Consider the following 136,601-nt stretch of genomic DNA (forward strand, 5'->3'; position numbering starts at 1 on the left):
ACTTGATTGTAGATTGCATCTGAATTCTTGTAGAGATGCAATCAGTTTGCTGTGTTAGTGCAGTAAGTGTTTTAAAATGTCCTATGGTGGCTGCATGCACCATGCATAAACAAAAATGTGTACATCTAGAAATGAAGAACGTAGGACAGACTTACAGGAGGGAGCATTCTATCATGGGAAGCAATGACTCTGAAAAAGGTTTTGAAGTCATAGTGGAAAATCAGCTGAACATAAGCTTCCAGTGCAAAGTTGTGGCCAAAAGAATTAATACAAACCTACTAATAGGTGTGTTTTTGTTCTTATTGGTATTTTGGATGCTATTCTATTCCAAGAGTATTATCTTCATAGTTATCTAGTATTGTGACACCAAAGGAAATTTTGCTCAGAATGAAGAAGTAGAGTCTGCATAATTGTAAGGTGGATGAAATAATAAACAACTATATCCATGTATGAATGACACTCATGTAAGGAGAAGAATGGGCTCCATCATCTCAATGGAATGAAATCTGGCTAGAGAACAGTGGTCTCCTGCTAATGAACAAGTGGACAACTGAATATTAACTATTTTTAGCTGTACATAAGAATTAGTCCTCTAATATAGCTGACAATTTTCAGTTAGTAAAATCACTATATGTAAAGGTACTGTAAGCTAGTAACCAGCTTATTTATAAGTAGAGGAGGGTGAAATTTTATTGGTGAATAGTTTATTCAGCAAAAAAATGCAGTCCCATTTCAACCTAAAAAAAAATCAATGTTCTTTGAGTTCTGGTCCCTATGTATGCAAGGTCTTGGAAAAAATTTTGAAGGAGAAAGTAGTTAAGGACATTGAGGTAGATGGGACAAAATACAACATGGTTTTACAAAAGGTAGATTGTGCCAAACCAACCTGATCTCCTCCTTTGAGAAGATAACTGATTTTCTAGACAGGAAATGCAGTGGACCTAATTTACCTTGATTTCAGTAAGGCGTTTGATACAGTTCCACATGGGGAATTATTAGCTAAATGGGAAAAGATGGGGATCAATATGAAAATTGAAAGGTAGATGAGGAACTGGTTAAAGGGATACTACAACGGGTCATACTTTGAAAGCTAACTGTCAGGCTGGAGGGAGGTTACTAATGGAGTTCCTCAGGGATCTGTTTTGGGACCAGTCTTATTTAATCTTTTTATTACTGACCTTGTCACAAAAAGTGAGAATGTGCTAATAAAGTTTGCAGATGACACAAAGCTGGGAGGTATTGTCAATACAGAGAAGGACCGGGATATCATACAGGAAGATCTGGATGACCTTGTAAACTGGAGTAATAGTAATAAGATGAAATTTAATAGTGAAAAGTACAAGGTCATGCATTTAGGGATTAATAACAAGAACTATTGTTATAAGCTGGGGACACATCAGTTGGAAGTAACAGAGGAGAAGGACCTCGGAGTATTGGTTGATCACAGGATGACTGTGAGCGGCCACTGTGATATTGCCATGAAAAAAGCTAATGCAGTCTTGGGATGCATCAGGTGAGGTATTTTCATAAAAAGATAAGGAGGTGTTAGTACGGTTATACATCTGGAATACTGTGTGCAGTTCTGGTCTCCCATGTTTAAGAAGGATGAATTCAAACTGGAACAGGTACAGAGAAGGGCTACTAGGATGATCCGAGGAATGGAAACCCTGCCTTATGAAAGGAGACTCAAAGAGCTTGGCTTGTTTAGCCTAACCAAAAGAAGGCTGAAGGGAGATACGATTGCTCTCTCTAAATATATCAGAGGGATAAATACCAAGGAAGGAGAGCAATTATTTAAATTCAGTACCAATGTGGACACAAGAACAAATGGATATAAACTGGACATCAGGAAGTTTAGACTTGAAATTAGATGAAGGTTTCTAACCATAGAGGAGTGAAGTTCTGGAACAGCCTTCCAAGGGGAGCAGTGGGGGCAAAAGACATATCTGACTTCAAAACTAAACTTGATACGTTTATGGAGGGGATGGTATAGTGGGATAGCCTAATTTTGGCAATTAATGGGTGTTTGACTATTAGCTGTAAATATGCCCAATGGCCTGTGATGGGATGTTAGATGGGGTGGGATCTGAGTTACTACAGAGAATTCTTTCCTGGGTGTCTGGCTGGTGAGTCTTGCCCACATGCTCATGGGTTAGCTGATTGCCATATCTGGGGTCAGGAAGGAATTTTCCTCCAGGGCAGATTTGGCAGAGGCCCTGGGGTTTTTTTTTTTGCCTTCCTCTGTAGCATGGGGCACGGGTCACTTGCTGGAAGATTCTCTGCACCTTGAAGTCTTTAAACCATGATTTGAGGACTTCAGTGGCTCAGATACAGGTTTGATACAGGAGTTGGGTGGGTGAGATTCTATGGCCTGCATTGTGCAGGAGGTCAGACTAGATGATCATAATGGTCCCTTCTGACCTTAAAGTCTATGAATAAGTACAAGGCAGACTAGATATAAAATGTGCAAAGCAAGATTTAAAATACTGATTTATTCTTCAATTACTTTAGGAGTGCACGATGGATTGTTCAGTTACTAGGAATAGTATCTGCTTGTTCTCTGAGAGCATGAGGCACTGGAGTCTTCTAGGTTGGTGCAGATACAACTTTATGGATTGGGAATTAGGAGTGGTATTTTCATGGCAGAGCTGAAGCGCATTACCTCTTCAGGATATACACACATTGTTTGCTTAAGGTGAAGGGCAATTGCTGTCAAATATTTATTTTGTTTTCAAATTTGTTTTACAATGAAACTCGAGATAGAAATACAGAACATTGGGTACACTGCAGGCCAGCAGGAAACAGGAGCTGTGCAGATCTTAGAGTCTCTTGATAAGGTGGAATTCATCTCCTCAGAGAAAATACAGTTAATATGGTGTGAATTTAACAAGTCTTCTGGTTCTTCAGGTTTTTTTGTTGCTACAGTTTGCATTCTTCCACTGTTTGTTCTTTATTACTGGCTTTTAATAGTACCCCAGCTTAGTGCTTTACTGAAAAACTAAAAACTTCACTATCCTTGTGAAGTAGGTATCATCGTGCATCGGTGGGTCATGACTTCGGATGCCAGGTTCAGGATGAACTGCTGTGAAATAGGGCAGACTTACCCTAAACTGGTGGTAATTCTATTAGATAGATCAAGCCAGAAACAAAAACAAACTTCTGTGTCACCACACTGGTTAACAAGAATTCCAAACTTCAGTCTCCTTTAGGCAGCCCAGCCCTTGTTCCATCACCCAGACACTCAACTTCACAAGCTATTATTGAAAACATATTTCATCAAACAAAGGGTCCTTCTAATCCCAAGAGATCAGCCACATAGCCAGGTCATTATATAACTCAGATTTTACCCAATAATCACACTTTTGCCAATCCTTTAGTAGCTAATAGCTTTATTTGTAAGAGAAAAGAGGAGAAAGTTAAAATAGTCAAAGAAATCATATACATACAATCATTGCAAAGTTCTTGGATCAGGTTTGTAGCAGTGATGGAATAAACTGCTGGCTTGTAATGTCTGGTAACTTCCAAAAGATTGGAAGGTCCTCAGCCCGTTGGTTGGAATGCTCCTTTTAGTGTAAAGTCCATAGTCCAGAGATCAGAACTGGAAAGAGGCAAAATGGAGATGCTACCAGGGTTTTTTATACCTGTGGCCTGACTGCTCTGTCTTAGGTTGTGGGAAATTATAGTTGCAAGAGAGAGTCCAAGGTCACATGAACAAGTCACATGAACAAGTCACATGCCCTTGCATGCTTTGACTCAGGAGTAGCCATTACCCGTATTCTGGCAAAAGGATCTACAACAGGGGTTCTGAAACTGGGGGGGTCGTGAGCTTATTACATGGGGGCTTGTGAGCTGTCAGTCTCCACCCCAAATCCTGCTTTGCCTCCAGAATTTATAATGGTGTTAAATATACAAAAATGTGTTTTTAATTTATAAGGAGGGTCTCGCTGAGAGGCTTGCTATGTGAAAGGGGTCACCAGTGCAAAAGTTTGAGAACCACTAGTCTACAGGAAGGCTCACTGGGCAGAGAGAGGAGCTTCTATGACCCATTGTGAGAGTGAAGTATTCTTTGATGGGCCATCAAATTGAATAGTTCATTCACAATGTGCTGGCCAGACTGCATGTAAATTACCTTGTGGGTGTTACCCTGGGAGCAGGGCTGGTGCAACCATTTAGGCAACCTAAGCGGTCGCCTAGGGCACTGGGATTTGGGGGGCGCCATTTTCTTCTGCAGCGACAGCGGCGGCTGGATCTTCTGCCGCCCCAGTCACTGCCAGCATTTAGGCAGAGGGAGCTGGGGCAGGGGAGGGCCGCCTGCAGCAAGTAAGGGGGCGGCGGCACGCAGGGGAACTCCCCGCCCCAGCTCACCCCTACCCTGCCTCCTCCCCAAGCACGCCGTGGCTGCTTTACTTCTCCCACTTCCCAGGCTTGCGGTGCCTAAGCTGATTGGTGCCGCAAGCCTGGGAGGTTGGGAGAAGTGAAGCAGCCACGGTGTGCTCGAGGAGGAGGCGGGGCAGGGGTGAGCTGCTTCACTTCTCCCAATCAGCTTAGGCGCTGCAAGCCTGGGAGGTGGGAGAAGTGAAGCAGCCACGGCGTGCTCGGGGTGCTTGTGCGTGGAGCAGCGGTGAGCTGGGGCGGGGGATGTGACTCAGGGCGGAGGGGGGGAGCTGCTGCGGGGGGTGCCTCGGGGCCGGCCCTGCCTGGGAGCGAGCAAACATTTGAAATACTGGGACATAGTCAATATTCATAACTTTATATACAAAGGTAATGCATGCATACTAACAGGATAATCGTACTTGATTGTAACTTTTCCAGTGATATCTTACATGACATACTTTGTATAAGATTTGTTGGAATTGTCTAACAGCATCACAGTAGGAACATATTATCCTCTTTTTAGAGGCAGAAACTGAAAATTTGATTTGCCCAAAGCCAGAGGTGCTATCAGAGCTAGTATTAGTGCAGACGAGTTCATGGCTCCAAGTTGCATACTCAGGCCACTTGGCTATGCCCCTTTAAGACCTTGTCTACATTACACAGTTTTATCGACAAAAGTCAGGTTTCATCAACAAAACAGTGGAGGTGTGCTCCAACAATGCTCCTCCCGCCGATTTAACTCTCATGCTATGCCGACATCGTAAAACCACCTCAACAAGCAGCATAGAGCCTTTTGCAACAAAGTTAATGACAGTGTCTGTGTAGAGTGTGCACTTGTTTATGTCACCCTAAGCTGTCTCCAAGAGGTGTCCCACAACACCCGTCATGAGTGCTCTGGCAAACAGTTTTTACTCTGCTGCCCTGCAGCCAGGTACACAGGCATGTGGCCCTGCCTCTTTAAAGCCCCAGGAATTTTTGAAATTCCACTTCCTGTTTGGTCAGCATGGACAGCTCACATCCGATCTTCCCAGCTGACCATTCTGGCTTTCCTCAGCAAACGCCCTCCTGCCTCAAGTACACCAGAATTGCTGGGTCTCTGGGGAGAGGAGGCGGTGCACTTGCAGCTCCGATCCAGCTGTAGGAACTTTGAGACCTACGAGCAAGTCGCTCATGGCACGGATAAAAATGGGTACAAAAGGGACACGCAGCAGTACCATGCTAAGATCAAGGTGCTGAGGCAGGTGTACCAGAAGGCAAGAGAAGAAACCATCGCTTTGGTGCAGCGCTGAAAACATCCCACTTTTCCAAGGAGTTGCACGCCATCCTCCACCGCCAAGAGTCTCATGGATACTTCGGGGGGACTGGAGGCAGCGGCCAGTGGAGTCATCCCTGAGGACGAAGTGGTGAATGAGGAGGTCGAGTTGAAGGAGGATGTGTCAGAGGTCTACCCTCACTTGAAACTGGGGGGTTTCAAGGTGAGGACCCGCATGCCACCATGTCATGGGATCTCACCCCCACTTTGAGCTTGTGGGTTCAAAGATGGGGACCCGCATGTATTCTGCCACCACCCTAACCCTTAGGGTGGGGTTCCTTCTCGCTGCCACCACTCAATCAAGAAATGTGGATTGAGACACAGTCCTTCCCCAAAATCCTAGGGGATTCCAAGAGCCCCAAATCCATGGAGTTCTTACACCCAGGAGAAACAAACCATTCCCCCTGCTTCCTCCCCCCCTCCCTTTTCCTAGGAGAGATACCGGGATCCAACTACAGAGGGATACCTCCCCCTCCCTTTTCCCTGAGAATCCACCCAAGGAAAGACCAACAAGTCCTTAATAGAAAAGAATTTATTAAGAGAACAAAAAGAAAGTACAGAATCTCTATGAGCCCAAGCTGGACACTCATAGGGTATAACCTTATCAATCTCTGGAGAGAATCCCCTCTCCCCCTTTTCTCAGTAAAAGCAATATCAGCAAACAGGAATAAAGCATTTCCTTTAGCAAACACCCAATTGCAAATATAGAAATCAAATCATAAGACTAATTCGCCTTTCTAATTAATACTCACTATTAATTAGTAGAAACTACTCCAGGAGAACTTGGAGACATGACTGTCCTCTGTTAGATCCAAAAACAGTTCTCACACAGACAAAGGCTTCCCTCCACAGAGATTTGAAAAAATCTTATCTCTGATTGGTCTTCTGGTCAGGTGGTCACCAGGTACTACATGTTAACCCTTTACAGGTAAAACAGACCTTAACCCTTAACTATCTGTTTATGACAGATGTGTGACAGGCAACAGGCTCATCTGGTGGCATGATGTGGTGTGGTGAGCCAGGACCTCTTTTTGACTCCAGAGGGGTCTAGCCAGTCCCATCACTCCCACTCTGGCATGCCTCAAACAGGAGAGAGGAGCTCCAGTAAGAACTCATTTTGCTTTGATGCTGCGGTGATGCTATCTGATTAAAATATGACCATACAGATCAGTGTTGCAACCACTGTTATATAATTGCAACAAATCTTGTACACAATGTGGCATGTAAGATGTCTATGGGAAGGTTATGATTTGCTGAATATGATTATGCTATTTGTATCCATATATCATGTTTGTATTTGAAGTTATGAGTATTGGCTCTATACCTGTATATTTCAAATGTTTGCTTCTGGGGTAAGGCCCACAAGGTATCTAGCCTGCACATGCGGCTCTTCATTCCTCTCATGTTCCCTGCCTGTCAGTCCCCCTTGCACACCATCCCTAGGGACATTTTCTATAATGACAACTGGACTTACACACAGTGTGAGATCCTCACTTCAGAGAGTGCTGCTCACTGTCATGTCCCTTGTAAGAAATGTTGCTGTCAAGGTTTCTGGTGTAGGGCTTCATGAGCCTCGGGAGTAAGGGATCGGCTGTGGATCACTATGGGCATTTCAACATCCCCTGTTGGAATCTTCTGGTCTGGAAAGAAAGTCCCTGCACGCAGCTTTCTATACAGGCCAGTGTTCCTGAAGATGCAGGCACCATTCATCTTCCCTGACTACTCGGCGTTGGTGTCAGTGAAACGACCCCGGTGTTCCACCAGCACCTGCAACACCATAGAGAAGCAGTCCATTCTCTTGATGTACTCTGCTGCACGATGATCTGGGGCCAAAATTGGGATATGCATGCCATCTATAGCCATGCCGCAGTTAGGAAATCCTATTGCTGCAAAGCCATCCCGTACTTCCTGCACATTGCCCAGAGTCACAGTCCTTCGAAGTAGGAGGCGATTAATGGCCCTGCACGCTTGCATTACTCCAAACGAATTTGTGACTGACCAGTAGCAGTCTGGAGTTGCCAGCTGCCACACAGCAACCTCCACATTCTTTTCCACCATTAGGGTAGCTCTCATTTTGGTGTCCTTGTGCCAGAGGGTGGAGGTGAGCTCCGCACAGAGTTCAAGGAAGGTGACTTTGCCCATATGAAAGTTCTGCAGCTGCTGCTCATCAGTCTGATCCCATCACTCAGTACTTGTTTCCCGAGCCCAACAGCGATGTTCCACCGTGTGCAGCTGCTCCGTGAATGCCAACATCAATCTTGAATTTTCTTTCCATGGCACTCAGCAGGTCAGGTAGCATGCATTTCTGCTTAGATTCACAACTCATGAAATACTGAAGGATCAGCCGTGTTGTGTTGATAATGCTTATTACTAGACTGGTGAGCAGTGCAGGCAGGGCTGGCTCTGGCTTTTTTGCTGCCGCAAGCAAAAAAAACCAACCCAGTGGGGTGGCAGGAGCCAGGGTGCAAACTTTCGGCTAGCGGGACTCCCTGTGCTGCAGATGTGCCCCAGGCAGTGGAGTGCGTGCCCTGGCTAGCAGCGGGCAGGGGGAGGGAGCAAGGGGGAGAGAGGGAAGGGGGCGGCCAGGGCTTCCTTCAGCCAGGGCGTTCTCCACTCGGCCCCTCCCACCGCGCTGCCTGCCAGGAGGGCTCCGCACTGCTCTGGTCGGCGGGGAGGGAAGGACGTGGGCTGCAGGGCTTGCTGCAGACCTGGCACCGGCTGGGGCAGACGGAGCGCGCAGCCAGCTCCCAGCAGGGCGCTCCCCTCCCTCCATGCCGCCACCCCGTACAGGTCAGCCAGAGTGGCGAACAAAAAAAGAAAAAGGGGGGGAAAAAAAGGGCGTCCCTAGGATTGGACGGAATGCCACCCCTTAGAATCTGCTGCCCCAAGCACGAGCTTGCTTGGCTGGTGCCTGGAGCCGGTTCTGAGTGCAGGATCCATGCTTTCAGTCAGAAATGGCAGGTGCAAAGTTTATGAGGGCAGCTGAAAAACTGTGAAACGCAGTCAGAAGCCCTTGGAATTATGGGATGGAGAAAAATGCATCATGGGGCGGTGATCCCGCCCCCTTTTGATGTGCTAAAATCCATTCCCAGACCTCCTACCGGGAGAAGGTGGAGATTTCCACAGAGAGATAGCTACCCACAGTGCACTGCTGTGTCGGCGGTAGAGCACCAACTGTGGCCTTGCTCCGCTGATACAAGGAGGGTCATGTAATTACAGCGGTTTATGATTGTTGATGTAACTTAAGTCGACTTAATTCTGTAGTGTACACATGGCCAAAGAAGCTTTAACCTTATTTCCTTTGTTTCTTTACTATTTTTTTCCAGTCCCACCCCACAAATGCAAGGGGGAATTTTCTGGGGGCCTGTTTCAGAGCTGTGAGAATCCCTATATTTCCTAATTTAATATATGCCCTCAAACTTGAAACTTTTTGTGCAGCTTCCCACAGTAAGAACTGAATTAGTCTAAAGGAGCCAGCACTGAGTGGTGTGTGAGATAAGCATTTTGTTTGCTTTCTGTAATGCTCACAGACCTTGGTGTCAAAGCCCAGCACCAAAAACTGAACCAGTCTCTTGCATGCTGGTGTACCATTAGGCCAGACCTGCAAAATTCTTATAAAAATGTAGTAGCTTGACTACATCCCATAGCCCAAAGAAAGGGCTTCTTGCAGTTCATGAGTCAGGGTTAGACACAAAGGGATTTACATACCTAAATGCCATTTTAGGCACCTGAATTAAAAACCCCTCTTCAGCTGCCACCTGACCCTGGAGGTGACTACACTTCTGCTGGCAAAGTGCCCCATGTGCTTACATTTCTGCTGGTGGGCATGTGCAAAGCCACCTAAGTCTTGATGCTGCCAAGTTGCTTAGCACCTAAGCCGTATAGGAATTCTCAAATTAGACATTGCCCTGCCTTTCTCACCTGCAGGGCACCATCTCGTAGGCATTTTCAGAGGTGGCCAACTGGTCTGGGGCCTGCACAAAACACAGCAGGTGGTAGTGCTGCCTCTTACCCTATAGCCCAGCTGTTAAAGCCCTTACCTGGGAACTCAGAGACCTGGGTTCAAGTCCCTGCTCCAAATCAGGCAGAGCAGGGATTTGATTCTGGCTCTCTGATATCCCAGGTGAGTGCTTTACCCAGTAGGGTACTGGGGGTTGGGGGAAGGTAGGTGGGAAGAGGATGCCACATCTTCATTTTTGGTGAGAAAGGACTAACTTGGCTTAGGCACCTAACTCCAGGAGAGGAGCTTCATGGCTGGGAATCCCAAGAGGAGATAGGGAGCTCTGTATTGAATTCAATAACTAGTTCAACTAACGCCTAACTTGTGTTTGGGTAAAGCAGATCTTTCAGAAAGTCATCCAGTCTTGATTTGAAGGCATAAAGAGAGAGAGTATCCACCACTTGTCTTGCTAGTTTGAGAGCGATTAACCATTCTAACACCATTTTTGAAAAAAAATTAAAATTATGCCTAATTTCTAATTTGAGATTACCTGGCTTCAGTTTCTAGCCATTGGTGGTTCTTATGCCTTTCTTTGCCTAATTAAAGATCCTTTTAGTACTTGACATTTTCTCCTTATGAAGATTCAGATATAGTATAATGAAGTCACTTCTCAACCTTCTTTCTGATGAAGTAAACAGACTGAATTCTTTAAATCAAAAGAACACTGTCCCTGGGAGCAGTGTGGGTGTATAGCAAACATTCTAAATAGGTTTGATGCAATTTATTACCTGGTTTGTGGAGAGTTCTGATACTTTAATTGCAAAATATCTTATCTAATCATCAGTAGGATCGTGAATGAAGAAACCCTATCATAGATGTACTCACTAGAAGTGGATGTGTGTATATATTTTAGAAATTTTAATGAACTTTTGTTATCTAACTCTTGTTCTTTCCCACCATATACAAGCATTAATGTGGAGTGGCCCTTGTTCCAAACAACAAACTTGTTTGTGGAACCCAGATATGTTATAGGCTGAACTAAAACTTGCTGTTTGGAAGCCCCAGAGCACTAGCTTCCCCTTTTACTCACTCAGCCTGAGTGCGGCTCAAAGGCATTGTCACTATTCCCAAAGTGGTGAAGCCCTGGAAATTATTTGGTCACTATGAATAGTTGATATGGTCTATCACTGAGTAACACTAGGCTCAAACTCCATATCTCCTCTCTAATAAAGTAGCTGCATAGCTTGCTGCTGCAGCAAAGAAGATTGACAGTATCTCCTAGGGCTGAAACACTCATCAAAATTTGATGCAAAGAGGTGCTTAAGAACACTTACACCACTCTCCCAAGTCTCATGGTAGCAAATGTGACTGCATCACTGATCCAAGCTATTTATTAAGGGATAGTGCCTGTATCTTACCTCACACACCCACACCCATCTCCAATCTGGTCCATTGTAAAACACTACTTTGTGGTGGAAGCACAAGTTGCTCAACAGTGATGCAGTCTGCAGTTTACTCTGAGTGTCCTGACATGCCCATATTGGACCAGTCTCATAAGTACTGGTAATAGTTCAATGGTCACGGTGAAACTAGGCAAAGCAACACACTTATGATCCATCATAGTGAATTTATTTTATCTTAGTGCTGTGAAGATGTTTGCTACATTTGGAGTCTTTTGGCTCCTTACAATTCTAAGCCAGGTGTATGCTGCTCCAAATAACTCGATTTGTATAGACTAGTAAGGGTAGCCCATCTTCTTTGTGTGCTAGGACCGTGCTCCTTCAAGTCATGTCACTTAAATCAAAGCTCAAGACAAATCTTTGCTTTTCTTTCTTATACTTTTACAAAGGTGATTTATATGACGAGTTTAATGTAAACTGGTGATCAATTGATACATCTTTTAAATTCTACATGGCCACTTTGGTTGGTAGTGGCCCAAAGAAAAATAGCCCTGCTATTTTTACTTACAAATGCAGATTGTGTTTGTGTGAGTAATCAAGGGTTTAAGAGCTGGAGATGGCAGTATTCTGTCCTAGGAGAGTCTCTCTGTGCTGTTTCCATAATAAACAGCTCAGGGTAGAAATGCAGAGCACTTCACTGATGCTTAACAACTCTTTGCAAAAGGATGAAAATTCTTTCCTCTTCCACTCTGCTGATCCAGATCGCTTTGCTGTAATCAAGCCTGAAGTGTTTCAAGTAGAAGAATACACAATGTGTTTTCAAGATTTGATAACAAATGGCAGAAACTGCTTTGTTTGCTTCTCTTTTAGACAGAAAAGATTGTTACTATAATACTGAACAGCAGGGTAAAACGGTATGGTAATCACAACAACAACAACAACAAAGACCTTGCCAACTACAAAGGAACACTCCAAGTACAAGTATAAGAATTGTTCTTATAAGAAGTTGGTTTTTTTAAATGTTGCTGGAGGTAGAGAAAGGCAGAACCACTATCGATCTAAACCAATATTTTAATAAATGGGTGCCCAAAGTTATGCTGCTGAATCCATGTGCAAAGGACACAACCCTATGCTCTAAACCTCTGACTGCCAGAAGCTGGATGACAAGGTGGGTCACTGAATAAATTGCCCCGTTTTGTTCATTTCTGCTCGAGCATCTGGCACTGGCCACTGTTGGAAGATAGGATACTGGGCTAGATGGACCATTGGTCTGACCCAGTATGGTCATTCTTATATTCTTACCTAATTAAAAGTGGTCTTGTTTTTCAGAAGTGCTGAGCACCCACAAATCCCGGTGAAGTCAGTGGAAAATGCAGGTGCTCAGCACATCTGAGAATCTATATCTTTAATTTTTTTTTAGGTGCCTATGGCTTCAAATGCCAAACTTTGGCTACTCAAATTCAAAAATGTTCATTTGAAGTTTTATGGTAACAGTAGCTATGTACGGCATTTTAAAACTGATCCTTCTTCTTTGAGGTGTGTCCTTGTGGGTGCTCCATTTTAGATGAATCTGCATCCCTGCACCTGCAACAACCATCTCGAAGAACCTCAGTTACTGCACAGGGTGAGCAACCTTCTCATTCTGCATTCTGGAGATTGAAGAGATTTCTTGATAACAGTTGCTGACTAGAGTAAGAGATTGTACTAGTGTTCTTCACACTGGATATCCAGTACCCATTGCACATCTGTATTTTAGAGGGTGAATGTCAGATTTTTTAAAAATAAAAATCCTTTCTAAACCCCCAACAACTTACAAATAATGTTAAATGTAAGAGAAATTATTTAAAAATTTACATTTCACCATTTGTTTTTGATCACTTTCATGTCAAGCTTCTCACACAGTAGCACAATGCTGCAATATTTGGGATGCAAACATAACAAGGAAACTTAATTTTCATTAAAAAAAACAACCTTTTTCTGGAGTCTTTAAAAGTCACGGAGGCACTCATATTTGACTTTTTAAAGGGTTATTTTTATAAATTCTAAATATGAGCCCTACCTGGACCTGATGGTGTTCCTATCATTGGTTGAGAAAGAGATAGGATAGGGCCAGCACAGAAGTTAGCATTTTAGGGGGGTTGCCCCTGTTCTGTTCAAATAATTTACACAGTTTTCAGGCCACGCTATCTTAGAGCTGGTCTACACTTAAAAGTATAGTGTCTGTTTGGCTTCTAGATCCTTAGGGCTGTAATGTCTGGGTTTCAAACACAGACAAAAAATTTTTTAAACAACTTTAATTTGTAGGAATATTTCGATTTGTCTGAGGTTTTATAAAAGTGTTGATCTAAACTTTAAACTTCACAAGGCTATTTGTAGGTACATATTAATATTCCTGTTTTTCTTAAAGGAAAAATGAAGCAAAGGAAAATTCATTGATTTTCATGCCCAATAAGTCTTTGGGCTTGGCTACACTTACAAATTTGCAGCGCTGCAGCAGGGTGTGAAAACACACCCTCTCCAGCGCTGCAAATTGCGGCGCTGCAAAGCGCCAGTGTGGTCAAAGCCCCAGCGCTGGGAGCGCGGCTCCCAGCGCTGTCCGTTATTCCCCACAGGGAGGTGGAGTATGGACAGCGCTGGGAGAGCTCTCTCCCAGCGCTGGCACTTTGACTACACTTAGCGCTTCAAAGCGCTGCCGCGGCAGCGCTTTGAAGCGCTAAGTGTAGCCACAGCCTTTAATAGTTAAGTAAGTTGTTTGCTTCCAAGAGAGAAGTAGCTGCCACTGGAGTTAGCAATCTCTGTAGAGTGCAGCAAACTCAAAGTGTAACACTGCTGCTTTTAGTAATCAATCACCCCCTTTCCTTGTCGTTGTATTGAACCCCTTTGATTTAAAATTAAAAGCAAACAAACACAACCTTCCCCAACCACTCCAAACAAAGCCTGTTTTTTTTAATTATATTGTGGAATGCTATAAATTAGGCTTTTAAATATTTTTCAGGCGAAGCACCTACGACTTGATGCTGACCAGTAAGGCAGTATAGACGAACACCTTTTAAATCAACAAATATTTTATCAAATGAAGAGACTTGAAATCAGTTCAGTGGGGAGCCCCAACACAACAACCAAACACATTGCCGGAATCCATCAGGTTAACACCTTGCCATCATGTTTAAAAAAAACAAAAAAAGAGTTTTCATAGCCTCTTTATCTATGCACGGTTCATTCACCCACAGAACTTTTTAAAAATTCTATCTGTTTAGAGCTATTTAAACAATTCATTTTTTTTTTATAAAGAGTGAAGCGCAATGGGAAAACAGAGATAAGGGGCTATAAGTCTGATCCAAAGGCCATGGTAATCTTTCTATTGATTTCAGTGGGCTTTGAATCAGGCTCTATATTGGATATTGAGGTTCAAGTGGTGAGCACAGTAGAGGGTGTGAATTAGTGGATATTTAAAATTTTTAGATCTCTTACCATTTATCTTCTTCAAGCTGCATCTTTTGGCTATCAGGTGGGTCAAGTTGCCTGGATGTGTACAGGTATTGGCTCTAGTTAGGTATTTTAACATCAGCTTTGAATCTTACTAAAATAGAAAGAAAATAATTGCCTGACAAGAACAGGCCAAAGGTTCGTCTTGTCTGTTATCCTGCCTCAGCCAGTGGTCTATAGCGGATGACTTCGACATGGATGGAAAAAAACCCATAATGTACTTGTGTGTGATTTTTTTCCCCATGCTGGTGGAGGATGTTCTGCCAACTAAATTTAGGAATCAGCTAATGCCCTGAAGCATGAGCATTGATAGCCTTTGTAATTTTTATCCTTGCTACTGGAACTGCAGATACTATTCTTATTAATTCTAGACAGTCCATCTCCAAATGATAAAACCATGGGTGCATATCTCAGAAACACTCAGCATGCTGGTGCCAAAATCATGGTGATAAATCTTCTTTATGACAATGAAATCCCGTGGGAGTAACTTTAAATTTAGTTTTAAATGCTTGTCATTTTTACTCCATTGTTTGAAACAGCTCGTAATGTAGAAAGTCAGTTAAACATTTCCCTTGCTAGCTTCTCTGTGGGGCGCATTTTACTTTAGAGAAAAAGGAAGGATGATTTATGTTGCTTTTCAGGGCTTTGACATAGTCACACAGCATGGAAGCAAAAAAGCTAAGTGCCTCCTGGCAGACCTCAGGGCTTACGCATGTGATATAGGTCCTGTGAGGTCAGGAGGGAGCCTTATTGCTGCATGTATATGATCCTGCAGAAATTAAAACAAAAACACATTGTCTCACTTTCATGCCTCTGTTATATTCAGTGCACATCAGAAACAATTCAACACAGTGTGAGTGCCAATGGCATGTTTTCAAACTGAAGACACATTTCTATGACCTTGTTTCAGCAGACAAAATATCCATACCCAAAATACCCATAGCAGCTGGGAAAATCGGGGGAGCTTAATTAATTTAGTGTAGCAACACAGGCAGTTGTCTGCAAGTAGCATGAGCATAAGGAATGCATTGTGACTGTGTATCTGCATAAAACACCCACACTGCTCTGATACAAGACATCAGAACACAGCATCTTTGTTTCTTTGATATTGCTTTTATATTTTAAATGAGTGCTCATTCATGCTATGATATAGGAGGGAATGAGAAAGAAAAATTAAGCTTACATCGGGGTGAATCTGAATCCCTTCCTGCTGGGCATGACATAAAACCCAGTTTGGTCTTTCCCTGTACCTGATTTAGGAGAAAGGGTGTTATCTAGATATAGGCTAACCTCAGGATGGATTTTGAGATATAAATCTTAAATTTTCTAGGATATTGGATTTGTGGATTTAGTTTTGGTCTTTCTTGCCTCAAACTGGTTTAAAAAAGTAATTTCTTTGAAAATTTTCAGACAAAATTATTTGTTTGAAATATTTGAGGAAAAAGTTGGATTATGGATGAAATATTTGAAGTGAAAACATTTTCCTTTTGAATTCTTTGATGGAAAAATAAAACTCTTTATCATAATCAAACATTTTGTGAAATATTTTATTTTTGCCAGAACTATGCTTTTCCATAAAATAAAATGGTTGAATAATTCTAACCAACTCTAATCTCTGCATTTAAGAAGAAGAAATAACTAAAATGAAGTATGTGATTATGCAATCTCAGCTAAAGAGAAAATGAGTAGAGTTTGTTATTGATTCCTTGGGTTCCCCTGTATGATTTCTTCCCCCACATAAAATCCAATATTTTAGCAAAGGGTAAAGATGGGCCACAGATTAGGATCCCTCCTCCCCACGGATTCTGCGAACCAGTATCGCTGCTTATCTGAATAGACTCAACCTACTGTGACAGTGTCAGGTTGTCTTTTACTCTTTACACAACATATGTAATGTGAAGGAACCACACAGGCATAGTGAGGTCTCGATACCTGGGTACGCTAACTGTGTATGATATGCAAGGCCTAGCTACCTATATATAATGCTGGATTCTGGAACATAGACAGTGAGGCTACTATAGGGTTCTCAAACTATTTAAAAGGGTACTACTTAGTTTATATATGTGTCACTTAACTAAGGAAGAATCTTAAAATAAAAGACGTGCTCTTTGTGAGAAGATGATGTGCACGTATTATTAAAAAGGAATTTAAGGGAGACCATCCATCCCTCGATGGGTGGGAAAGGAAGTGGATTTTTGTGTGTGGTGGTTAGGTATGTTATGCTTAAAATTAACTCCTCTACTTTGAGTACGTGTTGCGTAAAGGGCAGCTGTAGAGGAGCAGTTAAGGGGAGAGCTACAATGGAGGAATTTCATGATGCTCTGAGAACCTATGAAATACTTGCAATGTACCAGGTAGTGCTCTGCTTTTTGGGGAATATAAAATGTAGGGGAGTACAGCACACTTGACTCGCAACTCCACATGAGCTCCAAGTGCAATGCTGTGGCAAAAAGGGTGAATTTGGTCCTTGGGTGTATACAGTGGAGTAATGAGGTGATTTTATCTCTGTATATAGCACTGAAGGACCAGACTGACCAAGTACCTGGTATGTCAGGGACACTTCCATTTAATACCAAAACATTCCCAGGGCCTGATTTAATAATGTTATCCCCGGCATAAAAATACCAGGGTACTTGGTCAGTCTGCCTGCTGCGTGGCAACAGAGGACTGCTTAAGTCTGGCCTGATTGCTGCTGAGGATCATGCCTGCCTGGGGCTGGAGGAGGGCCACACTATGGGGGAGCTGATGCTGTGAGATGGTCAGTGGCCAGTGGTCAGTGATGCTGGTGACTAGGCTTCTCCTTGCTGCGGTTCAGCTCCTCCAGGTGGCAGGGAAACAAGGAGGGCACCAAGGCGAGCAGGAGGCAGTGTGGGTGCTACGTGCAACGTGACACAGGGACCTGAGAACCCCACCTTGCCCTGCATGCACTCTTCTGCTGGTAAAGTGAGTTTGGGGGAAGCCTCTTGTTGCTTGTGGGCTGCTGTGTGGGGCACATTCGGGAGGTAGGAGCCTCCAGTTGAGCAGAGGCTGGAGTTGAAAGTTCCAGAGCTGCCTAGGCTTGCCTCTCTTTGGGGACTGGTTTGATGAATCTCTCCTGTTGGGACACAGGGTCTCCCTTATGTTGCAATGAACCTCATGCATGCTGCTTCTTTACATGGTGTCAGAGCTCTGGAACTAGGGCCAAGTCTACCCGACAGTGCTACACTGGCACAGAGCGCTCTCATGTCGGCATAATTACTCCACCTTGGTGAGAAGCTATGTTGGCAGAAGAGCGTCTCCCACCGACATAGCGCTAGTGTGGACAGTGCAAAACTTGTGTCGCTCTGGGGGGTGGCAGTGGGGGGAGCTTTTTCACACCCCTGAACAACTTAAATTATATCGAATTAGGCTGTAGTGTAGCCCTGCCCTAAGAATCGCTGTGAATTGTTCTTTCCACACAGCAATGAGGGGAGGGAGATAAACTGACCATATGAAGCATGTTGAATTCAACACCCCTTGTCTCCCTAGAAGCCGTTTCTCACTAAATAATCTGATTGAAAAGTTTATGATCAACTGTCTCTCACCGTGTGCCTATTATAAAGGGCCAGCATTCACTGAAGCTAATGTGCTTGCCCCGGGCATGAATTTAGCCCCCAAAGTTTTCTGTCTTTCTTTCTTTTCCCTCTCCAGAGTATATTCTTATATTTGTCAGTGGACTAAAGACTGCAGGACTGGTTAATTTGGGATTGTGTATCCTTTACACCTTCCTTCAAAACAGAGATTTTGTTTTGTTTGACTGAAGAGGCTGGGCCAAGTGTCTAAAAGGAGGCACCTCTAGGTATCGTAATGGAATTGTCCAGCCTGTTAAAAATCTGACGGTTGTGTGTGTTTCATACAGACAGAAAAGAACACCTCCAGCTATTAATTATACACTGATTTTTAAAACAATACATAAAAATAGCATTAAGGGTCTAACGTACTAGCATAAGCCAGTCATTTTTTTTTGCTCAAGATGGTTACTCCCTGCTTTGCTTTTCTCTCCTGTGGCTGTGCTGACATGCTGTAGTGATCTGAGTAGAACTATTAGCCCCTGTTGCCCCAAGCTCCCTTCTATCCTCCTGCCCCCTGGCTGCACTACCCCAGGTTCCTTTCTACCCCAAACAGCCCTTAGAGGCTCCCACAGCTCTCCCCTCACATCCTTGCCCTGGTTGCCCCAGGCTCCACCATCCACCCCTCCACCTTTCCAGGATTTATCTGATTCTCTTCTCCTTCCTCCAGACACCAACCGCCCATCTTCTAGACTCTCTTCCAGAGCAACTTTCTCCCAGCAGCTGCTGCCTATTCCAGTACACTCAGCCTCTATTTACTCCCCCAACACCTCTGATTTTCTCAGTGCACCCCTTTCTTCTGAGGTATGCCCCTGTATCCCTGGCATGGCTCCCAATGACCAGGGTCTTGAAGAGCAGGGCTCAGGGACATTTTCTCACTAGTGAGAAATGTCTCACATGGAGCTACAGAAAACTTGAGGGATTGTCTGTTCTGGGGGCTTCTGGTTGGAATACCTTGTAGAATGGTGAAGGGGCTTTTCACAAGGCAGTGTAGCTTATTCTCTGTTGGCACAAAATAATGTTTTTTTAAAAGTTTTAAAATAATCTAGAATACAGCAGAGAGAATAAAGTTACCATCCCTGTCTTCCAGACATGGATGGCCAATGCCCTGCTCTATGTAATCAATCTGATTGAAAAAATAATAGAAATCAACTATAAGAAGATATATTATGAGTTTGTTTGGAATACTAGTCTTGTTTTCTCCTTTTAAAAATCTCTTAGAAAAAATAACAAACTATTTTTAAAAAAAAGATAACTAAATACTGAAAGGAGAAAAATTACCATGAATCTCCATGTATGTGTTCTGAGTTTCATTTTGTTTTTAAATGGAGACAGGCCGAAGTTATATATCCAAACTTTCCTGACCAACTTTTTTATTTGAAATTTTGGTTCAGGCTTGTCTGTCATTTGAAACTTAAGCTTTGTCAAGGCTGTGGAAATGTATAAAGATATTCCCACCACTACTAACATCCGTTGTCTGGGGTTAGTACTGACGGGAGCTCTATTGAAGACAAGGCATCTGTGGCCAGATATATTTTACCATAGTGTCAAACCTCCTTTTCATCTGGTTTAACTATCAGAGTGGTAAAAATGCTAAAGTCTGCCAGTGTCTCCTCTACATTAGGGCCCCTACATCAGGGCTAGCACCTGTTGGGATTATTTATATAAATTTCCCCTGAGTAGACATGTGCAACGATCTGGATATAGACATCCCAGGGAGGGAACAGGATTTCTGAAGCCCAAAGAATAAGTAATTGAATCAATTGATTGCATACAATATTACCATACTATAAAAGTGTATTGAGTAAGGTCTTTTATTAAAGCCGGTGACACATTGGTGATTGGTATCATTGTGAAATGTTTGTATTAACACTATAGGAGGAATTATGGATACTTATTTATATTATGCTTTAAAATCTGTGCCCAAACAAAAGGAGAAACAGTTTTTTCACAGATGGAGGGAAGGTAGCTGTCTACCTCTCTCCAGTGTAAATTAAGCATTATGGAGTCAAAACAACAGAAGCCCCATTTACATATGAATCAGCAGGGGCATGGAAAGCCAAAAGGAAGGGAAGAACTGCAGGAGATCATCCTGACTCTAGGGGATAAAACAATGAATTTTAGGAAATATAAGCAGAAGCAAAAAGCCATTTTGACATCCATTTCCTGTAGGAACAAAGAACTTTGATTCTGTGAGGGTTGGATTCTGACTAGAACAGCCAGTCATGCTGGAGAATGCTAACAACTTGGTGTAAGTAAGAAACTATGTTTAGGCAAAGCTATAACTTTCTAGAATGACGTTTTAGACACTAGAAAGCATGTTAGTTTTGCTTTGTTTGTAACTCTTTCATATCTCTTTCACTCTTGCTTGAAAGCTCTTAAATCTGTTTTTCCTTAATAAACTTACTCTTTCTTTATTACAAAACCAACTCAGTGCTGTGTATTAAACTGAAGGGTGAAGTCCTCAACTAAAGCAACAAGCTGGTGTATTCTGTCTCTTTGGAGGCAGTGAACTTAACTTCAGTGTGAATATCCAGTGAGAGGGACTGGACACTGGAGGGGAGATGGTTTTGGGGAGGTACAGGACTGGAAAGGCTGTTGGTGTCACTCTGAAATGAGTAACCCGGCTGGTGGAAGCCATGGTGAGGCCATTCTGCTGTGAGCATGTTGCTGATACTAGGGCTTTGAGCCAAAGGTGCAGGTGCATAGCACCGAAGCAGCCACGGTTACAGGGCAAGTGGTGACAGAACTAGTCTAGGTGAACTCCCATAGCATCATAACATGGCCTTACGTAGCCATATAACTCTCTCATCAAATTGAAATTCCACCATGAAAAAAACGTATATGTAAAACTAACAATATAAAAATCCAACACATCTTTGCACAGGGAGAGAGGGGGAGGGTAAAAGAGGTGAACAAATGTATCTAGTAGAATTCTTAGCCATGATCATCTTCCATTCAAGCATATGGACAAAAAATTCTTACCATGGGAAACAGCCGCCACATCCTAGTGAAGAAAGTGGTGCTGAGTGGAATTCTGTGACTAAAGAGGGATTCGGATTAATCCCCAATAGAAGAAACTGTCTCGTACTATCAATTCAGTATCCCAAAGGAGGCAGGATAGCAAAACCCTGAATTTATTGATAGGCAAACTGAGGGAAAAAATGAGAATGAATGATAAAGGGGAAAGAGAGAGAAGGGAGAGCAGGAGTGGGAGGGAGGGCAGGATGACAATATATTTCTCTTGGCATCAAATGGTGCCTGATTACGTTAATTTTTCCAAAAAAAAAAAAAAATAAGGGTGTGTGTATGTGTATGTGTGTGTGTGTGACTGGGGGAAGATTGAAAAATAGAGAATGAGCCCAAGCTTTAAAATTCAGACCCATATTTCCTTAGTGTTTAGGGGGGATTGGTTCCATCTTCTGTTCAAAATGAAACTAATTTGGTTAGTCTATGACTTCCCAAACAACCAGCAAGCTAGGTATGATTGACAGTGCCTATTCAGGAGAAGCCAAGGTGGGCACAATGAGACATGCAGCACATTAGGATTGCGACGAGTCATGGGAAAACACTGTGCAAACACCTCACCCCCGCCCCCACTGCCTTCCTTTGTTCAGTAGCACTAGCTTCTCTCACATTCATAAGCGCTACAATTCACCAAGTAAACACAGAGGTTTACAAAAGAGAAAAAATTAACCTTGACATTTTCAATGGATTGTTTAGATAAGGAACTCATAACAACAGTAAATTTGCTGTAAAGTAGGCAGTTGTTTTTGGACAAACACCTGAGACCATATTAAGAGACAGCTTACAGATTTGTTTACATAAAGAAACAGGCAAAATAAACCTTGTGCAGAGAGACCAACTGACTGTACCCAACTGGGTAATAGAAGCATATATGTGCATATTTTACAATATACCCCAAAGCACCTGAATTTAGCAATTTGATTAGATAAACATCCTAACACCCCATTTTCTTTTGTAGACAAGTGCCACTCATGGACAGTTCCTAATGAAATATCAGGACATCAGCTCATCTTTTTGGAAGGTCAAAGTGCACATTTTCTAAATGTATCTATTATATTGTTAGCAAAGTTGTCCAGTGCTGATTTTATCGGATATACTACCGTTTATTTTTCAAATGCAGTATCCTCACTAGTCTGTAACTGCACTGATTTACAGCATGAATACACAATTAACATTTTCAAGAATTTTGCCATGAGACTGAGAAATACATAGTATTTGTTTAACTGTATTTCAAGAGTTAGGTTTCTTCTTCTGATTAACTAGATTAAAAGGAGACATGGTAGCTGGATATATATGTTGTCTTAGCAAAAAACAATGATCACTTTGTCAGCCACAAGTTTATATCTTCATGTTATTTTTATGCAGTTATTGATAGAGTGAGAATCTGAGACACAGATCTTTCTTAGAGATTCCTAGCTATTGATCTTTTGTAGTGATCATTCTATAGCAATTGTTTCTGAGAGATTGTAGTTTTTACAACTGGCCTAATCTCAGATATTCCAGTTTGTGGAAAAATTCCCACAAGCTGGATATTCTGTCAAATTTTCGTTTTGGAAACACCAACACATGGTCTTTCCAAAATAAAATTTGTTCTCCTTGACTCCAGCAGCTCCTGACTGTAATTAACATGATTCTTGTCAGTTTTGTACTGCCCACCTTCTGACTGACACTGACAGGGCTTCCAGGGTCCACAGCTCTGGGGAGACTGCACCGTGTGGTCTGTCCTGGGGCCGGAGACCCAAGAGATTCCAGGTTCTGTGGCTTCCGGGCAGGCCTGTCATACAGACTGTACCAGGGCCAGGCATGCCACAGCTTCCAGACTCCTAAGCCAGCTGGTTCCCCAGGCTGCCAGACATTTTAGATAGCTGTCTGAGAGACTATGGGAGTCAGGCAGCCTGCAGAGCCAGCTGGCCTGGAAGTCTGGAAGCCCTGAGCTCCCTGGTCATAGGGCAGTCTGCATGGCAGGGCTGCCCTAGAGCTGCAGACCCTGGAGTCCTTGGGGTCCCAGCAGCCAATCAGGCAGATTTTCAATGGAAACCTGCTGCAGTTCTTTGGAAGTTTGTCAAACAAGATCCCTTTCTGTGAAACACTTTGGATTTGAGGAATCAGCATTTCCTGATCAGCTCTAGCGGCTTTCCCCTTTATCCTGGACTCTCAGTTTAGCTGGGGAAGAGTGTGGAAACTCCTTAATTAGGAAATGCAAGGACTAGTTTTTTCACTTGTTAGGTTTTGGGGGGAAAGGAGCCTGTGTCCCTCTTTCCATCAGTTCTTTTTAATTTTTTTAAGTCATTATTTATATAAAAAAGTATATTAGGTACTTCACAGGGCTTGGCTACACTTACAAATTTGCAGCGCTGCAGCAGGGTGTGAAAACACACCCTCTCCAGTGCTGCAAATTGCGGCGCTGCAAAGTGCCAGTGTGGTCAAAGCTCCCAGGGCAACAAGGATTAGGGATGCCTTGAGGGAGGAATTTGAGGCTGAAAGCCAACAGTAATGTTTTTTGCCTTGACCAGGAGTGACGTGCACTGGTTACAGTGCTTTTAAGTGCCTGTGTTTTCCTTGCTCTTTGTTACCTGTGTTTTCCTTGGGGTTTGTTATCTTTCACTTTATGCGATAATAAAAACTGTTTCATAATCAAAGAAATCATTTATTTTAAAAAAAGGAAGTAAATGGGCAGGGGGGTTGGTTGTTGAATTGTACATTCATAGTTTTGCATATGTACTGCCAGGAGTGCTGTGCACCTCAGGATTGTACTGTTGCATGGTGATGGGGGTTGAGTGCAGAGGGTAAGGGTCGTAGTTCTCTGGGCTCATAGGTGACCGTACAGGTGTCGGGGGCAGCTGGTGATGGTGTAGGTAAGAACCTGGATGCTGGGGAACGGGACTTGGAGCTGACATTGGTGCATAGGGGAAAGAGGTTTGGGAGGGTGGGGGTTTGGCATGGTAGTGCGCTGCCTGCATTGCTACCAGTGAATGCATACAGTCTGTTTGGTGCGCCATGAGGTTTATAAGCTGCCTCGTGGTTTTCTTCAGCATCAACGCCTTTCTCCTGCTTTCTGTTTCCCTCCAGTGCTGCATCTTTTCTCTCCATTCCTGCGCAGTTTTATTCTCTGTTGCACACTGGTTCATAACTGCCTTCACCAAATCTTCCTTGCTTTTGTTAGGCTTCCTTCTGAGGTTTTGAAGCTTTCTTTCAGTCACTGATAAGACCGGCCCAGGACTAGTCAAGGTCACTATAAAAATACAGCAAACGATACATTTTAAGAGAGCCTGCATTGTGTATAATCTGAAGTTAGTTTCAAGTCTCACACTGTAGCATTCCTCAGACATTTCAAACACAGCTAGAGAATTCACAGCCTCCCAGAAATGGTAATGGTAATTAACCCTGGGGTTCCTGCCGCGGTTTGCCTGGGCAGGCTGCTTTTTGCTTCATGGGTACACTGCCTGTTTTTTGGGCTTTGTTAAAGGCAGGCAGCAAGCAGCAGTTTGGGAAACCAGCACTGCCATGTCCCTCAGGAATTAACCCTGGGGTTCCTGCCGCGCTTTGCCTGGGCAGGGTGCTTTTTGCTTCATGGGTACACTGCCTGTTTTTGGGCTTTGTTAAAGGCAGGCAGCATGCAGCAGTTGGGGAAACCAGCACTGAAACACTCCCTCCATTTCCCACAGGAGTTAATACTTGAAGATATCTCCCTGCTGCGGGTTACCAAAGAAGCAAGGGAGGGTCTCCTACAACAATACGGATTCCGTCCTGGCCCCTATGCAGCTTGCCTGTGTGCATCCATGGTTCCCCCACCCCTCCTGGAACAGTGGCGCGGACGCGTTAGCCTGACTGGGACAGGGACCACACTGGCTCTCCCTTTAAACTTGGTCACGCGAATTGCCTATGCTCTTACAGAAACTTTTGAAGAGATTACAGAGGCAGATTACCGCGACGTGATAGACCACATCAATGGGATATTCCATGTCTAGGCATGCAGGCATGCAGCCATACCACGCCCCCTCCTCTCCCAAAACCTTTGCATTGCAATAAAAGCTGCTTACCTGGGACCTGCTCCTGTGATTCTTCTGCACCAAGTCCCAGGGGCTGCGACTGGCTAGCTTCCTCCTGGCTTGAGAAGAGCTCCTGACTGCATGCCTCCTGGGACTCCGGGGTGTCTTCCCCCACCACAGTAGCCTCACTGTCTGCCTCCCCCTCCCCTACCGGCTCTGAACTGTCCATCGTGGTCCTTGGATTTACAGAGGGGTCACCCCCATAAATCACATCCAGCTCCTTGTAAAACCGGCAGGTCGTGGGGGCAGCGCCGGATCTGCAGTTCCCCTCGCGTGCTTTGCAATAGGCACTCCGCAGCTCCTTTACTTTAACCCTGCACTGCAGCGCGTCACGCTCATGGCCCCTTTCCAGCATGGCTCTTGATACCTGGGCAAAGGTATCATAATTCTTATGGCTAGAGCGCAGCTGTGCCTGCACAGATTCCTCCCCCCAAACACTGATGAGGTCCATCAGCTCGCCATTGCTCCATGCTGGGGCTCGTTTGCCACGTGGAGGCATGGTCACCTGTAAAGATTCACCGATTGCACTCCACACCTGGCTGAGCAAACAGGAAGGGGATTTTTAAAATTCCCGGGGCATTTAAAGGGCGGGTCACCTGAGGCCAGGGCAGTAGAGTCTGACCTGATGAGCAGAGTGGCTGAACAGGCATTCTGGGATACATCCTTATACCCTGGAGGCCAATCACAGTGCTGGTGTGTGGCCACACTTGATGACCAGTGCTGCAGCACCAGCGCTGGAATCCTTATTCCCCATGCTGAGTGAGGTGTACGGCCAGCGCTGCAGCAAGGGAGTTGCAGCACTGGAAGTGCCCTGCAGGTGTGGCCACTTACTAATTGCAGCGCTGTTGGAGGCTTTCCAGCGCTGCAAATCGCCAGTGTAGCCATACCCACAGGGAGGTGGAGTACGGACAGCGCTGGGAGAGCTTTCTCCCAGCGCTGGCGCTTTGACTACACTTAGCGCTTCAAAGCGCTGCCACGGCAGCGCTTTGAAGTGTAAGTGTAGCCAAAGCCACAGACAAGTAAGGAGTTGCGGTTCATACCTCAAGAAGGTAATTGGTCCCTATGCCCATGTACTCTTTGGTCTCCAGGCTGAGGCAACCAGCAAGTATACTAGATAGACGACTTGTATAAAAATATTAACATTTACTAATTAAAGAAATCAGTACAATTTTGATGATCTCGATCTATCTCCCAATGTTCAGATGTCTGCAGCACAAAACCCACCACAGCTGGCAGTACAGTGTTGCCAGTTGTGTTTTTTTTAAATGATGTCACAACATGTCCACCGAGGACTGCACCGAGGACTGCACTGGCAGGCGACCAGCTTGGCTTAACAGTGAAATCCTTGCTCGTCTTAAACACAAAAGAACAGCTTACAAGAAGTGGAAGATTGGACAAATAACCAGGGAGGAGTATAAAAGTATTGTTCAGGCATGCAGGTGTGAAATCAGGAAGACCAAATCACACTTGGAGTTGCAGCTAGCCGGAGATGTTAGGAGTAACAAGAAGGGTTTCTTTAGGTATGTTAGCAACAGGAAGAAAGTCAAGGAAAGTGTGGGCCCCTTGCTGAATGAGGGAGGGAACCTAGTGACAGAGGATGTGGAGAAAGCTAGTGTACTCAATGCTTTTTTTGCCTCTGTCTTCACAGACAAGGTCAGCTCCCAGACAGCTGCACTCTGCAGCATGGGATGGGGAGGAGGTGACCAGCTCTCTGTGGAGAAAGAAGTAGTTCGGGGCTATTTAGGAAAGCTGGATGAGCACAAGTCCATGGGGCCGGATGCGCTGCATCCGAGGGTGCTAAAGGAGTTGGCCGATGAGATTGCAGAGCCATTGGCCATTATCTTTGAAAAATCATGGCGATCAGGGGAGGTCCAGGATGACTGGAAAAAAGCTAATGTAGTGCCCATCTTTAAAAAAGGGAAGAAGGAAGATCCAGGGAACTACAGGCCAGTCAGTCTCACCTCAGTCCCTGGAAAAATCATGGAACAGGTCCTCAAGGAATCAATCCTGAACCACTTAAAGGAGGGGAAAGTGATCAGGAACAGTCAGCATGGATTCACCAAGGGCAAGTCATGCCTGACTAACCTAATTGCCTTCTATGACGAGATAACCGGCTCTGTGGATGAGGGGAAAGCAGTGGATGTACTATTTCTGGACTTTAGCAAAGCTTTTGATACAGTCTCCCACAGTATTCTTGCCAGCAAGTTAAAGAAGTATGGGCTGGATGAATGGACGGTAAGGAGGATAGAAAACTGGCTAGATGGTCGGGCTCAACGGGTAGTGATCAATGGTTCCATGTCTAGTTGGCAGCCGGTATCAAGTGGAGTGGGTCGGTGCTGGGGCCGGTTTTGTTCAATATCTTCATTAACGATCTGGAGGATGGTGTGGACTGCACCCTTAGCAAGTTTGCAGATGACACTAAACTGGGAGGAGTGGTTGATACGCTGGAGGGTATGGCTAGGATACAGAGGGACCTAGACAATTTGGAGGATTGGGCCAAAAGAAATATGATGAGGTTCAACAAGGACAAGTGCAGACTCCTGCACTTAGGACGGAAGAATCCCATGCACTGCTACAGACTAGGGACCGAATGGCTGGGCAGCAGTTCTGCAGAAAAGGACCTAGGGATTACGGTGGACGAAAAGCTGAATATGAGTCAACAGTGTGCCCTTGTTGCCAAGAAGGCTAATGGCATTTTGGGTTGTATAAGTAGGGGCATTTCCAGCAGATCAAGGGATGTGATCATTCCCCTCTACTCAGCACTGGTGAGGCCTCATTTGGAGTACTGTGTCCAGTTTTGGGCCCCACACTACAAGAAGGATGTGGATAAATTGGAGAGAGTCCAGCGGAGGGCAACAAAAATGATTAGGGGGCTGGAACGCATGACTTATGAGGAGAGGCTGAGGGAACTGGGATTGGTTTGTCTGCAGAAGAGAAGACTGAGGGGGGATTTGATAGCTGCTTTCAACTACCTGAAAGGGGGTTCCAAAGAGGATGGATCTAGACTGTTCTCAGTGGTAGAAGATGACAGAACAAGGAGTAATGGTCTCAAGTTGCAGAGGGGGAGTTTAGGCTGGATATTAGGAAAAACTTTTTCACTAGTAGGGTGGTGAAGAACTGGAATGGGTTACCTAGGGAGGTAGTGGAATCTCCTTCCTTAGAGGTTTTTAAGGTCAGGCTTGACAAAGCCCTGGCTGGGATGATTTAGTTGGGTTTGGTCCTGCTTTGAGCAGGGGGTTGGACTAGATGACCTCCTGAGGTCCCTTCCAACCCTGAGATTCTATGATTCTATGATTCTATGATAATCAAATTCATTTCACATGCCACTGAGCAGCCAACCGACAGCAATTAGCTTTGGTCACTACTAACCCAAGTTGAGTAAGCACCCACCACACTTTGGACCTTGTAACATTAAAAAAAAATTACTTTTCAATAGTGACAAAGGCAATAAGATCTATATTTCATTATCAATTCCTTGAGCCATCCAGTCTCCCTTTGTCTATTGTATTTAAATTTTGTATTGCATGTACTGTAGGATTTCAAACCCTCCCCCCCCGAGATTAGTGAGTAAATAAGTCTCACATGTACTAAAATCTGTATTGGATGGTCTCATAGGAATACAGTACTCGGTTGACTGAAACACCTAATCGTCACTAGAGGGCAGCTGAGCAACATTTGAAGTGTAAGTACTAAACAGGACATTTTATAAAGTGGCTGAAATCATTGTAAGTGAAGCCAACAAACCAGATAACCTGTTTTTCAGGCTTTGTAACTGGTGAGCACATGAGTAAATAATCAGAATGTGGGGGACCAAATCGTCTCACAAAAACACCCAAACTTTTGGCCCAATTTTTAAAGGTGATAAGCACCTGCAGATTCTATGGACTTCAATGGAGGCTGAGTTTGCTCGGTACCACTAAAAATCAAGCCGCTGCTAGAACTGGTCACATATTTTGCTTTATTTCTACCATAATCTCTATTTGTATTATTAGTTTGGGGAAACTGATCTCAGTAACATTCTTTTGGTCTTCATGGACAAGCAGCCATTTACACTACCAACCCAGTGGCTCTTAAACTGTGCATCAGGACCCCATTTTAATGGGGTCACCAGGACTAGCGTTAGACTCTGGGGCCCAGGGCTGAAGCTGAAGCCTGGGGCAGCGGGGCTCCAGCTCTGGCTCCGCCCGGGATCATGTAGTAATTTTTGTTGTCAGAAGGAGGTCGCGGTGCAATGAAGTTTGAGAACCGCTGAGGCGGGTTAATCCTATTTCGTACACTATAATCATATAGAAATAGGATGAAATTTGTTAGATCAACCCCTTGGGCTAGCATTTTTGACGGCTGCTTCTTTTCTTGTGGGGAAGAAATAGAAGATTATTCGGGTGTGGGAGCTTACTGGTCCCCCTCTAACTTTGGATAGAGAGTCACTTCTGTTGGGACCCCTCTTTTTAAGGTTACCTTGAGGACTGACTTCACTTCTGGGCTGGAGACTCACCCTGTTATTAGGGAGACACTGTAAAAGCTTACTTGTTGGTTTGTATAGAGGAAGTTACTTGAGTTTGTTAAAAATATTAATTAGTAGAACAGCAATTTCTGAGTTTTGAGCCAAATGTCTATGGTAGCTGATTAAGGGGGCTTGGTTTAGGTCAAAGGGATCCGTGTAAGTGGAGATAGGGTTGAAGTGAAACCTTGGATCCCAAATCTTCCTAACTTTGTATATAGGTGTGGTGAAGGATAGTGGATGAGGCTGGGGTGGTAATTTGGATCCAAGTGTTAATGCTCTGATGTATCTCTACTTATCTTATCCAGGCAAATCACCTGGGAATTCAACCATTTGGGGGTAATTATTTGTAGCCATTTAAGGAGTTATTAGAGAACCTAATTATTAACCCACTTGTTTATATTGTAAATAGTAAAGGCACTTTGTAGTAGATATTATGTGTTTCACAGTTGTTTGTGGGGCTACCCAATGCAGCTCAATATGTAATTGTTAAGGTCAGAGAAATAAAACAGCTGGACCTAGGGAAATTAGAAACATAGAAAAGCCACAAGTAATCAACTGAAAGAAGAAATCCAGGAAGCGGTAATATTGGAGGAGAAGTAGGGGTGACAGTGGCTAGCGAATTAGGTCTGAGTTCATGCTATATGGAGGAATGGTTCTGTGTATTCATAGATTCTGAGGCCAGAAGGGACCATTGTAATCATCAAGTCCAACCTCCTGTATACCACAGGCTATAGAGCATCCCCAAAATAATTCCTAGAGCATGTCTTTAGAAAAATATCCAGGTCAGATTTAAAAATTGCTGTGATGGGGAATCCACTAAAAGTTAGTGAATTGTTCCAATAGTTAATTACTCTAGCTGCTAAAAATGTACACCTTACTTCCAGTCTGAATTTGTCTGGTTTCAACTTCTAGCCATTGGATCATGTCATACCTTTCTTTGCTAGTTTGAAGGGCCCATCACCTGCTCTATTGAACTAGAGAGAGGCTCAAGGAATTCTATCCCTATAAGGCATGTTTTCGAATCCTTAAATCACTCTTTTGGCACTGAACCCTCTCCAATTTATCAACATCCTAAATGCTAAATAGCATAGGTCCAAGACATCCTCTCTATAACTCCTCTCTTAAAATAGAGTGGAGCTCAAGTACTATTCCAGATTACATTACAGACATACACTTAGGAGTTTAAACTTCTTTAGTGACCCATTTGAGATACTTTCTCCCCAATGTATTTGCAGTTTTTCCGTTAAGTAACCTTGATTTATCTCAAGAAACTGTCAGTATAAAATTTTGTGACAGTAAACTGAAGAGTTTAAATTCCTCTCCCCAGGAAAAAAAAATACTACACAAGATCCCATATCGTTAATACTCTATGGGCCAAAGGGTATAATTCTATTGACCTTATTCAGGGTCTGAATTTGGCCCTCTGCTTATATGTGTTTAAAATTTGTAACTGAATACGATTATTTGAAAAGTCAGTTCTGCCTTTACTTTCCTGCAAAATCCTTAGTTCAGGCTTCTATGTGTAAGCTGTAACAGCTGCTGATACAGCAGCCACCCAAAACAGTGCAGGCAAATATTAAGAACTGTTGAGGGGAAATGCAGGCAAATTCTTCCCTGGTGTAAGTCCTTGGAAGGCAAGATTTGGCAGGTAAGTGAAGGAAGAAAATGAGTTGGAAATGCTGCATTTAGTTGTAAACTATGGAGCTATCTGTACATTTTAAGTTATCAGTATGTTTGGGATCCTAAATAGCATTTTATTTCTTTAAAAACCAACAATGCACTCTTCACCATTCATAAACATTTTGTTTGTTAGCAGAGAAAAAAATGTCTAAATATGTCATTATTGTATTAATGATAAGGAGCAGCAGTTAATTCTCAGGAGCTAGATTGTTCCCTGATCTAACATGGTAATGCAAGAGAGTAGCAGAGAGTCAGGTTCTCCCAGTCCTGCAGGGCTGCAGTAACACCTTTTAGATCACAGCTCCTGGTGTGCGGAAAGCAGGGGTTGAGGCCCTGTATGCTGCTCCTCCATCTCAGGAACTGGTGGACTGGGAGGGAACAAAACCAGAGGTGTGCCCAACCTACATGCCAATCAGCAGAGCTGGCCGGCTGTATGCAGGGAGTATGCTGCCCTTGAAAAGGGTTTTCACAAAGGACTTGCCTCCTTGCCCAAGTGCAACTAAGGAGTGGATTTGTAGTTATCTGAGGCATGAATCCTCCTGAGTGGAGCAGCGAGACACGTTGCAGCCAAAGTGATCAGACACATGGTCAGGCTAGGTTTCAGCAAGTGAAAACAGCAAAGTCACCAACATTGAAAATGCTGAAAGTTTTATCAATCATGTAAGAACAAAATGAACATGAAAAGGTTTGCCTGTTAACCCCATACAAATCCATAGACAGTGAACACCCCCGCCCCATAAAATTCTCTCTACTCACAAATAAATAGCAAAGGACAGTGCAACGTAACTACAAAATTCAGTTTTCTACGTAAAACATTAGCTCACCATCACCATTATTTTTGTTTTAAAGAGTCATCCTACTACTTCTTGCTAAAACATTAATGTTGTAAACAGTTGACTGGAATAATTGCGAATTCCCATGATGTAAACAAGGGATATTTTTCAGGGGGTCTTCAGTTGTTTTTAGATTTACACGTGCACACAAATAACCATAATGGGTGACCCATTGAAACAATGAGAATACTAAAAAAAGAAATAGGTGAAAAGAATAGAACTAAATGGTCTCTGAACTTCACAGGGGAAATGGTAAAGGGAAGTACTTTTTGGTTTAACTCAAAACTCTAACAATGCAAGTTATAATTTTGTTCATCCTTTCCCCTCAAGGTTGTATTGTTTAGAAATAAAAATACATATGAAGACTTAGTTATTTGGCTGCTGAATATTCTCACATTTAAGAAGTGAAAAATGATGATAGTGGAAGCTGAAATAAGTAAGAAACAGAGTTTTAAGCTGGTGCACAGGTTATTTTATCTATGTTGCTTTTGATTTTAACTGCTTTAGACTTGTCGGGTTCTTTTTTCCTATGATCATCTTGTTCTTTTCTGCTCTTCTTCCTGTTGGAGCTGTTGTGTGGTTGTGGTTTCTGAAATGCACCCAGTCATGCATTGGCACTGTTCCACATAGACATAGTCATAATTCATGTTTGTTCCATTGCTGCATGTCAGGGTCACCTCTCTCTTGTGGCTCTTGAGTTCCTGGCAGCAGCTACACTTGTGTTGCATCTGCTGTGTTTCAAAGGAATACCTGTCCCACCAGATAAAGAAAAGAAATTATACCCCTCTGTAAAAGTCTTTATATAAGACATACTCTGCTAAATATTGCACACTTTAAAAAAAACTTATCTATTTGATAGAGGGCCTGTTCCTGCTCCCACTGAGCTCTGTGCCAAATCTGCCTTTCATTTTAATAGGAGCAAGATTGGGCTCATTATTTCTAGCTTTCATGTGTGTGTGTGTGTATAGTTCAATATAAACAGGAAAGATCAAATTTTGTGGTGTTAGTCTGAATTTTCTAGTCTCTCCACTAGCTTTCATCATCATTTAATGGCAGTTAGTTCTGAGCATGTATGAGGCAGAGAGAGAAATCAAGGCAGTCTAAAGAATAACTGATAGGAAGGATGGGCCAATTTATATATGATGTACTCTATTTGCCAAATAGCAGTAATGGCTTATTTATGAATACAAGATCTGATTCTCTTTAGCCACTGCAATATATCAGGTGTGACTCTACTGATGGCAATGAATGTAAGTCAGAGGAAAATCAGAACCACAATGTGCATCTTCCCCACTGTTGTTCCAATGTGTGCTTTGCTGTCAGATACTCAACACTCTGCTTTGTGACTTGAACAAGGTTTTTACCTCTGTGAGTCTGGTTGTTTAACATTGGGACCGTCATGCTATGTTGTGTGTCAGGCAAAGTGATGGGAGATAACTGCTGTGGTATAGAGTAAGCACTCTCCCGCTCCCCTGAATACTGAAACACACTTCAGCTATACAAGCCATCACACTCAATGGAAACCCTTGCTTTTCAAGGGTATATTAAATTAATTGAAAGTGCATAGGTGAGTCCATGCTCAATACCACTTGAACAGGTTGATGAAGAGAGCCCACAAAAAAAAATAGATACAAGGAGAGGATAGAATGTACTCGCTGCCACTTACGTTGAGGAGCTGGCACAAACACCTTTGCAGTATGTCAGTTCAATAGGCTCAGAAGATTCACATTCATTGTGGCGGATCACAGTTGAGTTCTTGTTAACCTTGCAGTTTGCTGCTAAGAAAGAGGAAAGAATAAATAGAAACGTTTCACGTCTCTTCATATTCAGAGCTAAGCGAATGCTTAAAGCTGTTCTGAGAGGAAGATGTTTGATTATGCAGGATTCATGCATATCATGCTATAGCTAGGAAACACACAAGTAATTTAATTGGGGATTTGAGTTTAAGTCCCAGTCATAGGTCTTGGCTACACTTGCAGATTTGCAGCGCTGCAGCAGGGTGTGAAAAAGCACCCCCTCTAGTGCTGCAAGTTGCGGCGCTGCAAAGCGCCAGTGTGATCAGAGCTCCCAGCGCTGTACGTTAATCCCCATAGGGATTAATCTCCATAGAGCTCTCTCCCAGCGCTGGTGCTCCGACCACACTTGCGCTGCACAGCGCTGCTGCGGGAGCGCTCCCGCGGCAGCGCTGTGCAGCGCTAAGTGTAGCCATAGCCTTAATCTTTCAAGCTTAGGCCATTAATAGCAGAGAGCACTGCTGAGGCAGTATAAACAGATCTTGGATGGGTTGGGGAGTATCTCAACACTGTCAAGCAACCATGTTTGCTCTTTTTCTGTGGAAGGACAAGTCAGTGTAACGTGGGGCCTTTGACAATGAGAACTAAAGAAAACCCGTGTGGGGATCCCGGAGGAAACTTCTACTTACCCATCCCACGCAAAAATAGTTAGAAATATTATAATCATACATAATCTATTGGTGGCAGAACATCAGAAAATAGCTTTACTTACATTCAGAGGTACAGGTTTTGCAGCAGCCATCAGCAGTCAGCTGTACATCATCCTTCAGTGCAGGAACAAAGAGAGCATTCAGAATTAGTGTATGAATGACAAGTCAAGAGCTTTCTAGCACTGGCTAGCATTTTTACCACTACCAGGAGGTGGGCTGTGCAGTGGATATTGAATGAAACCATGGCTGGTGGACCATGAAGGCTATCTTGCCAGCTTGGTTCCATAGAGTTCTTGAATCCACATATCCAAAAATAAGAGGTAGCAGACTATTAAGTGGGAGGACAGGGCTGTTCTGGAGGGATTGTCCATTACAGCTGACACTATGACAAGATTAAGTTCACTCTCAAACCATTCCTGATAAATGGCTGTTTACAAGTGGGAGCTATTAATAACTAGAGATTCTGGTTCTATGTTGTCTTGTATTGTATTGTATCCTTTGCCCCTTGTTCTGTGTAGTAGCACTCAACAAAGAGCAAACAATAAAGCACTGATTGAAACTTACAGGCTTGCAGTTCTCTGGTTCAAAGGCAGGACATGTTCGCACAACAGTGACTGAAACAAGCTGATCTTCAATTTGTTCACATTTGTAAAAGCTGCACGGATTATCTTCAGGCTTCCAGATATCACCCGGCTGACATTAGGAATAAAACCAATTTAGCATTATTGCTTTTCTGATGTGATCAATTATGTAATTATGATAAGCGTAGTGTGATTACTCTGACAAAGACTGGCATAGGATCTTCTGATGAGCAATTTCATGCTCTCACCTAGAAGGAACTCATCTGTATCCTCTTAACTTCCTCTGAAACACCAAACACGGGGAGCCAAATTTTCAAACTTCACTGCCTAGGTGGGGAGCCTAAGGCTAAATCCTAGACCCACACTCTCAGGTCTGTAGTTAGATGCCTAAAATGGATATTTCTCCCCCTACCCAGTCCATTTGAGCATCTAAATATGTGATTTAGTTATTCAAATGTGTGTCCAGCTAGAATAAATGTAGAAAATACCCTGCTGTAACTAAGAATGGACATAAGTTGGTTGAGAGCTGTCCCTTGCTTTTGTCAACACTTATCCCCTGTCGTGGGTGTGACGTTGCAGTCTATATGGTTTTATAAAAATATGCTAATGAGTGAATATAATGTGACTGAGATATGCTTTATGCAAAAGGTCTCTTGTAAGGTATCATTACAAAGCTTATAATCTACTGAGTGTGATCATCCTATTTGTATAAATGTACCACTCTTGTATCTGAAACTAGAAATATGAAATATAACTCTGAGGGCCTATTGTAATTATGCAAAGTGTGGGCCATTAATGGTGGTTTGGAATCTTGATGACTCCCATTAACCAGGACAGTTGTCTGCAGATGGCTCTGCTTTACCTGTAAGTCTTCCTGTATACGTGTGTGTTGGCAAGTGGGCAATGAAGTCTTGCAGTGACATGTGATCATAGGATGTTAGATGGGGTGGGATCTGAGTTACGACAGAGAATTCTTTCCTGGGTGTTGACTGGTGAGTCTTGCCCACATGCTCAGGGTTTAACTGATCGCCATATTTGGGTTCGGGAAGGAATTTTCCTCCAGGGCAGATTGGCAGAGGCCCTGGTGGTTTTTCGCCTTCCTCTGCAGCGTGGGGCACGGGTCACTTGCTGGAGGATTCTCTGCAGCTTGAGGTCTTCAAACCACAATTTGAGGACTTCAATAACTCAGACATAGCTTAGGGGTTTGTTATAGAAGTGGATGGGTGAGATTCTGTGGCCTGCATTGTGCAGAAGGTCAGACTAGATCAGGGGTCGGCAACCTGTGGCACGCGTGCCAAACATGGCACGCGAGCCGATTTTGAGCGGCATGCAGCCGCCTGCCGCAGTGCTGGCCCCCAGCCCCACTCAGCCCCCCGCTCTGCCCTGCGGGGGCAGGAGGCAGAAGCTTGGTTCTGCAGCAACCAAGCTTCCCTCTCCCCCTCTTCTTCCCCCAGAGTGGTGCTTTCCTGCCCCGCCCCCTCTCCTTCCCTGAGCCAATCAGCTGATGGCCCTAGCGAGGGGGAGTGGGGAAGAGCAACAGCCTGCAGGCAGCTCCCTAGAGGGGACAGATGGAGGTAGGGACCTTGGGGAAGGGGGTGGAACAGGGCACATCCCTTCCAGCCCCCTGCACTGAGCCGCTCAGGGCAGGGGGCTGGGAGCACCCCTATGAGCCGAGCACCCTAGCCCTCTGCCCTGACCCCCCCACACACACACTGTCTTCTGTCCTACACCCCCCCAGCCCTCTGCCCTGACCCCCCCCACTCAGCTTTCTGCCCTGCAGCCCCCATGCCCCCCAGCCCTCTGCCCTGCCCCCCCCCACACCCAGCCTTCTGCCCTGTACCCCCCACACCCCCAGCTTTCTGCCCTGACCCCCCCCACACACTCAGCTTTCTGCCCTGCAGCCCCCATGCCCCCCAGCCCTCTGCCCTGACCCTTGAACCCCCCCTCACACACAGCCTTCTGCCCTGCACCCCTCAAACCCCCCAGCCCTCTGCCCTGAACCCCGCCCACCCCAACACATACCCAGCCCTCTGCCCTGCATCCGCTCAGCCCCATCCCTCTGCCCTGACCCCCCCCCACACACCCCAGCCCTCATCCCTGAACCCCCTCCCTCAGCCTTGTGCTCTGACCCCTGAAACCTCCCCATCCATGTCTGGGGTCCCGGCCGCAGGCCCTGCTCAGCCCGCTGCCGGCCTAGGTGAACAGAACCCCAGGCTGGCAGCGAGCTGAGCAGGCTGGCGGCATAAGATCAGCATTTTAATTTAATTTTAAATGACGCTTCTTAAACATTTTGAAAACCTTGTTTACTTTACATACAATAGTTTAGTTATATAATATAGACTTATAGAAAGAGACCTTATAAAAACATTAAAATGTATGACTGGCACGCGAAACCTTAAATTAAAGTGAATACGGTAAATGAAGACTCGGCACACTGCTTCTGAAAGGTTGCCGACCCCTGGTCTAGATGATCATAATTGTCCCTTCTGACCTTAAAGTCTATGAGTCTAACTGGAATCCATCTTTAACCTGGTGTCTTTCCATTGAGAAGGAGTGGGTGGGAACTCAGACAGGGACAAAGGATTTCTGCCTTATGCAAAAGATATATAAAGGGGTGGAACAGAACAAAGGGAGGGTAGGAGCCATCATGAAGAATCCCCTAGCTACCACCTGAGCTGGAACAAGAGCTGTACCAGGGGAAAGAATAGTGCCCAGGCCTGGAAGGTGTCCAGTCTGAGGAAAAAACTTGCTGAAGCATCTCTAAGGGTGAGATTATCTGTATTCAGTTTGATTAGACATAGATTTGCACATTTTATTTTATTTTGCTTGGTGACTTACTTTGTTCTGTCTGTTACTACTTGGAACCTCTTAAATCCTACTTTCTGTATTTAATAAAATCACATTTTACTTATTAATTGACCCAGAGTATGTATTAATACCTGGGGGAGCAAACAACGGTGCATATCTCTCTATCAGTGTTATAGAGGGTGAACAATTTATGTGTTTACCCTGCATAAGCTTTATACAGGGTCAAAAGGATTTATTTGGGTTTAGACCCCATTGGAAGTTGGGCATCTGAGTGTTAAAGACAAGAACACTTCTATTAGCTGCTTTCAGGTAAACCTGCAACTTTGGGGCAAATAATTCAGACCCTGAGTCTTTGTTGGAGCAGATGGGAGTGTCTGGCTCAGCAAGACAGGATGCTGGGGTCCCAAGCTGGCAGGGAAAGCAGGAGCAGAGGTAGTCTTGGCACATCGGGTGGCAGCTCCCAAAGGGGGTTCTGTGATCTAACCCGTCACAGTGGGCTAAAACAAAGTGTAATGAAAATCAAAGGAAATAGTTACCTTGAGCACTTGGACAGTGTTGTTAGTCAGCTTGATTGTGCAAGCCACCTGGACACACTCTCCACAGCACTTTCCATCTTTCATCATGTATTGATAGCCCTGTTCAAGAAGTGGGAGAGAAAATACATTGGGTCAGTAAGGGAGACTTCCATTTTCACCAGTTTAGAAACTAACGGGGAGGTGAAATAAAAAATGGAGCTCACCAGGGGGCAAGTAGTGTCACAGCGGACCAGCTCACATTGCAGAAGGTTTCTGTTGGAGACTGGATCTACTTCAGAACTGCAGGTACACGTCTTACAAGAGTCCATTGGAACAGACGTTCCAGCCTGGGAGAAGCCAAAGAGAGCACATTCAGTCTGCGCAAATCTCATTATTTTAAGGAAATCTACTGTATGTTACAGAGATAATTTAAAGCAATTTTCTGAACATAAAAGATGCTGATACACAAGTGAAATTGAGTTACCCAATGGACAGCATAAAGCAACTGTGCTGCACATAAGATATGAAAATGTGGGGCCAGTGCAGAAAGCATGTATAGGAACAAGCTAATTGAATTAGGCTAGTAAAGAGATGGCAAGAATGTACCAAGAGAGATCAAAAGAACATGCTGAGTTTGGGTATGTAAGACTGGTTTGAGACGCTTCAGTATTTTGCAAACTCATCAATACACCACTTGTCGCAAAAGAAGCTTTCTATTATGAATTGTTTTCAGAGCTGGTGAAGCAGTCATCTCCTGCAAATGGATATTAAAACATCTATCCATTGGTGTATCTAGTTGCATGAGCATAAATATGTACACATTTTTTACACATGGACTTCAGGCCTCTTTTGAAAATTTGACCCAACATCATATTCCAAGATGGCAGCTGTGATCTTAAGGAGAAAATCTTGACTGAGAAGTTAAGGTCTCAACTTGGATGTCTAGGCCAAAGTCCTAGATTTTTTTTTTGAGGGCTTCAGTTCTTTTGCCCCACAAAAAAAGACTTTCAAAATTCTGCTCCATCAGAAAGTTATATCACCCACATCTGGAATGGATAAAGAACCGATTCACCCCTCTCAGTAAAAACGATTAAGTTTTTACTTTTGCTCCTTGTTAAAGGGGAGCTCCTCCAAAACATGTTTCTTTTGGCACTAGAGAAAACAATCTATTTCAGATCTGGGTTGGTGACCAAGGAGCAAACATGGTACAAAGGTTCATTAATATGCAGGAGATAAAGAACTCCCTCATGGAAACTCCTAGTGAGATGCTCTGTATCACGGTTTTAGAGAGCTACTGAAATATCAGTATATGTTAGGATGTTTGGTGTAGTACAGTGGTTCCCAAACTTGTTCTGCCACTTGCGCAGGGAAAGCCCCTGGTGGGCCAGGCCACTTTGATTACCTGCTGCATCTGCAGGTTTGGCCAATCGCAGCTCCCAGTGGCCGCGGTTTGCTGCTCCAGGCCAATGGGAGCTGCTGGAAGTGACACAGGCCAAGGGATGTAGTGGCCGCCACTTCCAGCAGCTCCCTTTGGCCTGGAGTAGTGAACCGCGGCCACTGGGAGCCGCGATCGGCCGAACCTGCGGATGCGGCAGGTAAACAAACCGGCCTGGCCCGCCAGGGGCTTTCCCTGCACAAGAGGCAGAACAAGTTTGGGAACCACTGGTATAGTACTACTGTTCTTACCTGGTAAATAGTTCCATTAAGCACACAGACATCTGGTATTGATTCTGAAAAAAAGAATCAATTATTTAAAAAAAATGAAATGGAAAAAAAAATCTTTAAAACTGCCAGGGTTTGAATACACAAAAAAGTTCATTTTTTCCCCTGGATATAGTTCAGAGAGGTAAGTGGGTTTTTTAATGATTATTTAATGTATACTGAACTTACTTTCTTCACTGCTCATACATTTCTTCTCAGCTTCATATCGTCTTTGAAACTGAAATTAGAACCTTTTATAACCCAGAGGTCAGAAGAAGCACAGTAACTTACCACATGTATAATTGACACAGCAGTCTCCTTCTGAAAGGATAGTGGCTAGCTGATACCCTGGCTCACAAGTCTTCTTGGCCTGGGAGCAGGCGTTTGTATTGCATCCTGTGGAATAAGCCAGAAAAGAAAGTGCGTAATGGGATAAAGCTAGCAATATGAGTCGTTTTCCTGCTTAGAAGTAATTGGTGCTTCGGCTCTGTGAGTATGTGGCGAGCCTAACACAAAGAAGGGCACAGACAGAACATAAGAATGGCCATACTGGGTCAGACCAAAGGTCCATCTAGCCCAGTATCCTGTCTTCTGACAGTGACCAATGCCAGAGGCCCCAGAGGGAATTAACAGAACAGGTTATCATCAAGTGATCCATCCCCTGTCACCCATTCCCAGCTCTTGGTACAGAAAGATTATTGATAACTTCTTTTAAAACCTTGATGTGCATAAAGCTCGAGTTACATTCTAGCATATGGCTGAAGCTTGAAGAAGTTGGAGGGATGTATCCCTGAAGGGAGAGAGAAGATTTAAGAGGATAAATGGCTTTGAACTAGAATGGGATCCTGAGAAAGCCCTCTCTTTCCCTACTGCTATCAAGCTCCTACTCAAGTTAAAGCAAATCATCTCTTACTCTATAACCACAGCAGTGTGATAAATTCAAAAGACACCTCTGTTCCACGGCTGAGTCCTCTGCAACCTGTCTGCAGGTGGCTTGGATGGACGACTGATCCTCATAGGAAATAAATATGCCACACCATCATAATCAAATAATTTGGTAGCATCTCACATCCCACTCATGTTTTTCACAGGACCACTTGAAGTGTAGCCCTCCACTGCTCATTTGTTTAGTTCCAGGCTAATAAACTGTGGGCACATTCTCCCTTTTGACTTCGTGAAATCAGTAATAAAAAAAAATCTCTAAACAGCTAGCGCTATATCACATACAGCTACTGGCTCATGCTTCAGTGTTTGTTCATCTGTTTAGCTCTACTTAAATTAATATTGCCATTCTGCGACACAAAATCTGTGTATAAAGAAACACAGTATAACCAACAAATATGGAGCTAATTTAACATCTACTTTAAAACTCAGAAAAACCTTTTACCTCTCTTCTCTCCTTCTGCAACATACACACACCAAAAAGATTTTGTTTTACCACTAAAACTGTACATCTAACTAACTCAGAAATCAACTTTTGGTACCTAGGTACAGTTATGAATCAATCAAGGAATAATGCTTACTTGTAAGAGTCCTCAGATATTACAGTGATAGTTATTATATGAAAACCTTAACTAGATTAGATTAGCTAGTGAGAGATGTGCAGCTGTAACCGAGGACAATATTTGGCTCACTCTCTTTTTATGAGCTGGCTATAACAGATAGTAGCCAGTACTTACTGCATTCAATTTCAGGACAGCATGGGTCTTCTGGTGTCAACACTGGGACAGGTATGAATCCTTCTTTCTCACACACGTGTGTCTCGGGTGTCTGACATGTAAGTGACTTACATTGTACAGTAACAGAGAATGGGTCACAGACACACTCCTGGCAGTTACTCTTCCAAATGGCTCCAGGCTGTAAAAATATGAAAATATTTTATCTTAACTGTTCTCTGATGTTCATGATCATAGGTATTTTTTCGGGGTCAACCTGGATGAAGGCCTCAAAGTGGATAGTAAGATAGACTGTTCATGGGGCCTGATCCCAAGCCAATTGATTTCAGTGTGTTTGCATCTGGCCCAAAGAGCAGGCTGAAAATCTTCAGATGGGCTGCTTTCAATTTGCCAAGTTAGGAGACCCATAAATAAATATTATTTCCAATACTTGGCAATGGAATGATACATCACTGGAAATGAAGTACTAGCAATTTATCTGAAGCAATATAGAAACACCATTGCACAATTTGAAGCTGTTACACACAATTCATATTAGTTCTTTTGGGGCATTTTGTGGTTTTAAACTGTGATTTAAAAAAAAAACCTGGGTACAGTTAATGCCAGAATACAAAATATATTAGGTGTAATCAAGTCCTTACCACCATCTCCTTCCATTTTATTTCTGCTAAGAATTTAACCTGCCACAACCTTGCACATATAACAAAATGAGGACTAAGAGGTGGGAAAATGCAATGAAATCCTGGAAACAGCTGTATTTGGGAGATGTTTCTGGGAAAGATGCCTTGGAGAAAGTGCTGACTGAAATACTCACCAGTTTGGGCATTCCATCTGGTCCCACACAAGCTGAGGAGAATGAAAGGATAAAGATTTACATTGATGCCATTCTGATGACCCATGTGATACACAAATGAATCTCGCTTACCCTTTTAATTAAGGGTTCGTAAAGGCACTTTTCAGATATTATTATTATTATAATAATAATATAAATAATAATTGGAGATATACCTATCTCCTAGAACTGGAAGGGACCTTGAAAGGTCATCAAGTCCAGCCCCCTGCCTTCACTAGCAGGACCAAGTACTGATTTTTGCCCCAGATCCCTAAGTGGCCCCTGCAAGGACTGAATTCACAACCCTGGGTTTAGCAGGCCAATGCTCAGACCACTGAGCTATCCCTCCCTCCGCTTTACAAACTTTATCCACAAAGGATTTACTTTTAAACCTTCATCTTGTCTCATGATTCAGCTCAGACCCATTTTTTCAACAAGTAGACACAGATGCTAATGCCGTTTACCAGTCACTTTCTAAGGGTACGTCTATACTACCCGCCGGATTGGCGGGTAGTGTTCAATGTATCAGGGATTGATTTATCGTGTCCAGATGAGACACGATAAATCGATCCGCTAATTGATGGCCGTACTCCATCTCGGTAGGTGGAGTAATCGGAGTCGACAGGGGAGCCGCGGCAGTCGACTCGCTGCTGTGAGGATGGCCAGGTAAGTCGAATTAAGATACTTTGACGTCAGCTACATGAATAGTGTAGCTGAAGTTGTGTATCTTAGTTCGAACTCTCCACTAGTGTAGCCCAGGCCTAAAAGAGTGGAAATGGAAATAACTAGCCATTTTCAAGGTGAAGTCAGTTTTGGTACTCAGCATTCACATGTTAAGTGGCTGGTGTATTTATTCCGATGATGATGATGATGATGCAAGACTAAAATCTGCTATCAGGCTGAGTCTGAAAACAGACTATGGGGCATTTCACTGACAGTGTAAATATTATGCAGGTTCGCTAAATTCTAGGAATGTAATATAAAATGGGGAGGAGGATAAAGTAATGGGTTTAATATGCTAATCTTAAACTATGAGGGATCAGGCTTTAAATGTGATATATTATAAGTGAAACACGGTCGGTAGTTTTAGTCCATAGTGTGAATTTATCATAATTACAAAACTACCTGTCAGACTGGTTCAGCTAGCAGAATTTGGATATTCAATAATAGAATTTGGATCTTCAAGAATGGGTAAAGCTGAGTGGATTAAGGTCCATGAGCAGAGCGGTGTGATAGAAGCTTCCATAGCATCTTTTCATGCTATACCTAGAACTAGGTTGTCCTGTCCATCTCTTTCTTTCATCAACACTAACAGCCACATTATTTACATCCTCCTCCAACACTTTCTCCTTCCCTTCTGCCCATCCTCCCAAACTTACCGCATTCTGACACACACACATCAGTGTATGAATTGAAGAGAATCTTATCCTTGGGGCAGAAGCATCCTTCAGCAACATGTTCACTTGTATGGTAAACAGTTCTACAAGGAAGAAAGGAATGGATATTAAAGTACATTTTCCCAGCATTATCTGATCAATAACTTTTTACAGCACTAACATAATTGAGGCATAAAGAAGAATTTCTCTAAACAATCAGGTAAGGTTTCCTGAATATATATAAAAAATGTACATTTATACAGTATGGTAATCCTTATCCCCAAATATTACAAAACACTTTGTAAACATTCAGAAACGATCTATGTATGGGAATCATTTTTACCCATCACTGAACTATAGGCAACTCTGAAGTGGAGCACTACATCGACCTAACAGCTCACAGCAATGTTGGGCATGTTGTTCTGTTTAGGAAATAGCAGGAAGTAAACATACAGCATCCATTTGAAATTGTAGAGGGATTTGGGTAGCACAATGTAATTATCCAAAGAGGAAATTGGCTAGGCCCTAAATGCTGGCCTTCCTGCTCATGTGAAAAGTGCTATGGGATTTTTAATAATCAAAGGAGTCAGGACTTCAGTTTCAATGCCACAAATAAAATATGGCATCTCTACTAACAACACATTGTCCTGTGTCACCACTCTGAGGACTTACTCAATCATCAATGCCACCTTGTCCTCAAGCAGTTGGTTTTTACTAAGAGGTCTCCTGTCCAAAGACAGACACAGTTGAACACAGTGACATTACACTAATGTAAAGCTCATTATTTGGTTTAGCCTTACCCGGAATTACAGGTGACAGGATTAAGAGGGCCACATGCATCATACACCTTGCCATTAGGACAGTTGTATGCTGTGTGGGAGCAAAAATAAAATTAATATGAAAATGAAACATTGTATAGAAGCAGAGATGATGCTTTCCAATTGCTTTTAATTTTATGTAGGTGGAGGGGTAACAACCATGGTTGCTCTCACTTCATCAACCCTTTGGATCAGGAAATACAAAAGCAGAAATACTGTAATGGCTAGTGAATGATTTTGAACCTCAGAAAAGATGTGGCTTTGGTTGAATTTGAGAGAACAGCAAAGGTTCAGGGTTGTTTATATTTTATTGGAACTAGTTCACCCATCTCCACAGGAATGAAATTAAAGTAAAGTTTACATGTACGTATCCATTCCTCCACCCCCAAAATAATGGAAGAAGTTTACATTTCCAGAATAAGTTTGTAATAAGCACGTCATAGATCCAAGGCAAAGTATCTCTTAATGCTGCTTACGGCATTGTCCTTGGGTCTTGCTTCTCCAGTCAGCACAGGCACCTTTAGCAGAGCAGAGGGAGGCATACATTTCCAAGCTGAAGCATGGTATAGATTCATTGGTAATATGGCATGATTTGGCGACGCAACTCTCATAGAATATGCTGGGCATCAGAATCTTATGACACTCTGCAAAGAGACTTTAAATACAATGGAAGAGAAGTTTGAGCTGCGCTGCACAATCACTATAAAAATCTAGACTTGTCCGAGTGAAATAATTAAAGGGTAATGAACTACCTAGATGGTCTTTTAGGGCTAAAATACGATATTAGTCCCAGGTGAGTGTTTTATTGACAATATAATAATAGCCCTTGATGGGACACAGTTTATATTTAATGAGAATTCTTCAAGGGCAGACTGGGTTTCTAGATAGTATAACTCTAAAGTTACTCTAAAGTTAAAGACTAAAGTGATGCCCAGAGAAGCAGCTTTGGTAACAGCCACAACAAACTACACAGCTATTCTGTATTCTTAAAAAACAAACCAAGACTACTTTGCTATTATTACAATAAATAATGCAGTGTATATTTTTGTTACTAAAGGCCACTTCAAAGACCATTATTAAGGCTTCCAAAACATTTTTTTTGCTTTTCAATACACAAGATTCAAATGTACCCAAAGCCTGAATTTAACTTACTCGCTCAAAATCAGCTCACAAAGAGGAGAAGTAGAATTGCAGGGCACAGGTGGAGTTGTTGGCGTGGCAGGTGGTACCGGGGGCCCTTCACAATTGGGCTTATTTTCATCCTGAACCTGCCAGGCGGCAGCCATTTCTGAACAAGAGGAAATTACTTTGCCACTTGGCATGCGGCATTCGTCCACTTTGTCATTTGAACATGTGCCTAGAAGAAAACAGAAGGAACCAAGTCTGAAAGCACTGGCACTGGCAATAGAGCAACTGAGCATGGCAAGGTAAATACAAGAGGGAATGTCCACTCTAAATGTAACAAACACACTCAGGGGCTGGTTACCTGATTTTCAGGTTACTACAATACCACTAATCTTACTTGGTCCTAACACTTTATGAAAGACTGAAAGTAGAAATATTCTTGTTAATGTAAATTGCATTTTGAGGCGATGTTGAGACTGGAAATAGTGAAAAAGTGATAAACTCAATAATTCCATTGTGGTTATTTTATTTAATTTGCCGTAGCACCTAGAAATTAAATGATCAGCTAAAGTGCACCTTACCATAGCATAAATAAAGAAAAAAGTCTTCTGAGAATTGCCTTATGGAAAAGAGGGGATTAAACCACTCTACTTACCACACTGGCCTTCAGTGTTGTGTCCAAACATGCTGAATGGCATTTTTACTGTGAAGGTGAGTCCATTGAAGGAGATATAGGACTTGATGTCCGGGATTTCAACAACCATGTATGTTCCATCATTGGCAACTGAAATGCCATCTCTGCTGAAGCCTCCACTGATTGGCTCATTGTTGACAAGAATCTAAAACCCAGCAAAATAAAACCAGTTAAAGCACAGGCTTAGCTTATGTCTTAGGCAAGGAGACAAGTCTTTGAACACATGATGGCAGTGTTAAGAGTAAAGAAAGAGCAGAGTTCCTCTCTGTAGATCTGAAGATCCCCATTATGTTCCTCATGAAAAAAAAGAGGCATAAGAGAAAGAGATTACAAAATAATCTTTCTCTCTCTCACACACTCAAACACACACGTGTGTGGCAAACACACACACACTATTGAATTCTTATGAAATTAAATATAATTACCACATATCTAATGTTGTGTTTATAATCTTTAGCTGTTTTTATACGGTGTTATTAAAAATGCCTTCTCTTATTATTAAAATATTTTTATTGAAGCAATTTATAAAATGTGAAAATCCATTAAGGTTTACCTTGTTATTTTTCTCTCCTTGGTGTATTTGACTGACCAGCACTATTTCCATGGAGTTGTAATTCACGATGATAGATCTAGGGCAGGAGAGTCCATCAGGCACATCACAGAAGTCATTTTCAACAAGGATGCTGAAATTGTATTTGGGCACAATCTGTTTCATCAGCACGTATGTGCAGTTGCCATGGAATGTGTAGTGAGTTCCATCAAAAGTCAAGTAGTCAGAACTGCTCCAGCCACTGCAAACACCTATCAGGAAGAAAAGAAAAGTATGTATTTATAATCAAAAGCTAAAAATAGCAAATTTCCTTAATCTGCCAGTCGAAGAAAGATTGGTTGCTGGTACTGAAATTGATGGTGATATACCATATTTAAACTATAATCTTTCTCCCTTGTATGGCATCTGTAAAAATAAAGATTCTAGAAGCAGAATTTAGTTGGCGTTAAGTATTCATACCTGTTTTTCTGTCTATATATCTAGCTTTATTTTAGCAGATGATCTGGCTTATTAAATTCTTACTTAGCATCAGATGCTACTACAATGGATGTATAATAAATACCAAGCTAGATAGAAAAATCTATAATTTAATTATATACTCTTGTAATTCAAATATTTTAGCCTGATTCTATCTTCTGAGAAAAATAGAGTGCCTAAAGCATTGACTCATCATAACAATATTATAAATTTGTAAACTATAATTTGGCGGGTAAAGCCCGCTATAGTACAACACTAGATGAATCAAGACATTCTGAAAACCTCTTTTTCTGCAATATTAAAGTATATTGTGCATCATTAGTGCTTTGCTTGTTTCTTGGTTCCCTTACAGTCACACTCATAGTGGTAATTGCAGCCATCCTCATCATAGACTTTTATTGGTGGGAGTCCACTTGCACAAGTAATCATCTCTACAGCTGGAGGAAGCAATAGAACAATTCTGTTGTCTCCCTCACAAGTTGCCATAGTGCAATTGTTTAACATCCAGGATTCATTCATCTAGAAGAGACAAGGAAATTCTTGTACACATGGGTTGGGTTGAGGCAGAATTTAGATGTCTATCTTACAATAATATAATAATCAATCTTTGGGATTCAGGTTGTTTCAAGTAAGATTGTCTATGGGTGACTAGCAAGAATGGAATTCAAAGAAAGTAGGTCACATATCTGAAGAAGAAGGTGACTATGAGTGACTGCCCTTTCATGTCTGGGTTTAGAGCAGAATGAATATTGAAAAAAAGTTATTCATGGACATATTGTTGACTTCCGTAATAGAATTTTGCTTCACCCAAAAAACCAAACACATTTTGGGTGAACAGGATAAATGTTAAAAAAAAAAAAACAGTATAAAAGTTCCGGAATGACAACTATGCTAAATGACTTCAGTGATCAATCATACAGCTTGAATATCAAATACGCAAGGAACATGTATAAGGAACACTTTGTGAACAATCTTTAGGATGAAATTTATTTGCATAAAATATTGAGAAATTCTGAATATTGAACAAATTTGTAAAAACTGAAAGTTGGTCTGTGGACGATTTGCAAACAGGAAAAGTTGACAGCACAAGTTCACAAAAAATTACATCTTGCCAGATTATTTTCAAGTAGCCAAATCCTGCCCGGACATATACATGAGCAACTCCCAGTAAAATTAATGAAAGTTTGATGTGGGTCTATCTGATGGCAGAATTTGGGTCAATTTTGGGAATGGTGGTGATGTAGAAAAAGAAAATAGATAATTGGATTACCTTTCTTGGCGGGTCAGCATCAGGGCAACCTGATATTGGAATAGTTTCTGGAGTTGCTGACACTGAAGAAGATAGAGCTGTTGGGGTTGATAAGCTTGGTATTGTAGATGACGGGCTTAATGATACAAGAGCTGTTGTAGGACATGACCCCTGGAGTCGTTCAATTTCACATCTTTTACTGCAAAGTGCATAAAAACTACAACCAGTGCTATCTGTTCTGTTGTAGATAACTTCACCTATGAAACAAAGTTAATAATACAAATGAAATAAAATGGCTGAGCAAAATGTTCAGCAAAAAAATCAAACAATATTAAAATGTTTTAACTTATATGAATTCATCATATTTTTATATAAAGAAAACATTCTCACTTTTAAGTTACACTGTATAGTAAAATATAATTTAAAAAAGGTGAATGCCAATATTATATCTCAGTTTTTAAAAGCATGAAAAAATAAACTCACCGGGAGAAAAGAAATCACCAGACACATGGCATAAACACGGTGTTACTCTGCTTGAAGTGAAAGATGTACTTTTTTCATGTGCTGTGTAGGCTATACTGGGGCCTTCTGTTCTTGCAGATACTGAAGAAGTTAGCCTTGAAATAGTAGATTTTTCAGGGGTTCTAATGCTTAAAGTTGGGGAGACAGCAACAGTACTGGAAACTGGAGATAAAATTGTGGTGGTGCTTCCCTGTGATGTTGACTGTACTGGGCTTGTGAATAAAAGCATAGTACTTCCAGTGATGGTAGAACTCTTACCCGTGGAGGCTGAACCTGTTATCATTTCTCCACGTGTGCCTGTCACAGGTGGGATTGTGCCTGTTTGCAGTGGTGCTGTACCAGCTGAGCCTGTTGCTCTGCCTGGAGTAGGAGGAGATGCAGTGGAGGTGACTGACACGGTGGTGCTTCCCTGAGATGTTGGCTGCATAGAGAGTAGTGTGGTGCCTTCAGTGGTTGTTTTTCCCAAAGGAGGAAGGGTGGAACCTGGTGAAGGTTGCGGACCCGTGCCTGTCAGAGGTGGGATTGTGCCGGTTGGCAGTGGTGCTGTACCAGCTGAGCCTGTTGCTGTGCCTGGAGTTGGAGGAGACGCAGTGGAGGTGACTGACATGGTAGTGGAAACTGGGGGTAAAAGCGTGGTGGTGCTTCCCTTTGATATTGGCTGCGTAGAGAGTAGTGTGGTGCCTTCAGTGGTTGTTTGTTCTGAAGAAGGAAGAGTGGAACCTGGTGAAGGTTGTGGACGCGTGCCTGTCAGAGGTGGGATTGTGCCTGTTTGCAGTGATGCTGTACCAGCTGAGCCTGTTGCTGTGGCTGGAGTAGGAGGAGATGCAGTGGAGGTGACTGACACGGTAGTGGAAACTGGGGGTACAAGCGTGGTGGTGCTTCCCTCTGATGTTGGCTGCGTAGAGAGTAGTGTGGTGCCTACAGTGGTTGTTTTTCCCAAAGGAGGAAGAGTGGAACCTGGTGAAGATTGTGGACGTGTGCTTGTCACATGTGGGATTGTGCCTGTTTGCAGTGATGCTGTACCAGCTGAGCCTGTTGCTGTGCCCGGAGTTGGTGGAGATGAAGTGGAGGTGACTGATATTGTAGTGGAAACTGGGGGTAAAAGCGTGGTGGTGCTTCCCTGAGATGCTGGCTGCGTAGAGATTAGTGTGGTGCCTTCTGTGGTTGTTTGTCCTTACCAGCTGAGCCTGTTGCTGTGCCTGGAGTTGGAGGAGATGCAGTGGAGGTGACTGACATGGTAGTGGAAACTGGGGGTAAAAGCGTGGTGGTGCTTCCCTTTGGTATTGGCTGCGTAGAGAGTAGTGTGGTGCCTTCAGTGGTTGTTTGTTCTGAAGAAGGAAGAGTGGAACCTGGTGAAGGTTGTGGACGCGTGCCTGTCAGAGGTGGGATTGTGCCTGTTTGCAGTGATGCTGTACTAGCTGAGCCTGTTGCTATGCCTGGAGTTGGAGGAGATGCAGTGGAGGTGACTGACATGGTAGTGGAAACTGGGGGTAAAAGCGTGGTGGTGCTTCCCTTTGGTATTGGCTGCGTAGAGAGTAGTGTGGTGCCTTCAGTGGTTGTTTGTTCTGAAGAAGGAAGAGTGGAACCTGGTGAAGGTTGTGGACGCGTGCCTGTCAGAGGTGGGATTGTGCCTGTTTGCAGTGATGCTGTACCAGCTGAGCCTGTTGCTGTGCCCGGAGTTGGTGGAGATGAAGTGGAGGTGACTGATATTGTAGTGGAAACTGGGGGTAAAAGCGTGGTGGTGCTTCCCTGAGATGTTGGCTGCGTAGAGAGTAGTGTGGTGCCTTCTGTGGTTGTTTGTCCCAAAGGAGGAAGAGTGGAACCTGGTGAAGATTGTGGACGTTTGCTTGTCACATGTGGGATTGTGCCTGTTTGCAGTGATGCTGTACCAGCTGAGCCTGTTGCTGTGCCCGGAGTTGGTGGAGATGAAGTGGAGGTGACTGATATTGTAGTGGAAACTGGGGGTACAAGCGTGGTGGTGCTTCCCTGAGATTTTGGCTGCGTAGAGAGTAGTGTGGTGCCTTCTGTGGTTGTTTGTCCCAAAGGAGGAAGAGTGGAACCTGGTGAAGATTGTGGACGTTTGCTTGTCACATGTGGGATTGTGCCTGTTTGCAGTGATGCTGTACCAGCTGAGCCTGTTGCTGTGCCCGGAGTTGGTGGAGATGAAGTGGAGGTGACTGATATTGTAGTGGAAACTGGGGGTAAAAGCGTGGTGGTGCTTCCCTGAGATGTTGGCTGCGTAGAGAGTAGTGTGGTGCCTTCTGTGGTTGTTTGTCCCAAAGGAGGAAGGGTGGAACCTGGTGAAGGTTGCGGACCCGTGCCTGTCAGAGGTGGGATTGTGCCGGTTGGCAGTGGTGCTGTACCAGCTGAGCCTGTTGCTGTGCCTGGAGTTGGAGGAGACGCAGTGGAGGTGACTGACATGGTAGTGGAAACTGGGGGTAAAAGCGTGGTGGTGCTTCCCTTTGATATTGGCTGCGTAGAGAGTAGTGTGGTGCCTTCAGTGGTTGTTTGTTCTGAAGAAGGAAGAGTGGAACCTGGTGAAGGTTGTGGACGCGTGCCTGTCAGAGGTGGGATTGTGCCTGTTTGCAGTGATGCTGTACCAGCTGAGCCTGTTGCTGTGGCTGGAGTAGGAGGAGATGCAGTGGAGGTGACTGACACGGTAGTGGAAACTGGGGGTACAATCGTGGTGGTGCTTCCCTCTGATATTGGCTGTGTAGAGGGTAGTGTGGTGCCTTCAGTGGTTGTTTGTTCTGAAGAAGGAAGAGTGGAACCTGGTGAAGGTTGTGGACGCGTGCCTATCAGAGGTGGGATTCTGCCTGTTTGCAGTGATGCTGTACCAGCTGAGCCTGTTGCTGTGCCTGGAGTAGGAGGAGATGCAGTGGAGGTGACTGACACGGTAGTGGAAACTGGGGGTACAAGCGTGGTGGTGCTTCCCTCTGATATTGGCTGCGTAGAGAGTAGTGTGGTGCCTTCAGTGGTTGTTTTTCCCAAAGGAGGAAGAGTGGAACCTGGTGAAGATTGTGGACGTGTGCTTGTCACATGTGGGATTGTGCCTGTTTGCAGTGATGCTGTACCAGCTGAGCCTGTTGCTGTGCCCGGAGTTGGTGCAGATGAAGTGGAGGTGACTGATATTGTAGTGGAAACTGGGGGTAAAAGCGTGGTGGTGCTTCCCTGAGATGTTGGCTGCGTAGAGAGTAGTGTGGTGCCTTCTGTGGTTGTTTGTCCCAAAGGAGGAAGGGTGGAACCTGGTGAAGGTTGCGGACCCGTGCCTGTCAGAGGTGGGATTGTGCCGGTTGGCAGTGGTGCTGTACCAGCTGAGCCTGTTGCTGTGCCTGGAGTTGGAAGAGACGCAGTGGAGGTGACTGACATGGTAGTGGAAACTGGGGGTAAAAGCGTGGTGGTGCTTCCCTTTGATATTGGCTGCGTAGAGAGTAGTGTGGTGCCTTCAGTGGTTGTTTGTTCTGAAGAAGGAAGAGTGGAACCTGGTGAAGGTTGTGGACGTGTGCCTGTCAGAGGTGGGATTGTGCCTGTTTGCAGTGATGCTGTACCAGCTGAGCCTGTTGCTCTGCCTGGAGTAGGAGGAGATGCAGTGGAGGTGACAGACATGGTAGTGGAAACTGGGGGTACAAGCGTGGTGGTGCTTCCCTCTGATATTGGCTGTGTAGAGGGTAGTGTGGTGCCTTCAGTGGTTGGTTGTTCTGAAGAAGGAAGTGTGGAACCTGGTGAAGATTGTGGACGCGTGCCTGTCAGAGATGGGATTGTGCCTGTTGGCAGTGGTGCTGTACCAGCTGAGCCTGTTGCTGTGGCTGGAGTAGGAGGAGATGCAGTGGAGGTGACTGACACGGTAGTGGAAACTGGGGGTACAAGCGTGGTGGTGCTTCCCTCTGATATTGGCTGCGTAGAGAGTAGTGTGGTGCCTTCAGTGGTTGTTTTTCCCAAAGGAGGAAGAGTGGAACCTGGTGAAGGTTGTGGACGCGTGCCTATCAGAGGTGGGATTCTGCCTGTTTGCAGTGATGCTGTACCAGCTGAGCCTGTTGCTGTGCCTGGAGTAGGAGGAGATGCAGTGGAGGTGACTGACACGGTAGTGGAAACTGGGGGTACAAGCGTGGTGGTGCTTCCCTCTGATATTGGCTGCGTAGAGAGTAGTGTGGTGCCTTCAGTGGTTGTTTTTCCCAAAGGAGGAAGAGTGGAACCTGGTGAAGATTGTGGACGTGTGCTTGTCACATGTGGGATTGTGCCTGTTTGCAGTGATGCTGTACCAGCTGAGCCTGTTGCTGTGCCCGGAGTTGGTGCAGATGAAGTGGAGGTGACTGATATTGTAGTGGAAACTGGGGGTAAAAGCATGGTGGTGCTTCTCTGAGATGTTGGCTGCGTAGAGAGTAGTGTGGTGCCTTCTGTGGTTGTTTGTCCCAAAGGAGGAAGGGTGGAACCTGGTGAAGGTTGCGGACCCGTGCCTGTCAGAGGTGGGATTGTGCCGGTTGGCAGTGGTGCTGTACCAGCTGAGCCTGTTGCTGTGCCTGGAGTTGGAAGAGACGCAGTGGAGGTGACTGACATGGTAGTGGAAACTGGGGGTAAAAGCGTGGTGGTGCTTCCCTTTGATATTGGCTGCGTAGAGAGTAGTGTGGTGCCTTCAGTGGTTGTTTGTTCTGAAGAAGGAAGAGTGGAACCTGGTGAAGGTTGTGGACGTGTGCCTGTCAGAGGTGGGATTGTGCCTGTTTGCAGTGATGCTGTACCAGCTGAGCCTGTTGCTGTGGCTGGAGTAGGAGGAGATGCAGTGGAGGTGACTGACACGGTAGTGGAAACTGGGGGTACAAGCGTGGTGGTGCTTCCCTCTGATGTTGGCTGCGTAGAGAGTAGTGTGGTGCCTTCAGTGGTTGGTTGTTCTGAAGAAGGAAGAGTGGAACCTGGTGAAGATTGTGGACGCGTGCTTGTCACATGTGGGATTGTGCCTGTTTGCAGTGATGCTGTACCAGCTGAGCCTGTTGCTGTGCCTGGAGTAGGAGGAGATGCAGTGGAGGTGACTGACACGGTAGTGGAAACTGGGGGTACAAGCGTGGTGGTGCTTCCCTCTGATATTGGCTGCGTAGAGAGTAGTGTGGTGCCTTCAGTGGTTGTTTTTCCCAAAGGAGGAAGAGTGGAACCTGGTGAAGATTGTGGACGTGTGCTTGTCACATGTGGGATTGTGCCTGTTTGCAGTGATGCTGTACCAGCTGAGCCTGTTGCTGTGCCCGGAGTTGGTGGAGATGAAGTGGAGGTGACTGATATTGTAGTGGAAACTGGGGGTAAAAGCGTGGTGGTGCTTCCCTGAGATGCTGGCTGCGTAGAGATTAGTGTGGTGCCTTCTGTGGTTGTTTGTCCCAAAGGAGGAAGGGTGGAACCTGGTGAAGGTTGCGGACCCGTGCCTGTCAGAGGTGGGATTGTGCCGGTTGGCAGTGGTGCTGTACCAGCTGAACCTGTTGCTGTGCCTGGAGTTGGAGGAGACGCAGTGGAGGTGACTGACATGGTAGTGGAAACTGGGGGTAAAAGCGTGGTGGTGCTTCCCTTTGATATTGGCTGCGTAGCGAGTAGTGTGGTGCCTTCAGTGGTTGTTTGTTCTGAAGAAGGAAGAGTGGAACCTGGTGAAGGTTGTGGACGCGTGCCTGTCAGAGGTGGGATTGTGCCTGTTTGCAGTGATGCTGTACCAGCTGAGCCTGTTGCTGTGGCTGGAGTAGGAGGAGATGCAGTGGAGGTGACTGACACGGTAGTGGAAACTGGGGGTACAAGCGTGGTGGTGCTTCCCTCTGATATTGGCTGCGTAGAGAGTAGTGTGGTGCCTTCAGTGGTTGTTTTTCCCAAAGGAGGAAGAGTGGAACCTGGTGAAGATTGTGGACGTGTGCTTGTCACATGTGGGATTGTGCCTGTTTGCAGTGATGCTGTACCAGCTGAGCCTGTTGCTGTGCCTGGAGTTGGAGGAGATGCAGTGGAGGTGACTGATACTGTAGTGGAAACTGGGGGTAAAAGCGTGGTGGTGCTTCCCTGAGATGTTGGCTGCGTAGAGAGTAGTGTGGTGCCTTCTGTGGTTGTTTGTCCCAAAGGAGGAAGGGTGGAACCTGGTGAAGGTTGCGGACCCGTGCCTGTCAGAGGTGGGATTGTGCCGGTTGGCAGTGGTGCTGTACCAGCTGAGCCTGTTGCTGTGCCTGGAGTTGGAGGAGACGCAGTGGAGGTGACTGACATGGTAGTGGAAACTGGGGGTAAAAGCGTGGTGGTGCTTCCCTTTGATATTGGCTGCGTAGAGAGTAGTGTGGTGCCTTCAGTGGTTGTTTGTTCTGAAGAAGGAAGAGTGGAACCTGGTGAAGGTTGTGGACGTGTGCCTGTCAGAGGTGGGATTGTGCCTGTTTGAAGTGATGCTGTACCAGCTGAGCCTGTTGCTGTGCCTGGAGTAGGAGGAGATGCAGTGGAGGTGACTGACATGGTAGTGGAAACTGGGGTTACAAGCGTGGTGGTGCCTCCCTCTGATATTGGCTGTGTAGAGGGTAGTGTGGTGCCTTCAGTGGTTGGTTGTTCTGAAGAAGGAAGTGTGGAACCTGGTGAAGATTGTGGACGCGTGCCTGTCAGAGATGGGATTGTGCCTGTTGGCAGTGGTGCTGTACCAGCTGAGCCTGTTGCTGTGGCTGGAGTAGGAGGAGATGCAGTGGAGGTGACTGACACGGTAGTGGAAACTGGGGGTACAAGCGTGGTGGTGCTTCCCTCTGATATTGGCTGCGTAGAGAGTAGTGTGGTGCCTACAGTGGTTGTTTTTCCCAAAGGAGGAAGAGTGGAACCTGGTGAAGATTGTGGACGTGTGCTTGTCACATGTGGGATTGTGCCTGTTTGCAGTGATGCTGTACCAGCTGAGCCTGTTGCTGTGCCTGGAGTTGGAGGAGATGCAGTGGAGGTGACTGATACTGTAGTGGAAACTGGGGGTACAAGCATGGTGGTGCTTCCTTGTGGTGTTGGCTGCGTAGAGAGTAGTGTGGTGCCTTCAGTGGTTGGTTGTTCTGAAGAAGGAAGAGTGGAACCTGGTGAAGGTTGTGGACGCATGCCTTTCACAGGTGGGATTGTGCCTGTTTGCAGTGATGCTGTACTAGCTGAGCCTGTTGCTGTGCCTGGAGTTGGAGGAGATGCAGTGGAGGTGACTGACATGGTAGTGGAAACTGGGGGTAAAAGCGTGGTGGTGCTTCCCTCTGATATTGGCTGTGTAGAGAGTACTGTGGTGCCTTCAGTGGTTGTTTTTCCCAAAGGAGGAAGAGTGGAACCTGGTGAAGATTGTGGACGTGTGCTTGTCACATGTGGGATTGTGCCTGTTTGCAGTGATGCTGTAAGAGCTGAGCCTGTTGCTGTGCCCAGAGTTGGTGGAGATGCAGTGGAGGTGACTGATACTGCAGTGGAAACTGGGGGTAAAAGCGTGGTGGTGCTTCCCTGAGCTGTTGGCTGCGTGGAGAGTAGTGTGGTGCCTTCAGTGGTTGGTTGTTCCGAAGAAGGAAGAGTGGAAGCTGGTGAAGGTTGTGGACGCATGCTTGTCACATGTGGGATTGTGCCTGTTTGCAGTGATGCTGTACCAGCTGAGCCTGTTGCTGTGCCCGGAGTTGGTGGAGATGAAGTGGAGGTGACTGATATTGTAGTGGAAACTGGGGGTAAAAGCGTGGTGGTGCTTCCCTGAGATGCTGGCTGCGTAGAGATTAGTGTGGTGCCTTCTGTGGTTGTTTGTCCCAAAGGAGGAAGGGTGGAACCTGGTGAAGGTTGCGGACCCGTGCCTGTCAGAGGTGGGATTGTGCCGGTTGGCAGTGGTGCTGTACCAGCTGAGCCTGTTGCTGTGCCTGGAGTTGGAGGAGACGCAGTGGAGGTGACTGACATGGTAGTGGAAACTGGGGGTAAAAGCGTGGTGGTGCTTCCCTTTGGTTTTGGCTGCGTAGAGAGTAGTGTGGTGCCTTCAGTGGTTGTTTGTTCTGAAGAAGGAAGAGTGGAACCTGGTGAAGGTTGTGGACGCGTGCCTGTCAGAGGTGGGATTGTGCCTGTTTGCAGTGATGCTGTACCAGCTGAGCCTGTTGCTGTGGCTGGAGTAGGAGGAGATGCAGTGGAGGTGACTGACACGGTAGTGGAAACTGGGGGAACAATTGTGGTGGTGCTTCCCTCTGATATTGGCTGTGTAGAGGGTAGTGTGGTGCCTTCAGTGGTTGGTTGTTCTGAAGAAGGAAGAGTGGAACCTGGTGAAGGTTGTGGACGCATGCCTTTCACAGGTGGGATTGTGCCTGTTTGCAGTGATGCTGTACCAGCTGAGCCTGTTGCTGTGCCTGGAGTTGGAGGAGATGCAGTGGAGGTGACTGATAGTGTAATGGAAACTGGGGGCACAAGCGTGGTGGTGACAGATGAAGTCGTGGCAAGTGGGAATGGAGTTGGACCTTCTGTACTTATTGACGCAGTTGGATTTAAAACTGGTTTTGACTCAAGTGAGGTAGCTGTTACTGTTGGGTGTCCACTAGTTTTGACTGGTGGGGTTGATGTTGAAGATTCACATGGTACATAAGTACAACATAATATTCTGATCTGATAGTTGTAGCAGTTTTCTGGACTCTGATCCTCATTATTACATATGAGTCCGAAGTCTTTGCTACATGTTATCTTTTGTTTTAGGTCTTTTATTTGTATGGAACTGTTGGGTTCTGCCCTGCATTCCACATCGTTTGGAGTTTCGCAAACTCCATATCCATTAGCTTTTATTTTTTCAAATGTTTCAAAATCTCCATTGTTGTTGTCTGTTGTTGGAGATCTGATATCATACCATTGTGACCATTGGCATACGTTGTGAACACACACTGTTGTAACTGGTGGTGTAGTTGTTGTTCCTGTAGTCGAAAGAAAAAAAAGTATTTTATTGTCCTCAGATTCAATATTCTTGTTAATAATTACTGTCTAATGTCCAATTATTACTAGTGCATTTGGAAAGATTAGGGTGTTAATCTTTCACAGAATTTCATTTTATGCCACATGGGGGACTTTTATTGTCTTATGTCCTCCAGCAAAGTGTTTTGGAAAAACAATTTTAATCACCTGTGTGAATGCATGTCGTATCAAAACTTAACCTGATTTATAATCTGTTTCTTTCTGCTTTTGCAGTTAAAAATATTCCAGGTTATATCTTGTGTATCCAGTCTCAATATATAAAGGAGTCAATGAATTTTTAAGAGGCACTTTTCTACTGTGTACAGTGTAAAGAAGCGAGGGCCTGATTTTCCACTATATTATCTCTTTTGTAATCACTTACAATTGATTTCTAGACAATCAAAATGATACACGCACTTCACAGTGACTACGCAATGAACAAGTCAATGGCAATCAGGACAGTCATATTTAAAACTTTTCTCTTTATTTTAATGTAGGTTTCTGTAGCATCTTGGTATCACTGACACATTTGTGTTGAATAAACACCATCTTGTTCACAGAATGGTTGCTCCTGCTTGATGCAACATTGAATTCATCATGTTATGTTCATGATATTACTGTGCGATGCTATGGATGCATTTGTCATTTTTGCATGTTCAGCATGATGCATTAACTGCAGGATCAAGCAGGAGCAAATGAGCTTTTTGGAAGAAAGCACTAGCTGGTTAAAAAAATCTTTAGCAATCAGGAGTGTCAAAGGACATTCTGAAATACCTTGAAAGTTCCCTCATACTGGATTTTTTAGCTTTTAGATTCCACTAATGTGGTTAGTTTATTTTAAAATTGTTATTCGTTGCCCACCATATATATAGGGAGAGGTAGTAAAGATGCCTGCCCAATCTAGAGCTCTCTGGGAGTGGCCCTTAAAGCTGCTCTACTTCATGCTTATGGCAGCCAGAGATCTCTAGGGCTACACTTTCTTTCCTCTGGGAGCACCTGGTGTTGGTGTTACCCAGGGTAACAGTGGGGACTGAGGGAGAGAATTCGTAGAAGCTGCTGCTGTATCTCTCTGCACCAGCTGGGCAGAGAATCCTCAAGGTGTGGGGCGGGGGGAGAGGGGAGCTGACAGCTGAGCTTCTGACTGTTATGGTAGAAGTTATCAACTTACAGTACAAACATATGCAATTAGAGGAGTAAGTGGCCCTTACCCCCAGGTATGCAAAGATTTTTTCAGATGTTTTGAGAAATGCATAGAAATACCTGCAGCACTCGTAGGTAGAACTGTACTAAATGTGAATGGGATGGTAGTTGTAATTCCACTGCATTCAAAGAATTTTCTGGTTATGGTTCCGTTGATGTCACAAGTTGCACTCAGACACCCTCCAATCCCATCTGTGGTGTTATAAATGACATCCTTATATTTATATTTGTGTTCTTCATAATAGCAATAACATGCTGTAAAACAGAAGAGGTGGAATGACATTGGTAGTTACCTGTCAAATGAAACAAAAGCTCAAGAATTTGTTTTCATTCATAAATCTTCTTTGCCAACTTACCTTCAGCATCATATTTGCACTCTAAGCCTTCCACTGTGCATGTACTGAAAAAAATAGAGAAAAAATGTGAGACTGAAGATTCATGAAGGGTGATGAACTCGCTTTACTGTTACGGTATTTTCACTGAATTCATAGAGACTAATCATCAGCCAGAGAGGAGTTATTCTGAATTAGGGTTTGACTGAAGTTCAGAGAAGTACTTGTTTAGTTTCCAGCTAATATTCTCATAGTCAGCTCTGATTAAAATACCTCTTCCAAGCTGAATAGTTAAGAGGAGGTGTTGCTCCCTCTCCACAGTACCTGCAGCATGTCAAGCTTAGAGGCTGCTTTTTTCTTCTTCCCTAAAGCCAATTCTGACATTGGAGCAGCATGGATCAGAGGGAGGGGTAAGAAGAGGGTCCATTCCTTTCCCCATCCCCTTACTGTTAGACCAATCTCTTCTTATGCCATCCCCCTTATAGCTAGTTCATGTCAGTTCCTCGGACTGCCATTCTTTTCCCAACCATCTCCCTGATATCAGACCTCAGCTCCTGCGTGAGAGTGAGGTCAAAGACCATGGGAAACTACAGAAACAAATCTTTAGGGAGGCTACTTGTCACAGTCATCATTCTTCCAATGAGTTTTGGCCCGGAGCCTAGAAAAGGAAAAAGTCTGAATATTGGATCATATTAGTTATGAACTTTAAATTATATGTGGATGTAGAATAAACCCCAGGAACAAATCTATATTATATATTACATAACTGGCTTTGTTCTATTCTGCACTCTTCTATCATGGTGACAAGTGACCTTATAGGAATATCACCATGAGATAGGAGCACAGAATGGAACAAACCAGGTTATAAAGCACATCATATTTTTTTCTGGGTATTAAGATGAAGAATTTACTGTGATACTGAGAACAAATTCAACAGAATCAAAAATCGCTTCAACAGAATCAAATATTGCTCACTAGTAATACGAAAATTGGTATGTGACAATAAGGGGTCACTTTTGCACAGGCAACAGCCTCACCTTACTGTGGGATAGCGGCGCATAACTTTCAAACACTGCTTTGGTCCTTTCTCCTTAACATGGTCAGACTGTACATTAAATCTTACCATGACTGACAGTTGTCCCATGAGTAGAAGCTCACTCCTGGTTTGTGGTAGTTTCCTTCAGCATCATAACAGCCACAGTTATCAACACATGTCATCTCATCCTCATTGAAATATGGCTTGTTTGCTGGACAGTTTGGATAGCAGCCTGAGACCAAAAATAAAGAGTATAAGCTGGAAGATTTTAAGCTGGAACTTTGCGCAGAAGGTAATTCCTTTTTATTTTTCTACTTTGGGCTATATTTCTCAGGCACAAGGGCTTTCCAAATTTGTACTCCTTCCCCTGGCTTACTTTCTTTGGCTTGCCTTCCTTATAATATGATGAGTCCTTCCAAATAAAAGGAAACTACTGCTTCTGGATTCTTGTTAATGGCTCCTTTGTTGGTTGGCACGGTGTTGTTATTTAGCAAACAAGGCTCCCCTAGCCCCTAAGATGTGAATGTGATGCTAGCCTATGAACCAAGATACTAATGCAGTTCTCTCATGTAGCACAGACTATTACCATTAGGAGACCCCACCAGGCCTGAGTCCTACAAATGTTTTCAAACTCTGCCCTCACTTATACCAATGCAACCCACTGAAGAAAAAAAGATTGTATGGGGTGTATCTGAAGGGAGAATTTGATGCAACAATGGCTGAGTTGGAAAAAAATGGTAACCAGTTGTGCACTCTACAGTAAGCAACATACTGTGTCATAGTTCTTTTCACCTTCTAAACCTGGTAACTTATGAAGGCATCTTCCACTTGGATTCCTACAGGTCTTCATGCAGGGGGCTCCACAAGGCTTGTAGTGCCACTCACATCCCCCTTCTGGGTTGTAATAATCACAGAACATAGCTGAGGGGAAACAGGAAAACATATGTTCAGAACAAAATGCCGCAGTTTTTTCATAGCTCTCCATTATACCACTACCATACCATTTGGGTAGTCTTGAAAGTCATGAATCAAGAGCTGAACCTACATAATTGTCAACCCAGTTTGATATGAAACACAGGGTTGAGAACAAATTGTTGTCATATATTTAATAACATTCTCAAAACAATTGCCTTGAAACTGATACGCTATTCTTTCAGTCTCCATTGAGCTATGGGCTAATACTCACGACAGATTGATGGAGTTCTCCAGGCTACACAGACACCAAATTCACTACATGCTTGAGCATATGCAGCTACTGCTGTACAGAAACATTCACAGTCTCCCCCACTGTCACAAGCACAAGCATCAGTCACGCATGCTTCGTAATATTTAGTTGGTTCAATCTGTTAGACAAAGAAAGCAGTAAATGTAAGTTTTACTTTCTCTGGAGTCATCTTGCTTTGCCAGAGTAACACTTCTAGAATATTAACATGCCACAAAAAGGGAAAATCTGTAGCTTTCATTTTCTTGTATTTGCATTGCTAGACAAACTAGGCCCAATATTCCCATGTGGATGCTGAAACGGTATGTCTAAATCATACATTTGAGCATTCACATAAGCAGATTTGCAAACAATTGCAGATTTGAGACCTAAAATGCAGGTTTCAAACACGCAACTATGTTTGAAAATTAGGATTTGTATCTATGGAAAGAATTAAGATACAAATAACACAGGTAGGCTACATTGTTTTACATATGCTTTAGCAATGGCTGCTGATATCTACACTGATTCTTTTCCCTGGCTACTCCAGCATGTTGTTAATTAACTCAGAGATAGAGCTTGTGTAACCCACACACCTTCTGGGTGTGGTGTTTTGTCCCATCTAGTGGCACCAAGACCACTTAGAAAGAGAGATTAATGAGTTTGCTCTACAGCCTTTGCTAACAGCCAGTTGGCTTTTAGCTCATGAGGTAGAAGCTCATGCTCCAGAGATCCCCGGTTCGATGCCGCCTGCCGACGACCGGGGTTTGTTGGCGTTACACTTGTATTCTATACATGGCATATGAGGAAAATATTAATTAACCCACACTAAAAATAAAACTCAGACTGACTTGAGATTATCCTTCTTTTACACAAGAAAAACAAGAATGCTTCCTGTAAAATAAACAACGCTATATTGTTCTATAGGTGCAGTGCCCATTCCTTTTGTGTAGAATAATCCAGCCTGAAATTTACCGATGACAATTCAAGGTGAAACATAATGTTAGCTGATGAATTGTGCACCAGTGTCAGAATGTATGAGAACAACCTTCAATGGGGGTTGTTCTTTTGGAATATGGAGAAAATAGGGAGAAAATGGACCCAAATGAAACTTCTGGATAGTCAGCAATTTAGTTAGTAATTAGCTCTGACTCCCATCTTCTAAGGGATGAGTTTCTTCAACAGTGTAGTGTATATATTAGAGATGAGCCTTGGGGCTGGTCTACACTAGGGGAGGGGGATTGATCTAAGATACGCAACTTCAGCTATGTGAATAGTGTAGCTGAAGCTGAAGTATCTTAGATCGAGTTACCTACCATCCTCATGGCGCAGGATCGACATCCACGGCTCCCTTGTCGACTCCACTACCGCTGTTCACGTTGGTGGAGTTCTGGAGTCGACAGGCGCGCGTTCTGGGATCAATATATTGCGTCTAGATGAGACGTGATATATCGATCCCCGAGAAATCAATTGCTACCTGCCGATACGGCCGGTAGTGAAGACGTACCCTTAGTTGTAAAAGTCAGAGCTGGATCCAAACACCCAAAGGTTGAGGTGTGGGGCTGGATCCAGTTGCTCTTGTTCACACTCATGTCTAGGATATATACACTAGCAGACTACTTGTATTCAATGGTATGTAAGGAGTGACAACTCAATGTCAGGTGCACAGGCATCTGAGGAATATAAAAAGCTCTGAGGATTTGCTATACCTGAGAGTGACACGCAGCAAAGACTTCACTGTTGATGATGCTGCACTGCCTCTGTGACCAGGACTTCCTATAAGGGTTGGTAGAGCACGGGTCCTTTGTAGAGTTGGCAACAGGACAAGTAAGAGACACTTTCCAGCTGTTTCCAAACTCCAGCACATCTCCTACCACAGACTGACTTCTGGTGGTAAAGTCATTAATGCCATTGCCATCGTAGTTCCCACACAGGCCACAGACCTGACCCTGTACACACACACACATACACAAAGGATGATAGAAAGTTTGCAGCAACATCACAGACTAAAAGCACCCCTGGAATTCCCTATTTTGCATGTTATCGCTAACTGTTTGGTAATATCCTGACTCTCTGTTTTTCTAAGATAACATACGTTCCAAAAAAATCTGCTTTTTATCTCAGTAAAAGGACCCGATGACTGGTCTGAGGGGTATATGCCTAGTAATTTATTTAAAAATTTGAACAATAAGAAAATTGCTTTGTTGTTGTGCCCCATCACTGGTGAGTTACGATGATGAATCTACAGTTAGCTAATTGCATATTCTTTTGTTTGTCTTGTGTTGTACAGATATACAATAGACATACATAGATAAAACAGCCTTACAAAACTGTCATGAAAATGAGCAGCCCACTCCAGGCACAAAATCTACTCACTTGCTCTTTACCAAAATTAATGACAGTGATAAAAATGAATACTTTGCTTGTCCATCCAAAAAATGTCACCCTAGGCAAGTGAGCAGGTAAAATTTAGCAAGGCTGGCATTAATGCTAGGCTGTATGTATGAATCTAAAGTACATACATTTCATATCTGTGGGAAAAAATTATTTGATTCTGGTGTACTATTTAGCTAAAGAACTCATGGCATTAGAATATACCTCTACATAAATTTCTGAAGCTGGCCAAACCACTCCCTGATACATTTCCCTAATGGAAAAGTCAGTGTAGTATGCAAATAGGATGACAAAATTCCCATTTCCTATGGTATATAATGCCCTTCTCACACATCAATAGCTATATTGATAAACTCTTTTATAGTACCACACACTGCTTTTAACATCTGTATTTGAGAAACGGTTAAACATACTTCCTATCATTTTACACAAGACTTTCAGCTGTACTCTGTTTCATTTCAATCAATATTGCTTTCTCACTCAAGAGGGATGATAATTCATCATTTGTGTCAATGGTAGTTGGCAGCAAACTCCTGCCTTCTTAAGTCTTACCTTGAAATCAGGGCTAAGTTTGATGAAGATGCTGGTTTTCTTATCCCACATGAGGATCAGTCCATTGTTGGTCTCAATAACTAAGTACATGCCCATATAGCGGACTTGGTACGGCATTTGCCTTCCATTTTCTCTTTCTACCACTTCAAGGTGTTCCTCACTGAGTATCAACTCATAGCCCTAAAATGGGGAGAAAAAAAATCAAAGGAATGACTAAGAATCAGCTTTTCAGTAATTAGTATGGTTTGTTGGTATAGGAGACACCTCCCAACAACAAATGTATGGGAATGATCTTAACTATGTATATTTTCCATTTTAAAGAGAACAATACTATTTATCCAGCAAAGATGAGTAATTATTTATTTTTGAGGCAAATAAAATAAATCTAGTTATATAGTTCAAATCATATGACTGTACAACTGTTTTAAGAACATACCTTGTAAAATGTTTAAGTCAATCAAAGGAGGGAATGCCTACAATTATAGAGGTACTATAGGGCATGCCATAAAATGATTTATTTTACATAACTCCCTTGGAAAATTAAATTTGGCACAAGTACTACATAGGGTAGCTTTGCCACCAAATAAACAAACAAACAAATAAATAAAGATTGGAAGTGCTACCAAATATTTTGTTTGTTTCTGGCTTAAATTGCATTTTACAAATCTTGGAAAGTCTTCACTTCAGAAGCTTCTGGCTCCTCCTGAGTCTCAAATGGATACATAATAAAATGGTTCTTTTCAAAAAATGTACCCCAAAAGCTACTCACCGCTAGGAAGACTTTAATAGACTTAGAGCAGGTAGTCCCAGTGGAGCCACAGGGGATGTTTTCAGTGACAACTCGAAAGGTTCCATTGACTGTGCTGTTTTTCCCACAGTGGTCCTGAAGAGAGAAATGAAGTTAGCAGATGGATAATTGCAATATGGAGGATACAGGTGACTCCACAAATAGTAATGCTAAGACAAAAGCTCAGTACCTGGACTAATGTGTATTCACAATCTCCGTTGAAGTTAAACCATTTGTCATCAAATGTGATGTAATGCCCATCTCCATAAACAGCGCACGTACCAAGGCATTGTTCACTGGTGCATTTCCACATCCTGTTCTTACACACGCTAAGAAGGAGAAGAAAACATTTTAATCATAAAATTACTCACTTCATGCACAGATAATTCTCACAACATATTTATTTAATTCAGTATGTATCAATCCTGGTAAATGTTGTGTTCACTCTAGTGTTAAAGTTAGAATTTCTCCAAGCAAACAATTAATGCAAAAGCTCTGTATCATCAGCATGAAGGGGTTAATAGGAATATAGATGATACTGTATGAAAACACAAGGCCTGGTAGTAATGGGGGACTTTAACCACCCAGACAGACGTTGAAAAAGTAATATGGCAAAACACAAAATGTCCAGTAGGTTCTTGGAATGTATTGGTAACAGCTTTTTGTTTCAAAGGGTGAAGGAAGTAACCAGGGGAACAGCCATTTTAGATTTGATTCTGACCAACATGGAAGGAACTGGTTGTGAATCTGATGGGTGAAGGCAATTTGGGTGAAAATGATCATGACATGGTAGATTTCATTATTCTAAAGAATGGAAGGAGTGAGAACAGCAGAATAAGAACAATAGCAGATTTTAACAAACTCAGAGAACTGGTAGGCAAGGTCCTGTTGGAAGGAAATCTAGGGGGAAAAGGAGTCCAAGAGAGTTGTCAGTTTCTCGAGGAGACAATATTAAAGGAGCAACAGCAAACTATCCTGATGCAAAGGAAAGATAGGAGAATAGTAAAAGGTCAATATGGCTCTATAACAAGCTCTTTAATGAACTGAAAATAAAAAAAATCCTACAAAAGTGAAAACATGGACAAATTGCTAAGGATGAGAGCAAAAGAATAACAGAAGCATGTAGAAACAAAATCAGAAAGACTGAGGCACAAAATGAGTTACTTCTAGCAAGGGACATAAAAGACAATGAGAAGAGGTTCTATAAATACACTATGAGCAAGAGAAAGACGAAGGAGGTCCTCTACTTAGCAGGAAAGAAGAGTTAATAATGGACATTATCAAGAAGGCTGAGGTGTTTAATTCCTATTTTGCTTCAGTCTTCACTAAAAAGGTAAATTGTGACCAGATAGTTAACATTATTAATATTAACAACAAGGAGAAAGGAATGCAAACTAAAATAGGGAAAGAGCAGGTTAAAGAATATGTAGATAAGTTAGCTATATTCAAGTTGGCAGGGCTTGATGAAATTCATCCTAGGGAACTTCAGGAATAATTGAGGCAATCTTGGAACAATTAATGAATATCTTTGAGAATTTATGGAGGATGGGTGAGGTCCCAGATGACTGAAGAAGGAAAAAGTGTAACAAAGAGGACCTGGGGAATTATTGAGCTCAGTCAGCCTGATTTCAATACCATGCCACACCAACCTAATTTCCTTCTTTGATGGGATTACTGGCCTAGTGGATAGAGGAGAAGCTGTAAATGTAATATATCTTGATTTTTGAAAGGCTTTTGATAAAGTCCCATATGATATTCTCATGAGAAAACTAGGGAAATGTGGTCTAGATGAAATTACTGTAAGGTGTCTGCAAAACTGGTTGAAGGACTGTACTCATAGAGTAATTATAAATGGTTTGGTGTTAAACTCGGGGGATGTATCTAATGGGGTCCTGCAGGGGTACCTGGGTCCGGTACTGTTCAATATATTCATTAATGACTTGGACACTAGAATAGAGGGTATACTTATAAAATTTGCCCATAACACCACGCTGGAAGGAATTGCGAGCACTTCAGAGGACAGGATTAGAATTCAAAATGACTCCGACAAATTGGAGAAGTGTTGATAAAATTCAATAAAGACTAGTGCAAAGTACTATATTAAGGAAGGAAAAAATCAAATGCACAACTACAAAAGGAGGAATAAGTGGCTAGGCAGTAGTGTTGGTGAAAGGGATCTGGGCATTATACTGGATCACAAATTGAATATGAGTCAACAATGTGATGCAGTTGCAAAAAAGGCTAATATAATTCTGGGCTATATTAACAGGACTGACATAATTTTCCCATTCTACTTAGCATTGGTTAAGCCTCAGCTGGAGTACTGTGTTCAGTTCTGAATGCCACACTTTAAGAAAGATGTGGACTATCTAGAGAGAGTACAGAGGAGAGCAGCAAACATGAGACAAGGTTTAGAAAAGCTGACCTATGAGGAAATGTTTTAAAAAAAAACAACTGGGCATGTTTAGTCTTGAGAAAAGAAGATGGAAAGGGAACTTGCTAACAGTCTTCAAATATATTAAGGACTTGATCAATTGTTCTTCACGTCCACCGAAGATAGGACAAGAAGTAATGGGCTTATTCTGTAGCAAGGGAAATTTAGGTTAGATATTAGGAAAAACCTTCTACCTACAAGTATAGTTAAGCTCTGGAGTAGATTATCAAGCGAGGTTGTGAAATCCCTATCTTTGGCGGTTTTTAAAAACAAGTTAGACAAACACCTGTCATGGATGGTCCAGGTATACTTGTCCTGCCATAGTACAGGGGGATGGACTAGATCATCTGTCAAGGTCCCTTCCATCCCCATTTTTCTATTAATCTGTTTCTATGAAAACATTAAACCCAAAGATTTCCTGGCTCCCACTCTTTGCTTTTACCATCTACCTTGATTGACAGAAAACTGGCTTATTATGGTTAATATACTGAAAAGTCCATCTGCCAACCCAATCCAACCCAATGAACATTTCTTTTCGCCATTGTGCTGCTTATATATGGATCTTTGGAAAGGGCAGTGTGGTGGTTCCATGAACCACACAGTTCAATGAATACATACCAGGTGTTGCAGTCAACTTTGATCTCTTCCCCTGGTTTGTAGGTAGCCTCGTTGTGAATACATGGACATTCCTCTTCAACAATACAGCTGCCTTTACCATCTGACACTAGCCCAGACGGGCATATGCAGCCAGACATACACTGTGTGCTGTACTGTAAAGCCAAGCAGAAAATGTAACTTACTTACTCAAGTAGAAAGAGAGTAAGATTAGGTTCTTAGAACCTGTCTCTGGACTGTTGATTGACATGCAGTTTAAATCACAGATGGCTTGAAGGAAAATATGGATTTTGCTCAAACATATGGTTGGTTGCTAAAGAAAGATTTAGTAGAAGATAAAACCTGCTAAACATCAACATTTCATGTGTCCCAGTCTCCATAGGTGGTCTATGGATTGTGAAAGTGGGAAAGATATTGAATTGGGTACCAGCCGGACTTGCTGATGAACCTGTGGACCTGCTGATCTGTGTCTGAGCGGATGGTAAGTTAAAAGAAGAAGAGTTTAATACATTTTTTCTGATGCATTAAGTTGGATTGCCATTTATCTCATGTGATACTGTCTCATAAAATGACACAGACAATCAGGCTGTTATCATGTTCCTAGCTTTGGTAATATAATTGGATGTGTAAGAGATTATTAAAAAATGCATCACGGCACAAAAATATTAACAATTTCAATAAAGATTACATCCAGTAATTTTCTACTGAACAGATTGTGCACATGACAAACTTCTGGATGTTTTGTTGAGAACTAGTTCTTGCTGAATTAGATCTACAAAGTCTGATGCATCTCCAGTCAGTACCTATGTGAGAGAGTCAAGTAAAGTTGACTTTTATTTGCTCACAAACTTGACCTTTAGTGATTGTATTGTTAACGCTTCATAACATGCTTCCAAGGTTTTGTTGCACAAACAATAGACTATCAGCATTACAGCTTCAGGACTATATTTATGAACAATGAATAGTTCTAGTGTACAGGAGTACAAACAAACCTTAGTTTTCTACAAAGGCTAGCCTGGCCAGCCACTTCATACTTACACACTGCATGTCCAGAGTCTGGCAGCTCTTCTGGCATTCGGCTCCAGTGGTGCCTGCAGTGACATTTCTGCAGTCAAAGTAGACCATGGGAGGAGCGCAAACTAGGGGAGAGAATGATATGAGAGAGATGAGAAAAGGCACCAGAGTTTGCACAACAATAACACGTGTTCAATTTGCTATAAGGAGACTAGACTCTTCATATCCAGTACAATTAAAAAAAGAATGCAGGGGCTTATATGACAGGATGCTATGAATTCCCTAGGAAGCAGCAGTTTTTAATTTATATAATCTTTTAGAAATTACATGTAATTATTATTTCATTACCTTCATGTTAATTTTTGGGTGCTTTTTTTTTAACTAGTCACCCTGTATAGACTGATGTTTTATTTTAAAAATAGTAGATGAAATTAAGCAACAGTTTCCACTTTGTTGTCTTTCCTGTGTGTTTCAGTTTTGTTCTGTTGTGCCAAGAGAAAACGTACTCAAAACCAAGGACAGGCTAGAGAGCAAAGATAAGCTAAAGAAGGGCTTTTACCTGGGATTTGGTTCACAGCTCCAATGCAGCTCAGTCTACCCTGTGCACAAGTGCTGTAAGAAATTGAAGGGAATAATAATAATATTTATTATTTTGTATTACTGTAGCACCTTCTGTTCTAAGCTCCACATACTGAGCTTCTTTTCTGCTGTTACAGAACTTTCCAATAGGACATGGAATTCTAACACGTGGTTACAGAAACAAGTTTTTTGTCAACCCAGCAGCTGGTGGTATTTCCCTATGATCTTGGCTATAGATATCCAGGAAAAGTTGTGACTGAAAATGTGACAGACAATGTCACCCGGTGAGTTTGATGTTTATTATACTATAAACCTCTCGCTGTGTATTTTTGTATTTTATGCTGGAAAAAATCATTGAATACAACAGGAATCTCGCCTAAATACAGTAGTTCTCATAAGTCTGGAAAAATGCACTGCTCTCATAGTCTAACAGAACTATTCTGGGGACAGAGCATTGTATTGAAAATCATGTGCTGCTGGGTACAGCCAGCTTAACTGAGGTGTATTCTTTTATTTAGAACAGGCCTGCACATCTCGTAAAGCGGTGAGGGCTACATTACTCCAAACAAAACAGCTGAGGGCCAAAACCCCCCCGGCCCCGCCAAAACCCCCTGCTCCAGCACCGCCCAGCCCTGCAGAAACAAACCCTCCTTCCCCAGCACCACCCCACCAAAACAGCTGTGGGTCAAAAAGGAAGGTTGGGGGTGGGGAGGTGATACTTTATTTTAAATCAACCAGGGGCTCCCATCTGAAGAGGTGGCTGGGAGCCCTCAGGGGCAAATTAAAGGGCCCAGGGCTGTGGTGGCTGGGGGAATCCGGAGCTTTCCAGGGCTGGGGCAGGGATTTAAAGGGCCCAGAGCTCCTGCTGCTGAGGGGAGCCCGAGCCCTTTAAATCCCAGCCCCAGCCCGGCTGCCGGAGCCATGGCCGGGATTCAAAGGGCTCTGGGCTGCCTGCAGCTGCGGGGAGCCCTGAGCCATTTAAATCTCAGCCGCGGCCGGGATTCAAAGGGCTCTGGGCTGCCCGCAGCGAATCTCTGCGGGCAGCCCAGAGCCCTTTGAATCCCAGCCGCCAGGGCCGGCTTTAGGCCAATTCAACCAATTCCCCTGAATCGGGCCCTGCCCCTAAGAGGGCCCCACACCCAAGCCCCAGTACGGTGTACTGGCAAGAGCCAGTGTGCTGTACCGGGGTGGCCCGGCTTCCCCGGGGGCAATTTAAAGGGCCTGGGGATCCCAGCAGGGACCGGAACCCCAGGCCCTTTAAATTGTCACCAGAGCCCCACTGCTGGAGCCCTGGGGTAGGGCTGCAGGGCTCTGGGGGCTATTATAAAAGTCCGAGGCTCCCGTTGCTTCTACCACCCCAGCCCTTTAAATAGCCACCAAAGCCACACCGTTTCCCCAGGGCTCCCGTGGCTATTTAAAGGGCCGGGGCGGTAGAAGCAGGGGAGCCCCAGGCCCTTTAAATAGCCCCCGAGCCCCAGGCTGCTGCTGTTACCCTGGTGGAGGAGGAAGGAGGAGGGGGCACTCACCGTACAGGGTGGGCTGTACCCCCTGTACCTTCACTCCCTGCCCTGCCCACAGCCAGCCCCTGCTGCATCCCCTGCCCACACCAGCCCTGCACCCCTTGCCCTGCCTGCACCAGCTCCTGTCTGCAGCCAGCCCCGCACCCCCTGCCCTGCTTGCAGCCAGCCCCTGTCTGCAGCCAGCCCCGCACCCCCTGCCTGCAGCCAGCCCATCTCCAGCCAGCCCCGCACCCCCTGCCCTGCTTGCAGTCAGCCCCTGTCTCCAGCCAGCCCCACACCCCCCTGCCCGCAGCCAGCCCCGCATCCCCTGCTCTGCCTGCAGCCAGCCTGTCTCCAGACAGCCCCTGCCACACCCCCTGCCCTGCCCGCACCAGCCCCACACCCCCTGCCCTGTCTCCAGCCAACCCCTGCCGCACCCCCCTGCCTGAAGCCAGCCAGTCCCACACTCCTCTGTCTCCAGCCCTGCCAACCCCTGCCACACACCCCTGAGGCCCTGCCTGAAGCCAGCCAGCCCACCCCACACACCCCTGTCTCCAGCCAGCCCCGCACCCCTTGCCCTGCCTGCAGCCAGACCCTACCTCCAGTCAACCCCTGCCCTGCATCCAGCCAGCCCCATGTCCACTGCTGCCCTGCAGTTCCCAGGGCAGTAACTCTGCACAACTGCTTCAATGAGGGGGGCAGAGAGCAGCTGGGACCCACACATGTGCACACCGTAGGGTGACCAGACAGCAAGTGTGAAAAATCAGGACAGGGGATGTGGGGTAATAGGCGCCTATATAAGAAAAAGACCCAAAAATCGGGACTGTCCCTATAAAATCAGGACATCTGGTCACCCTGGCAAACCCCTAGGGAGTGGTGGGGATCCACACATGTGAAACGGAGCTCATTTCTAGTTCAGGCCCATCTTTTTAAAAAAGAACTTTAGGTGGGGTTAACGTACATCCGTATTTTCCCAGACATGTCAGGCTTTTTGGTTCTTAAATCGCCATCCGGGAGGAAAATACGGTCGTATGGTAACCCTATTGGTACAAAAAATACATACTGTGGTACATCCCTTAAATCAGAACTTTTTAATGGGGAAGCAGTTGCTAAGAAATGAAAGGCTTTTTTTTACGTTTTGTTTTTTTTTTAGTCATCCCTGCCGGGGCCCTGCTGAAAATGTTTGAATTGGGCTCCGCACTTCTTAAAGCCGGCTCTGCCGGCCGCGGCTGAGCTTCAAAGGGCTCTGGGCTCCCTGTGGGTGCGGGCAGCCCAGAGCCCTTTGAATCCCGGCCGTGGCTGAGATTTAAAGGGCTCAGGGCACCCTGCCACTGCGGGCAGCCCAGAGCCTTTGACTCCTGTCCGTGGCTGGGATTGAAAGGGCTCTGGGCTCCTCGCCACTGCGGGCAGCCCAGAGCCCTTTGATTCCCGGCCGCGGCTGAGATTTAAAGGGCTCTGGGCTGCCCGCAGAGCGCCGTGTGTGTGGGATTTAGAATCCCCCCGTGGGCCGCATAGTGAGGCTCTGCGGGCCATATGTTGTGCAGGCCTGATTTAGAAAGGTTATACAATGCAGCTTTAGTGTTTTATAAAAGAATCTCTTACCATATAAGACCATCTTCATGAACAACTTCCCCAGAGAGCATGGGAGATCCTTTGTAATAACAAGGACATTTGCTAGCAGACACACATTTGCCATATTCATCCATGTAGGTTCCTTTTTCACAGGTGCAACCATCAACTGGAAGGAACCTGATGTTACATGTGACATCGGGCTCACTCAGAGACCGGCAAGTGGGTTGACAGGAACTGATGTTATAGCTGTAGCTCAACGATTTGGGACACAAGGTTGTGTATTTGGCTTGAGAAGGAAAAACAAAAAACAAAAATTACATTAACAGATTTGTTAGTTCCAGATAATATTATTTGGTGGGGAGAGAGGGGCAATATGTTGTGTGAATAACAGATAAACAACAATGCTGTATAATTTTTTGTGTATCACATTTTCAGACAAAATGTATCCCAGCATGCTTTCAGAGTTAAACAATGCATAGCATTATATTTAAAAAAGAGTAACAGTAGATGGGGGACAAATGAAGTGATATATGCAAATGAAAAAAAGATGTATTTTCAAATGAGATTTGGAAAGAGAAACCACACATCAGGTTGGCAGTTATAATAGAAACCTATAAACCTTTGGTGCAGTCTGAGGTATGAGGCCTCCTGAGGTACATAAATACTCCTGCACTGGAAACAGACATGTTGGATCAAAGAAAACAGCTTGGTGACTTTAAACAACCCTTTGTTTAAACATTCTTTATTTTTAAAGTGTTCTGTTTAGAATTAATATTGTTTCTGTGATCTGACACATTCATTTCCATGGCAACTGGTGACAGCTGAAATTCTAGTTAACGTAAAGCTTCTGCAGAGAGAGTCAGAGCCCCTTCAGCAGCAGTCATCTCTTTCCTAGCCACAACTGTGTCTTCCATCTGTATTCAGAATTCGGAGAGCCCTGGATTGGCTAGAAATTGATATAAAATGATGATTGATTGATAAATTCTACTACTGGTTCTTTCAGAATAGAAGACCGAGGGAGTGGCTATAACACTTACAACAGACATCAGTCCTCCATCCCTCCAGCTGGACTCCTTTGGCAGCACAGGCTCTCACATAGGAAGAGAGGGCAGCACACATGCAATCCTCACTCTTTTCACAATTACAGGTGTCAAACAGACAGTTCTAGGGGTGCAGAAACAAACTAATTAATCATCACAGAACTGCTCATCCAAAACCAGGTCCTGTTAATTTTTGGTCTTATATATCAGCTTCTTCTCCATATACATTCAGTTGTGAGCAGTGTCAACATATCTTTAATATTTTCCTACCTCCTTTTAGGATTTTTTTGATATGGCGATAATGGAGACCCCCAAATATTGGCAGTTATTGTAAAATAAGAGCCAAAGAATCTATTGTATGCTTCGTAATCTCCCATTTTACCTAGATATATGGATTATTCTGAAGATACTGTGCTTTAGTAAGCAAAAATTTATATAGAATTCATATATTTTATATACTTTATATATAACTTCCTCTTTATATGTTTACATTTTGGTTTTGTTGCTCTGTGGCAAATAGCGGTTCTTGTTTAACAAAGAGTGTAAAGCAATTCAGGATGATGAAATCAAGACTGCAGATTTAAATAAGGATAGGAAATATACACATAAAGTAAGAAACATATATAGAGAAAAAGAAGTGATGTATTATGCAGATTAAAATATAGACACAGCATAATCTGGGAGACATGTTTGGGACATTTCTTTCCAAACAGCTGATTTTAAGGCTCCAATTTTGATTGGTTTTTAAAGGAAAAAGAAAAATGGCTAAGTACCGTGTGGTAAACAGCTGGATTGACTGTGGAGTGGCAATTGGCAAAAGGTCCTGTGCTGTCCATCAGCAATCCGCACCAGTGCTGAGCATACTTTTCTGTGAATAGAGGAAATGAAATAAATCCATATTACTCTTTTTTTTTAAATTAGGCTCAAAAACCTAGTGCTAATGTGCCCTTGTGTGAATCATGATCTCTTGTAAACTCTATTCTGAAATTGTACCATAGCAACCACATTGTTTTGCTCACAGCAACATTCGGCAAAGACTTGTTAAAGCCAAAGTTATGAAAAAACAGTTTCTCACCATGGATTGAACAAAGAATTCACCAAAGCCTTATAAACATATAGCTATTAGAATCATAGAATCATAGAATCTCAGGGTTGGAAGGGACCTCAAGAGGTCATCTAGTCCAACCCCCTGCTCAAAGCAGGACCAAACCCAACTAAATCATCCCAGCCAGGGCTTTGTCAAGCCTGACCTTAAAAACCTCTAAGGAAGGAGATTCCACTACCTCCCTAGGTAACCCATTCCAGTTCTTCACCACCCTACTAGTGAAAAAGTTTTTCCTAATGTCCAACCTAAACCTCCCTGTCATAAATAAACAGATCAGGGTTAAGGTCTCTTTTCCCTGGAAAGGGTTAACAAGCTCAGTAACCTGAGAAACACCTGACCAGAGGACCAATCAAGGGACAGGGGAATTTCAAATCTCTGTGGAGGGAAGCCTTTGTCTGTGTTCCCTGTTTTGCTCAGAGAACTCTTTTTGGATCTAAGAGAGGACAGTCATGTCTCCAAGTTCTCCTGGAGTAGTTTCTACTAATTAATAGTGAGTATTAATTAGAAAGGCGAATTAGTCTTATGATTTGATTTCTATATTTGCAATTGTGTGTTTGCTAAAGGAAATGCTTTATTCCTGTTTGCTGATATTGCTTTTACTGAGAAAGGGGGAGAGGGGATTCTCTCCAGAGATTGATAAGGTTATCCGCTATGAGTGTCCAGCTTGGGCTCATAGAGATTCTGTATTTTCTTTTTGTTCTCTTAATAAATTCTTTTCTTTTCTTTGGACTTGGTTAATTCCTTCTTTTGTGGAAATTCAGGGGAAGGGGAGGGGGGAAGTGAGTCCCTCTTTGTGTTGAGTCAAGGATTTGACTCGGTGTATATCTCTCCAAAGTGGCTAGGAGAGAGAGAGGGGGGAAGTGGGCTGCTTCCCTGTGTGTAGAGATTCAAGGGGTTTGAATCTGGGTTCCCCAGGGGAAGCTTGGGGGACAGGCAGTGTGTCAGACACTTTAACCTGACTGGTGGCAGCGAAGGAGACCTACCCTAGGATTTTAGGGTGGGGGAATACATGCTGGTCCTCACTTTGAAACCCCCCAGTTTCAAGTGAGGGTGTAGACCATGACACTCCCCCTCTGCAACTTGAGACCATTACTCCTTGTTCTGTCATCTTCTACCACTGAGAACAGTCTAGATCCATCCTCTTTGGAACCCCCTTTCAGGTAGTTGAAAGCAGCTATCAAATCCCCCCTCATTCTTCTCTTCTGCAGGCTAAACAATCCCAGTTCCCTCAGCCTCTCCTCATAAGTCATGTGCTCCAGACCCCTAATCATTTTTGTTGCCCTCCGCTGGACTCTCTCCAATTTATCCACATCCTTCTTGTAGTGTGGGGCCCAAAACTGGACACAATACTCCAAATGAGGCCTCACCAGTGCTGAATAGAGGGGAATGATCACGTCCCTCGATCTGCTGGAAATGCCCCTACTTATACAACCCAAAATGCCATTAGCCTTCTTGGCAACAAGGGCACACTGTTGACTCATATCCAGCTTCTCGTCCACCGTAACCCCGAGGTCCTTTTCTGCAGAACTGCCGCCCAACCATTCGGTCCCTAGTCTGTAGCAGTGCGTGGGATTCTTCCGTCCTAAGTGCAGGACTCTGCACTTGTCCTTGTTGAACCTCATCATATTTCTTTTGGCCCAATCCTCTAATTTGTCTAGGTCCCTCTGTATCCTATCCCTATTGTGCTCTCATTCTGCACCACGTTGTCATCTTGTGCACTAAACCTAAATCTGTGAAGATAAACTGTTGTTGGAAAGTATCCATGATTCTTGCACTTATTTTATTACTTAGCTTCTCTCTAATTTTCTTCTCTTATGAACATTTCTTTCTGATTCCAAATGTATGTTTTACCATGTTTAAAATCCCTTATTTCCTCTCATTTTTGCTTTATGTCAAGTATTTTCCATTAGCTCTATAGGGAAAAACTAGAAATCTAATTTCAAATTGCCTGCATGTCATGGACAATTTTCTATAATGCATTTACCATTTTCTACGCTGAGGGCGCAAGGATTCTCAAAGTAGTTTTCGATAGTAGGGCATGAAGCCTGTGATCTCCAGGTATTAGCAAATGCAGCTGTTGTTCCTTCCACTACACCACTCATGGCTTTGAAGTCATCAGCCCCAATATCGTTGAAGTTTCCACAGAGACCTGTTGAAAAAGCACAAAGTTTGAATCATTCATACAAGACCAATGGGGATTTTAGGCAGGTCACTGGTTTTGTTACATTCACTTACCACAAGTCTGCCCTTTGAAAGATGGATCCAGTCGCACAAACGCTTGCATGATGGGTACAAGTTGGATCTCCAGTTGAAGTCCAAAGTTTGTTTCCACCATGATGAAGAAGGATGAGGGTCTGAAAATGGTGACATTGGCTATGGACAAAGAACAGGATAATCAGATTTCAGAAGAGATCAAATGCTGGAAACAACACCCCATTCTTATGGCTCTTCTTGGATTACTGTTGCAACTATAGTGAACTCTAGTGTGGAGTAAAGCCAAGATATGCTTAAAGTTGAATGAAAAATACAATGCAATATTTGCCTGTGACTGTCTAGGACAGTGGTCCCCAACGCGGTGCCCGTGGGTGCCATGGCGCCCGCCGGGGCATTTATGTGCGTTCGCTTAGTGCCCAGCAGGGGAGAGAAGCTGCGGCTCCGCGCCTGCCGGGAACAGAGAACTCTGGGGCTGCTTGGGGTGGCAAAAAGCTGGGAGCTGGCCCTGGCCAGAGCCTTGCCACTGGAGAGCCAGAGCATCGTCCCCTGGAGCCGAGCCTGGGCTGTGGCGGTGAGAGGGGCTCTCAGAGTGTGAGAGGAGCCGGGGAAGGAGGGAAGTGGGGCCCAGGATGCAGGAAGGGAGGAGGGGTCCTGCTGCCACCACCGCTACCGCCACTGCTGCTGCTCTGAGTCTCCCCAGGGTGGCGCGGCGTTTCCCTGCCCGAGTGGGTTGTGCAGGGTGCCACCAGGCTGGGCAGGGGGCGCGGATCCCAGCTTGCGCGCTGATGGGGCGAGTGGCTGGGCAGCCCGAGCTGCCAGGGAGCTGCCACCGCCCCCTCCTGCCCCTGGACTCAGCCTGCCGCTCAGGTCCCCCGCCTCAGCCCTGCGCTGCCTGCCCCGGGCCCCCACAGTGCCAGGGGCCGGGAGAGGCAGAGCCCGGCTCTGAGCGGGGCAGCAGGGGACACTGCCCTGCTGGGGAATCCCCAAAGCTCAGGCACCTGGGGGTCAGTGTCCATCCTGTCGGCTCTGCCTGCATGGGGCTGGGGAAGCAGCTGTCAGTGCCTGCCCCTCTCACCCCTTGCACCCCCCATCCCGCTCGCAGCATCTTCACTTGTACCTCCCCCCATCGCTCCTTCGCCGAACCCCTTCCCCTTGTTCTCTCCCTTCACCTGCACCTCTCCCCTTGTACCCTCCCCCAGCCCTCTCCTCCCACACCTTCCCCTTCCCCTGCACCTCTTCTCCCGCAACCCTCCTGATACCCCCTCTCCTCCTCCACGAGTACATCACACCCCACTTCTCTGCCAGTGTAGAGCCCCCAAGCATCCCCACACCTGCTCCTCTGCCTGAACCCTCTTTACTAGATCCCCATCCCTTTCTGGGTACAGGTTTGAGGGTTAGTCCCTATGCCTTCCACATGCATTTGGGTGCATGTGGGGGAGAGCCCATGGCTGGGGTAGGGGGCAGCCAAAATTTTTTTTTGGTGGCAAAAAACCTAGAGCTGGCCCTGCCCCAGCAGGCGTGGGGCCTGCCTAATGCCCAGCAGGGGAGAGAAGCTAGGGCCCCGCGCCTACTGGGGACAGAGTACTCTAGGGCTGCGGGCACCGGTGTTCTCTGTCCTCGCGGCTTCTCTCTTCTCTCTGGATTCATATATTATGTAATATTAAATATGATGTGTTTCGTATTATTTAATGTTCAAATACAAAATAAGTCTCGAAAAATTGTTGGTGCCTGCCATGCTGTTCTGAGAACATGAATGTGCTACTGGCCACAAAAAGGTTGGGGACCACTGGTCTAGGAGCTAGCAAGTGAAGTTTGTATTAAAAGAACAGGAGTACTTGTGGCACCTTAGAGACTTCATCCAAAGAAGTGGGCTGTAGCCCATGAAAGCTTATGCTCAAATAAATGTGTTAGTCTCTAAGGTGCCACAAGTACTCCTGTTCTTTTTGCGGATACAGACTAACACGGCTGCTACTCTGAAATCTGTTTGTATTAAAGTTACACAGGAATAGAATGCTCCTCTTTGTCTGCTCCTTCCCACAGACTAATGAAGGGAAACATTGGATTACATCAAGCATTAACAAGTATAGTTTTGTTCTAGTTTCTAATCTCGTATCTTGATCATTGCAAATGGAGAGGACAATGAGCAGGATCCGGGTGGCATACAAATCTTCAGTGAGGATCATTCTTTACGAGGATAGATAGCAAAAACCAAATTAATATCTTAACAAGTTGGACAACAGGCTGTAATGTTTCATGAGACTTTGGACCTCTATTGCTGGAATCACCATTTGGGTCAAGAATCATCATAGTGAGTCTCTAGTGTGAAGATGCTAGGCTATGGGATTCTTCATTATACTGACATCACATCAACTCCTTTGAAATTTAAAATAATAAGTCTAGGAGTCTAGGTGAAGTTTTGAGAGCCTCACGTATTGGCCCCAGGAGAGAAACATACCTGCTGAGAAGGGCAACAGAGTGTAGATCCAATTCACAAACACACCACCTCCAGAGTTGATTGTAATGATCTGGCAAGGAAGATAAAGATAAAGGAACATTATGTCATGCATTGGTAATATCAGCATGATAATGAATTTCATGAAAGGGGGTTGATTTTCTGATTTTTTTTACCCTTCCTTTAAAATCTTAATCATCCTTCCTTTTAATCTTCGGTTGCCTTCCCTTCAGAAAGGGAAATGTTTTAAAGAATCATTCTTTGTCCTTTACAGAGCTGCAGCAGTGGTCAGGCTATCTTGGTTTGCTGTGATGCAGAGCCTCTGTATCTGAACTGACTTAGATCTAGTGCAGCTGGTAGTTTTAGGCAGAAGCCAAAAAGATCATGGTGTCATTGTTTACTTAATAGAAAGGGAACTTCTCTCCTGTTTTGTGAATAAAGTATCTTTTCTGACTGAACTAGCACAGGGCTGAACATACTACTTACCTCATTATTATGATAAATAAAGATACATTTATTTTACCTTGGTTTTAAAAACTAATACAGATTTTCCAGACCTGCAAATCCTTAGAAGGATAAATGCCACTCCCTAACTAGATCTGGGTGAAATTTTCTAGACTAAACTTTTTTTTATGCTGAGAAATGCAGATTCAAGTGGACAAACATTTTCTAAATACGTCGCATTTGCTAAATAGTTTCAATAAAAGAAAAAAGTTTAAACCTTTCATTCTGATATATTCAAAATGAAATGTTTAGATTTGTTGACTCCAAATAACTTTTTAACTTTAGTTTTATTAATTTTTTTAAAAGATAAAAAATCTTGAAAATGAAACAAACTTTTCATTTTGTCTCAAATGAAACATTTCCTTTGACCTGAACTGAAAAATCAATTATTAACAAAGCTCTGTCCCTGACTCATTCTGGCTTAAACTTTTAGCTCCCCACATTTTTATAAAATATTCCTGCAGGGTTTTCACCACTTGTTTTGGATACTTACAGTTTGTCCTCCATTAATGCTGAGGAGTATTGCCTTTAAGCATGTCTCAGTGACTGTCAAGCCACATCTGCGGAGTTCTCCCAGAACAGCGAATGTGTCATTTTCACAGAGCTGAAAAAAAACAATACCAACAACTATTGCTTTAAAGGCTTGTTCCCAGGTCTGAAAAATATTTATTTTTTAGAGGTTGGTCCAAACTTTCCCAAAGCTCAGGGCTATTTTGAACTAGTGTTATAGTGATAGAGACTGGGACTAGTCACAGAATTTGGATCTGTTTCTGGTATTTAGAGTCAAAGTTTTGATTCAACCCCCTCTAAAAAATGTGCTTCCGCTCCACTTTCTATCCCCATCTTTTCCTGCCTGACCTGTTATGACCAAGGACTAGTAACATGGCAAAAACAGTTGCCACACAGCAAGGGGCAGCTGTGTATGACAGCTATGAAAATAGACCAAATACAGCAGTTGCGTGTAAATATTCAGCATTTACCAACAATTACCACATCCTGGAATCTGAAATACATCAGTATTTACCTCACTCCCAACATCACAACTAGTTCATACATTTTGCATGAATTGTTGTATATTCTTGCTCAATACAGTGCTCTTCTGCTTTAACAGGAAATTCTCCAATGTTCTTTCCTAAGTGTGGTTAGCTTCTCTAGTCTTGACTCAGGCAGCCCTCCCAATCCTTCCTCCATATAACTGCATAGGACTCTATGACCTATTAAAGCCTGATGGTGCTTACCTTAGACAAAACATAAATGCAGTCTCCATGGACATTGTAACGTTTTTCATCATATGTGGAGATGTGTGAACCTCCCTCTACTGTACAAGATCCAGGGCATGGAATGTCTTTGCAATTCCACAGGCCTCCATTGCAGGTACTGGAAGGAAAGCGGAGAAATTAATCACAAGCAGCGATAATAGCCTGGAGGAAAGGAGTTACAATGTCATTAAGTTTTTGTTGTTTTGCTACTGATGTTCCCATCATATTATTCTTGGTTTCTTCAGAGGAAATCTATGTTTGCAAATATGTGAGTGGCTGCAGTTTCTTTTGTCTTGGAAAAGTCAAAATACTTCAAGGGAGCAAACAAAGAGAATTTTAATAGAGAGATAAGAAAGCTATATATCACAAATCCTTATTTTAACTTGCGTCAGAATGCAAAGCCTGTTAAATAATGACACTAAAGGAGACAAATAGTTTTTTTGAGATCCTGTTAGAACTGCAGGGAAGGCAGTAATATGCACTCAGAGGTGGTTAATGATAAAATTGTGTATAATAAACCATTAAACTAATTCATTTTACTAAAAAAGAAACAGCAAAGTAGGTAAGTTACCAGGAACGGCAGTGGGCGTCAAAAGATGTCCCTGGAGCATAAGAGTTGCCATTGTAAGTACAGGAGCACTCCAAAAGGGGGATGCAGCCAGCATTGTTAATGTCATCAAGAACAGTTCCTACATGAAGAAAGAAACTGATACATTACAAAGATGTTTTACACATATAGACAATATGCAATTTTTCTTGTTTTAAATAGTTGACTACAAATCTAAAATACAGTCTTGGAGGTCGTAAATAGTCATAGCTCCATTGAAGTCAGGGGAGCTATGCCAAATTGCACCAGCTGAGGGTCTTGCCCTGGGAGTCTTAAACTCCCATTGGTCTTCCAAGGGGATTCCTGCCCTGTAAGGTGAATTCAATTGAATAATACTGAATTGCTGTAGTAAAACCACCTCATTCCTATAAGATGGGTAGCATTTTATGTTCTATTTTGGTCCCTGATTGTTCCATACTGCTTTGCAGATGTTGCACATCTACAGGAAATTAATCATTCTGTCATGTGTTTTGTCACTTGTTGTGCACAGGTAAAGGCTTACCACTTGAAGCTGTGAAGAGGGCAGCTGGATGACCCCTGACCCCTGACAAAGCTGCTAAACTCCTACATGTAAATCTGCTAGTGCTCTTTATTGAGAGTATGAAAAATGGGAGTAAATAAAAACTTGCCTGCGGGACAGAAGCAGCCATCTATACAGTGATCTTCACAGACTTGAGCTCTTTCCCGGTTGGTGCAGGTGTCAATGCAGGGGGATCCACATTCCTGGTACTCCATGTTGAAAGGACACGTCTTGGCTGGAATTTTAAAGGAAGACAGATTTCTGAATTCAAATGTAATCCCCGTTTGCTACGTATTAGAATGCATGCTCATTCAACCTTTTCCCACTAGAGATGAGGCCACACCAAACCCAAGGTCCAAGAATCCCTTGGATTTTGGAAATCCCAATCCATATTTTGTAGTTTAGGTGTGTTTTTCAAAAACTTGTGCGTCAGATAGAACTGTATGATGCTGACTTTGTGACTTAAAGTCTGGAATTCTATGGATTCATGAGCAATTGTCTCACAGATCTCTGAGGCGTATACTCTGGCCTTCCCCTCTTTTGCCTTCCCCTCTTTTTAGGAATCTAAATTTCTAGTAACATTTGGAAGCGTTAATTTTCCAGTGCATTTGCATATTTGAGTTCTGTGGAAATCACTGAAATATCCAATTATACCCTGGGGAATTTAACTCCAGAATCTACATTGATAAATATTAATGACCACAGTTTAACCATGGGGAGATCAGCTGCACCCCAGGATCTGGCCCGAAGTATGGAATTCATATTAAAGCCCTCTGGAAACCAATCCAGTACTTAATAACATTTAGTTCCCATGAGTCCCCAACAAACTATAAGAATTTGTCGCTGACTAGTTGGCAAGCACAGGTGAAGGTCAGTTCTAGAGACACTTACGACACAGTTGTGGAGTTCTCCAGTTCAGAGGTTGTCCACCGGCATGGGCACACTGCCGGGAGTATTCACCAAAGGTGTTACAAATACAGAAGGCATTCTCAGACTGGTCACAGCGGCACAAGTCTTGTTCACAAGACTTAATGTACTCGCTAACCTCAACTTGTGTATTACATTCTGAAAATGCAGGGCCAGTCAATACTTTATGGCAAATGTCATCCTAGAGAGAAAACAAAACAGAACAATTTATTAAATCCACAAATTCCTCAAAATAGAGAGGATCAGTTTTTAATACTGTTATCCATTTGTTAAAAATTATTTTTTAATGACATCTTGTATTCTCCTTCTTCTACCTCCAATCCCTTCATCGTTTTCTCCACGTGTCCATCCTGAAACCGGAGAAGAGAGTGGATACATTTAAATGAAGGACACATGAATAAACAAAAAGATCCTTACAATATTGCCCGTGCAGTTGTTTAGGGAGGATGATGTAGGATCTTCACAGACTTCTGTTGGCCCATCCATCTTTTGCATATTTCCAAACTGCGTGGCAGTCAGCTTGGCATCTGCAATAAATGCATTAATAATATATAGGATTTTTAATGGAGTTGGTTCTCTTTGAGTTCTTTCATGTAGACATTACATTTGGCATGTTGACAAAATTAACACTGATGCACCATAGACAAAATTAACACAGTGACACCATAGACTCAATTTACTTTGAATAACATCATCCTTATATCTGAAAACAATTTTAGGAACATGCAAACTGAAATTTGTGTTGAAAAATGACAAACTCATTTCAGGTTAGATGACTCCAGAGTTAGATAACAGAAGAGAAAGTTTTAGACAGGTTTTGAATAGAAGAGAACTATTGTGAGACAGAATTTAGGAGAAAAGGTGAGATTTGAATAAATTGCCTAAAAGCTTTGTAAACAAAATGGTGATACTGACAGTGGGAAAAGAGATGGATAGAGGCCTATAGCCAGCTGATTGGAAGAATATATAAAGAGGAGGGAGTGATAAAGTCAGAAAGATAGGATGGGAGAAGGTAGTGTAAAGATCATGTAAATCAGTAGGCAAATCTAGAATTACACTGTGGAATAGGCTCAGGCAACTCAGGATTGAGATGTTGTGTTGATGCTTGCATGTTAATTATGGACAAAGATGTGTGCGGCTTTGCAAATGTAGTTTATATATAAAATTATATCAATATAATTTAGAGGTGACATCCTAGAGCATGTTTAAATAAAACATTCTTGACCAGAAATTGTTGTGATTGCTTTGCTTGGTATTGTTATTGTCTTTTGGTCTGTGGATGTATTTCTATATTTAATCATGCTTGAAACTCAGTATTTCGCCCACATCTAACTGGCTAACAAATTAAATAAAGACAAATGATATACATGAATACATATATAATTCAAGTTACTAAAGATCTAAATGTGCTGATGTTCTCAGCAAATATTTCAGCAGGTTGGAAGAGAGGCCTGCTGAAGACGTATAACCAAGAGAACACAAAAAATGGATGGTGTAGAAATTGGAGCTACTAGAAACCAAAGGTCTGCCATTATTTATAACACTTACTGTTTGAAAAGAACTCATTGTAAGTTGGAATACCATTGAAGTCCCCACAAAGCCCACAGGTATAATTGGCATATTTGTCACTCAGTTCCAGCTAAAATGATGGGGGAAAAGTTGGTTAAAGTTAATATACACATTCCACAATGTATTCAAAATCAGTGCAAGCGGCTGTGCCTGCTACACCTACATAATTTTCATCAGTGTTGTGTAGATGTTTTAGCAGACCAATTCAAACCTGGCTGATAGAATATGGACTAGGTTTGGATATGATTTCTGATTCATGGAATCCAAGTTATTTATGCAGAACTAGTTTTCACGGCAATATCTGTAATATATCCAGCCTTTTTATTATCTATTTTTTTCTTCAGAAAGAAAATCAAATCCACTGTGACACTGAAGTCCTATGACAGTGGAATTCTACTGGAAAATAAAATGTGAGGAGGTGAGTGGCACCTGATGTAATGATGCTATTATGTTAATGAAGTGAGGGAAGTGCTTTTTCCCATTTTAAGTGGGAGGCCTGATTTCCACTAGGAACACAGCACAGTTGCTTTCTTCAGGAATGCATGAATGCAAACATAGCTCTGTAATGGGAGAAATAATCAGCAGGTGGAAACAGCAGCTCCCAAACTGCTGGGGCAAGTATATCCAGGGACTAACCATACAGCTTCATACTACCTCTCAAGATTTAGGCTGATGGTCAAATATTTAGGCAGTTTCTCTTTTGTACACTTTTACCTACTTGATTTGCATATGCCAAGTGTGGAATCAGTGCGTGCAATCGGGTGCCCAAACAAATTCTTAAGCCAGTCAAAAATTTGAGTCTAAATATTTTAATAGACTGTTTCCTATTCTCTGAAGCATCTAGAATTTATTCTTACCAGGATGCTGTCGTCATCATTCCACATGAAAACCAGGCCTATTTTGGCAGTCACTTTCGTATACATGCTGCTTCTCTCAGCCATGATTCCAGACTGGCTGTAAGGCAGCTGAACCCTGGAGAAAAAAAGCATCAGAGATGCTAAGTATTTGCTATGCCATGCAGAATAAGAAAGAAAGGTTGATTGTGTTATCAGGTGTCCATGTGGGTTCTTTGACAATGCAGTATTGTGGAAGAAAAAGCAGTTTAAAGAAAAGATGGGCCCAAGCCACAAAAAAATATGGATCCGGATCTGGATTCAAGCTTCCTCAAAGTTCAAGGGTATTTTGATCTGGCATTCTGGTTTGGGCCCATCTTTATAGCGTGACATCTTTACAGAAGAATGGTGAGATGATTGTATGGTTAAAGTTGCATGGTTTATCAAAATGCATAGAAGTTTTTCCAAGAAAGTGCTGAAATATATGCCTGGTTTGAGGAAACAGCTATGTACAGCATGCGCAGTGATATGTTTAAACCTACCTGTTGCCATTGACAACAACCAAGTTCTTTGTCATTTCAAAAACCACCCCATTGAGCTTCATGGTGATATGGTTGATAGTAGGAGCATTTTTCACCATAGTGCGCCTGATTTGGATGTTGAAATCCTCATAGGCAGCATTGCAGTGGGATGCAAAGACGTAATTGCAGAGCCCAGGGAAGTAAAAGATGTCCCCATCAAAAGTCCTGAAGTGGAAATTGCCCCACGTACTGCATACGCGGCCATTGTGAGCAGGGTTGAAGGCTGTGGATTGAAAACTCGTTTTAAGAATTTACTGGAAATTCCCTGATTTAACGTGAATAGTATTATATCAGTCTGCCCAAGCCTTCATTTCTTTAGTTTATTCATTGCTCTGTCCCCTTCCATTTATTTTCTGTCCATTTATCAATTGCGACACTATACATGATCAATTTCTCCATCTACCCACCTATTTATTTAACCCATCTCTGTTCCTCCACCCATCTACTGTCTGCCATTTATAATGTACCAACCTATCTATATTTCTGTGTTTCTACTTATCTATCATATGTCTGCCTACCTATCAATCAACTCATTGTTTTGCCATCATATCATGTTTATCCAGCTGTTTGTTCTTTACACCACTGATCTACCCATGTTTTTAATTAAGCAGTCTGTTTCCCTGTTTATTTTAACTTTCTGATCAGTACTTCAGAAAGATGGAGGAATTTTTGAGACTATTTGCTTAACTTACATGTTATTACTGGGCTTGTTGTCAGTGGTGGGATGAAGTTCACTGTTCCAGATGGAGTATTAGTAGTAAATGCTGCAGACAAATAAGAAAAAAAATCAGTATAGAAAGTTTATGGGTGGTGGTAGTGGGAGGAATCCACCCTCCTTAAAATTTTCTAACCACGCAGGGTTGCATCCTTATTTTGTAGTGATTCTACTCAGAGAATGTGAGAAAGAGACACTTGCATAACAGTAGGATGCAAGAGAAAAGGAATTTGGTGTCCTCAGTCTAGTCTCCACCTATCCATACCACAAAGCCACCTGTCAGGTTATCATTATCCAGTAGAAATAACTTTTTCTGCCCAAAGAAGAGGCCCTGGCCCAGAATAGCAAAGGATCAGTGCTGAGGGCTTGGCTACACTTGCAAGTTGCAGCGCTGGTAGAGGCTTTCCAGCGCTGCAATTAGTAACCGTCCACACCTGCAAGGCACATCCAGCGCTGCAACTCCCTGGCTGCAGCGCTGGCTGTACACCTGGCCGGGTTGGGGTGTAGCGATTGCAGCGCTGGTGATCCAGCGCTGCTCATCAAGTGTGGACACACACCAGCGCTTTTATTGGCCTCCAGGGAATAAGGAGATATCCCAGAATGCTTTTAACTAAATTACTCCCTTTGTTTTGTTATGCAGCCTCTCTTTGTTTTGTTGTGAACCTCCGGAGGAGCTCCGTTTCGCTCCGTTTCTACCGGAGCTGCTTATCAGCTCCTGTTTGCTGTGATCAATCTGTGAACAATCAAATGAGATCCTCCTCCCTGTTGTGAACGAGCTCTGTGGAGCTCCTCCGTTGCCGCTGCTGCTATCTAAAAAACAAACAAAGCTCCTGTTTGCTGTGATCATCTGTACCTGGCTGTAAACAATCAAATGAGAGGCAGGCAGGGAAACAGTGGGGAGTCGTGTTGCCTGCAGGCTGTTTGTAATTAAGAGTTAAGACTAAGGTGTCGGAAAAATGTTCTGATTTTTCAAGTCAGGAAGCTAACACACAGTGTTGGCTCCAAAAATCCACTCTCTCTCTCCCCCCGCTCCCTGTCACACTAGACCCCACTCCACCCCCCTCTTTTGAAAAGCACGTTGCGGCCACTTGAATGCTGGGATAGCTGCCCATAATGCATCACTCCCAACAGCGCTGGAAATGCTGCAAATGTGGCCACACACCAGCGCAGGTAGCTGTGAGTGTGGCCACACACCAGCGCTGCTCCTACACAGCTGGATGACCAGCGCTGCAAACTACCAGCGCTGCAAACCGTAAGTGTAGCCAAGCCCTGAGATGCAAAACTCTAAATAAAAGCTTGTACAATTCTTGCTTGCTCCATTTTATGCCTGACTCAATTTGCTGCCTGCCCTTAATTTTATGAAAAACAAAATTCACTGAAAATCATGATATTTACACTTGACAGTGTTTAGAGAATGGTGAACAAGAAAGAGAAAATTTACATTAGCACAAAGGATTATGGGAACATTTCTCAAGAAGTGGCAACAATTATGATATACGAATAGGAGCAATTCTGCAAGCCCTTACTCATGCAAGTAATCTTTACATTTAATAGGACTACTCACATGAGTAAGGGCTTTTGGGATTAGTTCTAATTAATGTAACATTATCATAATAACAAAGCATACAAAATGATGAATGACAGAGAGAAGGTAGATCAGGTACTTCAGTTCACCCTGTCTGATTATACAAAAAAACAAGGGAAGAATCAATATAAATTGGCAAATATAAGTGGCAAATTTGAAACTCAGATGAAAAGTGGCAAATTCAACAACGCACAGGTAGGCGGGGGAACTCATTACCACAATATCGCTGAATCCAAGAGCTTATATGGATCACAAGAATAACTAGAGTTATAACAACAGATACTAACAGCCATAAATAATTTGAAAAGGATATAAACCCTCATGTTTCAGAGCTTGAGACCACCTCTAACAATTGCAAGTGAGGAGGAAAACTTTCTTTGGGTGCAAGTTACCCCATGACTGTCTAGTGCAGGGTTTCTTGCACCCTCCTCTGAAGCATCTGGTACTGGAGAGTGTGATTAACAGGATACTGGAATTGATGGACCATGGGTCTGATCAAGTATAGGGTAATTTTTACATTTATGATTACATAAAAATGTAGGATTTAACAACAATCCTAGTAGAAAACTCACCAAAAATAAAATGTTTTAAAACATTTTAAACTGATAGTGAAATCACGACATTTCAAGAGATGGATAGTTATTATTTTGTTTTGATCTTCAAAGCTATCTTCATCCAAATGTTGTTAATTGTACTGGCTTGAGGCAAGATGAAATTAAATCAGTCCAGTTAATACACAAACATTAAATATTTAATGGAAATGGTACAAAAATAAAAAGACACAAAGAAATCTCATTTAAATTCAACCATTTAGCAGGTTTGCAAAGTAAAAGAAATAAAACTGTTTAAACTATATCCATATAGAGACAATTAAATTAGACTTTTTCTTTTCTTTTCTGAGAGCAAAATGAAACTTCAGTGGGTTCTTACCTTGTTGTTGGGCACAGCAGACACCTAACATAAAGGCCCATATGGAGACCTTTATCCTCTGACCAAACCCCATCCTGAGTGGAGTTTGGAACAAGGATACTGAGTCAGATGTTGGTCAGGAGAAATAGTTCACCTGCAATGTCTGGGTCTTATATAGCAGGAAACTTTGGCTTTGCTCCCAGATTGTTTCACGGACTGGGAAGGTGGGGTCTGGGGGATAAACAGAGGATGCTCTTTTTTTCTCAGGGACTGACCAAGCATGTTTGCATTTTGGGAGGAGTATTATTTTTCTAAAGGTTCTGGCTAATAAAAGAACATAACATGAATGGCAGTAGAACAATTCCTGTCCCATTAACAGCAGATCCTGAAAAAATAGTCAAAGATCTTTTGAGTCACTTGATGGTTTTATGAATGACAGGCAGGTCACCTTATATGTTTCTAGTTATTGTAAATGATATCAGTTTCCTCTCTGGTGAAAACCAGTTCTTCCTTAGTCCTCAAGAGGATGCAACATTTCAGCATGGGGGACCCTCCTTGCTTTAGAAACAATTTGGTGCCTCATGATGTGAATATTCTTTTTGTGATATGAAGCAACCTATAGCCCTAAAGGACAGGTACTATGTGAGCACATACAGTGAGAATTTCTCCATGCTGCACAGACAACAAGCCTTATGCATCTTCCTGGGGAGATTTGAGCTGTTTTTATCCATGCTTTATCCTGATTATATTAAAGATTGGTCCAAACCCTGCACTCTGGATCCAAACACTCTTCAGATTTTCCATTTGTGTGGATCTGAGTGTATCTTCCAGGCTTCCAGAGCCCATCAAAGGCTGATTTCTACTGCCAAGGTTTGAAAGTAGAAATTAGGCTCTGTCCCTGCTAGGTTATACCTTCAGTTCTGCCCAACACTCTTTTCCCAGTGCCCCATTTCCACCTTAATGCTCGACTCAGGATTGTTGTCTTGTGGGAGGAAGCCCATGGGCCCCCAACCCCCATCGTGGACTATTGAGGGGTATTAGTTGGGTGCTTCCCCAGCTGCCTCTTTGTGACCTGCAAATTCAGGCCACTGTCCCTGTAATTTCAGAAGGGTCTAACTGAGAGTGGAACCTGACCTGACCTTCATATTGACATGGGTGGTGAGAAACACTGCAGTCCACTCCGCACTGCTCTCATCACCCACTGGAAGATCAGACCCCAGAAACACTTGCGTGATTGCTGGGGGGCCTGTGGATTCTCAACTCATCATACAACAATGGTAAGAGGGAATCCTGAGAGGGCTGAGATGAAAACCAGAGAAATTAATTGTCTTCACAAGATTTCCCTCCATTTTGTTTTAGATGCTGGATCCAAATTCAGAGATGAGTTACTGTGAAAATCTGGACCCCACATTTTTACTTTGGCAGTTTGCTGAACTAGATTCACATCCATACGCCACTGAGTCATCCCATTGTCAGTTATGGGTCTGAATCTGCTCTCACGTGCTCCAGTCTGAATCGGGAGTAATTCCACTGAACTCAAGCAGCCTAACACCAGTTTAAGGGAAAGGAGAACAAGGGTGATTATGTTTGCAGGATTCAATCTCAAATGTGTTACTCCAATTTTGCTCCATCTTAACTCCATTCACATCACTGGAATTACAACAGCTAAAAGTGGTGTAACAGAGTGGCTCTGTATGTGTATGTTCTGTGTTAATAGAAATCTATCAGGACCTGTTAATGTACTGATCACAGATGTGGACCTGCAATTCCTTTCCACAATTGTTACCACCAATATTAATAATTTATCATTTAAAAAATGTGAATTAATTTATATTTAAAGAGACAATGACAACATTTCTGGACTCTTGCTTTGTGCCTTTTAAATCTTCCATTTTAAAATTTACTCCTTTTATTTAGGGGAAAAAAACCATCAATCTTCAAATTTAGGGCTTCGGCATTCTTTAAAACCCTGATGAACTGGGCAAAAGCCTACATGCAGTCCAGTACATTGTGTTGGTCAGGATCACCGATATGGTTATACACCTGTCAGGTATAATATAAACATTGCAACAGTTATCTGTTTGCTCTGTTTCTCTGAGCCCGCAGAGGAGTGTACTTGATGATATTCCTGCTCTGAGAGCATATTGGAGCTTTATTCTTATCATTTTCAATCTCCTGCTAGTTTGTAAGAATGGAGCTCACAGACCAAGTCAGGAGTCAGCACCATGTGCATGTACCCACTCTTTCCATGTGCATGCCTGTGTTTGTGTGTTCATTGTGTGGGATGGGATGGGAGGACTATTGCACCAAAGAAAGAGAGAGTGTGTGGGGGGGATAGCTGAAAGATCACATGTGTGATGTGTGTAGGGAGAGAGAAGAAGTCACAACTGTGTGTCTAGCTTGCAGGTGGCTGGAGGAAAATCATGCAGATGAGGATGTATGGAAGTGGAGAGAAGACAGGTAAATTGTAGGAGAGAGGAAGTTTCCAGGAGAATGGGAAAGTATCATCTCCAGCATGTCTGGTGGAACTCAAACTGGTGACCTCTCACAGGCCAGTCTGAAGCCCTTCTGCCTGACCCACTGGGATATTGAGTAGCTGTAATTTCTTACAGCTGAGATAGTCAAATGAGTTTAAGGAGGTTAGGGGCTGAATTTCAGTGGGAAATGGGCATTTAATTCTCTTAGGCCAGGGGTGGCCAATCAGTGGCTCCGGAGCCACATGCGGCTCTTCAGAGGTTAATATGCGGCTCCTTCCATAGGCGCCAACTCCGGGGCTGGAGCTACAGGCGCCAACTTTCCAGCGTGCTACAGGGTGCTCACTGCTCAATGCCTGGCTTTGCCCCAGGCCCCAGCCCCTCTCTATTCCTTGCCCCTTCTCCTGAGTCTGCTACACCCTTGCTCCTCTTCCTTCTCCCCCTCTTCCAGCATCCTGCACATCAGCATATCACAAAACAGCTGATCGCGGTGGGTGGGAGGCACAGGGATGGAGGGTTAGGTGCTGATCAGCAGTGCTGCTGGTGGGTGGGAGACACTGGGGGTGGGGGGAAGCTGACAGGGGGCTGCTGATGTGTTAATGTGGCTCTTTAGTGTCAAAGTTAGACTCAGGACTCACAGTTTGTCAGACCACTCTGTTTTATTAGCACAGCGCTCTGCTAATAACACCCAGATAATGTGAGCACCATGCAAGACACAAACTATCTTATTTATACAGATAAAAGGGTGAGAACTTAACAAGATAACAAAGGAAGCAGAATCAGATAAGTTTACCTGGGCTAGGCATGCATATCTTATTTCCTTACTAACTATTACCGATCTTCTGTTAATGTTTCGCCATTAGCACCATTGTTTATGCCTAATGTTTTTTTCCTGGCACCTGTATTTCAACACTTCTTATTTCCGCTTAAAGGTACACACAACATTTCTTTAATCCATTCTTATTTTTACAATATAATTCATTCTACTTTCACAATCCCTCCTTTTGGTCAAGCTCACGCCATGACCAACATTTTACTGGGTTCCACATATTAACCATTCTTTATCTCTTTGTTCATCAGCAATATTCAAAATTATCATATTAGCACTCTGTTTTGGGGCAGTCACCTGGGTGGCATGCCTTACACAATTTTGGATACAACAGGAGACTAACTGAAAACATACACAAATTATTAGGATTCCAAACAGGATAGTCAGGGCTCCCTGAAACAACCAGATTCCTATGCCAGAGAAATTGAACAGGTTACTTAGCCACTTCCATAAAGAACTCGGCTCTTCATGGGGAAGATATGCGATTTGTTCTAAGTGGCTAGCGCGATTTATTACCTCATTGGTATCGTCAGGTATAAACACACACCATTGTTTTCCAATGAGAGCACAGGTCCCTCCTTTGGCCGCCAGCACTATGTACAATGCCTGACGGTTTTGGAGGGCCACCTGTCAGATCGCCCCTGTTTCTTTGGCCAGGGCTCTTAAACTTTCTCCAGTTTTATTTGCCATTATTTTAACTACTGCTTGTAACCTCAGGAGCCTTTTTGCCTGGTGTATTACTCCCCCAAGTGAGATAAAGGAACTGCCAATAGTCTCTTCCCAGGTGTAATTGCTGTTCCATATTGTGTTAAATGGACAAGGTCCTCCAGTGAGGTCTGAGGAATTGAGTGGGACAGCCAGGACAGGAACACCAGTTTGAGAGTGGGCTGGGATGTGGCTGCAGACCCAGCATTTAGAAATATTAAGGGTCTGAGCTATCCACACTTGCTGCTGGATAAAAGAATTGTCATTGTGGATTCCCCAGACCTTAAGACACCAGCAGCTGAGGAACAGGCACCACCAAAGGCGCATGTTGGAGGCAGGGTCCTTCTGGTTCTGATAACCTCAATTGAGGGAACCGCAGTCATGGTTTTAAGTCCACCAGGCAGCAGGCGCTAGGCTCACTACTGCTTCTTCTTGGGCCTTGCTTTAGGTCGTCGTCTGCTTCTGGCAACCCTTACGAGAGCGTAGATTGTAAGGTATTGCAGGCTGTTCCTCTACATCTTCTTCTGGAGTCAAAATTGACTCTGCGTGGTCCTGAGGTGATGATTGGTTCACTGGGGGTGGTGCATTCTTACACTGCGAAGCATGTATCCACTCTGCAATGCCAGACAGTTTAACAGCTGTCTGGCTAGTAAGAAGTGCCTGATGGTTCTTTGATGTTCTTTAAGTCTCTTTACTACTTCTTCCTTGACTCTGGCTATAACAATGGCCTTCACACCTTATCTTTTCCTGATGCATTAATTCCTCATTCACACAAACAGATTGAGAATACAAACAGTAGTATTTTATATCCAGCAAAAAGGCATTGCAAATTAAACCTTGCTAAGTTTTACAGTTAATAACCAAGACAATTTACATTGAGACCCAGGCCTTCAATGTTTCTCTAATTTACTTAACATAGACACAATAGAGAATCCTGTCTCTTACTACCTAAATCTTAAAACAAAGAGTTAGAGAGGGCCCAATTTGTAATGCATATGGGAAAACAGAATCTTATAGTCCCAGAGGGTCATTTCTTTCTGCTATTTAAAAAGGGTGGCTAGCAGGATGAAATCAAATTATACTTTAATTCTTATGGGACATTATAAAATCCTGCTCCTACATATCCCCCGTTTGACACTAAGGGTAGATCTACACTTACCTGCCGGGTCGACGCGTAGAGTCTAATCTAATCTAATCTAATCTAATCATATCCCCCGTTTGACACTAAGGGTAGATCTACACTTACCTGCCGGGTCGACGCGTAGAGTCTAATCTAATCTAATCTAATCTAATCTAATCTAATCTAGACGCGTAGAGTCTAATCTAATCTAATCTAGACGCGATAGTTCGAACTCCGAACACGCTCCCGTCGACTCCGGAACTCCACCACCGCGAACGGCGGTGGCGGAGTCGACAGGGGAGCCGCGGACTTCGATCCCGCGGCGTCTGGACGGGTGAGTACTTCGACACTTAGTTCGATACCCCCCCCAGTGTAGACCAGGCCTAAGATTATTAATCGCCAGTGTCATTTCTTATTTAGTCCACATAATAGAAAATACTGGGAGGTGATTTGGGCCTGTGGCTTTAGCTTTGCATACATTTGTTTTATCCACCAGCACATTTTAAACATTTTAATTAAACACATACAATTTAAAACCAAAAACAATTAGGGGTAGTAACATTAATATGCCAGTAGTTGTGGGAGACCATCCAGACAATATGTTATACCAACGGTAAGCTGTTATGTCTTTCTGCAGTGGCAATTCTTAACATGTCCCCATTTGCGTGTATAATATGAATGGTTCAGTTTCCCACATTGTTTTGTTTTGTTTGTTTGTTTTTGTTTTTAGGAACTATGTTACCTTTTTACCTTTTTAAACAGATGATTGGTAACTGTTTGCCATTCAATGCCAAGATTGATAGAGAACTCAGCTAAATCAGTGCTTACAGTAAGCTGAGACTTTTTGGTTGTGGCAAATAGAAAATGTGATTATTGGTAAACACAGTACTTACATTACATGTACATTTGTCTACTGGTGGGTTGCTAACACTTTTATCCTTTTAAAACACTTCTTTCCAAGAATTAACACACACATTGCCCGTTATACAATACTTTGGTCTAATTATTAATTTTATCCCACATACAGGATCCTAGTGAGATGTCTTTACTACAGGGCTTTGGAGCAACAGGCATGGATAAGAATATCCACTTTTGAGGAGTCCACTTGGTACAACCTCTAGTGTCCAATAGTTTCCCTTCCTCCCCAGCCCACTGGCTCGAGGTCCGGGATAGCCAGAAGGATCCCAGGTGCAATCTGGGGAGTGGGCTAACTTTCCATATCTTTGCTTCCAGAGCCTGTTGGTGTGCGATTTTAACAATAATTTTTTCACTTAACAAATTTTGTCTTACCGTACTGGAGACATACTGCATCCAGTTATATTGATAGGTATTAAACAATTATCTTTTTCTTTGCTTTAACAGATGTATCAAAACCTTAATATTCTCTGATATTACCCAAAACATCTTATGTTCTAATATCTGCATTTCAGTACATTCCATAGCTATTGCAGTATGTTTTTTAACTTTCATTTGTTTTTGTAATAGGTTGTTCTGTAGCTGGTATTAGCTTTTTCTGATTTTCTGAAAGACAAAAATAACATTTTTCTACCCCTTTCAGGGTGGCATTGATTATCGCTTAAAAGATTCCTTTCTTTTACAAATACCCTTGCTGATTGCAGGCAAAACAGAGGAATTACCCCCATATTTTCCTGTGGTTTTTTTGTTCTATAGGCAGGCCAGGTTTTAATGGCTTCTACTTTTTAAGGGTTATGGGGAAATTATTCCACTGTTTAGTTATTAAATTCATGAGATGGTGTAGCTCAAGTTTTTCTTCTTATATAGCAGACCAAGTTTGTAATGTTTTTCCTGCTGTGTTAAGCTTTAAGTTTATTCACAGGTAATAGCTGAGAAGCATCATTACCATATTACCTTAAAGGATTTTTCCAAAAAGCATACACACTATACGTTGTTACAGGGGTACTTACTAACATTACATTTATTTCAATGTTTAACAGTAACATTAGCGTCAAATCTATTAAAGGTATCTTGTTATACCATGTCTTTTATTTAGGCAATTTCTTTTGTGCTGGCAGTTCTCACCTTCCTTTATCAGTTAGGTAATTTACATCAACACAGGCTTGGCTTTTGGATTCAAAGCCATCAGCAGAGCTCAGAGACTCTGTCTTAAAAGGCACACAATCAACTTCCACCAGAGTTTTGATTTCTTTCCACTTTCAACTCCTGCTTGCAAAACACACAGAGACCTGAAAAAGAAAACACAGTCTATTGCGGCTCTTTTTGGAGCCCTAATAGGATTTTAATTCAGTAGCACATTTCATTTGCATTTGTTTTACCCCTTTCTACAATATACACTGCCTATGTCCTAGGGAAAAAGCGCATTCCTTTTATACTACAACCTTTTTTTTTAAACATTAGCCATATCAATTTTTACATAAGGTGTAATTGTTTCTTTTGTTCTTACAGAGTTTTCATGTACCCTTATCAAAGTGACAGTCTGATTACACAGAGCCATTTTAAGGCTCAGTGTTTTTAACTTTGCTTCTTTTTGTTTTGTACACCTCACCTGTGCTGTTGCTTCAGAGGGTCACTGTTAATTTCTTATTCTTTCACTACGGCTCTTATCTGCTATTGTTACCAAAAAAACCAACCAAAACAATCAAACAAACAAAAAGACTCCAGAATCTCTCCCTATTCTCCTGATTTTGACTGCCCTATTGCAGCCATGACTTGGTCTTTATTTAAAAACATTTTAAATTTTATAAAGACTCAAGTTACCCCTTAAGGGTTAAATGCTAAATCCCAAAGCCAAACAACACTAATTACCTGTGTCTTGCAAAAAGGTTTATCAGTTTTGAAACTTTAAATTAAAGAGTCAAATGAATTTTTAGTGGCATTAAAAACAAAAACAAAACCAATTTATCTTACACCTACAAAACAGGAGTTTTACAAACCAGATGTGCTGGTTTAGATTCTTAGAACTTTACATATTTTCACAGACAAATAGATACATACACATTTTCTTTTCCTTAACATTCCTTTACTCCTTTGTTTTTACATAGCTCTCTATATATTTGGATTATTTACAGGCATTCTTCTGGAAAAGGGCCCATTTTCCCTTCAGAATGGCTGCAAAGAAACCAAGAATTCTCTCTTTAACATGGTCCTTTTTAACATTTTTTACAAAGTTTAACGGCTTAATTCTCTCCAGCCTTTGTAGAGTTAACTTTTCACTCTCTTTCCTTAAATCACTTGTTTATCTCCCAAAATGACACCTTTATCACCTCAGATTTCACCATTTTAAGTATTGTTCCAGGGGTTTATGCCTGCACTTACTGCTTTTCTTACTCCTGACACTATGCCCTTAGGGCTTCCAACCTGTTTTTCAGTTTCTTTATCTGTTGCTTGCCTGCTTTTCTGGGCCCGATCCTGCTTCTTTTTTCAATGAACCGTTTGTGAGTGATATTGTGGTCACTTCACAATTTTGAAAGAAATGTTTAAGGAAAAGGACCAGGAAGGGTGGGGGCTAGTTGAGGAGCCCCCCCCCCCTTGCTGAATTGGTAGTGGAACACTAAAGAATCAGTTTTTGAAGCAGACAACAAAGGGAACAGAACAAGGGGCTTTTTGTCCTTTTTACAATGAGATGGGAGTATTAAGGGGGTTGGATTGATCTGGGGTTTGGAGGTTTTTTGAGAACGGGGTAAAGGGGAGTGCTCGGTCTGGTGATGGGAGAGGAGGCTTTTAATAAAGCTTTTAACTTATTATTTGAATATTTGATTTTGTCCAGCTACGATTTGCCTCTTTCCACCACTGAATGAAACAATTAACCTCTTCTTTAGCCAATTTAGTTTTAGGTTGGCCGAGTTTGTCCTTTAAGATGTCCACTCGGTCTTTGTTCCAAGATTTTAACAGTGGCCACTGAGTTTTGGGATCCCCCTGAGTTAGCCTAGACCATTTTTCCTGAAATTTACAGGAGTCCGGACCCTTCTTACAGGAGTCTGGACCCATCGTAAATACATAAAATGAGCCGGCGTTCGTTTAGGGAACTGTCCCGACTTAGACGTCTGGTTATCCATACAGGAGGACTTCACACACCAATCGCACAAGAAGGAAATTCAGGTTCGTCAGAGCGATGCCCGGTGCAACATACAAAAGGAGCCCACAGGCTACTGCCTCAGTCGCCCTTGCTTTCACACCCAGGGTTTTACCCAAAGTGCGGTGCGGCTGCGATTGTGCAGATTCCACTCACTCAGACCACAGGAACCCCTTGGTTGGCCGATCCCCGGGTGGAGATGGCACCCAGACTCAAACACTCCACAAGAGGACGGATAGACACAGAGACAGGACAGTCCTCAGTCCGGACAAAACACAGAAATAATTACCTGACCAGATTCCTGATGTCAGATCCCGGGATCCCTACCAGAACAGAGTGGGAACCAACAGGTTCAATGGCGTAGACTTCACTGTGGTTGTGCGCCTTTCCATTCTGGTGGAGGACCGCTTGGGCCAAATGCCCAGGTGCCGGCTGCCACGGTCGTCCTACAAAAATGGTCAGGAATCACACAGCCCCAGTGAAGACAGTTGCCATCTTGGTGGAACCTCCAAATTGTCAAAGTTAGACTCAGGACTCACAGTTTGTCAGACCACTCTGTTTTATTAGCACAGCGCTCTGCTAATAACACCCAGATAATGTGAGCACCATGCAAGACACAAACTATCTTATTTATACAGATAAAAGGGTGAGAACTTAACAAGATAACAAAGGAAGCAGAATCAGATAAGTTTACCTGGGCTAGACATGCATATCTTATTTCCTTACTAATTATTACCTATCTTCTGTTAATGTTTCGCCATTAGCACCATTGTTTATGCCTAATGTTTTTTTCCTGGCACCTGTATTTCAACATTTCTTATTTCTGCTTAAAGGTACATACAACATTTCTTTAATCCATTCTTATTTTTACAATATAATTCATTCTACTTTCACATTAGCAATGCTCATTGGTAAATTCTGGCTCCTTCTCACGTTCAGGTTGGCCACCCCGTCGTAGGCTTTTTTCAAAATCTCTGCTTACAATTATAAATGGAAACACATTCTCCCTAATCATAATGCTTTCAATTATAACACTCTGCATGTTACTGCATTGCACCTCAGCTCCCTTTCACATTCCATTAAGTGCTGTTAGTACAACTGTTTTTTAACAACAGTCCCATGTAATGATAAGAATACAGGTTCCTAATGGAGGTACTTAATGGAATATTTTATTATACTAAAAATGAACAAAACCGAATAACACTTTCAAACTTTATTCTAATAGATTTTTGGACTGAATTCCAGACGGTGGCCAAATGCGCAAGCGTTAGTCATAAGGTCAACATGCTAGCCTTTCTATTATACCACGCACGGTATCTGATCCCTATCGAGACATCCAGGATGTCTGATGAAATCACATCTGAAGAATCAGTAATAAGTTGTTTACATCTTCATGGTTCAGAAGCCCTAGAAAATAGAATAAAGAAAAGAAAAAAACCTGGACTTCCTGCCCATAGGACATTAATTTACTCTGTGCCAGTACCTGTAATTAACGTCAATACATCTGTATGTGGAGAAGGCAAATGCCATCTAGTTTTTGTGTCAGCTCAAACCGGTTAAATGTTTTAGATAAATATACTTTAGGCTTGTTTAGCTATTTGAACAAGATATCTACTGTATGTCCAATGGGGCATCCTGCTACTGTTGTACATATAGTTCTAGTCAATCTATCGTGTTCTACGCTGGGCTCAGAAGTGACAGTTGGCATTTCTGTTTGCCCCCTTCCCTGTAGGTGCCCCATGCAACTTCTGATATTATTGGTGGCTAGGGCCAGTCCTGTGTCTGATACCCTACGGTCTGATTCTCCACTTGTGCAGTGATTTGTACTGGGTCAAAGTGGACCAGATGCACCACTACATTACTTCAGTTTTAAGACGCTATCATTCCATTGAATTCAATGGAATTACACCTGTCTAAAAGTGGAAGGACATAGTGGTGAATCGGACTAGGGAATGTGAAGTGGATGTAAAATCTGCCACCCACGTATACATTCTAACTGGGGCAGTGTTTTACAGCTGCTTTGCATCACAGGTGCCAACATTCCTTGGCGCTGGTGGGTGCTTGCGCTCCCCCAGCCCCACCCCGACTCTGCCCCCTCCCTGCCCCTATTGGACGCCTCCCCAAATTCCTGCCCCGGCCCTGCCTCTTCCCCGAGTGCGCCACATTCCTCCTCCTCCCTCCCTCCCTCCCTCCCAGTGCTTGCCGCATGAAAAAGCTGTTTCATGGCGCAAGCACCGGGAGGTAGGGGGGAGAAGCAGGACGCAGTGGCGCACTCAGGGGAGGAGGCAGAGGCAGAGCCGAGGCAGAGGTGAGCTGGGGCGGAGAGCTACCTGTAGGTGCAGAGCACCCACCAATTTTTCCCCATGGGTGCTCCGGGGCTGGAGCACCCATGGGGTCAGCGCCTATGCTTTGCATAGCTTTAAATGACTACATGAGGTACATGGCTGTAGAGAATCAGAACCATTGTTTTGCAATTGGATGTTTAGAGCCAAACTCTACTCACAATGGTGTAAATGTGGAGTAACTCCACTGACTTCAGTGCAAGAATAGAATTTTCAATTTACTCAGACACACATAGAAACAGTTGTCCTACATCAGCATAGCTCCATGCACTTCAAGGCACATGCTAACTGCAGCTCTATCTGGCCTATAGTTGAGGCTGAAATCAGTTGATGCCTCTTTGGTCTCTTGTGACACCATGGCCAGGAGTCAGGTCTCCTTATTGGGGCCAATCTAGTGATCAGTGTATGCTAGGAAACACAAGCATGACTTCCCATAGTTAAGCATGGAACCCTATTTTTATACCCTGGGAGACAATTTGTGTTCAAATCATAGCATGTAAAAAAAATAAATTATCCTAACAAAATGGATTCTGTCAGTGCTTCATGGAGCATAGGGTTCCAGACATTGATGCCCTGTTGGGATAAGAGCCAAAGAATAAGAAAATACTAAGAAACTATACCTGCAATATTCATGAACATAAGATTTTAATTAAGATCACAGAAGTCAGTGATTCCCAAACAGACAGAGATGTCACGGGGTAGCGGAGATGCTTATTATTCAGGAAATGACATTCAGTGCCACTAAAAGCTATTAACATTGATGTAGCAAAAAACTTGCTTCCCTTGGGAAGAAGTGAACAATGTGCTGAGAAGGGAGGAGATCTTAAGAAGAGAGAAGATGAAACAGGCAATAGGGCCAGATTCGGTCCTGTCCTACACCTTGTCTAGCCATTTATAGTGCTGCTGAGTATATGTAAAGTGGGATAAAATGCCATGAAATAAGAGTGATAATGACTTACACACACTTTGCAAAGTCATTTTGCTTGGTGTAAATGATTATGCAAGATGCAGGCCAGTGGAGAATCTGGCCCAATGTCTTGGCAAGGGAGCAAAATTATGGCAAAACCTAAGCTTAAAAAAGTAAAGAAGGCTGGTTGTAGGGCTCATCATGTCAGTACTAGACAGAATAGTCACAAGGGCCCATTCTCTCATTTACACCAGTTTTGCACCAGTTTAAATGAGAGCAGCATCAGGCCCTAGTCTTCTGTGGGATTCATCTATTACTTTAAAGCCTTGGAGACAGATCTTGTCTTAGTGGGTGGAGAAGGGGTGAGGGGTCCGGAGAAATTTTAGTTCACTCCATCTGATGGAAAGTGAAATGCAAAAACTGTCAGGCTGTAAGAGTTGACTGATTGTAACAGTCTCCAATCAACGAAAGAGTCTGCAGCAAAACGAAAGTTTGTCAGCCAAATGGAGAGTTACTTAAAGTGATGTGTGTATGTTAAAGAATAAATTATTTTAGATGCTCACAGATGGTTAGATGCTATGGGGAGGAGGGCCACACGGAGTCTAGATAGATATGGTATAATAAATCACTAAGGAAAAAACCCTGAAAACAGGGTTGAAAGTGTTTTAGTAACAGAAGTTTACTTTGTGTTTTTACAAGACCTTATCTTGCTTATAATTAAGAGGTATTCAGTCTGAGTCCCTCTCTCAGGGGCTATTTCCAGTATTACCCCGGCAGTGAAACTGAAATAGGTGGTTTGCGTAAGGGAATGTTACTTGTTCAGGCAGGTGATGATAACTTTTCCTTTTTCTTTCTTGTACTTTCCATTTTTCTCATTTTAATGTTTCAAGAAACCTAAAGCCTTAATAGTGAGGTTCTCATCATCAAAATAATGTACAATTAGTTTGGGCCAGGTCACTGGTAGGTGTAAATTATCCTGGCTCCGTTGAAGCCAGTGGAACTGAGTCCAGATTTTTTTGACCTTTTAAATCTAAACCTAACCTCTAAAACCTACAATAATAGATATTGGTCATTAACATTGGCTTGTATAACAGTAAATATAACATTATCTGTGGTTATCTGATCAGTAGTTCCAGTGCCTGGCACACTCTCTCCTACTTGATTCAACTGTATTTTTTTCTCTGTATGTTTTCAACTTAAAAGAAAAGATAAAAGACACTGATTATACTAATTTAATACAAAAGTCACCTAAGGTGATTATGTCATCTTTAAAACCATGTATATCATAACTACTTCACTCAGACAATCGTGTAAATATAATGGATAAAGACCCATTAATGTAAGCCCTCTCAAATGTAAACATTTGAATAAATGGGGCGTGGATTCAAACCAATCCTTAGTCTTAGTTTAGGTTTCACAAAATCAAAACCAGTTCCAGTTGTGACCATCTTTTATTTTTCTGAACTTGTAGACGCTTAAGGGAATTGATTTAAAATGGGACCTGAGTTCAATCCAGTTCAGTTAGCAACACCCAAACCAGTCATTTAAATTTTGCAAAATCAAACCACACCGCAGTTATGATTCTTTCTTATCCTCAGTGTGTGGTGGGTTCTTAGTGAACCTTGCAGTGTGTTTGATCTTGGAGGGAGAAAAGAGGAGTTGCTGCCCAAATACTGTGAAAATCATTTGGCTCCCCAGTCTTACTGCCAGCCACAAATCAGCTGCTGCTACTTACATTGCTTTTTGAAAAACACGCAATCATTTTGAAAAGAGAAAATTAGAAATTACCATGCTATGGTCGGCAAATCCACACAAAGAAGTCAAAAGGTCTTTTCTGAGGTTTTTCATTAGGGAAGTTAACTACTATTAGCCCAAGAATTGCCTGGACTCTTCAACTTTGTTTGCACTAAATAAGATGTCCCAAGCAAACAGAGATGAGCAATTCATGGTCCACCCTTGAATACTTTCTCATGGTGATTAAAACTGTAAATCACAAACAAATATACACCCTTATTTAAATTAAAACTATTGACATAAACCATAATGAAACATTTATACTTGATACTGACACATTCACTGCTAATGTATGACAGTAAAGCTGATAAAATTATTCATTGTAAAGAAATTATCCAACAAATGTAGCCCTTTTTTCTGTTTGGAAATCATTTGGTAACAGATTCTGATTTTTGTTGATATATCCAGTATTCACAAGAACTGTATCCACCAAATATTCAACTATATATATATATAAATGAATGATATCTTATAGCCTAGATACCCTTAAGGTGATGACGGGCTATGACTGAATTCCCATTGCCAGTTAAATTGCACAAACTCACTGCAGGTCATCTGGGGTTTGTTTTCTGAAGTTAAACAGTGTGTGATACGGTGGCTGTTGAAATACCTAATTGGTTGGTCTATGATAGTCACTGCGGTAGTTTCTGACAGGTAGTTTGGAGCCATTCTGGAAACCACACAACATAGAGACTTTCTGTTCTCAATCACCTGAGTAATATGATTCAACTGCCTTTATATATGACATTATCTTGTAAGCTCATCTCACCTTGGTAGTTTCTCTGTTCCTGGGAGGCCAGTGGGGATTCATCCCTTGTGTCTGGCCATCCTGATACAATGCTGGACATGAGCACTTGTACATCTTCATCATATATAGTTTGTTCTTGGATTCTTTCTAGCTCCTGCCATGAAACTGGAATATAACTAATTGAGTTGATGCTTTCTAGGTCTTTCTGTGTCTTCTGAGGATTTCAAATTCTTCTTCAGTTGCCATATTTTCATGCTGTGAGGTCGCTTTGGATAAGAAGTCAGATATGTACATCTCAGTCCCTTTCATGTAGCATACCTCTACATTAGAGCATTGCAGCTTCAGTAGTTGATGGTGTTTTGGGTCTGCTAGCAGTGGCTTTTAAAAAAAAGTGTTCACCAGTGGCTTATGGCTACTTTATACTCAAAAGATTTCCAGTGCTTCTGCATACTGGTTGAATTTTTCACAAGTGAGCACAATTGCAAGAAATTCCATTTCAATTTGAACATATCTTTATTCTGTTAGTGATAATGACCTTGATGTGAAAGCTATTTGCTGTCCCTTTTGTTGGAGTGATGCCGCAGGTCCTATCTCACTGGCTTCCCACTGCATAGTTGCCTCTTCATTGGCATCGCAGTATTTTATGATGAAATAGTTAGTCACAGATCTTTGATATGTATGATAGCCACATCATGTTGAGGAAGCCATATACATAATGCATCTCTGTCCTGTAGTCACCTCAGGGGTCAGTAGAAAGATGCTTGTAAGAATTTTTGTCAGATAGTTTACAAATCTAGTTTCTGAACTTATTTAATATCTTCAGGTGTGTACAACTGCAGTATTGCTTTTATCTTTTGGTGGTCAGGTGGTAGCCCTTGGGAGGTCAGTGAGTGTCTCATGTAGGAGACTGCAGTCAATTGCAATTTCATTTTGGTTTTTTTAATTCAGTTTTAGATTTGTTTCCATGGCTCTTTTTAGCAGACAGATGAGGTTGTGGTTGTGATCTGCCACAGCTTTCACCATGCTCTCTCTGCAGTCGTACACTAGAATATTCTTAGCTATGATGCTAATCCCTGAAAGTCCTGTTAGTACATCTTCCTGGTGGCACTGATATGAGACTGGAGATCAGAAAGTAAGGTGAGGTCTGGAGTCACATCAGGCCATAAATCTGTGTGGTTGCCCAGACTACTTTCTGGAGCATCACCATGGTTAAATAGTGAACATGGGCCAATCAGAAGGCCGCAGGTGGCTGTCACTCTACAACTTTGGGCAGTACTTCCTGCAGCATCTAATTGCTACAGTGTTTCTTGGATGTGGCTCTGCACAACCTCCTGGTGGCAATATAGGAATGTCAGCTCTCGCGGGTTCCACACACTTCTAGTCCTAAGGTTCTTTGTTATTGCCCTTCCTCTGAGTTGCTGCCAGGCCTGGTGTGTCTTGATGAAACTCTTTTTACCAGGTCAGGGGCATGGATGTGGGCAGCTGGTTCCTAGGAGTGTGCTTCAGGTCCACAGCCCTGAAAATCAAAGAGTTAGTACTGTCTCCCCTCTCTGCAGTTTAGAATTGAGGCTAGTACAGATTATATATTTCTCATGCACCTGGGTCTGGACTGGCGGGGGCAGCTGTTGGGAAAGGGATTCTCCATATAAAGTTTCAAGAGGGATACATGGAAAACAGGATGTATCTTAAGGGATGGTGGGAGCTGCAATTGGAAGGTGACAGGGTTGATTTGCTGACAAATCTGGAATGGTCTGAGGAACTGGTGCCTTAGCTTGTGGGATGATCTGTTTGCATACAGGTATTTTGCTGCAAGCTAAACCTTTTGGCCCACTATCAGAGATGTGGTTTCTTGGCATTGACATTTTAATACTGCTTGTAGTCCTTTTTTGTGTCTTCAAAGTGGCTCTTAAGGTCCTCCTGGAGATGATGAATTCATTGGATCCAGTTGACAGCTGCTAGGTTAGGGGAGGCGGCTGGCAAGGCTATTTGGAAGTGAGGGTGGAACTTGTAATTTGCAAAAAAGGACCTCTTCCACGTGGAGGCATGGTCAGCATAGTTGTATGAGAACTTGGCGTAAAGCAGGAGAGAGAACCATATATCTTGATGGTAGTTGACAAAGCACCTTAGATAGTGCTCTAGTACAGAGATTTACCCTCTCTGTTTGCCCCTCTGGCTGGCTGTGGTACGCAGAGAAGGGAAAATTGCGACTGTCCAGTAACTGGAGAATATCATGTGAAATGTATGAGACAAACTGCAGGCTTTGGTCCAAAGTGATATCGTCAGAAGACCATGAAAATGGATAACGTGCACCATCAGGAAGTGAGCCATTGTTTCAGCAGAGGGTAGTCACAGGGCATGAAATGCACCATTTTAGTCAGTTGGTCTACAATGGTCAAGACTTCACTCATACAAACGTATATAAATATAATGGATAAAGACCCATTAATGTCAAGCCCTCTCAAATGTGAAAATTTGAATAAATGGAGCTTGGATTCAAACCAATCCTTAGTTTAGGTTTCACAAAATCAAACCAGTTCCAGTTTTGACCATCTTTTATTTTTCTGAACTTGCAGACGCTTAAGGGAATTGATTTAAAATGGGACCTGAGTTCAATCCAGTTCAATTAGCAACACCCAAACCAGTCATTTAAATTTTGCAAAATCAAACCACACCGCAGTTATGATTCTTTCTTATCCTCAGTGTGTGGTGGTTTCTTAGTGAACCTTGCAGTGTGTTTGATCTTGGAGGGAGAAGAGGGGAGTTGCTGCCCAAATACTGTGAAAATCATTTGGCTCCTCAGTCTTACTGCCAGCCACAAATCAGCTGCTGCTTCTTACATTGCTTTTTGAGAAACACACAATCATTTTTTAAAAGAGAAAATTAGAAATTGCTATGCTATGGTCGGCAAATCCACACAAAGAAGTCAAAAGGTCTTTTCTGAGGTTTTTCATTAGAGAAGTTAATTACTATTAGCTCAAGAATTGCCTGGACTCTCCAACTTTGTTTGCACTGAATAAGGTGTCCCAAGTAAACAGAGATGAGCAATTCATGGTCCACCCTTGAATACTTTCTCATGGTGATTAAAACTAAATCACAAACAAATATACACCCTTATTTAAATTAAAACTATTGACATAAACCATAATGAAACATTTATACTTGATACTGACACATTCACTGCTAATGTATGACAGTAAAGCTAATAAAATTATTCATTGTAAAGAAATTATCCAACAAATGTAGCCCTTTTTTCTGTTTTGAAATCATTTGGTAACAGATTCTGATTTTTGTTGATGTATCCAGTATTCACAAGAACTGTATCCACCAAATATTCAACTACATATTGTGCTAGACCCAGGCCAGTTGGTAACAGCAGAGTAGTAGAAGGCCAATATACTGGCCACTGGATAAGCAGTTTTCTGTTCCCTGACTGACCAGAGCAGGGGCTCCTCCAGGCTAATGAGAACACCTGACTCCAATTAACCTGTTAAGAGTCAGGTGAGGCTGTTAAGCACCTGACTCTAATTAAGGCCCCTCTGATGCTATAAAAGGGCTCACTCCAGTCAGGCCAAAGAGAGTCAGGGAGCCAGAGGAGAGGAAGTGCGGCTGAAGGGCTGGGTAATGAAGACACCCTGAAACCACTGGAAAGGGAACCCTAAGGTAAGGGTGAAGAAGGCATTGAGAGAGAGAAGCGGGTGAGCTGTGGGGAAGTGGCCCAGCGAAATGTAGCAACTCTGGCAGTGAAAGGTTGGCTGCCAACATCTGCTGCCATTAGGTCCCTGGGCCCGAACCTGGAGTAGAGGGCGGGCCTGGGGTTCCCTCCAACCCGCCACTATAGAAATACCTCCTGGGAAGGGAACACAGGTCCCTGTCAGGACAGGAGACTCAACTGTTCTTGAATAAGCCTGTAGGGACAACAGAGACTGTGGGAGTTCTCTCTCACCAACCTCCTCGCTGGCTTATGATGAAAAGGGCTCAGTAGATTGTACCCTGGCCCTAGAGAGAGAAGGGCTACATGGAGGGTCACAGTGAGCCTCTGAGGCTAGCATAAACTGCCTGGAAGCGCAAGACCCATGGGGACAAGGTTGGAGCTCTGCCACAACTGGTGTCAGGGTGGGATCATGATTGTTCACAGCGTGGCTGAACAAAGCGGGTTTTTTAACCAAAAAAAAGTGCACTAGGGTTTTTGGTTTTTGTTTGTACCACAATGGAGGAGGTGGTGAGAGCGCTGGTGCAAGCTACGGTGGCCCAGCAGGAGGCAACCCGGCTCAGGCGATGGCACAACAGGAGTCCATGAGGTTACAGCAGGAAACTAACCAATTGTTAATGAGCCAGGGAATTGACCCAACTACCCAAGGAAGGCCCCCCATGAAGCAAACACTTGATCCCGACCCTGGAGGGTCGGGCGGCCAAGCCCCCAGGGAGTCCTAGGTAGGAGAAGAGGGTGGCCGAAAACCAGCTGGGAACCCAGAAGGAAGGGAAAGGCCTGAGCGGGGGGACCCTGGGACTAAATCCCCTAACCCATGTGTTAGGGGAGTGACTAGAAGCAATTATAGGTGTTACGGGTGCAGGGAGTTGGGGCACATAGCAGCCCAGTACCCCAATGTCGTAGAACCCATGCAGTGTAACTGGGGAGACGGGGCAGACCCATGTAGCCCTACTCAATCTTGTAGGGGTTGCAGTCACCCGACATAAATATACAAGGCAGGTAAAGTTGGATGGGGTAGAAACCGTGGCACTCATAGAATCAGGGAGTGCTATCACCCTCATTTTGGGTAAATTAGTGAAGCGCAGCCAGTTAATGCAGGCCAAGCATACAGGGGTAACCTGTATCCATGGGACTGTTACTTACTACCCCATCATACCAGTGAAAATTGAAATTCAGGGAAATGTCACCAGGGTGAAAGTAGGAGTAGTCCCAAACCTCCCATACCCCGTGCTCATAGGTAGAGATTTCCCCGGGTTTGGAAACTTGCTCCCACCAGAGGAACTGGAGGGAGGGGAGCTCCCTGAACTTCAGGAGGCTTCCATGACAGAATGTCACCTCCCATTTTTTGCAGTTATGTCTCAAGAACTATTCCCTGTCCCAGGGAAAGACAGGAAGACCAAGAGAGAAAGAAGGGCGGCCAAGGCCTTGGGTACCCGAATCCTGATACAAGGACAGAGGGCCGCCTGTGTAGGCAGACATACACGGGCAACTGAAGGTGAGGGCCCCGAGACGGAGATGGGGTCAGAGACTGGTTCCAACCCCAACCTCACGGAGCCGGCCGAGAGGCCAGAGACAGATCCCTCAGAGTTCATGCTGATAAGCCCGGGGAGAGAGATGTTTGGACGGGACCAGATGGAAGACTCAAGGTATGAAAACGCCAGGAAGGAGGTAGCTGAGATAGCTGGGGTACCTATAGAGGGAAAAGCCTGGGGGCCAGGTGATCAAGAGAAACCTCCTATACTGGGTTGTGCAGATGCAAGAGCAAGAGGTACACCAGCTCCTAGTACTCCGGAAACACCAGAAGGCAATATTAAGCCCTGCTCACAGTCACCTTTTTGAAGGGTACCTGGGAGTGGAGAAAACCCAGGTGCGAAGCTTACCCAGGTTCTTCTGGCTGGGGGTGCATGAAGACGTCTGGCAGTACTGTGTCTCTTGCCCCGAATGTCAACTGCAGAGCCCTCATTCACATTTAAGAACCCCCTTGGTACCCCTGCTGATCATCGAAGTTCCGTTCGAATGGATTGCCATGGATCGTGTGGGGCCACTAGAGAAAATGACCCGAGGCCACCAGTATGTGCTTGTCATCCTAAACTATGCAACCGGGTACCCAGAAGCTGTCCCCTTATGAAATACAGCCTCCAAGAGCATTGCCAAAGAATTAGTGGCAATCTTTGCCCAGGTAGGGCCACTAAAAGAAATCCTTACTGACCAGGGAACGCTGTTCATGTCCAAGCTGATGAAGGACCTCTGTTCCCTGCTCTAGCTCTGCGTTCCCTGAGGCTAGCATAAACTGCCTGGAAGAGTGGGAACCATGGGGACAAGGTCAGAGCTCTGCCACAATATATATATAAAATGAATGATATCTTATAGGCTAGATACCCTTACTCACTGTTATATGGTGATGACGGGCTATGATTGAATTCCCATTGCCAGCTAAATTGCACAAACTCACCACAGGTCATCTGGGATCTGTTTTCTGAAGTTAAAACAGTTTGTGATACGGTGGCTGTTGAAATACTGAATTAGTTGGTCTATGCTAGTCACTGCAGTAGTTTGACAGGTTGTCTAGTTCCCAGAAGTCTGAATAGTAGTCTGCAATAATGAGGTAGTTTGGATCCATTCTGCAAATGACACAACATAGAGAGTTTCTGTTCTCAGTCACATGAGTATTATAATTTGACTGCTTTATATACAACATTATCTTGTAAGCTCATGTCATCTTGGTAGTTTCTCTGTTCCTGGGAGGCCAGTGGGGATTCATCCCTTGTGTCTGGCCATCCTGATACAATGCTGGACATGAGCACTTGTACATCTTTGTCATATATAGTTTGTTCTTGGATTCTTTCTAGCTCCTGCCACGAAACTGGTATATAACTAATTTAGTTGATGCTTTCTAGGTCTTTCTGTTTCTTCTGAGGATTTCAAATTCTTCTTCAGCTGCAATATTTTCATGCTGCAAGGTCGCTTTGGATAAGAAGTCAGATATGTACATCTCAGTCCCTTTTATGTAGCATACCTCTACATTAGAGCATTGCAGCTTCAGTAGTTGATGGTGTTTTGGGTCTGCTAGCAGTGGCTTTTAAAAAAAAGTGTTCACCAGTGGCTTATGGCTACTTTATACTCAAAAGTTTTCCAGTGCTTCTGCATAGTGGTTGAATTTTTCACAAGTGAGCACAATTGCAAGAAATTCCATTTCAATTTGAACATATCTTTATTCTGTTAGTGATAATGGCCTTGACGTGAAAGCTACTTGCTGTCCCTTTTGTTGGAGTGATGCCACAGGTCCTATCTCACTGGCTTCCCACTGCATAGTTGCCTCTTCATTGGCATTGGAGTATTTTATGATGAAATAGTTAGTCACAGATCTTTGATATATATGATAGCTACATCATGTTGAGGAAGCCATACACATACTGCATCTCTGTCCTGTAGTCACCTCAGGGGTCAGTAGAAAGATGCTTGTAAGAATTTTTGACAGATAGTTTACAAATCTAGTTTCTGAACTTATTTAATATCTTCAGGTGTGTACAACTGCAGTATTGCTTTTATCTTTTGGTGGTCAGGTGGTAGCCCTGGAGAGATCAGTGAGTGTCTCATGTAGGAGACTGCAGTCAATTGCAATTTCATTTTGGTTTTATTCAGTTTTAGATTTGTTTCCATGGCTTTTTTTAGCAGACAGATGAGGTTCTGGTTGTGATCTGCCACAGCTTTCACCATGCTTTCTCTGTATTTATACACTAGAATAGACTCAGCTTTTTCTTTATGGAGATATACCTATCTCCTAGATCTAGAAGGGACCCCAAAGGGTCATTGAGTCCAGCCCTCTGCCTTCACTAGCAGGACCAAATACTGATTTTGCCCCAGATCCCTAAGTGGCCTCCTCAAGGATTGAACTCATAATGCTGAGTTTAGCAGGCCAATGCTCAAAGCACTAAGCTATCCCTCCCACCTCCATGATGCTATGATGCTAATCCCTGAAAGTCCTGTTAGTACAACTTCCTGGTGGCATTGATATCAGACTGGAGATCAGAAAGTAAGGTGAGGTCTGGAGTCACATCAGGGCAGAAGTCTGTGGGGTTACCCGGACTACTTCCTGGAGCACACTCCTTGGTTAAATAGTGAACATGGGCCAATCAGAAGGCCGCAGGGTGCTGTCACTCTACACCTTTGGGCAGTACTTCCTGCAGCATCTAATTGCTACAGTGTTCCTTGGATGTGGCTCTGCTCAGCCTCCTGGTGGCAATATAGGAATGTCAGCTCTCGTGGGATCCACACAGTTTTAGTCCTAAGGTTCTTTGTTATTGCCCTTCCTCTGAGTTGCTGCCAGGCCTGGTGTGTCTTGATGAAACTCTTTTTACCAGGTCAGGGGCATGGATGTGGGCAGCTGGTTCCCAGGAGCGTGCTTCAGGTCCACAGCCCTGAAAATCAAAGAGTTAGTACTGTCTTCTCGCTCTGCAGTTTAGAATTGAGAATAGCACAGACTATATTTTGCTCATGCACCTGGGCCTGGACTGGCAGGGGCAGCTGTTGGGAAAGGGATTCTCCATATAAAGTTTCAAGAGGGATACATGGAAAACAGGATGTATCTTATGGGATGGTGGGAGCTGCAATTGGAAGGTGACAGGGTTGATTTGCTAACAAATCTGGAATGGTCTGAGGAACTGGTGCCCTAGCTTGTGGGATAACCTGTTTGTATGGAGGTTGTAGCAGGGTGAAACCCTGCTCCTGCTGTGAGGGGTTTAAAAGTGGCCTGGCAGAGCTTGAGAGCGGCTGCTCTCAAGGCTGGGCTGAGTGAGAAAGTGGCTGCAGCTGGGCCACACCCCATCAGGCCACAGCTGGCCCCTATAAAAAGGCCAGGGAAGCCAGAGGCAGGCAGTCTTCCTCTGCCTGAAGAGGCAGAAGGGCCTGGCTGCAGGGGCTATAGGCAAGGTACCTAGGGTGAAGCAGGGCTGGGGAAAGGCTGAGGAGCTCCAGCCTAGAAAGCCCCAGGCTGCGGCCTAGCGAAGGGCCAACTGGTACTGGGGGTTGCAGAGGGCAGCCCAGGGGTAGGCCAAGGCAGCAGGTCCAAACCCCTTTGCCTGTGATGAGTAGGCTGATACTGCAGTCTGCCCCAGAGTGTGGGGCTAGACAATGACTGGCAGTAGCCAATACTGAGGCAAGGTGGGGATAGAGGACGGGAGACCCAGAGAGAAAGGAGTTACTGCCAAGGGGCAGCACCCCATGTGAAAGGGCACCGGGTCCAGGGAGGGACACGGGGGCCAGAGGACAGGAGGATCACCGACCTGCAGAGGGCGCTCCAGCGCTGGAAAAGAGCTAATTCCCGGAGTCACCAGCAGGAGGCGCCGCAGGGGTGAGTCCGACCCGTCTACAGAGGTATTTTGCTGCAAGCTAAACCTTTTGGCCCACTATCAGAGATGTGGTTTCTTGGCATTGACAGTCTGAATACTGCTTGTAGTCCTTTTTTGTGTCTTCAAAGTGGCTCTTAAGGTCCTCCTGGAGATGATGAATTCATTGAATCCAATTGACGGCTGCTAGGTTAGGAGACGCTATTTGGAAGTGCGGGTGGAACTTGTAATTTGCAAAAAAGGACCTCTTCCACGTGGAGGCATGGTCAGCATACTTGTATGAGAACTCGGCATAAAGCAGGAGGGACAACCATATATCTTGTTGGTAATTGACAAAGCACCTTAGATAGTGCTCTAGTACTTGATTTACCCCTCTGTTTGCCCCTCTGCCTGGCTGTGGTACACAGAGAAGGGAAAATTGCAAATGTCCAATAACTGGAGAATATCATGTCAAATGTATGAGACAAACTGCAGGCTTTGGTCCAAAGTGATATGATCAGAAGCCCATGAAAATGGATAACGTGCACCATCAGGAAGTGAGTCGTTTCAGCAGGGTGTAGGTAGTCACACAGAATGAAATGCACCATTTTGGTCATTTGGTCTAGACCACTGTGTGGCTGTCAGAGATGGGGAGTTCCACTATGAAATCTAGTGTGACAGAGTCCCAGGGTCTACATGGGATATCCAGGGCCCCAGGGTGCCAAGGGTCTTAGCACAAAGTGTCTTGGTGCACACACACAGGTCACAGAGTCAATGAAGTTCTGGGCTTTGGCTCACATATGAGGCCACCAGAAGAATCAGAAAGTAGGCAGAAAGACTAAAGGTGGCCTACCAAGATGTTGTGGCAGAGATGAAGCACTTCCAGTAGGGAGTGCCCAGTGGAATGTATATCTGCCCATCAACGTATGTGATCCGGGTATTGGGCTCCCTTGAGCTGATGATGCCACTCATCAAAGGTGGATTTAATGGTGGGCAATTCTTTATCTAATATTTCATAATTCCATTTGGTAGGGGCGAGTTTTCTGGAGTATTTGCAGGGGTGCAGCAATTGCTGTGGCCCATGCCTCTGGGAGAGTATGGCTCCAATGACATTGGATACATCGTCTTCCACTATGAATGCTTGGGCAGGGTCTGGATATGCTAGAATAGGAGTGGAGGTGAAAGCATCCTCAAGCTGTTTGGATGCCTGAAGCTCACCATGTCTTCAAACATATTTGATGGCTTTGCAGAGAAGGTTAGTCATGGGCGCTATTTGCCCCAGAATGAATTGTCAGTAAAAATTCATAAAGCACAGGAAGTGCTGTAACTCCCAGGGGGGCCTGGGCACTACCCAGCTGCAGATGGCATTTACTTTCTGGGGAGTTCATCTTAAGGCCTGCTGGGGTAAGAATATAACCCAAAATTCCTGGGAGGATTGGTCAAAGGTAGTTTTTCAGTTTCCCATACCGGCCGCGCTTCTGTACTCTTAATAGGATGGAACGAATGTGGTGACAATGCTGTTCAGGGTTGTCTGAAAACATAACTTTGTCCCTGAGATAGCTAACTACATACTCGTCCAGGATGTCTTTAAATACGCCGTTCATGAAGTGTTGAAACATCGTGGGAATATTAGTCAGACCACATGGCATTACTAAATTTCTGAAGTGCCCAGAGCAGGTTCAAAATGCAGTCTTCTATTCTTCTCCTGCCATAAAGAGTACTAGGTTGTAAGCCCCTTGGAGGTCCAGTTTGGTAAAAATTCTGGCAAACTGCACGTGATCTAGCCACTCTGAGATTAGGGGCAGAAGATGCCAGTTTTAGATTATCACCTGGTTTAGGGACTGATAGTCTATGCAGAGGCGTAGCATTCCACCTTTTTTTCTTACTTGAAAAGGACAAGAGTCCCTGGTGGGGAGGTGAAGTGCCAGATGAAGCCCTTGGCCAGGTTTTCATGAATGTACACAGGAAGGGCTGTCAGTTCTGGCTCAGACAATGCATAGATCCATCCATAAGGATCCTTTGCTCCAGGCTGCAGGTCTATGGGGCATTCGTAGTCCCTGAGCAGAGGTCATATATCTGCATTTTTCTTTTAAAAAACATCTGTATAATCCTGATACTTATGAAGGAGATGGGGACTCAGGTTTGAGAGCGGTTCCTTCTGGCTGGCCGCTGCCATCTGGGGTTCCCCTCCGAGTGCTGTCACTTCTGATCGGCTACAGAAACCCAGGACTGGAGGATTGGGGTTGCCTTCATGCAGGCAGACCTTTTGGCAATAGTCACAGGGGAAACTGATCCTCTTCTCTCACCAGGAGATGCAAAGATTGTACTGTTCTAGCCAGATGATGCCAAGAATCAGGGGAAAGTGTGCAGAATGAATCACATTGAATTGTAGCACCTCCCGATGTCCATTAAGTATGGCTGCTAGGGGTACTGTTTCCTGCATCACTAGTTCCAGGGACAGGAGTCACCCATCTATCATGTCTGTGAGAACTGATGTAGGCTTTAAACAGAGGGGGATCTGTAGGGCTTGAGTAGCTTCAGCATATATGAAATTATCAGCAGCCCATGAATTGATCAGGGCCCACTGACGGAGAATCAACTTGGCCCATGGAACATAACTGTATTTGTACTTGGAAGTGTGGGATGGACACACATGTCTTGAATCAGGTTTTCCTTGAGGTTTGGGACAGGGGGGTAGTTTCACAGCATAGTACCCTGGTTGTGCCCTGGCTAGCTCTCCCCAGTACAGCTTCCTAATCAAAATCTGCAATGGACAAAAGGCAAAGGCATGTCCTGGTGCTCCACAATAAAAGCATACGTTATTGTGCTGGTGCCATGCCTTTTCTTCCAGGGTCAATCATTGGCAGACCAGATCACCCTGAATTGCTTGGTGGTTGGGCCTGGGGTTTTCAGCCTGGGGTATGGGTGAGGTGGTGGCACAGTTCCCCTCCTCTCCTCATTTTGCTCATGCAGTCAATTGTTGATATAGATAAAGAGGTCAACAAAAGCATCTAAGCTAGCCGGGGCAGTTGGGCTGCCTTGTTCCATTCAGCATTGGCTGTGAGTCTCTAGAACTGGGCAGCATATGAGGCAGCTGGCTCTTGCCCTTGCTAGAGCCTTTGTAGTGTGGCTTCTGCTGAGTGAGCACAATGAGGGTTATCAAAAATTGCAGAAAATGCTCCCAGGAAAGCATTCGTCAGTTAACACTGGGATGTCCTGCTGTTTCAGGGGGGAGGCCCAAACCAGTGCTTCTTCAGCTAGCAAGCTGATCAGTGGAATACATTCGAGGGCGGAGCAAGAAAATGAGACTGGATTGCTTCAGGAACCCCCTAAACATCCGGCTGTTCCCATCAAAACGTTTGGATAGCCATACTGAGAAACCCTATTCAGAGGGCAGTTGCCCAACCTGAGCAAAGAACACAGGCTTCTCTTCCTGGAAGCATGCTAGCTGCTCACGGAGTGTTTGATTTTCTGCTAGGAACTGTGCCACTTGGGACTGCTGCCTATGGTTCTTGGATTGGAGTTGAGTGATCCTCTCCTGCAGCTCTGGTCCCTCATGGGGTTCAGTGGGTTGTGGCAGACCCACTCCCTCCAAATCCTGCTAAGGCGCTTCCATGGAAGGGGTTGAAAGGTGGTCTGGGCAGGGGACTGGGGTGTAGGATGTCTGGCCTAGCAGTCATGGCTGGACTGGCATCAAGTCAAGGATGGCCAAGAGGCAGGAGTCAATGAGCAGGGACAGAGCTGGGATAGATAAGCAAGAGTCAGAGTTAGAGTCGGGCTGGGGTTGGAGACCGGAGATCAGACATAGCACCAGGCTGGAATCAGGAGGCCAGAGTCAGGGTCAGTCAGGTTGGGGTCAGAAGCCAGAGATCAGTAAGCAAGGTGACAGCTGGAGTTGCAGCAGGCCAGAAGTCTGTGTGGTTTCCCAGACAACTTCCTGGAGCTCCCTCTGGGATTAAATAGTGAGCATGGACCAATCAGAAGGCTGCAGTTTGCTGTTGCTCTGGGCCCTCTGGGTAGGGTTGCCAATTTCTAATCACACAAAATAGAACACTGAGGCCCCACCTCTTCCCAGAGACCCCGCCTCTTCCCTGAGGGCCTGCCCTTGCTCACTACATTCCCCCTCCCTCGCTGACTTGCTCTCCCCAACCCTCACTCACTTTCACTGGGCTGGGGCATGGAATTGGGGTGCAGGAGGGTGTATGAGCTCTAGGGTGGAGGTGCAGGCTCTGGGGTGTGGCCAGGGTTGAGGTGTTTGGGCTGCAGGAGGGGGCTCTGGGTTTGGGGGGGCTCAGGGCTGGGGCAGGGAGTTGGGGTTCAGGGTTTGGGTACAGGCTTACCTCAGGCAGCTCCCAAGCACCGATGCACTGGGGCTAAGGCAGGCTCCCTGCTTGTCCTGGCATCTCATTGTGCCCCGGAAGCAGCCAGCAGGTCCAGCTCCTAGGCAGGGGGCCAGGAGGCTCTGTGCGCTGCTCTTGCCAGCAGGCACCGCCACCCAGCTCCTATTGGTCATGGTTCCTGGCCAATGGGAGTGTAGAGCCGGTGCTTGGGGCGGGGGCAGTACGCGGAGCCCTGTGGGCCCTGCCTCCTAGGAGCTGGACTTGCTGGCCACTTCTGAGGCACAGCCTGGTGTCAGGACAGGAAGGAACTAGCCTGTCTTAGATCCGTAGCACTGTTGACTGGACTTTTAATGGCCCAGCTGGCAGTGCTGACTGGAGCCACCAGGGTCCCTCTTTGACCAGGCATTCTGGTTGAAAACCGGACACCAGGCAACCCTACTTCTGGGCAGTACTTCCTGCAGTACCTATTCTCCACAGTGCTCCTTGGAGAGGGCTCTATGTGGCCTCCTGGTAGCAGTGTGGGAACATCAGGTGTCCCGGGCTCCTTTGACCTGGGTTCTGCTCCCATGGATCCTTACGCTCTGCAGTCTGATCCCACATGGCATTCTCAGCCAGCTGTATCTATCTGGTGGTATCCAAAATGTGGAGAGGTAGCCGCTTTCCTTATGTACAGTAGCACTTGCCAATAGCCATCTTTGGCATCAAGTACTAAGAATATTTTTTGCTTCTGCCAAGTCAGGAAATATTTCTTCAAAAGTAGGTATTTGGTAGTGAACTCTTTTTAGTGCTTTGTTTAAAGTGCTTGGTTCTATGTAAATGCGGAGTTTGCCTGGCTTCTCAAAAGCTAATGTGCTGCTTATCCAACTTATGGCTCTGTGACTTTAGCAATGATGCCTTCTTTTTTCCATATGTTTTATTGTTCCCATTTCTCCCCCCCCCCCACTTTTAATGCAATGGGTCCTCTGCAGGGCAGATGCTGTATTGGCTCAATCATTTTATCTATTTCCAGGTGTAATGTGCCTGGAAGACATCTCATTCCTTTGAATACATTTTGGTAACGTTTTAACAGCTTCACTGCAGGGAGGCCACAAGAGGTTGTCTGCTTGGATTATGTTTTTTTGGTTTGCTTCTGTGACTTTTGTATGAATTGTATGTCTTAGGTTTAGCGTCATTGTGGTCATACATTGTTTTAGCTGAAAGCAGTGGCTTCTGTGTTTTTGAACTATCTGAAATTTTGGACAGTATACTTTTCCTTGCTATTCTGCTTGTAATTTACATTGTCCTATGCCATTGTATAATTTTATTTTGGCTTTGCTGGGTTGTAATTACACTTGCTTCTTTTGAACAATGCTGAGGTAGTCTTTGTAGCTTCATACAATCACTGAGGCAGCACTATCTAGTTGGCATTGAGTTTCCTATTTATTTGTGTGATGCTGCCTTGTCTTTGAATCTGATGCTAGTCTGAGTTTTACAAACCATTTATTTTTGCTGTTTTGCACTGCATTGCTATCATAAACATGCAAAATCTCATTCTCCGAGTCACTGCTTGGTTCCTCAATATAGTGCATTTGTCCCTTTGTTTTTCTTGTTGGCAAGTTGTGCCATAATAATTTCTCTTGCAACCATTATTGCATATGACTCTGTATGTGGGGCATTTTCCATTATCATGGTTTTTCTCCACAGTACCTATTGATATTCATTTGGATTTCATTTGTCCCCTCTACTTTGTATTTTTGCATTTGCTTTTGCACACTTTTTGTGCATTTTTCCTTATATTTTCATCCCTTTCCTGAGCTACTTGGTGAAGTATTTCTGTGTCCACACAATTTATGCTCTGCATTTGAACAGGAGCTTGTTCACTAGCTTTGCACAGCTCTTTGTAGAGTTAGTGTGGGTTCCCTGAGCATTCTCATTCAAGCTCCTTCATCTTTCATCCCTGTTGATCGTATATAATAAATGAATTAATCTTTTAAGATTTGACAAACATATGAGTTAGCTATTTTGAACAGTTTGGCAATATGCTGATTTATTGTTTCTCCAGATTCTTGATTACACTGGCTGAAAACATACCTTTCATATGACATTTTTTGTGGGTTAACAATGCTTTTGGAGCACTTCTAGGACTTTACCTGGGTCCTTTCAGTCTGATGCAGTGTGGACATGTCCAAATGCAGTTGGAGCAGGTGGCAGTCTTTGCACATTACAGGTAATAGTGTGGCTATGGTTATTTTGTTTTCCTTTTTATCCCACTCCATTGCAATTTCATAGTTTTCCCATTGTGATCTAAAAAATATCCAGTTGCTAAACATGTCCCTTTTATTTTCCTCTGCCCGGGAACGGGAATCTGGTGGGTTGTCATGACAATTGTTTTTCCTTTGTTCTTTTTTTCAATGTTGTTAGTTTCTGATTTCACTTATCTGGAGGAGCTGACTCACTTCTGATACCATATTCAGTGCTCAAGCATAGAGAGAGAAAGACACAGAGAGACAGAGAGCCAAGACAGTGCAGCCTTCTGGCTTTATTGTGCCTCCACCTATACTGTCCTCTTCTCTCTCATCAAGGACTTCCTGAAAGCATAGTTCTCAAATTCCCTAGACACTGCTCTTATATTAGTTAAGGATGTTATCACAGTATCATTCATGCCCCCTATTGGAAAGCTATCTATTGCAACAGGAATAAGGCCCATGTACCCAGAACTTGGGTCCAGATCTGGTGGTGCTGGGCACAGTCCCTGCTCTCCATATACTCTTCTCTGCCAGCAAGTAGGGGATGAGGGCAGGGAATGGGTGGAAACTTGGTTCTGCTTGCTGCACCCGCACTCACTAGCAGAAATAACTGGATAGGTGTGAGGGGAAAGTAAGCAGCCCCTTCCAAAGGCCGCAGTAACTTCCTTTCTTTCTGGAGCAAGAGGCAAGCAGAGGGGTGTCTGAGGCATGATGCCTCCCAGGACAATTGGTGGTCCAATGTATGCACCACCCCTTGCAAAGGACTGTGTCTATAGCCACAACCTAGCCCTTTACATTTGCAAAGATCTTGGTATCCTTGGATGAAAAGTGCTATACAAAGATAACTTTTTTATCTTAAAAAGTCTTTGCCAGCCTTGTATTTCAAATATGAAGGCATAAGGCAATGGATGCTAGTTTAAATTATTTAACCTACTGTATATGATATTTCAAAGCCTGATAAAAGAACAATAGATTAACAGGATCTCATGCAAATGTACTTCTTTGCTTTTGGGTGGAACTGTAATCCATCCATTATTTTATTTGGTATTTGCTTATCGTAACCTTTATGTATGTGTGTGCGCATATGAATGCCATTCTATTAGTTTAACTACAAAGGAAGACATTGCAAACTGCTAATGCAAATAAACCTAATTGCTCTGCGTGTGTGTGTGTGTGTGTGTGTGTGTGTGTGTGGGCGGGCGGGCGGGCAGGCGGTGGGGGGGGGTTGGTTCCTCCAATTTTATTTGCAAATCTCCAGCGAGGAACAAAATCGAAATTAGTTCTGATAACAATTGTCCAGAGAGAGAGAGAGAAGCCCTCAAGATATTTAACAATAAAGTTTCACCCAGATCCAGCTGTGTCTTATATTTTAGGGCCAAGTTCAATAACAAAATGTTGACTGGTTTTTGGACTCCAAAATGCATAGCAAAAGAGCAGAAAAATCTACTGTTTATTTCTTAATCAGCACGAGTCATATTCTGATCTCAGTTATACCATTGTAATACCATCAAAGCCACTGGCACTCAAATGCCCAGCTGAAGGGTCCAGAATAAGACCCTAGATCCAGGGGTTGCCAACCTGAGCCTGAGAAGGAGCCAGAATTTACCAATGTACATTGCCAAAGAGCCACAATAATACGTTAGCAGCCCCACATCAGCTCCCCACCCTGCTCCCAGTCCCTCCCAACCACCGGCAGCCCTGCTGATCAGCGCCTCCCCCTCCCTACCCACACCTCCCAATCAGCTGTTTCGTGGTGTGCAGGAGGCTCTGGGGGGGGAGGAGTGAGGATGCGACAGGCTGAGGGGAGGGGGAGGAAGGGGTGGAGCGGGGGCAGAGCCAGAGGGAGAGCAAGGGGTTGAGCAGTGAGCACTCCCCAACACATTGGAAAGTTGGCACTTGTAGCTCCAGCTACAGTCAGTGCCTATACAAGGAGCTGCATATTAACTTCTGAAGAGCCGCATGTGGCTCCGGAGCCATAGGTTGGCCACCCCTGCCCTAGATGGACAGATTAAATGCAGTCACTCTTGATTCACACTGGTGTAGTTGAGATAAAGTTTCCAGAATGTACTTTTGGGGGAGGCAGGATAATCCAATAGTTAGGGTGTTAGCCTGGTACTCTGAAGACTCAGGTTCAGGTGCCTGCTCCATTGCATGTCCTGTGTGACCTTAGGAAAGTCACTTAGGCTATATCTACACTTATGGCAATGTGTAGAGTACAGGCATTACATATATAGCTGCACACCATGGTGAAAGGAAGGCTGCATCCACATTTGTCACTGCGGGCTTAATTCTGTGACTGAGGTCTGCTCTGTGCAGCTGAGGAGATGTGAGGGAAGGATGGCTGTAATACATATATGTGGTTTCCTCATTCTTGGGGCCTACTAGGGATTAGTCTGTACATTGGCTTAATTTAGAGCAATCTGAGGGCTGTTCTAATTACACTCAACTGACCAGGCCCCAAAGCGCCATTCTGGCAGCTAAAATTGGTGGAGTACAGCACTGTTCTGGACATCTCTTGTGCAACAGTGGTTACTCAAAAGGGTAGCATAAAACTACTACACTGGAAGAATACCCAGGAGGTTAGATTCACTGGTGCAAAACAGCCAGAAAGGGGCTGAGGATCTAACCCTTTGCAAATCAACACAGATAAAAGTCCAGTGCATCTAATATAAGTCCCTATCTCTCTTTAATAAGACAAAGAAACTTTCCTTTCCTTAAGACAAGTGCTATAAAGTATAACATCTTCATTCTAAATTTTTTTTTAAATTACATATTTAACTATACATTTGTATTTAACAATATTGAAGAATGGGTCTAACCTTGCACTACTTGTTCACACCAGAATCCTACTTGGTCTTTTGTTTGTCATAAAGTGTAGTATCAATTTAATATTGGACACATCCTCATTCTGAAGACCACGTTCTTCTTCTGCATCAGTGTGGACTCAGCCCTGTGAGCTTTTCCATTTCTAACTGCTAACATCCTAAATAGTAATTTGCAGTGCTGTTGTAGCCATGTTGATTGTAGATCAATACAGGATAATGTTGTATATATGTCAAGGCCAAAGAAGTCATTTTTTAAATAATAATTGTAATACTTAGCTCTTACAAAGTACTTTTTATCTGTATATTTTAAAGTGCTTTACAAAGGAAGGTAAAAATAATTAGCTAAACATAACATGAATATTAATATTGATATATATCTAAGTAAACCCAATATTCCAGATTTATTTTCAGACAGGAAGGGATTCATCTTCAGATAATACTCAATTACATTTTCTTTATTGGTTTTGCACTATATGCCTAATGTACATGTAACCATTTGTAGGAGAACAAGAGTGACAGTTGTTCACTGTACCATTACACTGACCTTTTGTATTCTGATTGTCTTGCAGAATTGCTCTATGCTTCAACCAATTACAGACAGCCATACATTTACAGTTTTATTAGAGCATATTTATGGATAAGCTGCTTTTAAGTGACTGGAGTGTTTTTTTTAAACCTTTTATCAATGGGATGCTATTGTTATTCCATTCGGTATACTAAGAATATATGTTTCATTAACAATACTAACAGAAGAGACAAGAACTAAATAGACAAGAAAAACGCCTCACAGTATGTTAATCGTACTGTTAATCAGTATGTTAATCATAACCACAGATATAATCTGAATCAGTGGCCTTTTGCATATCAGGTTCTTTAACAGCTTTGTAAGGGCAGGGTGGTCATGGAACCCATGCTGAGAATCCAGGTTATGAAGCACACAACTTTACAGGTAACATAGGATTTTTGTATGTGGGTTGGGCACTGACACCTGGACAAATACCCAACATCACCAATGAAATCAAATACCCGTTACAAACACTGACCAAACAAACACAGCTAAAGTAATCCCATTAATACCTCAGACGAATGTCCAGAGATATCCAGCAAAGGAAAACCTCTGGCACAATTAACTATTGTCTTAGAATTCTGTGGAAGAGAAACCCATTCCTTAATAAGGGAGCTCAAAGAAATCTAAACAACCATTCCCCTTATTATATCTTACTGTAAATATAAAGGACAAGAAAAACTATCTGGGAGATTTTCACCAAGCAATACCTATCTGTAGCATGTCTGATGGAATGCTTGGGTTTTGACTATAGCAATAAACCATAATAACACAATGGGCATTAGGCAATGAGTGAATGCATGGACTGCATTTTGAGGGATAAGACTGAAAACTTAGGCCCCAGTTCAGGACAATGCTTAAGAACATGCTTAAGTCCCATAGAGATGCTTTCTTGAATTGTGTCCTGAGTGCTTTCAACCACTCAAGAAGTACACTCAATAGTAACTAATCTTTAAGAAATAAAGTGCCTGGCACAAGTTCTGGGTGGTTTCTAGTAATTCTGGAAATATCTTTACTTAATACAATTTAACATTTTAAAATGCTTGGGGGATTACCTTGGCATGGTCATTTAGCAAAAGCGGGGTCTTTAATCCAAGTGTCAAAGTAAAGAGCAGTCTATGTCTCATTTAACTTCTTTTTATATTTTGAGAGTGAGTGGGTGTCACCAAAGAAGTAGCTTAGTTTTACAGGCTCCATCTTCACAAGGCATGGAGCCAAGGTTGGGAAATGTGTTTAAACACAGTTCTAGCCAAACTGGTTTCTGGCATAGTGTAGCTGACTGTTGTGTGTCTGTGTTAGAAGAACCGAGACAAGGCAAACTGCTTTTGTCTCACGTAGGAACTATTAGAAAACCTTCATTTTGAAAGTTTGACTTGAACTCAATTATTTGGTTCACTGTAAAAAAAAAAATGCAAAAGGAAAAAACAGTTAAATAAAATGGAAATGAGGCAGTGGAAAACAAATACAGAGCAATTATGGGAAAAGGGGAATAACTCTAAAGAAGAATTTCTTCAACAAGTTTTGCACTTTTTCTATTTAGCAAATTATCCTGAACAATGTGGAAAAGATTTCTATGAATAATGATTGGTCTGTAGATTGTTTGCAAAATTTGAGAAGTGTTGTGTAGTTTTCATTAGGTATGTCAAAATCAATGGTATGTTTGATGGCCTGTTTTCCCCCCCAGACAAGATTATCCTTAGATCTTGTCTATACTTGGGATTCAGCAATCAGTGGTCAGCAACAAGTGCAGCTGCACTGATGCAAGCCCCAAGCGTAGGCAAGGAAAGCAGTCATTTGCACTGGCTGAACTTATCCCCTGCTTGAAACTGGGGTAAACTCAACTAGCGAAATCATAACTTTCCTTGGCTACACTTGAGGTTTGCACTGGTATAGCTACACCAATGTACTAGAGAAGGGTTTGGAACAAATTGATAAATTAAACAGTAGTAAGTCACCAGGACCAGGTGGTATTTGCCCAAGAGTTCTGAAGGAATTCAAATGTGAAACCGCAGAACTACTAACCATGGCATGTAACCTATTGTTTAAATCAGCTTCTGTACCAGATAACTGGAGGGTAGCTAATATAATGCTGATTTTTAAAAAAGGCCGCAGAGGCAATCTTGGCAATTCTAGGCCGGTAAGCCTGATTTCTGTACCAAGCAAATTGATTGAAACGACAGTAATGAACAAAATCATCAGACACACAGATAAACACGATACATTGGGGAAGAGTCAACATGGCTTTTGTAAAGGGAAAATATTCCTCTACAATCTATTACAATTCTTTGAGGTAGTCAGCAACCATGTAGAGAAGGGTAATCCAGTTGATATGGCGTACATGGATTTTCATAAAGCCTTAGACAAGGTTCCTCACCAAAGGCTCTTAAGCAAAGGGATAAGAGGGAAGGTCCACTCATGGATCAGTAACTGGTCAAAAGATAGGAAACAAAGGGCAGGAATAAATGGTTAATTTCAGTCGAGCTAGGTAAATAGTGGGATCCTCCAAGGATCTGTACTGTGAGTTGTGCTGTTCAACATATTCATAAATGATCTGGAAAAAGGGGTGAAGAGTGAGGTGGCATAATTTGCAGAGAGTACAAAATTACTCAAGATAGTTAAGTCCAAAGCAGTCTCTCAAGAGTTACAACAGGATCTCACAATACTGGGTGACTGGGCAATAAAATGGCAGATGAAATTCAATGTTAATTCACATTGGAAAACATAATTACAACTATACATACAAAATGATGGTGTCTAAATTAGCTATAATCACACAAGCAAGAGTGGAGGGATAGCTCAGTGGTTTGAGCATTGGCCTGCTAAACCCAGGGTTGTGAGTTTAATCCTTCAGTGGGCCATCTGGGGCAAAAATTGGTCCTGCTAGTGAAGGCAGGGGGCTGGACTCAATGACCTTTCAAGGTCCCTTCCAGTTCTAGAAGATTGGTATACCTCCTATTATTAGCTTTTGGAGTCATTGTGGATAGTTCCCTGAAAAGATCTTCTCAATGTTCAGTGGGAGTTGGAAAAATTTAACAGAATGTTAGGAACCATTAGGAAAGGGATAGATAATTATACAGAAAATATCATAATGCAACTATATAAATCCATGATACAACCACATCTTCAATAATGCATGCAGTTCAGATCACCTCATCTCAAAAAAGATGTATTAGAATTTGAAAAGGAGCAGAGAAAGACAACAAAAATTATTAGGGTTATGGAACAACTTCCAGATGAGGAGAGATTAAAAAGACTGGGACTGTGCAGCTTAAATAAGAAATAAGTAAGGTGGGGGAATATGACAGAGGCATATAAACTCATGAGTGGTATGGGGAAAGTGACTAGGGAAGTGTTATTTACATAACACAAGAACTAGGGGTCACCTGTTAATTTAACAGGGAGCAGGTTTAAGACAACAAAAGGAAGTACTTCTTTATACAAGACAGTCAATCTTTATACAACACAGTCATTGCCTTGGAATGTTGTGAAGGCCAAAAGTATAACTGGGTTAAAAGAAGAACTAGATAAATAAATGCAGGACAGGATCATCAAAAGCTATTAGCTAAGATGGTCAGGGATGTAACCCCATGCTTTGGGTGATCCTATATCTCCAACTGCCAGAACCTGGCGCTAGAGGGGATGATACAGGATGGATCACTCAAAATTGCCCTGTTCTGTTCATTCCCTCTGAAACATCTGGCACTGGCCACTGTGAGAGACCCGATACTGGGCTAGATCGATCATTGGTCTGAACCGCTGATGCCATTCTTATGTTTTTATGTTATGTACAGCATTTGCTGGCCGCTAATTGCTGAGCCGGGCTAATCCCAAATAGGGTGACCAGACGTTCCGATAAAGTCCTGTCCCTATATTCAGTTGTTTGTCCTGCGTCCCAACGCCATTTGTCCCGATATTCTGGCTCGTTTTTTTTTCTTCGCTTTGGCGGCGCTCCCCCATGTGTCCCGATATTTTGTTCTTGTCATCTGGTCACCCTAATCCCAAATAGAAATAAGACCTCAGAATTGAGTTTCCAGTGTGACTACTGATACAAGTTTACTCTCCAATGCTCCGAGAAAATTTGCTGTTTCTGTGAACATTGCTGTCACTAAACTTACTTTCTAGGATATTTGTGGTGTGACAAAGTCAGGCCAGATGGCTGCAAGAGGGTCCTGGAAAGCTGATATAATAGCCCTAGAATGTTAAAGGCCCTTTTCTCAACAAGCTGAGAAGGTGTTACCTCAGGTCAATTAGGGACACCTGACTCCAATTAAGGGCTGCCTGAGGCCTTTAAAACCTCCTCCTCTGGGGGGAGAGAGAGAGAGAGAGAAAAGTTACTGCCAGGCTAGTGGCAGCAGGGAAAAAGCTCTTCCATTCTGAAAGGTTGTGCTCCTTCCCAGAGGGGAACAGCCAAGCCTGTGTGCCTGCTAGGGGAAGGACTGACACCCCAGGGCAGGCAAGAGGATGACACCCTGCCACAGCGAGGAGGCAGAGAAAGGTATCCCCCTTTTGTTTTTCGGTTTACAAGACTGTTTCCTTTTTTTTGTTCGGTGCAGGATCACTCCTTAGACTGACCCTGGGACCTACCCTGCCAAGGAAGCACAGAAGGGGGAAGGCACACTGCCCAGAGTGAGGCTGATTTACCCCAGGCCTGCCATTGCCAGAGGGGGAAGCGCAAAATCTGGCGAGACAAAGGAGGTGCCTTGCCACAGTGGAGAGCAAAGAAAGGAAGGGTCTGAACAGAAGTAAATTTATTTAAAATTTGTAATGATTTTTTTTTAATGAATTATCAAGCTTTAATTCTAACACAGTGTGACCCTATCTATCTAACTTGCTGGAACTGTGTTTAAACTGAGTTTAAACATTACTCAATAGTTAGTTCTAGGCCCATTGTGATTAGGGCCTAAGTTATTGTATGGAACATTTCAAAGCCTGGGAAAATAAATGTAAAATGTCAGGAAGCTCTCACCACCAGGAGATTGTTCTTTTGGGTGTAACCATGAAGCAGCCATTATTTTAGCTAATATTTGCTCATTAAAGGTTAATGGAATGTGTGTGCATTTATGCATAATATTCTGTTAGTTTTAATATATATGAGTACACCAAAATTCATTAAAGCAAATAAGCCTGGTAGGTAATTGTTTAGCTCATTAGCTCTCAGATGCTAATATGTGGAGCCCTTCCTAGTGGTTCATAGACAGAAACTTTTTCTTAACCAGTTACTGGAGATTTGTGGGGTTGGGAGAGGAAGTTGTCTACAAGAGGACCTTTCTCTTACAAAGAGGTCCACATAGTGAAAAGTGATGACACAGGTGAACAGATGCATGGAAACTTTCCTTTTCCCTTCAAGGGTGATACTAGTTTGGTAAACTGTCGGAATTCATAAGGTATTTAATCTGCACTGCCACTGTCCAGATAGTGCCTTCCATTGGGTATTTGGTCTTCACAACTGGATAAGAATTCTGTTCACCCTACATAGGACTTGATTCAAATTCCACTGAAATCACTGGGAAGACTTCTGTGGAAGTCAATGCAAGTTTGATCATCCCCTTAATGAGCTACACTTTGATAGTGAATGTATTCCTTTTGCGAAGTATTTTACCAGCTCAAATGCATTACATAGTTCCTATGTACACTTTAGGTACAGTGAAGGACTGTGTGAGTTGAATGACTGCATACCTGCATATTGGATATGAGTTACTGTCCCTCACTATTAATTATGTAATATTTTGGATAGATCATTGCTGATTGGCCTCAATTTGTTCCTAGATCTTTTTTTATCATAGGCAAAGTTGGTAGCACATCTCTTTATAACCTGTTTCCAGTTCTTATAACTTTGCCAAAAGTAAACAATTTGGATAAAATTTTCTATGCTGGGTGTCTTCCGTGGGTTGGTTGTTTTTTTTTTTTTTATTTCAGCCAAAACAGTCCAGCTGTTTTTGAGAACAAGACTAGGGAAAAATATATTATTTTGCCCATATTAAAAAATTCTGATGACCTTTTCTTTGAAAAGTCTTGGGGCTCCCATGCTTTGGAGCAGGGACCTGAAATTTGGCAAAGTGGCTTGGCCTTTGTGACAAGAATATGTCTTAAGCATCCCCATGAAAATCTGCCCAAATTTGGCCATATGATAAGCCTTTGAAAAAAACACAGTTCACACACACATTCAGTAGAGATTTGCTAGAACATTGCAGCTAAATTCCCAAAAGATTCTGGGATGCTCTGGCCTAGGGCTGAACAAGACTTTCCCTGAAATTGCATCTCTGGGCTGTTGCAGGCCAGGCTAGGACCAGGTACCCAAACTGAGGGTAAAGAGTGTCTCTCTCATCTAATCTCAATGAACCCCTGCTAGACCAAGGTAGTGTAGAAGAAGAAGCTGCCTGATTTGATTGCAGAAGTCAGAAGAGCTGGACCTGTGTGGGCAGGAATGAGTAGATTGGGACTAGGAGCCTGGGCAGGGGAGACTGCAGCTGGAGACTGTCATTATCTGGAACTGGGAATTGGAGTCAGACTGGGACTGACTGGACAAGGAGACTAGGAGCTGGCAGGAGACAGACTAAGAGCTGGTAGGGGACTGGAATAAGTTGGACAAGGAGGTTGGACTGAGCAGGAGACTGGGACTGGCTGGGCAAGGATATTGGGTGCTTGGGAGTTAAATGGGTGGAGGAACTGAGAGCATTGGTTGGGGGGACTGGGGCTGGAGGCTGGTGGAAGGAGGGAAGAGGGAAACTGATACTGGCAGCTGGGGTGTCAAATGAGACCTAGATTGGCTGGGTAAGGTGACTGGGAGTGGGAGCCAGGAGGGAAATGGACTAGAATTCAGTGAGTACCTGGGGTGAGACTCAGTCTGGATGGGCAAAGAGACTGGGAACCAATGGGGTGGTGAGAAGGTAGGGTGAGGGGGAAGGGAACTAGATTTGACAAGGATCCAGAGCATGAGGGGAAAACTGAGACAGGTTATGCACAGAGACATGGTCGAGGAGACCAAGGAGGGAGAATGGGACAGAGAATATGGATGTGGGGAGGGGGATGACTAGGTCAGGTGGGATGGGGAGACACATATGGGACAAGGAGCCGGAAGGGGGAAAATGGGAGTGGCTGGGCAAGGAGCCTAGGGACAAGAAACTAGAGATTGCGGTGGGATGGGGAGGGAACTGGGAATGGCTGGGCAAAGGACTTGGAATGGGGGAAGACTGAGCCTGGGATGGAGAGCCTGGAGGGGGTAGACTAAGGCTTGCTGGGCAAAAAGACTGTGGCTGGGGTGTGAAGCCTGGGGACTGGATCCTGGGACTGGGTAGGTGAGGAGAATGGGACTTGGACAAGGAACCATGGGAGGGGAAGAGACAAGACTGACAAGGACAGCTTGGAGGTGATGGGACAAAAGGAGATCAAACTTGGATGGAAAAGTTTGAAGAGTGTGTGCCCATTAGAGGATATTGCCCTCCAGAGCCTGGAATGGAACTCAAAGCTTCCTGAGTCTCACCCTTCCTCTGCTGTCAGCAAATATGTGTGAAACCCACTGGCAAATATACCATCCCACTCTAATGCTGGTCCCCTTAGAAGATGACAACCTATTGTTGCTATCGGTTACTCTGTTAGCTCAAGTGGAAATAGTCTGTGGGGGGACTCTAAAAGTTCCAGCCATGTTCATGATCCATGTGGGTGTCAACATGCTATATGATGGAATTTCTGGTTTTGCAGTTAGCATTGTTTAAAATCTAGGAAATTACACACACAACAACCTATGTTAAAAAAAAACCCCACTATTGCAAAGTGAAGCACTGAAAAGTTATGAAATGCTACAATTAAGATGGCCCGTGCAACTAATGCTGCCACAACATTTCCAGTCCAGTTTTTCAGCTCAAAGAAACCAAGAGAGTTCCAATAAGTGCATAAACATTTGGGGAATAAGAGGAGGGGTTGGATGGGGTGGAGGTTCCAGGGGCTGTCAGGGGACAGGGAACGGGGGGGGGGGATGGGGCAGGGGTCCTGGGGTAGCTGTCAGGGGGCGAGAAGCAGGGGGTGTGTGTCAGATAGGGGGCGGGGGCCAGGCCATGCCTGGCTGTTTGGGGAGGCACAGCCCCTCCCCTATTCAGCCCTCCATACAACTTCAGAAACCTCACGCGGCCCTCAGGCCAAAAAGTTTGCCCGCCCCTGGCTTAAATAGATGTAATTTATGTTGCTTAAGGGTGTGAAAAAGCCACCCTGCTGAGTGACGTATATTACATTGACTTAAAGTGTTGTCTACACCGTGCTATGTTGGTGGGAGATATTCTCCTGGTGACATAGCTTCTGCCTCTCATTGAGGTGGAGTAATTATGCTGATGGGAGAGCGCTCTCCTGTTGGCATAGTGCATCTTCACCAGATGTGCCGCTGGTGTAGTAGTGTAGATGATTCCCTTTGCCAACCACTTAGGGTTTAAGAGCTTAGAAATAGAAAAGGCACTTTATTAGTGTTCAGTAGAGAAGTCTATTGACTTGGCTAGTGTGGGTTTATGTTAATGTAAAACAAACGCATCAGATAAATGCAGGGGTGGCTCTAATTTTTTGGCTGCCCCAAGCATGGCAGGCAGGCTGCCTTCGGCAGCTTGCCTGTGGGAGGTCCCCAGTCCTGCGGATTTGGCGGCTTGCCTGTGGGAGGTCCGCTGGTCCTGTGGCTGCGGCATACCCATCGCCGAATTGCCGCCAAATCCGCGGGACCAGCGGACCTCTTGCATTCAAACCACCAAAGGCAGCCTGACTGCTGCCCTTGCAGGGAATGGCAGGGTAACCCCCGTGGCTTGCCGCCCCAGGCACGCGCTTGGAGCGCTGGTGCCTGGAGCTGCCGCTGGATAAATGGCTGCCAGTTTGACCCGGTGTGAGCGATGTGTACATCCAGCTCATTCATTTCTTTCTAAACTAAAAGTGGATCTGGTTGCCTAGTCACTACTGAATGGAGGAGCACTAGCAAGGCGAAAACTTGAGGTAAAGGGTCTGGGGCCTTGAAGTCTCACCAACTTCTCCCTCCTTCCTCTTTGCTGCTGCCAGTTTAACTAGTGTTGACATGATGGGCCTCCTCTTCGACATCCCTTTCCCCCTTCATTGCTGTTTCTTTCACTGGGCCCTGAGTAGCCTCTTCCTACTACTGATTCTGAGGTGAGAGAGGAAATGGAGTGATAGAAGGGAGGATGGAAAGAAAAGTGGAACATGGGGTTTGGAGACAGGGGAGTGGGAAGACACAAGGAGAACGGGCGAGGAAAAGACAGTGAGGAGGGGTGTCTGGGAGAAACGTGTAAATGGAGAGAATGTATGAGAGAATGTAAAAGACTGGTTGATAGATATCGAGCACAAGTGAGAGTGAATGTGAGGTGGTGTAAAGCATATGCCTCTTGCTAGATAACCACATCCAGGCACACCCTGGCCCTCAGTTGAAACTGTCTGTCAAATACACGCAAAGAGTTAAACCCCTTTCTGTAAAGATTTCTAGTCCGTGGTGTTGTTCTGGGCAAGTCATGGAAAGAACATTATGCTAGTGAGTTTTATTTATCTTGGAGGTGGTATGTTGACATCCTTGTATCTTGGAGACTCTTTTCATCAAATGATACTTCCATTATACTTGCTAGGGTTAAGAAGCCATTCTGTTTATAATCAGAATTTTTCTCCTTTGATCTCAAAAATTTGAGGAAGACCATCTCTTCCACAACCAGCCATTGGAGAACCATTCAGTGACAAAAAAGACTTGCAAAGAGGGCAGTTATCACCACACTGTACATTAGCTAATAGCATACGCAGCCTTATATTCCTATTAATGTCACCCTTGTAGTCTGTCTTCCGTCTACTCCACTCCACTCTACACCGCTTGTATCTCTTGTCCCTAGGAACTGTCTCATATTTTATGTTTGTACAGCACCTAGCACGAGGTCCCTGATTTTGACAGGGGCTGGTGTAAAACAATAAATACATAACTAAAAATAGTAATAATAGGGCAACAGACAGAAATGGAAGCAAAATCAAGCCCTGATCTACTAGTTCCCAGTTCAGCAAAACATTTAAGTGCATGCTTAAACATATCCATGGTTACTTCAATGAGACTTAAACACATGCTTGAAGTTAACTACTGTATGGGATAAAAGGCTTTGCTGAACATGGGTGGATTGCTGAATTGGGGCCTTAAGCACAATCTTAACTTGAAATGTGAGTATTCCCAATTATTTCGATGCTTGAAGTTCATGTGCTTGAAGTTAAACACATGCTTAAGTGCTATGCTGTATCAGGGCCTCAAACAGGAGGAGGGTTTCAAGTTCTAAAAGAAAAGAAAACCAAACAAAACACCACCAACAACACAGTGAAATGAGAACAATTCTTAATGAATCAGGCACATAAATCTGGAAAATAGCATTTTAAGAGGGGACTGGGGTGTGGGGGAAACAGATTCATCTTATTACTCATTGTCTCCCCTAAAGGAATTTTAATTAAGTTTTCTGTCTTTACAAGAGATGTGTCCAAATGAAAACCATGGATCCACACCCATCAGGTCTGCTCCAGATCTGATAACCAGGCTCCTCTCTAGTGGTTAGCATACAGTTTGTCTCTATTACTCATACTGTGATCTTTTCATCTGAGGGTTATATTTTGATAGGGATTTGCGTTAGCTCCCAGTGATTACGTTAAAGCTCTCAGACTTGGCAGCATATATATCATGCTGGAAGACAGCCAATGCCACACCTTAAGTGTGGTGTTAGACATGAGGTTGAAAGCTGATACAAGGCAGTCCACAATAGCAGGGTCTGTCTGATTGTTTGCTTTGCGTGTATTCTGTGTGCGTGAAGCTTGTTAAATATTTAAGCCATTCTGACGCTGAAAAGGAGATTTCTTAATAGGAATACATTGACTGTTTCCCATCACTCTCCCTGCTTTTGGAGCACTTGAGAGTAAAGCTGTTTTTCCTGTTAGGACTTCAGCCATCAGTATGGTCTAAATCAGGGGTCGGCAACCTTTCAGAAGTGGTGTGCCGAGTCTTCATTTATTCACTCTAATTTAAGGTTTCGTGTGCCGATAATACATTTTAATGTTTTAGAAGGTCTCTTTCTATAAGTCTATAATATGTAACTAAACTATTGTTGTATGTAAAATAAATAAGGTTTTTAAAATGTTTAAGAAGCTTCATTTAAAAGTAAATTAAAATGCAGAGCCCTCCGGACCAGTGGCCAGGACTCTGGCAGTGTGAGTGCCAATGAAAATCAGCTCGTGTGCCACGTTTGGCACGCATGCTATAGGTTGCCTACCCCTGGTCTAAATTCACTCAGGGCAGACATCAGCTTTTTGTCATCATAATCCCTGGCAGAGGCTCCTGCAACAGAAGAACCAGATTGCAGCAGGACAAAGTAGCTGCAACTTTCCCAGTGCTAATGCCAGAGGTTATCAGCACAGTCCCAAAAAGGAGCTTGAATTGGCTGGGAAGGGAGCATGACTCTGGAAGGAGCATACTAAGGCCTGGTCTACACTACGTGTTTAAACCGAATTTAGCAGCGTTAAACCGATTTAACCCTGCACCTGTCCACACAATGAAGCCCTTTATATCAATATAAAGGGCTCTTTAAACCGATTTCTGTACTCCTCCCCAACGAGGGGAGTAGCGCTGAAATCGGTATTGCCATGTGGCTGCAATTCGACGGTATTGGCCTCTGGGCGGTATCCCACAGTGCACCATTGTGACCTCTCTGGAAAGCAATCTGAACTCAGATGCACTGGCCAGGTAGACAGGAAAAGCCCCACGAACTTTTGAATTTCATTTCCTGTTTGCCCAGCGTGGAGCTCTGATCAGCACAGGTGGCGATGCAGTCCCAAATCCAAAAAGAGCTCCAGCATGGACCGTACAGGATCTGATCGCTGTATGGGGAGACAAATATGTTCTATCAGAGCTCCATTACAGAAGATGAAATGCCAAAGCATTTGAAAAGATCTCCAGGCTATGATACAGAGTCCGCAGCACAGTGCTGTGTGACAAGCGTAATGGAAAGCCAAAGAATCAAATGGACGCTCATGGAGGGAGGGAGGGGGTACTGAGGACTCCAGCTATCCCACAGTCCCCGCAGTCTCCGAAAAGCATTTGCATTCTTGGCTGAGCTCCCAATGCCTGAAGGGTCAAAAACATTTTCCCGGGTGCTTCAGGGTA

General features: G+C 43.6%; 1 protein-coding gene across 1 annotated transcript; it reads right to left on the reverse strand.

Moving 5' to 3' along the window:
• Positions 1–32,054: 32,054 nt before the first annotated feature.
• LOC123369008 (mucin-2-like) lies at positions 32,055–90,586 on the reverse strand. The gene is made up of 49 exons (XM_045014387.1): positions 90,514–90,586; positions 87,976–88,047; positions 87,245–87,506; positions 86,727–86,841; positions 85,849–85,939; positions 84,718–84,827; positions 84,265–84,481; positions 83,483–83,608; positions 82,818–82,935; positions 82,226–82,364; positions 81,481–81,591; positions 80,487–80,556; positions 78,053–78,190; positions 77,802–77,966; positions 75,486–75,580; positions 74,710–74,836; positions 73,703–73,958; positions 70,582–70,634; positions 70,047–70,147; positions 69,012–69,163; positions 66,150–66,288; positions 65,942–66,055; positions 65,173–65,352; positions 63,936–64,175; positions 62,212–62,368; positions 61,818–61,946; positions 61,113–61,257; positions 60,014–60,057; positions 59,718–59,912; positions 50,738–58,420; positions 49,521–50,651; positions 49,059–49,294; positions 48,139–48,307; positions 47,315–47,562; positions 46,723–46,906; positions 46,095–46,299; positions 45,419–45,597; positions 44,925–44,994; positions 44,128–44,228; positions 42,614–42,762; positions 41,920–42,097; positions 40,532–40,636; positions 40,226–40,269; positions 38,764–38,886; positions 38,561–38,659; positions 35,200–35,328; positions 34,698–34,749; positions 33,859–33,970; positions 32,055–32,942 (listed from the first exon to the last, which is right to left on the reverse strand). Exons 1-49 carry the CDS (start codon positions 90,584–90,586, stop codon positions 32,726–32,728), a joined length of 15,348 nt encoding a protein of 5,115 aa, XP_044870322.1. The 3' UTR covers positions 32,055–32,725.
• Between the last annotated feature and the right edge of the window lie 46,015 nt (positions 90,587–136,601).

The sequence above is a fragment of the Mauremys mutica genome, chromosome 4 (genome assembly GCF_020497125.1).
Source record: "Mauremys mutica isolate MM-2020 ecotype Southern chromosome 4, ASM2049712v1, whole genome shotgun sequence".
NCBI lineage: Eukaryota > Metazoa > Chordata > Testudines > Geoemydidae > Mauremys > Mauremys mutica.

Coding starts and splice junctions, on each gene's coding strand:
- LOC123369008 (XM_045014387.1), bottom strand. CDS start 90,586: ATGGGGTTTGGTCAGAGGATAAAGGTCTCCATATGGGCCTTTATGTTA. Junction 83,609..84,264: donor GAGAACTCCACAACTGTGTC/GTAAGTGTCTCT, acceptor TTAAAATTCCAG/CCAAGACGTGTCCTTTCAAC. Junction 38,660..38,763: donor GTGACACTACTTGCCCCCTG/GTGAGCTCCATT, acceptor CTTCTTGAACAG/GGCTATCAATACATGATGAA.